This window comes from Symphalangus syndactylus, chromosome 11 (assembly GCF_028878055.3).
Source record: "Symphalangus syndactylus isolate Jambi chromosome 11, NHGRI_mSymSyn1-v2.1_pri, whole genome shotgun sequence".
In the NCBI taxonomy this organism is placed as follows: domain Eukaryota; kingdom Metazoa; phylum Chordata; class Mammalia; order Primates; family Hylobatidae; genus Symphalangus; species Symphalangus syndactylus.
This window is the reverse complement of record NC_072433.2, coordinates 58,596,882-58,740,257: the sequence shown is the minus strand read 5'-3', so window position 1 is coordinate 58,740,257 and position 143,376 is coordinate 58,596,882. Positions and strand designations below refer to the sequence as shown.

The 143,376-nt window shown below is 45.3% G+C and overlaps 1 protein-coding gene and 2 long non-coding RNA genes across 6 annotated transcripts; 2 read left to right on the top strand and 1 right to left on the bottom strand.

The window, feature by feature from the left end:
* The first annotated feature begins 27,009 nt into the window (after window positions 1-27,009).
* Window positions 27,010-39,869, top strand: LOC129492726 (uncharacterized). Of its 2 annotated transcripts, none has more exons than XR_010114245.1 (2): window positions 27,010-27,792; window positions 28,216-39,869. It is a non-coding gene; the product is annotated as an uncharacterized lncRNA (long non-coding RNA). The 2 variants fall into 2 exon arrangements; XR_010114244.1 differs by having other exon boundaries at window positions 27,010-28,097.
* A 5,349-nt stretch (window positions 39,870-45,218) lies between these two features.
* LOC129492727 (uncharacterized) lies at window positions 45,219-53,615 on the bottom strand. Of its 2 annotated transcripts, XR_008660938.2 has the most exons (4): window positions 53,343-53,615; window positions 48,404-48,540; window positions 47,423-47,572; window positions 45,219-45,442 (listed from the first exon to the last, which is right to left on the bottom strand). It is a non-coding gene; the product is annotated as an uncharacterized lncRNA (long non-coding RNA). The 2 variants fall into 2 exon arrangements; XR_008660937.2 differs by lacking the exon at window positions 48,404-48,540 and having other exon boundaries at window positions 45,220-45,442; window positions 53,343-53,612.
* Window positions 53,616-58,215: 4,600 nt separating this feature from the next.
* On the top strand, window positions 58,216-125,829 carry LCMT1 (leucine carboxyl methyltransferase 1). 2 transcript variants are annotated; one of them, XM_055297935.2, is made up of 11 exons: window positions 58,216-58,502; window positions 76,003-76,094; window positions 79,705-79,826; window positions 87,467-87,543; window positions 98,763-98,824; window positions 108,684-108,786; window positions 112,199-112,319; window positions 116,716-116,817; window positions 118,341-118,432; window positions 122,550-122,647; window positions 125,599-125,829. In XM_055297935.2, the coding sequence occupies exons 1-11, from the start codon at window positions 58,390-58,392 to the stop codon at window positions 125,619-125,621; spliced, it is 1,005 nt and encodes a 334-aa protein (XP_055153910.1). In that variant the 5' UTR covers window positions 58,216-58,389; the 3' UTR covers window positions 125,622-125,829. The 2 variants fall into 2 exon arrangements, with proteins under 2 accessions (XP_055153910.1, XP_055153911.1); XM_055297936.2 differs by lacking the exons at window positions 98,763-98,824; window positions 108,684-108,786.
* Window positions 125,830-143,376: the final 17,547 nt, after the last annotated feature.

Genomic DNA, 143,376 nt, shown 5'->3' with positions numbered 1-143,376 from the left:
AAACAAGGGCTTGCCAGGCGGAAGACAACAGCATGAGCAGAGGCATGGAGCCTGAAGCAGAACTGTGTGTTAGGTGAACCTGACACAGGGTGGGGAGTGCGTACCAGGAGAGAGTTCTGGACAGGTTGTCACACAGTGAACCATGGAAGGTCACAAGGAGTACAGGTTTTATCCCGAGGGATTTTAAGTGGGGAACTGACATGATCTGGATTTGTATTAGAAAAATCCCCAGCAGCTGTATGAAGAAGTGTTGGTGACAAAGGGGAAGCCTCCTTTTCTTTCTCACACCCACAGCCCCTGCACCTGCTGTCCTTGCTCATCTGATCTGCAACACATCCATATTCTACCTGCGGCCAGGGTGATTTTTCAGAATCACAAATCTTATCTTGTCACTTACTAAACCCTTTCAGTTCCCTATCAGCTACCAGTTAAAAATCTGTACTTTGTTACACGACGTACATACTGTGCCTTTCATGATCTGGTCCCTCAAGCCTGATACCTGGCTACCAACTTGAAATCTCCACTTGGATGCCTCGGAATTTTCTCACATTTACTATTTGCAAAACTATGCTTTCGATCACCTCCCCATGTTCTACTACCCTGTCCAAGCCCCAACTTAGTGAATGTTTCCGTAATTCATTCAGTTCACAAGTTTAAAAGGTAGGTGTCGTCTTGGAACTGCCTTTTTTTTTTTTTTTTTTTTTTTGAGGCAGGGCCTTGCTGTGTCACCCAGGCTGGAGTGCAGTGGTACAATCATAGCAGCCTCAACTTCCTGGGCTCAAGCGGTCCTCCTACCTCACCTTCCACAGGTGTGTGCCACCTCACCTGGCTAATTTTTGTATTTTTTTGTAGAGGCAGGGTTTTGCCATGTCACATAGACTGGTCTTAAACTCATGGACTGAAGTGATCCACCTGCCTCAGCCTCTCAGAGTGCTGGGGTTACAGGCATGAACCCCTGTGCCTGCCCAGGAACTGCCCTTTTAATATCTGCCTTGTGCAATCAGTTACCCAGACTTCTTATTTTATTATTTTTATTTTTTTATTTTTTTGAGTCAGAGTCTTGCTTTGTCGCCAAGGCTGGAGTGCAGTGGCATGATCTCTGTTCACTGCAATCTCCGTCTCCCAGGTTCAAGTGATTCTCAAGCCTCAGCCTCCCAAGTAGCTGGGATTAAAGGCATGTGCCACCATGCCCAGCTAATTTTTGTATTTTTAGTAGAGACGGGGTTTCACCATGTTGGCCAGGCTGAACTGAAGAGTGAGGTGGCCTGACTTGGTTTTAACAGCACCACTTCAGCCGTGTTAGGAGCAGACTGCAGGGGTAAGGACGGAGGCAGAATCAGTTAGTTGGCTATGGGGGTGTCCCCTGCGAGACTGGCTGGTGCTTGGATCAGGATAGTGATGACGGAGGTACTGAGAATATGTGAGATTCTGGGTGCATTTTGAAGGTAGAGCTGATAGAATGTTCTGGCAGAGTGGATATGGGGCGAGACTGAGGGGGCCAAGATGACTACAAGGTTTTTGGCTTAGCTGACATGTGGCTCATGTCCTTTCTGACACCCACAGACAAGACCTAGCTTCTGTTGAATGTTCTCATAACATCTGTGAGTCTCCTTGGTGGTCGTCGGCCCAGCTGTAATTTAGAAAGTGCCTAGTGGGCTGGGAGTGGTGGCTCACGCCTATAATCCCAGCACTTTGGGAGGCTGAGGTGGGCAGATCACCTGAGGTCGGGAGTTCAAGACCAGTCTGACCAACATGGAGAAACCCCATCTCTACTAAAAATACGAAATTAGCCGGGCATGGTGGCGGGCGCCTATAATCCCGGCTACGCGGGAGGCTGAGGCGGGAGAATCGCTTGCACGTGGAAGGTGGAGGTGGTTGTGGTTGCGGTGAGCCGAGATCCCGCCGTTGCACTCCAGCATGGGCAACAAGAGCAAAATTCCATCACAATAAATAAATAAATAGGAAAGTGCCTAGTGTTCATCTCTGATACTGGAATAGACATAATACCGAGCACAGACCATGCCTACCTTTATGCCACATGCGCAAATAAATATTTTTCAGCTGGTCACAGTGACAGGAACTGAGCACACACGTTCAAGATTGTGTTTCCTGATGAGGTCTTAAAATTCTGGTTTTCTGTTTCATTGGTTCTGAATGGTCTATGTGTTCTAGAGGGCAGACCAGGGCTTATAAGGCTGAAATTTCATTGTGAAAATTATGGTGCTTAATCTGATTTCTTAACTGAATGGAGAAATATTCCCCCTTGACATAGAAGCAGGTCACAGGGTCACCTCTGGGGAAAACCAGCTTTTCCCTGAGGGCTTAGCCCAGGGCCTTTCCGGCACCCAGGTCGCATCTTCTTAGCTATGCCCCAGAGAATGAGGTCGAGATTGTGATCTGAAATATTTTCAAGGCGGGTGCTTCTTTTCATGCCTAGAGAAGGCATGCCACTTCAGAGCTAGAACATTCTGTTGCACATAAATTAGCTGTAAAACTTGCCCATCAATAAAGTCAGATAAATCATGGGGTTGTGCTTGTGTTTTTCTTTTTAAGGATCAAATTAAAGTTTGGGAAACATTCGCTAAAGATAATGTTATTAGATCTGGAATGTCAATCTCACGTCATTTTTTCCCTTAAATGCTTAATTTTTTTAATGACAAAAATAACTTTTCCCTCCATTTAATAACTTAAACATATTTCCCATAGATCTGCCTCATTCTTTTTAGTGGCTACGGGGTGTTCTGCAGCATAATAGTATTAATACTTTATTTGGCCATTCTTCTATTGTTCATCATTTATGTGGCTCTGGTTTTGCTGTTGAGAGTGCAAGGCTGGGCATGATGGCTCATGCCTGTAATCCCAGCACATTGGGAGGTCAAGATGGGAGGACTGCTTGAGTCCAGAAGTTGGAGACCAGGCGGGGCAACATAGTAAGACTTCATGTCTCAAAAAAAAATAGACTGGATGCTGTGGCTCACGCCTGTAATTCTAGCACTTTGGGAGGCCAAGGTAGGAAGATTGCTTGAGCTCAGGTGTTTGAGACTAACCTGGGCAACATAGTGAGAACCTTTCTCTGCCAAAAAGAAAAAATTAGGCATGGTGATAAGCACCTGTGGTCCCAGCTGCATGGGAGGCTGAGGCAGGAGGATCGCTTGAGCCTAGGAGGTCAAGGCTGCAATGAGCTATGAGCTATAATTGCACCACTGCACTCTAGCCTGTGTAAGAGTGAGACCCTGTCTCAAAAAAAAAAAAAAAAAATAGTGCAGGGATCAGCATTTTTGCATGTGTGTGAGTTTTGCTATGAAATAGATTTTAGGGAAGAAGTTTCTGCAAAGTAGTCCTTGAAAGAGGTTGTGTCAGTTTCCATTCCCACCCACAGTGAATGTGATGCCAGTATCGAATATTCTCAATCTCTTTAATTGTTTACCACCTAGCAGATGGAAAATAATCTCCCTTTAATTTTATCCTATAGTCACTCTTGAGGCTGAACATTTTTTTAAAAAACTTTTAGGGCAGGGTGTGGTGGCTCACACCTGTAATCCAAGCACTTTGGGAAGCCGAGGCAGGTGGATAACTTGAGGCTAGGAGTTTGAGACCAGCCTGGCCAACGTGGTGAAACTCTGTCTCTGCTAAAAATATAAAAATTAGCTGGGTGTGGTGGCAGGCGCCTGTAATCCTGGCTACTCGGGAGGCTGAGGCAGGAGAATCGCTTGAACCCAGGAGGCGGAGGTTGCATTGAGCCAAGATTGTGCCACTGCACTCCAGCCTGGGCGGCAGAGAGAGACTCTGCCTTAAAAAAAAAAAAAAAAAAAAAAAGACAAAAAACTTTTAGGTTCAGGGGTACATGCACAGCTTTGTTGAACAGGTAAATTTGGGTCATGGGGTTTGTTGTATGATTTTGTCACACAGGTACTAAGCCTAGTACCCATTAGTTATTTTTTCTGATCCTCTCCCTCATCCCACCCTCCAGTAGGCCCCAGAGTGTGTTGTTCCCCTCTGTGTGTCCATGTGTTCTCATCATTTAGCTCCCACTTGTAAGTGAGAACATGCAGTATTTGTTTTTCTGTTCCTGCATTAGTTTGCTAAGGATAATGGCCTCCAGCTCCATCCATGTCCCTGCAAAGGACATGATCTTGTTCTTTTTTATGGCTGCGTAGTATTCTATGGTGTATATGTAACACATTGTCTTTATCTAGTCTGTCACTGATTGGCATTTAGGTTGATTTCGTGATTTTACTATTGTGAATAGTGCTGCAATGAACACACACATGCATGTGTCTTAATGGTAGAATGATTTATATTTTGGGGAGTATATACCCACTAATGGGATTTCTAGATTGAATGGTATTTCTGTCTTTAGGTCTTTGAGGAGTCACCACACACTGCTTTCGACAATGGTTGAACTAATTTACACTCCCATCAACAGTGTGTGTAAGTGTTCCCTTTTCTCCACAACCTCACCAAAGGCTGACCATTTTCAGTATACTCACTGTCATTGATTTTTTTTTTTTTTTTTTTTGAAACAGCGTCTTGTTCTGTTGCCCAGGCTGGAGTGCAGTGATATGATCACAGCTCACTGCAGCCTCAGCTTCCTGGGCCCAAGTGACCATTTTGTCTCAGCCTCCTGAGTAGCTGGGACTATAGGCACAGGCCCCCATGCCTGACTTATTTTTAAATTCTTTGTAGAGGCAGGATATCACCATTTTGCCTAGGTGGGTCTCAAACTCTTGAGCTCAAATGATCCTCCCTTCCCAGCCTCCCCAGGTGCTGTGATTACAGGCATGAGCCACCACACCAGCCTGATATTTTTTATGTGAACCCTCTCTTCATATCATTTCCTGTTGGGCTGTATGTCTTTTTCTTGTTTGGTTATTTATATTTTTATTACTGAATTGTAGGAAGTTTTTATGTTGGCATAGTATCCTTGGCTAACTGTTTTTTGTAGTATTTTTGTGTCAAGATGATGCTTGTCTATTGGTTTAACTTGTACAGTACATTTCATAAGTCAGAAACTATGAATCTGTTTTTTTGAGTTGGGGTTTCACTGTGTTGTCCAGGCTGGTTCTCCCCTGGACTCAACTGATCCTCCTGCCTCCACCTCCTGAGTAGCTGGGATACAGGTACTTGCCACCACACCCGGCTCCAGAAATTGTAAATCTTTGATGCAAAATCTGACAATTTTTACCTTTGTTTCTGTTTTGTTTTTTTGAAACAGGGTCTCCCTCTGTCTCCTAAGCTGGAGTGCAGTGGCATAATCTCAGCTCAGTGCAGCCTTCACCTCCCAGGCTCAAGTGATCCTCCCGCCTCAGACTCCCGAGTAGCTAGGACTATAGGCACACACCATCATGCCTGGCTAATTTTTATTTTTTGTAGAGATGGGGTCTTGCCTTGTTTCCCAGGCTTTTCTTGAACTCCTGGGCTCCAGCGATCCTCTTGCCTCGGCCTCCCAAGGTGCTGGGATTACAGGCGTGAACCAGCCTCTCTTGTTATCTTTTTCTAGTTTCCTAACCCTACTTTGCAGCCATTTTCTGATTTTGTCTACTATAGATTAGATTTGCCTATTCTTGAATGTCATATAAATGGAATCACACAAATGTATTCCTCTGTGTGTTTTTTATTCAACATGTTCTTTGAGATTCATCTGTATTTTGTGTGTTGTAAAAGACAAAGCCGGACACTGAAGTGGTAAGGACCGATTTTCATCAGTAATAACGATTGCAGTTTAGCCAAATTCAATCCAGTGTGAACTGAGCTTAACTTCAATTTGCATAGACAGGACCGGGTGTTTTAAAAGGAGGATGAGAAAGGGGCTCAGTAGAGTCAGGGAAGTGAAAAATCACAAAAAGTGGGGAGGGAGGGTTGGTCCTGTGAAACCCATCTGGGTTTGGTAACTGGCTGTTAAGGAAGTTAGGCTCCTGCCCTCCCACAGAGAGTGGGAGGCGGGCCCTGTCTTCAGTGGTGTTGGCTGAAACACAGTAAGTTCTATAGGCAGCCTTGAGTTTTCTCAGACAAGCAGCTTACTGGGGGTTGGGTCATCCAAAGGATGCAACCTTGAACTATTGGAAACCATGTTTTTAGGCTGGGCGCTGTGGCTCCTGTAATCTCAGCACTTTGGGAGGCCAAGGTGGGTGGATTGCTTGAGGTCAGGAGTTCGAGACCAGCCTGGCCAACACAGCAAAACCCCATCTCTACTAAAAATACAAAACTTGGCCGGGCGCGGTGGCTCACGCTTGTAATCCCAGCACTTTGGGAGGCCGAGGCGGGCGGATCACGAGGTCAGAAGATCGAGACCACGGTGAAACCCCGTCTCTACTAAAAGTACAAAAAAATTAGCCGGGCGTGGTGGCGGGCGCCTGTAGTCCCAGCTACTCGGAGAGGCTGGGACTCTTGACTACACCCAAGAGAGCGAGACTCCGTCTCAAAAAAAAAAAAATACAAAAAAATACAAAACTTAGCCAGATGTGGTGGCACATGCCTGTAGTCCCAGCTACTCAGGAGGCTGAGGCAGGAGAATCGCTTAAACTTGGGAGGTGGAGGTTGTAGTGAGCTGAGATCACACTGCTGCACTCCAGCCTGGGCAATAGAGCAAGACTCTGTCTCAAAACAAAAACAAAAACAAAAAACAAACAAACAAAAAAGGCCAGGTGCGGTGGCTCCCAGCACTTTTGGGAGGCCAAGGTGGGAGGATGGATCACTTGAGCCTAGGAGTTTGAGACCAGCCTGGGTGACATAGTAATGCCTTCCTCTCTACAAAATAAATAATTATTTTTATATTTTTGAGATGGAGTCTCACTGTTTCACCCAGGCTGGAGTACAGTGGCACGATCTCAGCTCACTGCAACCTCTTCTTCCTGGGTTCAAGTGATTCTCACGCCTCAGCCTCCTGAGTAGCTGGGATTACAGGTGTGAGCCACCACACCTGTAATTTTTGGCTAATTTTTGTATTTTTAGTAGAGATGGGGTTTCATCATGTTTGCCAGGCTGGTCTCGATCTCCTTACCTCAAGTAATCGCCTGCCTCAGTCTCCCAAAGTACTGGAATTACAGGCATGAGCCATGGCACCCAGCCAACAATTTTTTAAATAACAACAAAAGGAAACTATGTTAGTGTTTGCTCAAGTCTTTTTTTTTTTTTTTTTTGAGACAGTCTCACTCTGTCGCCCAGGCTAGAGTGCAGTGGTGTGATCTCGGCTCACTGCAACCTCTGCCTCCTGGGTTCACGTGATTCTCCTGCCTCAGCCTCCCGAGTAGCTAGGATTACAGGCTTGTGCCACCAAACCTGGCTAATTTTCATATTTTTAATAGAGACATGGTTTTGCCATGTTAGCCAGGCTGGTTTCAAACTCCTGACCTCAGGTGATCAGCCTGCCTTGGCCTCCCAAAGTGCTGGGATTACAGGTGTGAGCCGCCGTATCCAGCCTGATTTTGGTTTGTTTATTTATTGGCTTTTTTGATTTTGTTTTTTTGTTTTTGTTTTGTTTTTTTTTGTGACTTGCTCTGTCACCCAGGCTGGAGTGCAGTGATGTGATGTGATCACGGCTCACTGCAGTACTGACCTCCCCGAACCCGAGTGATCCTCCTGCCTCAGCCTCCTTAGTAGCTGGGACTACAGGCATGCACCACCACAGTCCGCTAATTTTTAAACTTTTTGTAGAGTTGGGGCCTGTCTATGTTGCCTAAGCTGGTCTAGAACTCCTGGGCTCAAGTGACACTCCTGCCTCGGTCTCTCAAAGTGCTGGGATTACAGGCATGAGCCACCATGCCCAACCTTGCTCAAGTCTTTATGGGCCAAGGTTAAGGCCTAGTTGAGAAGAGGGGTCAGAGGAGCTGGCTAGAACTTGGTCAAGGAGACAGTCTTTGCCAGTGGAAAGTCATTTGCTCCTTTTCCAGTTGTATGAATATAGGATTTGTTCATCCATTCACCTTTTGATGAACATTTGGGTTGTGTCCAGTTTTGGACCAGTGTAAACTGGCTGCAATGAACATTCTTAATTGATTTCTCTTAGATAAATGTTTAGGAGTGGAAGGGCTTAGTCATAGGGTGGGGACATATGTAACTACCACACTAATATCCAAAGTGATTTATCAGTTGACACTTCCCACCAGCTACATTGCAGAACTTGCAGTTCCTCCATATCCTTGTTAACGTTCTGTATTGTCTGTGGGTGTGAAATAGCATCTCATGATTTTAAGTCATATTTCCCTGGCGACTAATAAGCGCTTTTTCATGTACTTATTGGCCATTCCCATGTCATCTTTTGTGAACTGTCTGTTTTGCACATTTTTGTTGGTGATACTGTTGTTTTATATTTGTTGGAGTGTATTATATATTCTGGATAGGAATTTTTTTTTTTTTTTGAGATGGAGTCCCACTCTGTCACCCAGGCTGGAGTGCAGTGGTACAATCTTGGCTCACTACAACCTCAGCCTCCCAGGCTCAAGCAATTCTCCTGCCTCAGCCTCCCAAGTAGTTGGGACTACAGGCACGCACCATCACACTTGGCTAATTTTTGTATTTTTAGTAGAGACGGGATTTCACTATGTTGGCCAGGCTGGTCTTGAACTCCTGACCTCAGGCGATCCTCCCACCTCGGCCTCCCAAAGTGCTGGGATTACAGGCGTGAGCCACTGCGCCCAGCCTGGAAAATTTTTTCAGATATATATATATGTTGTAAATACATACACACACACACACACGTATACATGAAACATATATATATATGAAAATGTAAAATACCATTTGCAATAGCATCAGGCCAGGCACGGTGGCTCACACCTATAATCCCAGCACTTTGGGAGGCCAAGGTGGGAGGATCCCTTGAGCTCAGGACTTTGAGCAACATAGGCAACATAGTGAGACCTTGTCTCTATAAGAAAGTGAACCAAATTAGCTGGGTATGGTGGTGTGCACCTGTAGTCCCAGACAGCCTGGGTGACAGAGAGAGATCCTGTCCCAAAAAAAAGAAAAACGGAAAAACAGCATACAAACAGTAGCATCAAAAGTCATTAGAATAACTCTAATGAAAGACATGAAAACACCTTTTACCAGAAAAGTATTGTGAGAGAATACTTTTACTCTCTCACTAAAATATTGGTGAGAGAAATTAATAAATACTTAAATAAGGAGGAGGTTACTTTGTTCATACATTAGAAGACCTGATATTAAGATTTCTGTTCTCCCCAAATTGATCTATGGAGTCATTGCAATCCCAGTTAAAATCCTATTTCTTTTTTTTGAAGAAACTAACAAGTTGATTCTAAAATTTATATGGAAATGCAAAACATCTAGAATAGCAAAAAAAAAAAAAAAAACCAAAAAAACCAAAAAGCAAGAAAAGAGCAAAGTTGGAGAACTTAAACTGCTAATTTTTTATGCCGCTTAATTTTAAGACTTACTGTAAAGCTACACTAATCAAAACATTGGTCTTGACATGACGATAGACAAATATATCAGTGAAACTGAGTCCAGAAATAGACCTGCATATGTATTGTCAGTTGATTTTTGCCCAGAGTGAGTAAGTCAATTTTCTGGTGGGAGGAAGGAAAGTCATTTCTTTTCTTTTTTTTTTTTTTTTTTTTTGAGAGAGAGTCTTCCTCTGTCACCCAAGATGGAATGCAGTGGTATGATCATGGCTCACCGCAGCCCCAGCCTCCTGGGCTCAAGTGATCCTCCCACTTCAGCCTCCCAAGTAGTTGGGACTGCAGGCACGTACTTCCACGTCCAGCTAATGTTTTGTTGTTTTTTTGTTTGTAGAGACAGGATCTCACTGTGTTGCCCAGGTTGGTCTCGAACTCCTGGGCTCAAGCAGTACTCACACCTCAGCCGCCCAAAGTATTGGGATTGTAACTGTGAGCCACTGTGCCCAGCCAGGAAAGTCTTTTTAATGAATAATTCTAGATCAACTCGATATTCAAACGAGGGAAGAAATTAACCTTCACCCCTATCTCATGCCATACACACAAATTAGTTGGTAATTGTTCGTAAACCTAAACATAAAAGCTAGAATCATAAATCTTATACATGAAAACATGGGAGAATATCTTTGCAACCATGGGGTGGGCAGATATTTTGTGAGTAGAACACAAAATGCACTTACTACAAAGGAAAAATAGATACATTAAGAAAATTAACAGGCAAACCATACAATATTCGCAATACGTGGTAAGGGTTTTATTCTTTTCCCAAAGTACTTTGGTATTACTCAAGTCTGTGGCATCTTGCCATGATATTCTGTATTTACTAGCTTTTTGTTGAGTTAAATACAGAACATTGATCCAAGAGAATTTTCTGATTGGGTTTCCCCATTTCTTTTACCTTTGTGTGAATGTTGCTCCCTTTGCCATTTATGCTTTGCCCAATGTTCAGTGACTGCTTACAACAGAGACAGATTTTAGATCATATTATTCCTTGTAAAGTAAAAAGACATTAGATGAAAACAAAAGGCAACACAGGCAGTCTCCTCTGGAAGGGAATTGCAGCCTATATGAGTCTTCCTGGTTATTGAGGATTGAGGCTCAGCTTTTTAGGTGACTCAGCATTTAAGTCCTGGCACATTAACTATATACTAGCCACAGACCTGAAAGGAGGAAGGGAGACGAAGCCTAGCTCCGTTTCAGCACAGTGTCTGTTGTCCTTAAGACTTTGCTTCCTGGCCAGGCGTGGTGACTCATGCCTGTAATCCCAGCATTTTGGGAGGCTGAGGTGGGCGGATCACTTGAGGTCAGGAGTTCGTGACCAGCCTGGGCAACACGGTGAAACCCCGTCTCTACTAAAAATACAAAAATTAGCTGCGCATGGTGGTGGGTGCCTGTAATCCCAGCTACTATTTAAGTCCTGGCACATTAGCTATATACTAGCAATAGCCCTGAAAGGAGGAAGGGAGACGAAGCCTAGCTCTGTTTCAGTACAGCGTCTATTGCCCTTAAGACTTTGCTTCCTGGCCAGGCGTGATGACTCATGCCTGTAATTCCAGCACTTTGGGAGGCTGAGGCGGGCGGATCACTTGAGGTCAGGAGTTCGTGACCAGCCTGGGCAACACGGTGAAACCCCGTCTCTACTAAAAATACAAAAATTAGCTGGGCATGGTGGTGGGTGCCTGTAATCTCAGCTACTCCGGAGGCTGAGGCACAAGCATCAGTTGAACCCCGGAGATGGAGGTTGCAGTGAGCCAAGATCATGCCACTGCACTCCAGCCTGGGCGACAGAATGAGAGTCTGTCTCAAAAAAACAAAAAGAGATTTTGCTTCCTGCCTTCAGTTTATAAACCAATAATAAAACCAACAGGAAATAGAAACTAAAAATGAAACTAAAAGGTATAAAAGACAATAGAATTAAAGTTGGAGGTAGTGCCATATCTTACAGACCACAAGCAGCATGCAGTTGAAATTCTAAATCTGAGATTTTAATGCTGAAAATAGTTGAATTTTGCAATCTCAAATACATGTACAGTGATGCCTTCGGGTAACAGCTGCCCGCATATATGGTGGTGGCGGTCCCATGAGAATTTTTCAGCTCCATTATCTTATCACCTAGTGACGTAGCTGCCCTAATGTCTTAGCACGGCACATCACTCATGAACTTATGTGGATGCTGGTGTAAACAAACCCACCGTGCAGCCTGTCCTATAAAAGTGTAGCACATACAATTATGTACAATACATGAAACTTGATCGTGATAAACAACTGTGTTAATGATTTATGTATTTACTATGCTATACTTTTTATTGTTATTTTAGAATAACAACTCACTGACTCACCCAGAGCAACTACTTATTAACAAAAAGTTAACTGTAAAAGGCCTCAGGCAGGTCCTTCAGGAAATATTCCAGAAGAAGAAATCATTATCTTAGGAGATGTCAGCTCCATGCATGTTATTGCCCTTGGAGACCTTCCAGGCGAACAAGATGTGGAGGTGGTGGAGAGTGATATTGATGGTGCTGACTCTGTGTAGGCCTAGGATAATATATGTGATTGTGTCTTAGTTTTTTTTTTTTTTTTTTTGAGACAGAGTCTGGAGTGTAGTGGCACAATCTTAGTTCACTGCAACTTCCGCCTTCCAGGTTCAAGCGATTCTCCTGCCTCAGCCTCCTGCGTAGCTGGGATTACAGGCATGTGCCACCATGCCTGGCTAATTTTTTGTATTTTTAGAAGAGACAGGGTTTCGCCATGTTGGCCAGGAAGGTCTCAAACTCCTGACCTTGTGATCCGCCCACCTCGGCCTGCAAAGTGCTGAGATTACAGGCGTGAGCCACTGTGCCCGGCTAGCATACACTGCTTTTAAAGTTTACACAGTGTAATGTCCTACGTCTTCATACTCACTCACCCCTTACTCACTGACTCACCCAGAGCAACTTCCAGCCCTGTAAGCTCCATTCAATGCAGGTGTCCTATAGAGGTGGATCATTTTTAGCCTTTTATACTGTATTTGTAGTGTACTTTTTCTATACTTAACTGTGTTTAGATACACAAATACTTAACATTGTGTTACAGTTGCCTTCATTATTCAGTACAGTAATGTGTTGTAGAGATTTGTAGCCCAGGAGCAATAGGCTATACCATGTAGCCTCGTTGTGTAGTGGGCTGTACCATCTAGGTTTCCGTAAGTGCTCTCTGTGATGTCTGTACAACGAAATCACCTAAGAATGCATTTCTCAGAATGCATCCCCATTGTTAAGCAACACATGACTTTATGCGCACAGATACACACACGTACACATATGCATTATCATTTAAACAACTCAAGTGTTATGAGGGATAAAACAAGTGTTCAGGGGTAGGGACATCTAAATCCAGGTGGGTATGTTTCAAAACCCGCATTATGGCTCACGTCTCTAATCCCAGCACTTTGGGAAGCCGCAGTGGGTAGATTCAACACCAGCCTGGGCAACATGATGAAACCCCATCTCTACAAAAAATACAAAAATTAGCTGGGTGTGGTGGTGTGTGCCTGTAGTCCCAGCTACTTGGGAGGCTGAGGTGGGAGAGACACCTGAGCCCAGGGAGGTTGAGGGTGCAGTGAGCTGTGATCACACCACTGCACTCCAGCCTGGGCAACACAGTGAGATCCTGTCTCAAAAAAAAAAAAAAAAAAGAAAAAAAAGAAGGAAAACATACATTAAACCTTCAGTTACCTAGTTAATAGAATTAAGTTCCGCAGCTGAGGAAACTGCCTCAACCTAGATCTATAAAGCTGAGTCTGCCTTGTAGGGTCCTATGAGGTTTGTGTGTGTTCATACTTGTCAATCATTTGGAATAATGCCTGGCACATAGCAAGCACACAGTGAGTGTCAATTAAAGAAGTAAACGAGGCTCTAGCTTGATCCTTATAAGCTGGGTGAATGGGGAGGCCCCATCTCATTCCCTGAAGCCTCAGATGAGGAAATGGCTGTTGGAGGGGATTTCACACCTTTCAGAAGAAGGACCCATTGTTCCCGTTGAGCTCTTGGAGATAGGACTCAGTCAGTAAATGCTTCTTGAATGAGTAGGTGGTTGGACCAGATCAGTGTTTCCCGTGGGAGGAATGTGAGATGGTTTTGGGCGGTACACAGATGTTTCACATGTTAATAGGTATTTATTATAGCGTTGTGCTAGCAGAAAATATTGGGCAGCACATTTGACCTGAGTGTTTTTTAAAAAGTGAGCGATTTAAAAACACAGTAACTTGAACAGGTGGCATGTGAATGTCATGGAAACTGAAAGCATTTGTGGATTGAAAGAAGAGGGGGAAAATCTCTGAGGTCTTTCCACATCTGAGATGTTTGATTCTTTGAATCCGGGCTTTAAATATGAAATCAGGATATAAAAATAGAAGTGATATTCTCTGGGTTTTGTGAGCAGAGATGTGTAATGGAAATTGACAGGCAGAAGTGGATGTGCAGCCCCATGGAGGGTGCAGAGATAACAGTGTATTAACACTTTGGTGTCTGCTGTGGGCAGCCTTGTGTGTGTATACATCATCTAACAAAATTGGGAACATCCTATACATACAATTTTGTAATCGGGTTTGTTCACCTGATACTGTAACTCTGTGTTCAGTGTTCCTGCAGAGAAATCTTTGTGCTTACTGCCGATTTTCTTCGGATAAAGTCTTAGATGGGATCGTTCGGTCGTCGTGTATGCGTGTGTTTCAGGCTTTTTGTACCTGTCGTCACAGTGCCTTGCAGTATGACTGTGCCAGTTTAAGCTTCGGGCAGCTCAAGCACCCTCTTCCTCGTCTTGGCCAATGCCAAGTTAGATTAAACAATACTTTTGTTGCCGATTTGATAGGAGAAATATAGCCCTCTGTTTTTACTTTCATTTCGTTTCGGGTTTTTTACATTATTGATAAGGCTGAGCTTTTGGTGTGTTGATTGATCTGTTGTGTTTCTTTTGTGAACTGCCCCCAAGTTTGCCTTTTGTCTTAATTTTTTCCTCTGGGATTTTAGGGTTTTTTATTTATTTGTTTTTAAGAGTCCTTCATATTGTAAAGATATTAGTATTTTGTGACATGTTAGTTATTTCTCCTAGTTTATTTTAGAGACAGTCTCAGTCTGTCACCCAGGCTGGGGTGCAGTAGCGCAATCCTAGCTCATTATAATCTTGAGCTCCTGGGCTCAAACAATCCTCCCACTTCAGCCTGCCGAGTGGATATGACTACAGGCATGCACTACCATGCCTGGCTAATATTTATTTTTTTATTTTTATTTTTTGGTAGCGATAGAGTCTTGCTATGTTGCCCTAGTTGGTCTGAAACTCCTAGGCTCAAGTAGTCCTCCTGCCTCAGCCTCCCAAAGTGCTGGGGTTACAGGCATGAGCCACCATGCCTAGCCTGTGTTTCCTAGTTTAATACTTGCTTTTCATGTTTGCTTGTGATATTCACACTTACTGTATTTATTGTTGTAAAGGTAAATATTTGATTCATTCTGTGACACACGTGTTCTTCCATTTAATTTGTTTAAGGCTAATGAACCATTTATCTTCTTATAAACTTTATTTATTTATTCATTCATTTATTATTTTTTAGATGGAGTCTCACTCCTGTTGTGCCGGCTGGAGTGCAGTGGCACGGTCTCAGCTCTCTGCAACCTCCACCTCCCAGGTTCAAGCGATTCTCCTTCCTCAGCCTCCCGAGTAGCTGGGATTACAGGTGTGCGCCACCATGCCCAGCTAATTTTTGTATTTTTAGTAGAGATGAGTTTTTGCTATGTTGGCCAGGCTGGTCTCAAACTCCTGATGTCAGGTGATCCCCCTGTCTCAGCCTCCCAAAGTGCTAGGATTACAGGCGAGGGCCACCATTCCTGGCCTTAAACTTTATTTTTATTTTTTATTTTTTTGAAATGGGGGTTTCACTTTGTTGCCCAGGCTGGACTTACATTCCTGGGCTCAAGCAATCTTCCTGCCTCAGCCTATAGAGTAGCTGAGACTACAGGCACATGCCACCATGACTGGCCCATTTAACTTCTTTGAAATCAGATGTGATTGATTCTCTGTGTCCTGCAGTCGCTGTCAGTTGTCATTACCTGTGCATGCTTACGTGGTTGTTATTCCTGGTGGCATGGCTGGGCAGCTGTGACTGCGGCCCCTGGATGCTTTAGTCCTCATACCACTTAAGGAACATTTGAAGAAGGAGCACAAATCCTGATTGTTGTTCAAAAACTGTCTATTCATTACTTCTGATGAGATGAAGAAAGAGCCAGCATTAAAACTTACAGAGCGAGGGCCAGGGCTCAGAAGACAGTCTCAGAGAGGACGGTAAAGATCTTTCTCTCTCTTTTTTTTTTTTAATTTTTTTTGAGATGGAGTCTCGCTCTGTTGCCCAGGCTGGAGTTTAGTGGCATGCTCTTGGCTCACTGCAACCCCTGCCTCCTGGGTTCAAGCGATTCTCCTGCCTCAGCCTCCCGAGTAGCTGGGACTACAGGCATGCGCCACCACGCCTGGCTATTTTTTGTATATTTAGTAGAGACAAAGTTTCACCATGTTGGCCAGGATGGTCTCGATCTCTTGACCTCGTGATCCGCCCACCTCGGCCTCCCAAAGTGTTGGGATTACAGGCATGAGCCACTGCGCCTGGCCTAAAGATCTCTTAAGAAATGCCACATCAGCAAAGCTCTTGAAAGCACAATAGTCCATATTGTATGGAAACTCAAACATTCTGAAACTGAAGACATCCAGCCTTTCCCATTGATTTTTCCTTTTCATATGTGTGCAAGAGAGAGAGGTGATACTAGTCTGTTTTAATAAGTCCAAAAGAACTTTTCCAATAAACTCACAGTTACAATTATTTGGCAGTGTTTTTTCTTTCTTGGTGGTACATCTTATGATTGATGCCTTCTTATTTGATGAAATACGTCATATGGTTAGTGTAGAAAATTTAGAAAAGATAAACCCAGAAATCAGAGAGATAATCATTTTCAGTATTTAGGTATCAATCCACTAGTAATTCTCTGTGTAATATAGATACATACGTATGTATTTATGGGCACATATGGTACATACATTTTTGGCCTTACCTCTTTCTCTTAACACTATATCTGGAATGTTTTGCCATGTCTGATTTTGTAGTTTACTTTTTAAATGATGGGTTAGTATTTCAGTGAATGGATACACTGTAATTTGTCCAGTTACTCTCCAGCTGATGTCCTGTAAATCCTGAAACTTGCTGCTTGTCTCCCTTCAGAACTCCCATCAGCAGCACCCGACAGCACTCTCCTCCTCACTGCCCAACACTGGGTGGCAAATCTTTTCATCTTGGCCACTCTGATAGGCTGGACAGTGAGATCCTTCCTAGAGCGCATGGAAACCTGTTGTAGTCACCTGGGCTTGTGGAGTTGGAGGAGGAAAGTGTTAGGGGCACTGGGAGGTGGGATCTGGTGGGAGTTGCTGGCTGGGTATGTTTGCATTATGGACCCGTGCATCTCACCACTCTCTACCACTGTGCACCACTGTGACCACGGACAGGGTGCTCCTGAGGTCAGTCCCAGATGCCTGCCAGGCCCTGCGTCCTGAGCCTGCTTCTCCCTCTGGCCTCCTCTCCAGTTTCTTGCTGTCCTCTGGCCTCCCTGCCTCCTCTCTGTACTGGAGGCTCAGGTGTGTTCCCCGAGCCTTTCTGCCTGCCCTTCCTCCTGTCTGGAATGCCTTTTGGACACCTGACTCTCCCATTCTCCAGGGCTCACCACGGCCATCCCCTTCTGAGAGAGGCCTCCCCCGTCACCTTCATCCTCTCTATGAGTCACTGTCTTCATTCCTCATCATCTTGTAATTATCTGCCTCTCTCCTTTCCCTCCTTGTTTACCACTGTACCCCCAGTGCTTAGCACTTGGCAGACATGCACATATTCCTTGACTACACTAGTCATATTGAATAGTGTAAAGAATCCAGAGGTGAGAGGATAGGACCTGCTCTTTATTATCCAAGAGAGTAGTTTTGTAAGTCTACCAAGTTATGGCTTCCAGAGGGAAGCATTTTGATCAGCTTTTCAAAAGAGTTGCTTAGCAGCTGGGTGAGTGCCTTCCTCAGGGGAGTGGTCACGTAGTGATACTGTTGCAATGGTTCTTGCACTGGATGCTGGGGTTGGCTAGATTAGGCTTCTTCCAACCCTTAGAACTGTGGAGTGTGTTCTCATCTGTGGGTTTCAACTGCAGATAAAACTGTTAACACTAGATGGCACTAGAGGATTCATTTGAAATCTGTTTAAGGCCAGGCCGTGGCTCAACCCTGTAATCCCAGCACTTTGGGAGGCAGAGGCAGGCGGATCACCTGAGGTTGGGAGTTCGAGACCAGTCTGGCCAACCTGCTGAAACCCCCATCTCTACTAAAAATACAAAATTAGCCGGACCTGGTGTCGCATACCGGTAGTCTCGGCTACTTGGGAGGCTGAGGCAGGAGAATCGCTTGAAACCAGGAGGCGGAGGTTGCAGTGAGCCGAGATTGTGCCATTGTACTCCAGCCTGGGCAACAAGAGCAAAACTCTGCCTCAAAAAAAAAAAAAAAAAGAAATCTGTTTATGAAACTGCCACCCGCAGTGAAAAAATAACCTTTATCATTGCACTTATACCCTCAACACACACTTGAAACAAAATTTGTCTCAGTGCAATGGCTCACACCTGTAATCCCAGCACCTTGGGAGGCCAAGATGGGAGAATCACTTGAGGTCAGCAGTTCGAGACCAGCTATAGCAAGACTTCATGTCTACAAAAAAATTAAAAATTAGAATTAGAAACAAAAGTTTCACAAATGTCTTAACACTATGTGTAATGCATCTTATTTTTTATTTTATTCTATCCCATTTCTTTTTTCTTTCTTTCTTTTTTATTTGAGCTGGAGTCTCATTCTGTGGCCCAGGCTGGAGTGCAGTGGTGCAATTTTAGCTTACTGCAACCTCCGCCTCCCAGGTTCAAGCAATTCTTGTGCCTCAGCCTCTCGAGTAGCTGGGATTACAGACACGGACCACCATGCCCAGCTAATTTTTGTATTTTTAGTAGTTTCACCATATTGGCCAGGCTGGTCTTGTACTGCAGGCTTCAAGTGATCCGCTTGCCCCGGCCTCCCAAAGTGCTGAGATTCCAGGCATGAGCCACCATCCCGGCCTCACATTTTTTTTTTTTAAATGCAGGTTTGCAAACTAATTGATCTTATTATATTAATTGGTCACAACTTACTTTTGAAAAGCACTATTTTAGATAACTGAATAAGTGTATGTTTATAAAACTGTGTGAGTATGCTGTTTTCCTTGGACAGTCTGGGCTTGTATAGCAAATTGTGCACATTAGTGTATATTTCACGTTTCTGTGGTGAATTGCATGGAACACCTGAACATGTGCTTCTTTTTGGGTGTCTATGGATGACAGAGATTGGGAGATGTGTTTGTACAGAATTCAGCACCTATTGCAGTCAAGGCAGACATAAGCCTTGGCAGTAGATATAAAGAAAAGGTATATTATCTGCTTCTAGGAGCTCAGAGACATAACACATTCCCTACATTTTACCTTAGCAGGCAACAAGGAAATGGGGGTATTACTCAGGGTATCATTAGGATGCTTTATGCTGTTAACAGAAGCCTGACTCAAATTGGCTTAAAGGGTAAAGACACTTATTATCTTACAAAATATACGTTCAAAGCTAGAGGAGTCCACAGGCCCAGAGCAGCTGAGCATGGCCTTCGGGATCCAGGTTCTTTTCATGACCCCTCAGTCGTCCTAAAGCTGGTTCTACTGATGGTTGCAAGAAGGCTTCCTGCACTAATCAGGGTTTCAGCTCCCAGGCTTGAAACATGAAGCCTTACCTCCTTGTACCATAGACCAGAATAGAGAGAATTAAGGCTCCCGTGGCATTTCCCAAGTTGTACATGTATTGTTCATTCGTTCCTGGTTTCCCCACTCTGACCTCTGTAAGGGGAGTAAGAGGACGGCACCTAATACAGAGTCAGGAGAAACACTTGGGTTAATTCATGCTGTTTGTCAAGTGTTTCTGAGTCTCCCTTCCTCTGGGCACAGGTCTTTTCATTTAGTGGAATTAACTGACTAGCTCTGGCCATGAGTTTGCAGAGTGAATAAATGGCTGCACATCTTTTGTATGAAGCATGAAGTGAGGTTATTTGCTATGTAGGGTCCTGGGAAGTGAATTAGCAATAGGAGGAAAGGGAGTGAGAAGGCCCACTGTGGAAAATGTGATGGGTGGTGTAATGTGAACATAAAGATGAATGGATGGCTGCGTCTTCATATGTAACGGGGCGCTAAATGTGCACTTGGCCTTTTGAGGTGGATGGTTGGTTTTCGTCGAGTTCCTTGACCTGGTTCCTGGGAACTTGGCAGTGGACCTTGGCCTGAACCTACTCAATCTCTACTCACCTTTCTCCTTTTTTCTCCCTTCCAGGTTTGCAGTAAGCATTGGCTACTGGCATGACCCTTACATCCAGCACTTTGTGAGACTGTCTAAAGAGAGGAAAGCCCCTGAAATCAACAGAGGCAAGTGACCGTCTCCCTCCCCAGCAGCTACTTATCAGCCAAGAGACCTGAGGTTTCAGGGGTTCATTCATGTTTTTTTTTCTCTCACTTTGTTACCCAGGCAGGAGTGCAGTGGGGCAATCTCTGCTCACTGCAACATCCGCCTCTCATGTTCAAGCAATTCTCCTGCCTCAGCCTCCCAAGTAGCTGGGATTACAGGCACGCACCACCACACCCAGCTAATTTTTTTTTTTTTTTTTTAGATGGAGTCTTACTCTGTCGCCCAGGCTGGAGTGCAGTGGCACCATCTCTGCTCACTGCAAGCTCCGCCTCCCAGGTTCACACCATTCTCCTGCCTCAGCCTCCCAAGTAGCTGGGACTGCAGGTACCCACCACCACGCCCAGCTAATTTTTGTATTTTTAGTAGAGACGGGGTTTCACCGTGTTAGCCAGGATGGTCTCAATCTCCTGACCTTATGATCCGTCCACCTCGGCCTCCTAAAGTGCTGGCATTACAAGCGTGAGCCACCGCGCCTGGCCCAGGTGTTCATTCTTGAAGGGAGTCGTGGTGTGCTCCCTTTTCAGCTGTGCGCAAAAGTGCTTATTTTCTCACCAACACATGTGTTATAAAACTTGTTAATCGCCAGGTGTGGTGGCTCACGCCTGTAATCCCAGCACTTTGAGAGGCTGAGGCCGGTGGATCACCTGAGGTTGGGAGTTCGAGACCAGCCTGACCAACATGGAGAAACCTCATCTCTGCTAAAAATACAAAATTATCCGGGCATGGTGGCGCATGCCTGCAATCCCAGCTATTCAGCAGGCTGAGGCAGGAGAATCGCTTGAACCCGTGAGGCAGAGGTTGAGGTGAGCCGAGATCGCACCATTGCACTCCAGCCTGGGCAACAAGAGCGAAACTCGGTCTTAAAAAAAAAAAAAAAAAAGAAAAACTTGTTAATCTTTTATATGAAAGATGGTATTTAATTGTAATTTTATTTTTTACTTTTCCTATTTATAGGTGGTTGAGTATCATTTTCATGTGTTTGAAGCCCACTTATATCTTTTTACTCTGAACTGTCCATATCAGGAATTACTTTTTTCAGTTAAAAATACAAATAAAGCATTATTTTCCACACGTGTACTCCTATACTGATTGGAATCAGTATGGAGAAGCTGCTTCATAATACTGGTAGTTGGAGGAGAATCCCTTAGAATTTATGTTAGACTCTTCCTTTGTTTTGGTAGAGGGAGAAAGGGCTCTGTTTTGCCTATGGCTCATCTAGATGTGTGGACTATTCATGTGGATCATTATTGTTATTTTTGAGATGGAGTTTCGCTCTTGTTGTCCAGGCTGGAGTGCAGTGGCGTGATTTCAGCTCACTGCAACCACCGCCTCCAGGGTTCAAGCGATTATCCTGTCTCAGCCTCTAATCATGTGAATTTAATTGGGTTCTTCTATGAGGAGACTTTCCAGAGGTTTTGTATATTTCAGGCTGAGCATATCTGAGTTTTCACACCTCATCTGTGCTTCTGAACCTTCCCTAAGGATGGAGATTGAAGATTGCTGCCCAGCTGCATAGCTTGAGTGTTGTAATTTTAGAGGACAGGGTTTTCTATAGTTTTGTTGATATCTCTTACTGTGGAAGGAAGGGGAAGTGGTAATTCTCAGATGAGGGAGGTCTCAGAGGTGCTGACAGCAGTAAGCTTACCAGGCTCAGAAGATTTGGCTCTTAACATTCTGCAGCAGAGTGGTATGAAGTGAGGCTGGGGAAGTAGACAGAGCAGGTGGGGCCCTGTAGACTATGTAAGGAACTATGGTCTTTTTGTTTTTCTTTCTTTTCTTTTCTTTTTTTTTTTTTTTTTTTGAGGCAGGGTCTCACTGTGTCACCCAGGCTGGAGTGCAGTGGTACGATCACAGCTCACTGCAGCCTCGACCTCCTGGGCTCAAGCAATCCTTCTGCCTTTTTTTTTTTTTTTTTTTTTTTGGTAGCGACAAGGTCTCACTATGTTGCCCAGGCTGGTCTTGAACTCCTGGCCTCAAGTGATCCTCCTGCCTTAGCCTCCTAAAGTGCTGGGATTACAGGTGTGAGTCACCACACCTGGCGACACTCTGGTCTTTTCCCAACAGCAACAGAAAGCAGTTGAGCTAGGGAGTGACATGAGCAAACAGGCCTTTTACAAACCTCTGGCTTCTGTGTGAGATATGGATTTGGGTAAAGTCAGAGTGATTGGGGGAGCTCACTTGGGAGACGTGTGCTGTAGCTCACTTCACAGATACCAAAAGGAGAGGTGGAAGAAAAGTAGATTCCAGAAATACTTAGTGGATAAAATCAACATGTTTGGGGGACTGATTGCATAAGGGGAAAGAAAAAGGGTAGTTCCAAGATGATGCCTACCTTTTTACTTTTGAACTGAATGAGCCATGGCACTATTTGCCAAGTTGGGAGGTGGAGACAGCAGGGAGGAGATTGGGGAGGTGATCTTGAACACAGCTTTGGAATAGTGAATCTGAGATAGTACTGAGACCCCCAAGTGGAGATGCCAGCTGGCAGCCTGATACGGTTTGGATCTGGGTCCTCACCAAATCTCATGTTGAAATGTAGTCCCCACTGTTTGTTTTTCTTTCTTTTTTGAGACGGAGTTTCTCACTCTGTCGCCCAGGCTGGAGAGCAGTGGCCCGATCTCGGTTCACAACAACCTCAGCCTCCTGGGTTCAAGCGATTCTCCTGTCTCAGCCTCCCAAGTAGCTGGGATTACAGGCGCCCGCCACCATGCCTGGCTATTTTTTGTATTTTTTGTAGAGACGGGGTTTCACCATGTTGGCCAGGCTGGTCTCAAATTCCTGACCTCAGGTGATCCGCCTGCCTCGGCCTCCCAAAGTGCTGGGATTACAGGCGTGAGCCACCACACCCAGCCTGTAGTCCCCAGTGTTGGAGGTGGGGCCTGGTAGAAAGTGGGGTGGATTTCTCATGAATGGTTTAGGACCATCCTCTTGGTGCTGTTCTGATAGTGAGTTCTCAGGAGGTCTGGTTGTTTAAAAGTGTGCAGCACCGTACGTACCCCTTGCTCTCTGTGGTTCCTGCTCCCACCATGTGAGATGCCTTGCTCACCCTTTGCCATCCATCATGATTAGAAGCCTCCCAAGGCCTCACCAGAAGCAGAAGCTGCTATAATTCCTGTACAGCCAACAGAACTGTGAGCCATTTAAACATTTCTTCTTGGCTGGGCGTGGTGGCTCATGCCTGTAATTCCAGCACTTTGGGAGGCTGACGGGGGTGTGGATCACCTAAGGTCAGGAGTTTGAGACCAGCCTGGCCAACATGGTGAAACCCTGTCTCTACTAAAAATACAAAAAATTAGCCGAGTGTGGTGGCGGGCACCTGTAATCCCAGCTACTTGGGAGGCTGAGGCAGGATAACCACTTGAACCCGGGAAGTGGAGGTTGCAGTGAGCTGAGATTGCACCATTGCACTCTAGCCTGAGCAACAAGAGTGAAACTCTGTCTCAAAAACAACAACGACAACAACAACAACAAAACAAGACAAAACAAAAACAAACCACACACACATTTCTTCTTTATGAATTACCCAGTCTCAGGTATTTCTTTTTAGCAGTGCAAGAATTGACTAATGTAAAGCCAGATATCAGGCTAGAGGGAACAGATGATGAAAGGTACAGTATGTATGTCAGGCAATGAAGTGCAGATTTTTCACTGGTAATTGATTGGGAATCAAAAGGTTTTAAGGAAGTTACAGGAAAAGATCTGTGATTCTGAAAAATCACCCTTAGAATAAGGATGTGTTGCAATAGATCAGATGAGCGAGGACAGCAGGTGCAGGGGCTGTGGGTGTGGGAAAGAAAAGGAAGCTTCCCCTTTGTCACCAGTCCTTCTCCCACACAGCTGCTGGGGATTTTTCTAAAATGCAAACCCAGATCATGTCAGTTCCTCACTTAAAATCCCTCAGGATAAAACTTGTACTCAAAAAATAAATAAAGAAGATAATTTCACCTATTGCTTAACATAGAAAATGGGAGCCCTCAGAATGAGACTCCCTTAACTTCCCCCAAGAAACTTAACCATCCTTTTTCACTGTTAACAGTTGTGAATGTCCTCCAGTAACGACCACCAGCAACACTCTGTAGTTAAGCAAGTTTGGGTTATTACTTGTTGCAAGGAGGGAAGACTCACATCATGAGGAGCATATCAGTAAGAGGATATCCTTTAGGATCTGGGCTTTGGCTGGGTGATTTGGGGGAGCTTCCATGATTCACTGTGTGACAGCCTGTCCAGAAATCTCTCCTGCTACCCCTCCTGACCCTATATCAGGTTCACCTAACACGCAGTTCTACTGCAGCCTCCATGCCTCTGTTCATGCTGTTGTCTTCTGCCAGGCAAACCCTTACTGATCTCTTTAAGACTCACCTCCTCCACTGTGAAAAACAGAAAAGCAAAACTGGCCTCTAGGAGCTCGCCTGGTGCTGTGAGCCAGGCCCTATGTTTTTGGAAGCTGGCTGGTGCCCATAACAAGGCCATGTTGTTCTCCTGTTGGACATAAACAATCATGCAGACCACTCACACAAGGGCACTCTGCAGTGGTGATGATAGGAGACGACACGAGACCACGTCATCATTCTGTGTAAGAACAGACAAAAAAGTAAGGTCACCGTGCCACCCACAGAATACCAGACATTCCCTTCTCCCAGCTGATAGGAGTGACTGTGGCTTCTTTACACATTATAGCTTTAGCCTACTCCAGCCAAACCTCTTTCTAGAAAAGATACAGCTACTGGATGATAGGATTTTCCTACCTCCTATCGGCACTCAATCCAGAGCAAACCCCTGGACCCTCCCCCAAATCACCCAGCCAAAGCCCAGATCCTAAAGGTCTAACATCTTCTTACTGATATGCTCCTCATGATGTGAGTCTTCCCTCCTTGCAACAAGTAATAAACCCAACTTGCTTAACTACAGAGTGTTTCTGGTGGTCTTTACTGGAGGACATTCACAACTGTAACAGTGAAAAAGGATGGTTAAGTTTCTTGGGGGAAGTTAAGGGAGTCTCATTCTGAGGGCTCCCATTTTCTATGTTAAGCAATAGGTGAAATTATCTTCTTTATTTTTTGAGATGGGGTCTCACTCTGTCACCCAGGCTGGAGCCCAGCAGCGTGAATATGGCTCAATGCAGCCTTGACCTCCTAGCCTCAAGTGGTCCTCCCACCTCAGCCTCCCATGTAACTGGGACCACAGGCTCTCATCACCATGCCTGGCTAATTTATTTTTTTGTAGAGATAGGGCTTTACCATCTTACCCAGGCTGGTCTCGAACCCCTGGCTCAAGCAATCCTCCCATCTTGGCCTCCCAAAGTGCTGGGATTACAGGCGTGAACCACTACGCCACAGTTGAGTTTAGAATGTTTATTTAAAATCTTGTGACACTGAACTCAATGACTAGTTCTAGGAAAACTTACCTTTTAATAGTGTATTGTGGTATAAGGCCTGAAATTAGGATTCATATCAAATTCTGTCTTTACATCCATTTAAATCAAGAGGGCCTCAAATGGCTGAACTCCAAGCCTCGCTCCCTGTCTGCTTCCGCAGATGAGATTCTGTGGCTAAACACTCTCCTTATTTTAGGGATCAGACACAGAGCCTGCTTATTCCCAGACAGTAGGCTTCAGTTCCCTGCCAGCTCAAGGACAAATTATTCAAACAAGCCAGTCACACCCTCCCGTGGGAACCGGGGCTCACTCTGCACTTTTGTTACTACAAAGCCTGCCTCCAGCAGCCCCTCCTTGTTACCGTGTTCCAGAGTGCAGCCTCCACATTGCCCTGCATAGTGTGCAAGGTCCTTCTCCCCTGGACTGGAGTATCTGTGACCAGTCAGCTGCTGTTGATTGCATCTGTCCTGCATCAAGTGTTGTGTGTTCAGCCATCCCCATATCTCTGGGGGCAGGGACAGGGGCGGGGCAGGAGGGTGGGGGGAAGGAATCTGTCTTTCATCAGTGGAGTAAAGAGTCTGTGAATAAAACGATTGGCATCACAAACAGTATGGCCCATCCTTGATTGAGGACCTCTGGTTAGCTTTAACTAGCTGCTCCTTTACTAAGTAGCTGGTTTTGTTTGTTTGTTTATTTATTTATTTAGAGACGGAGTCTTGCTCTGTCGCCCAGGCTGGATGGAGTGCAGTGGCGCGATCTCCACTCACTGCAACCTCCGCCTCCTGGGTTCAAGCGATTCTCCTGCCCCAGCCTCCCAAGTAGCTAGGACTACAGGTGCCCACCACCACACCAGGCTAATTTTTGTATTTTTAGTAGAGATGGGGTTTCACCATACTGGCCAGGTTGGTCTTGAACTCCTAGACCTTGTGATCCGCCCACTTCAGCCTCCCAAAGTGCTGGGATTACAGGAGTGAGCCACCGCGCCCCGCCTAAGTAGCTGGTTTTATAAGGCGGCAAGGACTGTTGAGAACATCACTGCCAGTTGCTGGCCAGCTTGCCCTTCAGCTAATGAGTTTTGTTATCTCAGTAGGTGTTGCCACTTCTTCCCACCCTGACGAACGTTAATGGACTGTATCTCCTTGTGAGGTCCCATCAGGTGTGGCCTGTGTCGGCCAGGTGGTTTCCCAGGCTCCCACCTGGGGGCAGCAGCAACATGACATCCTAACGGGTGGGTGCCTGAGTTCCACCGGAGTGAGGCTAGACTCTGTGGTCTTTGGTCTAGCCTCATGACCCTCGCTCCATCACTGGCTGCTTGGGACAGCCAGGCAGACACTGTTTGGGAAAGTGTGCCCCAGCATAGTCCTGGGGACAACCCTTTTTCCTTTCCCCAAACACCAGGGTTTTTGGAACCATCACCTGGGAAGATTTAGGAATGGCTTCCTGGTGGTCTCCTAACAGCCTAAACACCCCATGGGCTTTGCTTGGCGGTGTTGCTTATCTGCATGCCAAAGGACCAATCCTGCGGGCAAGGGGCTCGATGGCCCCACCTGGACCCTAGACAAAATGAACGTACTAGGGGGATCCCAGCACTGGGGAGATTTGCCTGGCCTTCCTGGGGGAGCAGTATGGCCGCCCACGGCTGCTGGTCTCCCTTTCCCATAACCTCCCGGAAGATCCACACCACGAATGATCTGATGGGGACAAAAACCCCGGGACTCGAGGGACCTTTGCGGCGGACCCTTAAAACACCTGGCAATCCCATTAAATTGAAACATGGTACATATTTTGCTATTCTAGTTTTGGCTAATACGTTCTATTTCAAGGGTCTCCCAGCCACAGTTTGCCAGCGGGCAGGCGGCGCCGCAGGAAGTGACCGGGCAAGAACGGGGGTCGCCGCCCAGCTGGGCCTCCTGTTCTCTAAGCCCTCGGCCTCGGGCTCCAGGCCACACGGGGAGGCCGTGCTGGGCGGGCCCGAAGAGGGTGGGGCGGGGCCCCGGAAGTGACGTGGGGCGGGGCCAACGGACCGCGGAGGCGGTGGGAGCAGCGCTCGTCAGCCGTTGGGGACCCCAGCCCGCTCGCATGAAGTAGCTGGCCGACCAAGCCCCAGAAGGCGAGTGCCGGAGGGGGCGGGACAGCTCCTCCGGGGCCAGCCGGCACCAGGCTTGGGGGCTGAGGCCCAGCGGCCCGAGACCAACTGGGCGGACCGAGGCCGCCTCCCTGCCAGCCCTGGGGTCCACTGCCCCAGGGAGCAGCTCCCTTCCGAGGTCAGACTCGGGCTTCATCCTCTCTTGCCGAGCGCCGAGCGGTTTTCAACTCTCACTGCTAGGATTCCTCCAGCCATAGGTCCGAGATACATGGCCAGCCATGACCCGGAACGTCCACTTCCAGGGACAGGCGGTGGTGATTGGCTTCGGTTGTCATCTGTGCCATCTGTCCATGGTTCGAAAAGCTGCTGTTCACGTTTTGGGGAGGATCATGGTTTGAGGGCTCCCATGGTAGAATTTGGGGAGCTCTCATAGGCAGAAGGCTGAGAAAAGTTGGTGCTGTAGGAAGTCAGCTGGCAGCCGATGGAGTCAGGACCAGGGAGGAAGGGAAAGGGAACCTAGATAGGAAGCTACTGCAGTAGGCTCAGAGAGGTGATGATGGCGGGGCTAAGACAGCGGCCTTGGGCGGTGACTGGGAAGAACATTGAACACCATGTTTGGGCTGAAGAAAAGAGCAAGGGAAGAGATGAGGAGCTTCAGGTGAGGGTTGATGTAGATGTTACTTACACAGGTAACAGAAATTCTTCACCTTTTCGTTGTTTTACAATGATTCATTCTCTCTCTCTCTAACATATAATTGTGGTATTTTCACCTGTAGTCCCAGCTGCTCTGGAGGTTGAGGCAGGAGGATGGCTTGAACCCAAGAGGAGGCTGAAGTGAGCCAAGATTGCGCCACTGCACTCCAGCCTGGGCGACAGGGCAAAACCCTGTCTCTAAAAAGAACTTTTTAAAAAAGCACCTGCAGATTTAAGCACATAATAACTACACTTTTGTCTGTTTTATTATGATATCAAAGTTAAATTTATGATGAATGACTAACTGGACAAAACTGAGAGCAACCACCACAGAGGTGAATATACTGAATGTATAACACTCTAATAATTTTAAGAACTCCACTCTAATGAGCAGATATCACAGAAAGAAACTTTTCAGATGAAATACCAATGACCAGGAAATCTGTGAGACGATTTAAAAAAATTCGAAGTCATTGAAGAAATGCAAAGCTTCCAGGCTCCACTTTTCGCTCATGAAATTGGCAGAGTTCAGGGCAATGAGTGTTGCTGTCCCAGGAGTGCGGATGGGGCTGTGTCCTTCGCTGGCGGTGGGAATGTGCACTGGCACTCTTGTCCAGAAAGACATTCACCACTGTGGTTTAAGAAGCATCTCAAAGGTCTTCACCTTGGTCCCTTGTCCACCTCTGCCCGCGGTCTCTCCTCCTTTCAGCCTCCTCTTTCCCACACAGTCCCTCCTGCCCAGGCTTGGTCCCCTTTCTTCTCTGACTGGGTCAGGCATGTGGGTGACTCTTTGACTTCCAAGGCTCTGTCTGCTTGGCTTTTTTCTTTCACCTGTTCTGCGGAATAACCTGATTCGTTCCTCTTTTTGAGTCCTTCACTTCCATACCTGGGATTCGGGGCGTGGCCCAGAAAGACCTTGCAGTCATGCAGTGTGGGGCTGCCAGCATTTCATGGCCTCCAAGCTCAGCTGGGCTGAATGAACGCTGCTGTCCAGCGCTTGGCTCAGTTTTCTGTCCCAGTTTCCTGAGTGCTTTTGCCAGACTTTCACTTTTCTGAAACCTACTTCACCCTACCCCAGACACCCACCCTCTCTCCTTGGATGACCTGCCTCCTAATTTCTAGAGAAAACTGGACATGGCCACCTTTCCCCAGTGTCTGAGGCCCAGGTTGACCCGTGGTCATGGTCGCTGTCACCACCCACCTGCCTGTATGACAGAGTGAGACCCTGTCTCAAAAAAAAACATAAATAAAAAGAATGCCTCCTGTTAGGCTGGGTGTAGTGGCTTATGCCTGCAATCCCAGCACTTTGGGGGGCTGAGGCAGGTATCGATAGTTTGAGCCCAGGAGGGGTTGTCAACCTGGACAACAGAGGGAGACCCTGTCTCTACAGATAATTTTTTAAAATTAAGGCAGGGCATGATGGCTCATGCACTTAATCCCAGCACTTTGGGAGGCTGAGTCAGGAGGACTGCATGAGCCCAGGAATTCAAGACCAGCCTGGGCAATGTAGAGAGACCTCCATCTCTACAAAAAATTTTTAAAAATTAAGGCAAGGTATGGTGGCTGATGCCTGTAATCCCAGCACTTCAGGAGGATGAGGTAGGAGGATAGATTCAGCCCAGGAGTTGGAGCCATAATCACACCACTGCACTCCAGCATGGGCAACAGCATAAGACCCTATCTGAAAATACATAAATAAAAGAAAAAGTTAGCTAGGCGTGGTGGTGCATTCTTGTGGTCCCAACTACTCAGGAGGCTGAGATGGGACAATCGCCTGAGCATGGGAAGTCGAGGGTGCAGTGAGCCATGATGGTGCCATTGCACTCTAGCTTCGGTGACAGACAGCCAGACCGTGTCACCAAAAAAAAAAAAGTATCCTATGAAAAATGACAATTTCCAGTGGAACAATTATGAGGAAGAGATGGGATCTGCCTGGGCTTTTTCAGTCTTTTGGACAATTCAAGATTCCTCTAGCTAATGATTTCACAGTTGGTAACAGCTTGTTAGCTTTACGGTGTTTCTTTAATGTTTGTTAAATGTTCCTGGGATACAGGTACCAGATTACAATTCACACCAGCCAGGAGGGACAGTGGAAATTTCTTGAGGAGGCTTGCAGGTCCCTTGGACCTAGGGCACCCAACCATTTGGGATGTTTAGGAGAAAAAGGAGGTTTTACTTCCGTCTTCCCTGGGGTTCCATATGAATGTGTCATCTTGGCCAGTGTTCTTATGAACTCTAAATGAAACTGAAGCACGCCTTTAACATTACTTTAAGAAAGAATCACAGAAGCCAACCTTAAATCATTTAAAATGTGAATGAAACTTGAAGCAATAGATAGGAAGAACCATTATCTGGTCTGTCCTGCAATTATTGGAAGTGTTAAAGGAGATGAAGTTTACAATGGCTGGGAGTAATGGCTCATGTCTCTATTCCTCATGCTTTGGGAGGCAGAGTGGGGAGTATCCCTTGAAGGAATTTGAGGCTGCAGTGAGCTATGATTGTGCCACTGCACGCCAGCCATGGTGACAGAGCAAGACACTGTCTGCATCAGAAGAGAGCCCAGCAGCTGCCCAGGCCTTGGTTGGTCCCCATGGATGTGGAGCTGTGGCAGGTCATGCAGAACCATGTGGATTGTGCCCTCCAAGCCGGACCGTTCTTGGATTTCTCCATAGTGGAGATATGGTCGCTGACTTCTCCGATGGGGAAAACATTCTGTCTTTCCCTGCTTCAGAGGCGAAACCTCCTTGCCATTCACACAATCTAGTTCAATAGTATCTACTCTGGCACTGCTAATCCTCCGGAAGACGCTGTTCAATCAAGTCTAAATCAGCCTTCCAGTAGTTTCCATCTATTGGGTCTCACCATACTGTCTCAGCATGGGGTGGCCATGATTTGCTAAGCCTGTTTTTCTCTTCTTTAAATGGATGTAACAGCCTTTCTGAAGATTTTTTTTTTTTTTTTTTTTTTTTTACATTTGTTGCCCGGTACTCATTTGGAGGCCTGGAGTCCAGCAGAGTTCCTTTCCGTGTTTTCTGCAGTCCTTCAGCAGGGTCTGCACACTTGATGGCCTAGAATTGGGCTGGCCCTCGGCAATCCTGCCCACCCTGTGGGCAAGTAAGTTTGCTGACAGACTTCAGTAGGCCCCGTGTACCTGAGCTTCAATGGGGTGGGGTTCTCTCCCAGCCACGTCAGCTGTGTCTACCCCTCCCTGCTCTCTCTTCCCTCTCTTCTCCCTGCCCTGGGTGCTCTTGTAATATCCAGCCTCTGGGTTTCCAACTCATCTAGTAGATCTCAGAAGCCATAACCAGTTTCAGGATCTCTTTCTGGTATCCTGGGTTTGTATTCAGGGCCCCTCCTGTCACGTCTGTAACGCTCAACAATTTAATGAGCTTCTCTGTGCCTAGGTTTCTAATCTTTAAAATGGGTATAATAGTAGTATCAGTCTCATAGTTGTCTTGAGGATTAGGTGGGTTAATATTTGTAAAGCATGTATCAGGTAGGTTAAGAACAGGGTACCTGAAGTAATACTGCCCAGATTCAGAGCAGAGCCAGGAAACCTTGGGCAAGTCACTTCTCTGTGCCACATCTTATCCACATCTCTGTAACATGAGGATGATAATATAGTTATTGTAAACTTTTAGGCAATTATTTCTTGCAAAGCACCTGGAACAGTGCCAGGCACATGATATGGGCTCAACAAACGTGAGCTGTGGTGATGGTGACAACCCCTGGAGGGACCCTGAACTTCCCTGTGGTGTCGCCATTGTGCTGGAGTCTAATGGCTTATTTTCCTCAATAGTTCTCAAGCGCTGTCAGAGCAGGGGATGGTCATCAGTATCCTGACTTCTCTTTTGCTTGAGCTCCTGGATGGTATCTTGTGTTTGTAGTTTGTAGATTTCATTTTCATCAAAGCTAATTGTTCCTTCTACTTTAGAAGTCTGAGCAATATGCCTTCAGTGGCCAACTGGAGACTTGTGTTTTAAAACTTCACTGGACTATCTGTTTATTGCTGTGATGAAATTATGTCACAAAAACCCATGTACTCATTGTGGAACATGGAAGCATGATGGGTACCACCCGAATGGAGGGGATACAGTGTGGATGGGAACCTCTGGCCTCCCCGAATGTGTTGACTCCAGGACTGGCTGCCAGTCCTGCAGCCGATCCTGCAATGCTTGCTTTCATGCTTTAGGAACGCTCATTTCTGCCTTTCTGCTGTAATTGATGCCAATAGCTGCCAGTCCTAAAACGCATCCTGCAGTGCTTGTTTTCTTGCTTTAGGAACGCTCATTTCTGCCTTTCTGCTGTAATTGATGCCAATAGCTGCCAGTCCTAAAACGCATCCTGCAGTGCTTGTTTTCTTGCTTTAGGAACGCTCATTTCTGCCTTTCTGTTGTAATTGATGCCAATAGCTGCCAGTCCTAAAACGCATCCTGCAGTGCTTGTTTTCTTGCTTTAGGAACGCTCATTTCTGCCTTTCTGTTGTAATTGATGCCAATAGCTGCCAGTCCTAAAACACATCCTGCAGTGCTTGCTTTCTTGCTTTAGGAGTGCTCATTTCTGCCTTTCTGTTGTAATTGATGCCAATAACTTGTAGTTTGCTGCCATATCTGAAGCTCTGATGCTTCCTACATCTCTCCCAGGTCACTACAAAGATTTTGAAGTCCCTCATTCTCTGATATTAAGAATTTCATACTGGCTTCAGTCTCCTTTATCTCACTGTTAGGGAACTCTTCCCCTTTTCTGTGCCATTTATGAGCACACTTGAGATGTGGCCACATTGCTGCCCACTTGCTCCAAGGAACAGCTTAAGCCAGAGTCAAAGCCACCAAACCAGGAAGACATCCCTATTGTTCATAGAAGTCATCTGGTTGGCTCCAAGAAAAACATCCAGCGCAGTTGGATCTGACTTTAAGTCTGGAGGTCCTGTCTCTAAAACAAAGGAGAGAAACTCACAATGAGATGTTTCTAGGCAGCGCCTGCTCAGAGGCCCACTCAGGGTAGGGGACTGCCAGGAAACGCAGAGGCCTGGCCTAGGGCCTCATTAGGGCTGGTCTTTGGTGACAGCCCTAATAACAGGGCAGGCCTCTGTTCTTCCCTACACCTTCCTCATCTCTGGGTTGGCCTTGTCTCCCTCTGCATTAGTGATTTTCCCCAGCGCCATGCGTGGCTCCTGCCAGCCTGATGCTGGCCACCAGGACACACGCTCCAAAACAGCCACCCCCAAATGCCTTTTCCTGAGTGTGCGTGAGTGCGTGCATCAGGGAGAACGCTCATACCCTTCAGTTTTTTACCAAATGGTAACATACAGTACCTATGTATCCTGCAGCTTGTGGTTTTCACACAATTGCTTTTTTAAATGCAGGTAAAAATTATACAGTGAAACACATTCATCTTGAGTACAAATCAGTGGGTTATGACAAATATCTGCACCTGTGCCTAAGCAGTACCCTGAGGAGGACACTGAACGTTTCCATCATCCAAAAAGTTCCCCATGCTGTTTGCCATTCGCCCTCACCCTCCAGCCCCAGCAAGCCCTGTTGAGTCTCATTGGAGTTCTTTCCTCCACCAAGGGATAGAAACTCACCTGATGGCTGCATGCAGACACTGAGAGTCCCGACCCCTCATTCATCACAATTGATCCCTTACTCCTGCCTGATTGCTGTCTTCCTGCTCATAATTAAATTCCTTCCCCCTGCTATATAATGCCCCTGGCTCTTCAGCTGGAGAGAGGGATTTGAGACTGATCTCCTGTTCTCTTGGGCTGATGTCAACCTTAATATAATAAAGTTTTCTTCCCCGGCATTACTTTTCTTAATGATTGGCTTTCTGTGCAGGACCTATACTGAACCGATACTGAACCCCTGGCATTTCAGTAACAGATTTTGGTCCACTAATCGGGAATGGGTTGCCTCTGGCTGGTGGCCGCAGATGGGGAGAGTCTCAGAGGCCCTCCTAAGCAGCTGCCTGACCCTTTTTTGGCCAAAGGTGGATTTCTGTCTGTCTCTCTTTGTCCCCACTGCTGCTGACTCTGTGTTCCTAATTGTCTAGGAAGAGCAGCCTTTGAAATGTGACATATGCATCTGACCGGTGTCTTTTGTGGGTACCAGATGGCAGGATCTGCTTCTCTCAATTTGGGTGGGGAATTGTGAAGGAATTTGCATTTGCAGGTTGAACAGGCCCAGCTGACTGAGAGGGAAGCACCTCAACTGTTTTGGCTTGGATGGTCTTGGGGGCTTGTTAGTCGCTACTGTGGTTAGATTGTATTTCCATAATTATTTATGTGTGTGTATGTGGATATAGTCATGAGAAATCAGAATTTGATCTTAGAATGTAGGCCACCTGGGTGCATTCTTTAGAATTAGTCTGAATATAGTTATGAGCCAGTGGAACAAAGGAAAATGATATTCTTTTGTAACACTGTTTGGCTCCAGTGTTCTTTGAAGTCTGGGGAGGCTGGGACTCTCCATGGGTCTTTGAATTGTACTGCTGTCTTATAATTGCGTTCATTTTTCTGTTGGATGGAAAGGCGGGATGGAGTTCCATGTATCCAGGCTTTTCTGCTGCTGTCCTAAGCACGGTCGGGCCTGGCTGCTTGTGATGTTCTTCAGTGGTACTGTTTGGCCCCAGTATTCTTTTAAAGTCTGGGGAGGTTTGGCCTTTAAAAATCAAACTGCCATGGAAAGTGATTTACCCAAAATTTTGGTTCACAGCCTTCACTGGATTACCTACTGGGGCAAACAAAGTTTAGCCATGTGAACATGTTCATAAACCAGTGAGTTTGCATTGCTATCTAATGGCTAAAATTCCAGGGTAAAAGCTGTTGGATCTTTGTATGTGTGTATTTTTCTCTGGATGTTCTGTATCATTTTCACAGGGTACCAAATTGTCTTATAAATAAAAAAGAGTGTGCATAAATTAGGTAAATAAGTCCAGTCATTTTCCAAGTTCATGTGACTTAAGTAAATCTTTAATAAGCTGGCTTTAACATTATTGGTAAAATAGAAATGTCTTCAGACTTGTCAGCCTACCTTTTTGTCTGAGTGTTATATTTGCTAGATGTGTTAAGGTGTCAGAGTTTGACAGAAAAGGTTATAAGACTATAAACCCAGCCAAGAAGAAAATGATCTTAGTGTGTGTGTGGCTTTTTTGACAAATAAGACTAACGTTGTCGTTTAATAAAAACAGCTGAATTTTCTGAGTTATTGGCAAATATACCCATGTGTTTTAATTTTAAAGTTCTTAATTAGGTAAACACCTGATATTCATAGGTTATAAAAATGATTATCAAGGAAGCAATGACTGGCTTTGTCTAATATCTCAGTTCTCATAGTTAATGTAGAGAAATGGCTAAAAATGCATAAAATAGAAATGGGGTAAATGTATGTGAACTTTTTCTGTAATTTAAAAATCTTGAGATTTTGGTGCTCATTAGATGTCTGAGTCATTTTAAATTAAGAAAGGGTTATGACATGGGGAAAGATTTTTTAAAAAACTATGGAAGGTTGTCATCTAAAATGCTAATATCTGGTAAACAGTTTAGGATTTCTTGCTTCCTAGGTTTTTCATTAAAATGTAAGGTTACTAATAATTCTAGTTAATATGTAATTCCGTATATAAAATGTGTCACAGAAGTTATATCTTTACTGAGAAAAAGAATAACATCTAATTCAGAAGTTATCTAAAAGTTGATTCAAGTTGGGGCCCGCCTCCGCCCCTCCCGCGGCCTGGCGAGCGCGCCTCCCGGCTCCTGTCTCCCTTCCCTCCTTCTCTCTCACGCGTAGCGCAATGGCGGCGGAGCAGCAACAGTTCTACCTGCTCCTAGGAAACCTGCTCAGCCCCGACAATGTGGTCTGGAAACAGGCAGAGGAAACCTATGAGAATATCCCAGGCCAGTCAAAGATCACATTCCTCTTACAAGCCATCAGAAATACGACAGCTGCTGAAGAGCACACAGAGCCCGCCAATCACGCCAATAAACTGAAATTTCCAGTTCATGTGACCTGTCCAGTTCCAGTGTAAACTTCTGGTCCCATGACTGATTGGAAATGGGTTTCCAGCTAGTTTGGCCAACCACAGTATTATCGAGCTTCAAAACAGCACAGACATCATTGGACAAGTCATCGGTTTTTGGAAGATTTCGACTACTTCCGCTTTTACTTTTACTGGTTCTGCTCATGAAACATGATCTGGTTTCACTTGGACTCCAACCAGGCAGTGCAACTGATGTTGCTTTTGACCGTCCAGGGACATTCTCTAGGATATCTTGGCAGCCGATAAGACGCACTTCCAAAGTACCTGTTAATGCTGCTGGTTTGGATAGTGTACTATATTGATTTTGTGTAGATATCATACTTTGACGTGGACTTAGTGTTGGTGATGCAGCAACAAGTGAAAGTTCTTCAATAATAATACTGCTTTGGGGATGATTCTTGGGGAGTTCATTTAATCTTTGCTCTAATGAATACTTTAAAAGGCCCAACTTCTGACTTGATTCATTAAATCTTGCTTGAGCTTCAAAAAAAAAAAAAAAAAAAGTTGATTCAAATTATGGAGTTGGGGCCAGGCACAGTGGCTCGTGCCTGTAATCCCAGCATTTTGGGCGGCCATGGCGGGGGGATCACCTGAAGTCGGGAGTTTGAGATCAGTCTGGCCAACATAGCGAAACCCTATCTCTACTAAAAATATAAAAATTAGTCGGGCGTGGTGTTGAGAGCCTGTAAGCCCGGCTACTTGGGAGGCTGAGGCAGGAGAATCACTTGAACCCAGGAGGCAGAGGTTGCAGTGAGCCGAGATTGCGCCACTGCAATCCAGCCTGAGCAACAAGGTTATCTAAATGGGCTTCCCATAAGGAGAAGCAATTACACTGCAGAAGGTCTTTCTTTGCCTTTTGGTAACTGGCCTAACGAACAGATTTACGTTTTATTGATAATTCCTATGTCATCATTAGTTTTTATATTGCTTAAAAATAAATCTAACAGAATTAAGGTTTTTACATCCATGTAACTTTCTATATTGCTTCTAAAGTCCTTCTGCTGTTAAGTTTCCTGAGTCTGAAAAAGGCACAGATTCCTGCTAAATCTTGAACACTGACGCCAGTCAAAGCCTCATCTTCAGACCTGGGAGAAGGCGACAATCGAAATGAAATGCTTTCATGAGATGCAGGGCCAGCAATTACAAGTATTCAATCCCCCTAGGCCCAGGGACTATCGCGGAAGAGGTGGGCGCGTGAGATTGTAAGGGCCGACTTCGAGGGATAAAATTAGAGTTTTTCTATAAACATTAATGTCAAAGGCACACTGATGCCAGGCAAGCATCTGGCTTCTGTGTCGGAATGACAATTTTCCTGGACCACTGATCTACTCTTTAATAGAAAATTGTAAAAGGTTATACAAGGTGTATGGAAATCTTACTTCATGGTCAAACTGATTAAAATTAGATTTGTTTATAAGGTTTTAATTAGTTTTAACATTAATAATACCCCTAAAACATTAGTAAGAGATCAAAGATTTTTGTTTACCTTTTAAGTAAACTACAGGAAAAAAGAAGGAGAGAGACAGACATTTAGTTGGCTTCCTGCTGTCTTCATTGGGTCTTACAGTTGGGGAAACTGAGTCTCCTTCGTATCAATGAGTAAAGGTCTTTGGTGTTTTGTTTTTTTGTTTGTTTTTTTTTTGAAATCTTTGAATTATCATTTTGGCTAAATGAATAACTATTTTATAATGAACTGTGATCCTATTTTGTGGCATCAAATGTTTTACACTTTTGATATTCGACTGATGAACTTCCCAACATCAAAATTTCAACTTCTGGCTGGCTACAGTGGCTCATGTCTATAATCCCAGCACTTTGGGAGGCTGAGACCAGGCAGGCAGATCATTTGAGTTCAGGAGTTTGAGACTAGCCTGGCTAAAATGGTGAAACTCCACCTCTACTAAAACTACAAAAATTAGCCAGGTGTGGTGGTGTGTGCCTGTAATCCCAGCTACTAGAGAATCACTTGAACCTGAGAGGCAGAGGTTGCAGTGAGCTGAGATTGTACCACTGCCCTCCAGCGTGGGTGACAGAGCAAAACTCTGTCTAAAAAAAAAAAAAAATCAAGTTGTAAATTCAATCTCTTTGACCTTAAGCTAACTTAAAAAAAGGCTGGCCATGGTGGCTCACACCTGTAATCCTAATCCTAGCACTTTGGGAGGCCAAGGTGGGTGGATCATTTGAGGTCAGGAGTTTGAGACCAGCCTGGCCAACAAGGTGAAACCCCATCTCTACTAAGAATACAAAAATTAGCCGGAAATCACTTGAACCCAGGAGGTGGAGGTTGCAGTGAGCCGAGATTGTGCCACTGCACTCCAGCAACAGAGCGAGACTGTCTCAAAAAAAAAAAAAAAATTAATGGTGGATGCAGTGGCTCACACCTGTAATCCCAGCACTTTGATAGGCTGAGGTGGGCAGATCACTTGAGCTCAGGAGTTTGAGACCAGTCTGGACAATACAGTGAGACCTTGTCTCTACAAAAACAAAACAAAACAAAACAAAAACCAACCAAACAAAAAACCCAACAAAACAAAAAACATGAAAATCTGGGCAGGGTGGCATGTGCCTGTAGTCCCAGCCACTCTGGAGACTGAGATGGGAGGATTGCTTGAGCCCAGGAGATCAAGGCTGCAGTGAGCTGTGCTGTGATTACACCACAGCACTCCAGCCTGGACTACAGAGTTTTGGAGACCCTGTCTCCAATAACAACAACAAACAAACAAAAATATATATATATTTTTAAAAGATATTAGGTCCTCTGGCTGGGCACGGTGGCTCACACCTGTAATCCCAGCACTTTGGGAGGCCAAGGCAGGTGGATCACAAGGTCAGGAGATCGAACCATCCTGGCCAACACAGTGAAACCCTGTCTCTACTAAAAAAATACAAAAACTTAGACGGGCGTGGTCATGGGCACCTGTAGTCCCAGCTATCGGGAGGCTGAGGCGGGAGAATGGCATGAACCCGGGAGGTGGAGTTTGCAGTGAGCCTCCAGCCTGGGCGACAGAGCGAGACTCTGTCTCAAAAAAAAAAAAAAAAGGCATGCGGTCCCCTGAAGTCCAAAAGAGACATATTAGGCTTATTTGTTATGTTAAAATTACACAGGAAGCATTGTCAAATATGAAATGGTGTTTAATCTTCTTTGGGTTATATTTATATAAATGTGTTTTTAATGTGTGCCAAAATTACATGGCATTCCTAAAATCCTGATATGTCTTAGTATATGCCATTAGTAATATGTGTATTATGTTAAATTGTTGTATGCCACAGAAATAACCAGATTTCCTTGACAATTGTATCTTTAATGTGTCTTTGACTAGGATGTCTTAAAAATTTTATCATCTACAATTATTGTTTTATTGGATTCTTCTCAAAAAGTGGTCTACAGTCAACTACAGTCCAAAATTTGCTCCTTGGAAGACTCCTGAATGCAGGTTTCTGATGATGTCAGAGAGACTGTGCTGTTGGATTAGACAGAAAACTTCTAGGACTCTAATTAAAAGGCTGATGTGGTCATAAAGATTGCTAACCCAGTATGAAGCAGAACAAGAGTTAATTGCATGGACTGAGCTAATAAGAGGACTGAACTAATTCTTTTGTGACTTTTTTGGTTGGAAACATTGCTTGTCAAATTTTTTTTCTCTTGAGCTATTTGTAGCCCTTAACAATTGACTATACTCTGGTAAATAAAATTTAAATCATATTTCTTGCTGTCTGCTTGATTTCTCCAGAATTCAAAAACTATTTGCGAATATTCTTAACTATGGCAATATAGTTATTTGCATAAGTTCAATAAGAATCTGTTTTCTTTTATAACAGCACATAATTGGAGGTACTGGATTTTGACCAAGGATTTAACTGGAATGACATTTTTAGATATAAGCAGACTGCTTTGAGGAATTGAGATTGACTTTATAGAGCTGATAAATGTCCCTTGGAAAAACTGGCCTCACACCTCTCTACGTAGTTCCTTTGCAGGATTCCTGACCTGTGCTAAGTAAAGAATGTCACTTTCTGACAGGCCCAGGAACCTAAAGTTACTTTGAGACCTTGAGAGGAGGGGAATTCACCCAATTTGTACAGGTATCTGCAGGCACAGATACATTCTTGGCTGAGCTTGAGAGGCCTTTAAAAGTTGAATCTGAGATTCCTTTTGAAAAGTTACAGCAAAGCCAACTTAAAAGAGCCTATATGGACAATAATTCTTGCTGTACTTTATGCAAATAATCTGGCCAAGTATAATAAGACTAAAACTTAATTTGCAAATAAATTGGCCTTACCATGATTTGTCTTTGGTAGAGATGGGGAACTGGCCAGAGAAAAATTATGTTTCAGAAGAAGACTGTAGTATACCTGTTATTACATTAACCTATGATTCCTGGGTGGCAACCTGGAGCTGCAGCTGTGCTGCATTCAGTTATTAAAGGTAAAGTTTACCAGTGGAATTTTTTGTTGTTGTTTTAATTTTTTTTTTACTCTTTTTTCTTTTTAATAGCCATTGCAAGAACCAGTGGAATTTAAAGATGGATCAAATTCCTGGGAAGTTGGATCACTGGATGCATAAGGAAATCCAAACTAATAAGGAAAAAGTGAAATATTCATTCCTTAGTTATTGTTATCTATAATAGCTAAAATTAAAGTAAGAGTGCTGGGTTGGGCCTTGAGGCTGGACCAAGCTCAGATGTGGGTCTGAGTTTAGATCATTAGCCTCAAAGCCACCCACAAAAGAGGTACTTTCTGGTGCCTCTCAGACCTGTGGTTTCCAAGAAGGTAGTCAAGGTAGGGAAAGGCAAAACGAAGTAACTACTGAAGCCAAATGGTATGATGTGAAGGAAGTGCTCCCTTTTGTAGACTGGTATCATCAGCTTCCTTGAGGCACCTTTCCTAATAATGGATTGTGAGAATAACAAATTTGGAAGCAGTGTCTTTTGTTTTAAATGCTGCAGAGTGGAAGAGCATGTCTGGTTAATGTAGGGCCCACAGCTCACAATTGAACAGTCATAGAAGGATATATAATTCAGACACACAGGTTATTCCTGAGCGTGGACTGGATAAAAGTCACTGTAAGATCTGTTTACCCCAGATAAGTGGAACTGCCCAACTCCACTTATCAATGCCACCTGGAGCACCTCAGATGAAGCAGCTGATACGCTTTGTATGCTAGCCATGGGGGCCTGGCTTTAAGAGGACAGGAATTTTAATCTTACATTTTGCTTTTTGACCCTTGTGTTGCTTAAAAGGTTTTCAGGGTTAATGAATGCCTACCCACCTCCATTTCTATCTGGCCTAGAATGTTTAATTGAAAATCAGTCTTTTGATTCTGAGTCCCTTGGCCATAGAAGTCCCACTGAGGGATAGGATGGACCCAGAGCAGGCAGCCACACCACCCCAGCAATGATATGGGACAAAATAAAAGCTTGGCCATTGATGCTGCCTCTGGCATATCTTGACCAAAAGGGGCCAAACTAAAAATAAAGTCCTAAGCCCGTCATTGACTGAATGGACCCATTTGTGGCCAAGGGGACCCCAGGTGCCAGGAGACAAATCTTACCTGGGGAAAAGTCTTGCCGCTTGCCCTGCTGAAGATATGAATACCCCAGAAGTGGGCTGGCTCTTAGCCCCTTCAAAATACTGTACAGGAGACCATTTCTCCAGATTCCCTGATACTTGAGGATTTTTCCTCTCCAGAAACAGAAGCTAGTTCATATATAAAATAATTAGGAAGTATGTTAACTAGTCTCTCTGAGTTTGCTTCTAACAGGTTCCGATTCCTTGTGCCTCTTTACTCTTTGAAACTGGGGAACCAGGTCGTGCTGAAGACCTGGCAGTCCCACCAGGCTCAAGACCAGCTGCAAGCACAATGGGTCAGCTCCTTCGTGGTGCTGCTGACCACCCACTCATCTGTCAAGTTTGCCAGTGTTACCCATGGACTCACCATACTGCGGTAAAACTAGTCCCTCTGGGATCCCTCTAGAGGAAACAGTCATGGTCGTGTGAACCCTCCTACGGCCTTAAGTTAGTATTCAAAGCCCAGCCAAAGACCTGAAATAAGAAACCATACAGAGTACACAGAGCTCAGAGGATTCTTCTCTTGGATTTCCCAAGGGATCCACTCCATATTCTGGGGTATTTTTAAAATTTTTGTTATCTATGTTATTTTTTATTTTTAGCTTTTGAGATGGAGTCTTGCTCCCATTACACAGGCTGGAGTGCAGTGGCGTGATCTCGGCTCACTGCAACCTCCACGTCCCGGGTTCAAGCGATTCTCCTTCCTCAGCCTCCCAAGTAGCTGGGATTACAGGCATGTGCCAACACACCGTTTTTTTTTTTTGTTTTTTGTTTTTTGTTTTTTTTTTGAGACGTAGTCTTGCTCTGTTTCCAGGCTGGAGTGCAGTGGCATGATCTTGGCTCACTACAACCTCCACCTCCTGGATTCAAGCGATTCTCCTGCCTCAGCCTCCCGAGTAGCTGGGACTACAGGCACATGCCACCATGCCCAGCTAGTTTTTGTATTTTTAGTAGAAATGGGGTTTCACCATGTTGGCCAGGATGGTCTCCATCTCTTGACCTTGTGATCCACCTGCCTTGGCCTCCCAAAGTGCTAGGATTACAGGCGTGAGCCACCGCATCCGGATGTTATCTATGTTATTAATCATCTTAGTATGGCTTGAAATGTTGTTCTAAAGCCAAGATAAAAGGACCTGTATTACCATGTTCCATCAAGCTGGATGCCAGCCAGGCACTTGTGAGTACTTCAGCTATAGGCATGACGTTTTCATTCTTTGTCATTATCCCACAATGCCCCTTCTCAGTGTGAAGCAGTCAGAAAGATTGAGGACCAGATTCCCTGTGACTGGGGAAACGATAAATGGCCAGAGAGTCAGTTTTGAGCTCTGCAGGTCACACGGCAGTGTCTATCACAACAACTCAACTCTGCTGTTGTAGCCTGAAAGCCGCCATAGCACAGAAACACATGAGCCTAGCTGTGTTCCAATAAAACTTTCATATACACTGAAATTTGAATTTCATATAATTTTCACGTGTTACCGAATATTATTATTCTTTTGGGGTTTTTTCTAGTCATTTAAAAATAACCACTCTTCTGAACTTTCTGGCCATAAAAAATGGGCAGTGAGCTGGATTGAGCCTTCGGGTGTAGTCTGCTGACACCTGGTTTAGATAAACTAAGTCTAGGGCTGGCTAGTCAAGCCCTCTGGGTTTGAATCCCACAATCCCACTTATTAGTGCTGGGGTCCTGGGCAAGTTACCTCTTGGAGTTTCACTTTCCTTATATGTAAAATGGGAGTAATAGTGGATCCTATCTGATTTGCCTGGTTTGAGAATTAGGATAGATGTAGGTGTCAACCCAGTGTCTGGGGCAGAGAAAGCACCCAGCAAATGTAGCTGCTACTGTTGTTGGCTATTATGAAGGCTCAAGTAGATCCCTACAGCCTTGGAGGAACCGTATGTGATGTGGAAGTTTGACAGTCTTTAGCTATCTTCAGTCCACAGTTCAATTAGATTTGTATGAGGCTGGAGGTTTGGTGGTGCTGCCTTACTTTTGCGCAGTTAAGATTAAGGTGTTAAGTAGAACATGGTATATCCACAGAATGGGTTACTGTGCAGCCATAAAAAGGAGGTAGAGGTGTATATTTGTGTTCTGACCTGTAAAGATGCCCCACATGTCTGTCTAAATGTGTACAGGTATGTGTGTAATGCATGTACGTGTGGATATGTGTAATGTGTGCATATGTCCTTTGAAATCAGGGCTGCTCAGCCTTGGGTTGACATTTGGATCTAGAGTAGGCAGAAAAATGCTCTCCCCTCCCCAGTCATGTCCATTTCGGAATCTCCAGAACCTGCGAATGTGTTAGATTACATAGCAAACGGGAATTAAGGTTGGAGATGGAATGAAAGTTGCTAATCAGCATAAAGGGAGATTAGCCTGGATTATCCACAGTGTAATCACAGAGGTCCTTCACAGTTGCCCAGAAGTCAGTGAAGACACAACTATGGAAGAAAGGCACAGCATAAATGCTGCTGGCTTTGACAAATGCAGGAAGAGGCCAAGGAACACGGGCAGACCCAAGAAGCTAGAAAAGGTGAGGAGGCAGATGCTCCCTCATGTGTCCAGGAAGGCATTCAGCCCTGCTGCCACCTTGATTATAGTGCAGGCACATCTGGTTCGAACTTCTGATCTCCGGAAATGTGAGATAATCCATTTGCATTGTTCAAGCCACTAAGTTTGTGGTGATTTGTTATAGCAACAACAGGAAACGAATCCCTTTGGAATGGGAATTGCTGTCCTATGCCTGACCCACCATCATATTTTGGAAGCACATTAATTTCTCAGGCCCACTGGTGGAGAGGAATCTGCCTTAGGAGAAATCTTGTCCTGAGTCTCACCTGTATCTGATTCAGATAAGACTCTGGACTCCTGACTTGGTGCTGGAACAAATGAAGACATTAAACCTGTTGGGATGCAATGAATGTACTCTGCATGTGAGAGGACATGAATTTGGGGGGCTGGAGCAGAATGCTATGGTTTGACTGTGTTCCCCAAAGTTCATGTGTTGGAAACTTCATTCCCCATCCAACAGTGTTGAGGGGGCGGATTTTTAAGAGGGCATGGGTCATGGGGCCCTTCCCTCATGAAAAGGTTTGCTATTGCAGGAGGGGTTCCTGATAAAAGGAACAGGCCCCTTCCCCGCTCTTCCTCTCCTGCAGGCAAGCATGCCCTCTTGCCCTTCCACCTTCCACCATGGGATGATGCAGCAAGAAGGCCTTCACCAGATGTGGGCCCCTTGACCTTGGACTTCCCAGCCTTGAGAACTGTAAGAAATAAACCTCTGTTCTTTAGAAATTACCCAGTGTCAGATATTCTGTTACAGCAGCACAAAACAAAGTGAGACAGAGGGTGCAGGGAAGGAAACTCCTCACCCAATTCAGTGAAACTGTAAATTGGTAAAAAAAAGAAAAAAAAAAAAAAAGGACTTGAAAAGCCTGGCAGTAGCTATTCATAACGTGGAAACTCTGCACTAGCAATTCCTGCAAACATGCACATATACTTGTATTTGCTATAACACTGTTTAATATAAAAACATAGGCTGGGCACAGTGGCTCACACCTGTAATCTCAGCACTTTGGGAGGCTGAGGTGGGCAGATTGCTTGAGCTCCGTTCAAGACCAGCCTGGGCAACTTAAGCCCAGGAGTCTGAGGCTGCAGTGAGCTGTGATCGTGTCTCCGTACTCCAGCCTGGGCAACAGAGTGAGACCCTGTTTCAAAAGAAAAAAAAAAAAAACAAAAACAAAAACATAAAAAGGCAGAAATCTAAATGATTATCAGTAGGGAACAGATTAAATAGAGGGGAATTTCCCCTCTATTAAGATTAAATAGATTAAATAGAGGGGAATTTCCATGCAAAGGAGTACAATAAAGCAATTATAAATAACGATGCAGATCTATATAGGCTGACATGAAAAGAGCAAGTTACAAAACATGTATAAATTATTCACTGTTTATTAAAATTACATAAACGTTTATATTTATAAACAAGTGGTAGAGACTCATTCATTCAACAGAAATATACTGAACTACAGGATATAGCTGTTCAGTGTGTATGTATATTTGTTCAACAGAAATATGTTGAACCAAAAAAAAAAAAGAAAAGAAAGAGGAGGAGATGAGTCCATGTACTCCTCAGTTTACTCATGAGCTCATTTACTGCACAAATGCAGACACTCACTACAAAAATGGCAAATATATATTTGCTACTGTTCAAAGCAAGAGCCCCTCTAAAAAGGCCTTCACTAGCTACTGGGAAGGCTACATTTGAGGCTACAAGGAGCTATGAACCTGCCACTGCACTCCAGCTTGAGTAACAGGAGACCTTATTTACAAAAAAAAAAAAAAAAAAGTAAATAAACAAGACTTTAATTACATTTGGCCCTAAGCACATACAGTAAAAATTCAGTGGATGCAGGTCTCAGGTGAGGTCAGCGAAGCATTATGCTCAGCATTTGATGTCCAAATCACAAACAGATTATGAAATACTTACATGTAGAAATAACTAAGACTTGGCTGGGCGCGGTATCTCATGTCTGTAATCCCAGCACTTTGGGAGGCCAAGGTGGGTGGATCACAAGGTCAGGAGTTCAAGACCAGCATGAACAACATGGTGACACCCTGCCTCTACTAAAAAATACAAAAATTAGCCGGGCTTGGTGGCACACGCCTATAATCCCAGCTACTCAGGAGGCTGAGGCAGGAGAGTTGCTTGAACCCGGGAGGCAGAGGTTGCAGTGAGCAGTGATCACACCATTGCACTCCAGCCTGGGTGACAGAGTGAGACTCCATCTCAAAAAAAAAAAAAAAAAAAAAAAAAAAGAGAAATAACTAAGACAGGCTAATGGGAATTTTTCAAAGACTTTTGGGGTCATCTCTAGTTTTGTTGCTTGTTTTCAATCAAACAAACTTCTAAAGATACCTGTTATTTGTCACAGATAACCAAAAGAACTGACTCTGCAACAAAGCTAAAGTTCAGTAACATTTATGTGATAACTCCCCCAATCCAGAATATGCAACCCCCCCACCACCAGAAATCAGATATGCATCGATATCCCAGCAACCATAGCCAAACATTAACACACTTTGCACCCCAGGAAATGTGTAGCACTTAGCACCCATTTTTACTCTTACTTCTCTCAGAGTTCTAACCAGCTAGTAGTACTCTGCAGTTCCCTGAGCATCAGAATTGCCACTTTTCATTTAAAAAGCATTTTTAAGGCCGGGTGCGTGGCTTACACCTATAATCCCAGCACTTTGGGAGGCTGAGATGGGTGGATCACCTGAGGTCAGGAGCTTGAGACCAGCCTGACCAATATTATGAAACCCTGTCTCTACTAAAAATACCAAAATTAGCCGGGCGTGGTGGTGCGCACCTGTAATCCCAGCTACTTGGGAGGCTGAGACAGGAGAATCGATTGAACCTGGGAGGCAGAGGTTGCAGTGAGCTGAGATCGCACCATTGCACTCCAGCCTGGGCAACAAGAGCGAAACTCCGTCTCAAAAAAATAAATAAAAAGCCTATTTAATATAAAAATATAGCTTTATATTGGGAAAGGCTGAAAAACTTAATTTCATAAGACAAACTAGAAAAAAATAAAGCTTGACAAATATTTCCCATTTGTGTTAGTCTTCTCTACAGGACAAGCTGAAACATATTAATTTTTTAAAAGAATTAAGATTTTATTTACATGATTGATTAAAAGGGGTATGGGAATGTAGTTAAAACTAGTAAGAAGCCTTGAACTTGGGCTTAAAGTCACAGTTGAAATCTCAGCTCCACTCTTTCCTAGCGAGGTGACCTTGGACACATTATCTTCTTTGAGCCTCAGTTTCCTCATCTGCAAAAACGTGATAATAACAACACTTAATTCATGAGTCCGCTGTGAGGACTGAATGAAACAATCCAAGCAAACCACTTAACATGCTACTAGGCACGACAGCTCTCAGCACACATTAGCAAACTTGTCATCTGCAACTTTGCAAACTCCTTGAATACTAGACTCAGAATGGCCCCCATAATATCTCATCTATAATAACTAACTTCAGTCTTCCATTCATTCACACATACAAAAACCATTTACTGCACGTCTACTCTGGGCCAGGTAACCTTCTCTATGCCCTGGGGATCAAGAAAGACACATAAAAATTCAGATTATGAAATTATGAGGTCATTTTTTAAATTCAGATACGTTAATTAAGGCAAATTACATTAATTGCTAGAAGAGTCGTAAGGAAAAGGATATTGCATTCTGAAGACTGCACGACATGCTGGAGTGAGGATCCCAGGTCAAGAAAGCAAGTGGGGAGGGAGTCAAAGGAAGGCAGCTCCCTAAAGTGAAATCTGCCATCTACTGAGAGCTGGGTGTGAATTCTACCTGGTTCTTTTTCTTCTGGCCAAACCACACTTACTTAATATTGTGTAGCTTTCTCATGATGATCATTCAAAAGTCTACCTCAACTTATTTATTTATTTATTTAATTATTGACACTCTGTCAATATCACTCTGTCGCCCAGGCTGGAGTGCAGTGGTGTGATCATGGCTCACTGCAACCTCCACTTCCCTGGTTCAAGCGATTTTCCTGCCTCAGCTTCCTGAGTAGCTGTGATTACAGATGCATGCCACCATGCCGGGCTAGTTTTTGTATTTTTAGTAGAGACAGGATTTCACCATGTTGGCCAGGGTGGTCTTGTACTCCTGGCCTCAACTGATCTGCCCGCCTTGGCCTCCCAAAATGCTGGGTTTACAGGTGTGGGTCACGGTGCCCAGTCGAACTCAACAGATTTACTTGGGAGAAGATCTTCATCCTGGGGAAAAACACAGAGTATCTGTAATTATTTCTCCAGTCATACGCTTATGATCATATTCTATGAACCAAGCACTAGGCACCTAAGAGCAATCATGTGTGTAAGAATTTAAAATTGGAGCAAATATGGCCATAAACGTGTTTTTCAAATTACTCTGGTCTCAGCATGAAGAATACTGAGGAATGATAGATGAAGGTGAAAAGTTAGGCGGCCACAGGAGATGGCCAGGTAAGGTGAGCTCCAGATAAGAGCCTGAGCTCAAGGGGGTGGCATCTGAGAGGAGGAGAAGGAGAGGTGCTTTGGAAGTAGGATATACTCAGTATTTTTCAAACAGCAGTTGGGGCCAGGCACGTTGGCTCACGCTTGTAATCCCAGCACTGTGGGAAACTGAGGCAGGAAGATCACTTGAGCCTGGGGGTTTGAGACCAGCCTAGGCAACACAGACCCCAGATCTACAAAAAAGATAAAAATTCACCTGGCTTGGTGGTGCATTCCTGTAGTACCAGGTGCTCGGGAGGCTGAAGTGGGAGGATCATTTGAGCACAGGAGGCAGAGGTTGCAATGAGCAAAGATCCTGCCACTACACTGCAGCCTGAGTGACAGCAAGACCACGGTCTCTAAATAAATGAAATGCGAAAACTATTCTGAGCCTGCAGCTGCCAGATTTCACCCCCACACCAGACTTTGCTGACCCCTGATCTATGTACAAGTGAAGTCCATTTTCCTATGAAACTTCAATCCTTTTTAATCACTTCCCAAATCCAAATTCTTCTTACTCAGAAGGGGGATTTCTGCGCTTTCTCAACTTGCATTTCAGAGGTTGAGAGATGCTGGCTTTTCAAGACTTTGCCAAATTGCTCCTTTTCAATCCTTTCAGCCATTCTGGGGCCTTGAGAGCAGGGGCTCATCTTTCTACCACCAAGGGCACCCCCCACCCAAGGATGGCAAATATGTGGCCGAGGTGCCAACACTAACATCAAACATCAATGGCTCCCACTGCCCCTGGGCTCACAGGGCTGTTGGTTTTCGGTTTACAAATTCACATGAGAGATCACTGTTCTGCTGGCTTTTACACTTGCACACTGACTGATACGTCAATTAAAATGAAAAAACGAAACGAAGCATGGAGAGAATTTTTAATGAACTCATTTTCAATGCTAGTTACCAGGAAATATCTGAATGCATTTTTGAGAAATTAGACAGGTTATGACTAATCTACTAAGGAATCTGAATATTGTATGTAGGGCAACAACATAAACATTACTGCATGCAATGTGATTTGTATTCACAGTGAAATTACGGAGCCCACCCAGGGCCAGGCAGTGGATTTCATTCTGCTGGGAATCTGATTTTGTGCAACACTGTCACTTCCCATTACAAGTATTTACAAAATCCACCTGAGCCTCTGAGCCCAGTTTGGATGCAATAATTTGATTTCATAGTGAGCTGGAGGACTACTGAATGAGTTTTTAACTGTTTTATCTCATTAGATTAGCTGTCTTCTTACATTTCTGGGGATGAATCTATAATCTACCTAATTGGATTTTAAAAATAAAGGACCCAGCCAGGCGTGGTGGCTCATGCCTGTAATCCCCGCACTTTGGGAGGCCGAGGCAGGTGGATCATGAGATCAGGAGTTCAAGACCAGCATGGCCAATATGGTGAAACCCCATCTCTACTAAAAATACAAAAATTAGCTGGGCGTGGTGGCGTGTGCCTGTAGTCCCAGCTACTCGGGAGGCTGAGGCAGGAGAATCACTTGAACCTGGGAGGTGGAGGTGACAGTGAGTCGAGATTGCACCACTGCATTCCAGCCTGGGTGACAGAGCGAGACTCTGTCTCAAAAATAAAATAAAATAATAAAGGACCCTCTGAAACTTAAAAAAACATTGTTATACTTGCCACAAAGCAGTTTAAAAGTCGTAAGAGAGTTCAAGAACTCTAAAGGGATGGTATTGGGAAAAAATTGTTCCCATGCATAATACTGAAAAGAAAAAGGATACTTATCAGGGGGAAATGATTCAACAGAAAATATTTTGGCAATGGTGTGGGAAAAATAGGTCTAATAGTTCTATACTCTGAATTATTTCCCCAAATGATAGTATTTTGCCCACATATTTACAACTTCTCTAAGACATGGTAATAACATTTATTTTTTACTTTAAACAACAATAACAATACCCTTCTCAATCTTAATCTTGATAATATTATTTGAATTCCAGTGACTAAGATGAACAGTTACAGTTTACCCTAAATTGAATTGAGGTTTATCGTTTTCCTGCACATGTAAACTTATCCACGTGGCGTTTTGTTCGGTGGGTTGGCTTCTTCCCCTCTGGCACATGAAATGGAATCTATTTGCTATCCCTGCTCTAACCATGTGGACTGTCTCAAAGCTCCAGCAAATATTCCTGCTTGTGGCAAAGTCTGAAAGAAACTGCTTCTCCACCACCAACCAGCTCAGTGGCCTCCCAGAAATTCCAAGTGCCTCATTCCCCAGCCTGCTCCAGTCACTCATGGTACCTGCTTGGACCTGGAGGCAGCTGAGTTTGAGATATCAAATGTATTTAAGTAGGCAAAAGTATGTGAGAAAATTTTGTAAAATACTGTGATGCAGACAGTACATCCACATAGAGCTACTGCCTAAGGGAAGGGAGCTCAGGAGTCGTCCGGTTTACTGCTCTGGTGAGGCAGCCAGGGGCTAGGAGGAGCTGAAAAGCCACACAGAAAATCTAAAGCAAAAGTGCCCAAGGCCAAGCCACACAGGGTTGGGGGGGGCTCCCTCCACACCTGGGCCCTGACTCAGTGCTGTGACTGATGGCTGCTGGGGAGGCGCACAGCGTCTGAAGACAGGTTGTGCAGGCTCCCTTCCAAACTAGGTCAGCACATTTAGACTTTGACAAGCTCATCCCCATAAAAACAGGTTGTAAATGATCATTAAGTTCTCAGTCCAACTTACAAGGACTCATTTAGCTCACAGATTATCTAAGAGACAGCCCTGGCAGGGGCCTATTGAGTTTTCTGAGCCACTCAGAAAATTAGTGAAAAAAGATCTAGGAGGTAACGGTGGTTCTTAACCAGAGCTACATACGACAATCGTGGGGCCTCTGAAAATAATACAAGTGATGCCACTTACATGAAATGGCCAGAAAACAGGACTCGATAGAGGCAGAATCTATAGAGGCAGAAAGTAGATGAGTGGTTGGCCATGAAGCTGGAGGGTTAGGAACACGGATTAACTTTAGAAGGGGCAAGAGGGCTCTTGCCTTCTTGAGGTGATGAAAATATTCCACAATTGGATAGTGGTGCTGGTTATATAACTCTGTAAATTTACTAAGAATCATTTTGTACACTTAAAATGGGAAAATTTTTGAAATAGGTCAGGCACAGAAAGATGTATACCCCATGTTCTCATTCATACGTGAGAGCTAAAAACAACAAAGCTCCTAGAAGTGCAGTAGAATTGTGGTTATTGGAGGCTGGGAAGGGTAGGGTGGAGGAGAGGATGGGGAAAGTCACAGCTAGATGGGAGGAATAAGTTCTAATGTTCTGTAGCACTGTAGGATGAATAGGGTTAGCAACAATTTAGTGTATATTTTCAAAAAACTAGAAGAGGATTTTCATTGTCCACAACACAAAGATATGATAAATGTTCAGGTGATGGACATGATAATTACCCTGATTTGATCATTACACATTGTGAACATGTATCAAAATATTACTCTGTATCCCATAAATATGTACGAGTATTACCTGTCAAGTAAAAAGGAAAAATGGGCAATTTTATGACCTGTAAAATATATCTCATAAAGTTGTCAAAAAAACCCAATAATACGGATGCCTGGACCCCAACTCAGAACAAATGAATCAGAACCTCTGGGGCTGGGGCCTCACATTTTTTTTTCTTTAAAGCTCCTCAGGAGATTCCCAAGTGCAGCAAGCATTGAGGACCACTGCAAGGAGAAGACTCGGGTAGCAGCAGCTGGCAGGTCGCGGAGTGAGCAGTGGGACAGATCGGAAGGGTAGCAGCCTTAATGCACTGCAGCACCGTAGTCTCCGGGGTCCCTGTGCCCTAGGCCATAAATGCCCTGATTCTAGGGCTGCCCGGAAGGAGCTCAGATGTGCACGATTTAAATTGACTTTACTCTCTTGCCCTCAGGCAGAATAAACTCAGTGATAAGAAACAGAGTGATAAGAAATGACTCTGGAGGCTGGGCGCTGTGGCTCACGACTGTAATCCTAAAACTTTGGGAGGCTGAGGCAGGCTGCCTGAGTCAGGAGTTGCAGACCAGCCTAGGCAACATAGTGAAACTCTATCTCTACTAAAAATACAAAAATTAGCCAGGCGTGGTGGCACGTGCCTGTAATCCCAGCTACTCAGGAGGCTGAGGCAGGAGAATCACTACAACCCGGGAGGCGGTGGTTGCAGTGAGCCGAGTAAGCACCACTGCACTCCAGCCTGGGTAACAGAGAAAGTCTCCGTCTCGAAGAAAAAGAAAAAGAAAAAGAAAGAAATGGTTCTAGAGTCAAATCAGACTCTGAATCCCTGGCCTAGATGTTCACAGGTGCACCTTACTAAGCAACATTTCCTCCACTGTGAAATGGGAATAATCATAACCATAAAATAATAATAATAATAATGATACCACCACCATAGTGGTTGTTTAGGAACACCATCTTATGTACTTTATTTAACGTGTTTCGTGGCACCTAGTGAGGGTTCATGGAGTGTTAGCTGTTCTGAGAATTACAACAAATAATAACAACCTTCAGATAAATCCCAAGTCTTATCTAAGAATGACCTTTCCAAACTTATCAAGCTGTTGTAGCTTCTCTCTGGAAAAAGTGGCTGTTGAGCCCAGACAGCCTCGGGCTGGGCCGTGTTCCGGTCCGGAGCCGACCCGCCCATGGTCAGGTTGGCCACCTGCTAATGACGTTGAACTGCTTCTTCACGGCAGCGGCGGCGGCAGCCCGCGGGGCGTCGCCCTACCCAGACGGCTCCTACAAGGCTTCACAGCTGAGGCGACCAGCGGCGGCGACAGTTGTTGTAGCTACCCGGGCCATTGACCTCGCTCTCTCGCGTCACTTCCGGCGCGCCGTCCACCGGCCCTCTGGGCCGACCGTTCGGGGTCGAGGCCAGCCGAGCCGAGCCGAGCTGGACCGATCGGAGCCGAGCCCAGACGAGCCCGATCTGGCAAAGATCTCGAGGACCAGGGCGCAGAGCAAAGTGGCCTCTGCGTGACTTTGCACCAGCCCTTGGTACCTCAGGTTCAGCGACGCCATCCACCTGCTCTCTGGCAGATGGTGGCTGAGAGGTCCTTGAAACAGGCAGAACATATTAGCCAAAACTATAATAGTCAAATATTTACCACATTGAAATTTAGTGGGATTCCCATGTATTTTAAGGGTTCCCTCCACTCTTCCAAATTCCAAGTCACGTGGTTTTTGTCTCCAACAGATCACTCGAGGTGTGGATCTTCAGGGAAGTTATGGGGAAAGAGAGACCAGCAGCATGCCCCGTGGGTGGCCATCCTCCTCCCCACGGGAGTGCCAGGCAATCTCCCCAGTGCTGGGGTCCACTCCCGGTAAGTTCATTTTGTTTAGGGTCCAGCTGGGGCCATTGAGCCCCTTGACCGAATGCAAGCAACACGGCGAAGCAAAGCCCAGGGTTGTCGGTTTGGGGTTTTCCATCGAGAGAGAAGTTAAACAACAAATGCCCTTCCCTGTCCATTTTATTTTTTTCATCATCAGTGACTAGGCCACTGACTGCCAGGGATGTGCATTTCTTAGGGGTCAGGAGAACAGAGAGCAGCAGCAGGGCAACAGTGCCACAGGAAACATCACTATCCTTGCTTGAACAATTACTGTTAGGACACAGGCAGGGAGCCATTCCTAAATCTTCCTGGGGTGATGGGTGATGGTCTCCTTCCTTGCCATAAACACAAAGGATTGTTTCCAGGACTGTGCTGGGGGCACACTTTCCTAACAGTGGCTCTACGGCTGTCCCAAGCAGCTAGTGATGGTCACAAGGCTAGACGCAGTGACCAAAAAGTTCTAACCCGAACATCAGTGAGTGGAACTCAAGCACCCACCGGTTAGGATGTTGTGTTGCTGCTGCCTCCAGGTGGGAGCCTCAGAGACCATGTGGCAGACATACAGCCCATGCCTGATGGCACCTCCCAAGTTCAAGTGTGGCAAAAAAGAGAGCTCTGCTAATAAACTGAGCAACTTCCATTCAACTCCTGGGATTCATTCTGATTGGAACAACCTGGTTAGCCCTTCCCCCAATCCCCACCACCCTCTGAAGCATGACAAGGTGATTTTGGGTGCCAACTGGCCAGACCTTGGCAAGTTTCCACCCCTAGAGTCAGGCAAGGAGCCTCGCCTTTCTTTTTTTTTTTTCAGGACAGAGTTTCGCTCTTGTCACCCAGGTTGGAGTGCAGTGGCACAATCTCAGCTTACTGCAACCTCCGCCTCCTGGGTTCAAGCGATTCTTCTGCCTCAGCCTCCCGAGTAGCTGGCACTACAGGCATGCACCACATGCCGGGCTATTTTTTGTATTTTTAGTAGAGATGGAGTTTCACCATGTTGGCCAAGCTGGTCTCGAACTCCTGACCTCGTGATCCACCTGCCTCGGCCTCCCAAAGTGCTGGGATTACAGGTGTGAGCCACTGCGCCCAGCCGAGGAGCCTCTCTTGATCACGTGGACTGAAAGGAGAGAGGCTTAGTTTTCCATAAGAAGCTCTAGCTTTTTTTTTTTTTCTTTTTTTTCGAGACAGAGTTTCACTCTTGTTGCCCAGGCTGGAGTACAATGGTGCAATCTCTGCTCACCGCAACCCTCGCCTTCAGGGTTCAGGTGATTCTCCTGCCTCAGCCTCCCAAGTAGCTGGGATTACAGGCATGCACCATCACGCCTGGCTAATTTTTGCATTTTTAGTAGAGACGGGGTTTCACCATGTTGGTGAGGCTGGTCTCGAACTCCTGACCTCAGGTGATCCACCTGCCCCGGCCTCCCAAAGTGCTGGGATTACAGGCGTGAGCCACCACGCCGGCTTTTTGTTTATTTTTTGAGACACAGTTTCACGCCTGTCCCCTAAGCTGGAGTGCAATGGGGTGATCTCAGCTCACTGCAACCTCCACCTCCCGGGTTCAAGTGATTCTCCCGCCTCAACCTCCCGAGTAGCTGGGATTATAGGCGTCTGCCACCATGCCCGGCTAATTTTTGTATTTTTAGTAGAGACGAGGTTTCACCATGTTGGCCAGGCTGGTCTCAAACTCTTGACTTCAGGTGATCCACGCGCCTCGGCCTCCCAAAGTGCTGGGATTACACGTGTGAGCCACCGTGCCCAGCCCACTCTAGCTATTTTTTTTATAGAAGAAAGAGATACTGGAGAGCCAAAGAAACAATTGTCCATTGTAGCCTTTTGGGGAGAGATTCCATGGTGAATGCCTAACTTTTGGCCCATAATATTAATGTCCAAGAACTTTTACACTTCCACGACTCTTCTCTTGACTTTGTCAAAAGATGCAGTCTAGTTGGCAGTGAACTTTCTCTGGCTGGGATATGGCTCAAAGACTACCCCAGCATTGTCTCATGCATTAAGGTATCATTTAGCCTGAGATGGCTAAGCTTGCAATCTCTGGACTCCACTCTGTCATAAACTTTCAGACCCTCAACCAGGAACTTACATGGAATGAGCTGGTCCTGGAGGTCGGCTGGAAGAAGACTTTGAGATGACCAAATTCCTCTGAATCACTAGCTATTTTGAATCAAAGCCTTATCCAACAACCAAAGTGTATAAACCCATCTGTCTCCGCCTTCTTCCAGTCACCCTCAGTCTCACTGTCCAGACCTATGGGATTAACACCGTAGAGTACTTGCTGTTAACACTTACTGTCCACTAACACCCATGGAATGTGGACACTGCTAAGCTAGGAGACAATGCTTGTGCAATAGTTTGTATTACCCTTTTGGCAAAGGACCACTCCAAGAAAATGGTGTATTTCATCCCATCAGCACTCCCCCTGGCAAAGCTCTCCACCCTTAGCCATTCCCCTCTTGTCATTTCTACTGTGGCTATCAATGAGATCTTGTGCCTCCATTAGAATACCGAGCTAGCATTTGATATTTGACCACACTCCAAGGTGTGTATTCTGGGTTTCTGTTGTTTATTTTCCTTTTAAAAAAATGAGTGGAATTCAAAGTTCTTAAAGTATATCTGTTCCCTGTTCCAACAACTGACAGATAACAAAATGGAATATACAAACACATTTTTAATTTATAATGTATATTAAACATTATTATACATATACAACTTACAAGTGTTGCCTCTGGCTGGATTCTCTGCCCATCGCCCCAACACTGAGGATTCTGTTAGTTGTTCTGCCCTGAATTAATTATAGCTATAAAATTTCATGACCAGCAAGAAACCAGGAGACTTCCCCAGTACATCTTGAATTTATACATATATTTTGTACTCGATTTAGTACACAATAAATCCAGAACATCTTGAATATGCCTCACAATGAAACAGACACACATGAACCCACTCCCATGTGAGAAACTGAGGATGTGTCTATGTGCTCCTTCCCTGCCTCTCCCTCCCCTCTTGTGTGCCACCCTCCCGGCTCCCTAAAGATCATCAATATCCTGATTCTTTTTTTTTTCTCATGTCTTGCCTTTTCTGTACAGTATTTTACCATATATGTATGTTTCTCTAAACAACATTATTTTTACTTGGTTTGAACTTTACAAAAGTGTTGTTAGACTTCCTTCTTTCACTGAACATCGTGTTTCTGAGATTCAGCCATTGATGCTGCTACCTGGTAGCTCTAGTTCATTTATGATCACTACTACATGGCTTCCTATTGTATTACTTTTCCACTCACTACTTCCCTCACCACATTTCTTTTCTTTCTTTCTTTTATTTATTTATTTACTTATTTATTTATTTTGAGACGAAGTCTCGCTCTGTCGCTCAGGATGGAATGCAGTGGCGCCATATGGGCTCACTGCAACCTCCGCCTCCCGGGTTCAAGCGATTCTCCTGCCTCGGCCTCCTGAGTAGCCAAGACTAAGGCGGCCGCCACCACGCCCGGCTAATTTTTGTACTTCTAGTAACGACGGTGTTTCACCATGTTGACCAGGCTGGTCTCGAACTCCTGACCTCAGGTGATCCGCACGCCTCGGCCTCCCACAGTGCTGGGATTACAGGAGTGAGCCACTACGCCCGCCCCCCTCACTACATTTCAAAGGCAATTTTGGGTGCAAAGCCCTCAGCACAGTCGCTGGCAAGAGTCAGCACACAACAAAATTTTGTAAAATTGAATAACACTGAGCCCGGACTGAATGTAACAACTTACACTTGTTGCTTCTGGCTGGCTTCTCTGCCCTTTGCCCGAACGCTGAGGATTCTGCTAGCTGTTCTGCCCTGAGTTAATTACAGCTATAAAGTTTCGCGACCAGCAAGCAGAAATCGGGCGACTTCTCCAGGCATCTAAGACTACACTTCCCAGAAAGGATTGCGATACTCTCCTACTGTTTAGTTTGTTTTTCCTAGTCAAATTTCCGGGTTATGTGGGCGGTACCAAAATAATTATCCAATGAGCAACTTTGTAGGCTGGGTGGGCAGGATAATTGCTCAATGAGCGACTCGGAAGAGGAGCCAATAAGCGGAGAGGTTGGTGGGGCAGCCGGCGTGGGCGGCGTCACTGAGCCGCGCCAGCTGAGCCAGGTGGGGCCATACCCTCTTCTGTTGGTTTTTGCCTGTGGCTCGAGCCGTCTCCCGCCGCCCGTCGACCCCGCTTCCATGTCCCTGGCGGGCACAGCTCCCCGGAACCTCCACGCCCATGGCCACTAGGCAGAGGGAGTCCTCTATCACCTCCTGCTCTTCCACCTCGAGCTGCGACGCAGACGACGAGGGCGTGCGCGGCACCTGCGAAGATGCTTCCCTGTGCAAGAGGTGCCTGTCAGGCTCAGGGTTCGGGGCCGGCATCTGGGGCGCGGGCCTAGGTGGGAGACGGGCTTGCGTCTGAAGAATACGCTCGAGGCTGGCAGGGATGCAGCCCCCGCCTCGCACGACCCTCGCTTCCCACCTGTGAAGTGCACGGAGCAGGGCTTCATTTATTTAACGAATCGTTTCTGAGCTTTTGCTGTGAGCCAGGCAGGCGTCAAGCCTGGGTACCGTCGATGGGAGCAGGCCCCTGAACCAGGCAGACGAGGCCTTGGGCTTCTTGGAGCTAAACGCTGCTAGAAAGACAAACGTGAAGCAACTAGTAGCTCCAGCCTCGGTGGGTTACGAGGATGAGAGGTGTAGGTTCTCTCTCTTTTGTAGGTTGCATTCTTTAGGGGGTTGGTATAATCCCTGTTGTGCACCTGAAACTCAGGATGACGAGGGGAAATAACCCGCCCAGAGCCAGGTAATATCTCTTTGCAGAGCCAGTACCACACTAAGTCTCCACTGTTAAGGGTGTGGTGGTGGGGATGGGGGCGTAGCCAGCAGAGGTACATGTCAGAGAAAGAGAAAACATGAGGCTTGAATGTCCGTCATTTATTCTTTCATTCAACAAAATTTTTTGAGACCTTACTTTCTGCCAGGCCCTTACTTTGGGCTGGTTAGTAGGAATTCAATGGTGGAAATACACCAAGAACAAGACAGACGTGGTGTCAGACATACTGGAACTCACAGCTTAGTTGGAAAAGAGAGACAGGAAGCAAATAATTACCTATGAAATACATAATTATGATTTTTTTGTGTTGAGTGTTGACAAATACAGCAGTGCCATTAGAGTTTGTAATTTTGTCAGTGATGTTTAACGTGAGAAGAGTTCGGGCACGGTGGTTCACGCCTATAATCCCAGCACTTTGGGAGGCCGAGGTGGGCAGATCATGAGGTCAGGAGTTCGAGACCAGCCTGGCCAACATGGTGAAACCCCGTCTCTACTAAAAATACAAACATTAGCTGGGTGTGGTGGCCAGTGCCTGTAATCCTAGCTACTCGGGAGGCTGAGGCAGGAGAATCATTTGAACCCAGCAGGCAGAGGTTGCGGTGAGCCAAGATCGCGTCATTGCACTCCAACCTGGGTGAGAGTGTGAGACTACATCCCAAAAACAACAAAAAAAGTGAGAAGTAAAGGCTTGAAAAATAGGAAAGTTGTAGCAGTGTTCAGAGGAGTGTGAACTGTTAGAGGAACTCAAAGAATGCTTTTAAGGTGGGAGAAGGAGGCTGAGGCCATGAAGTGTGGGGAAAACCAGTGTGTTGGATTAAACCTTGCACTTTTTATAGGTTCTTGGGAACTAAACATTCAGAGCATGGATTCTGGAGCTAGGCTGTCAAACTGAGCTTTGCCACTTACTGGCAGTATAAAGTCGGGGAAATTACTAAACCTTTCTGTGGCTCAGTTTCCTGATCTGTAAAATGGGGAGTATAATAATGCGTCATAGGTGGGTGTGGACAAAAATGATATTTAATATTAGTAGAGTACTTGGAGCAGTGTCTGGCATGTAGTCCGTGTAAGTGGTGATTGATTAAATTAATAAATACACAAGTATTAGAGGCAGTCCCTTGTGAAATTTGTGAATTTGAGTGGATTATACTCAGCTTTTTTTGTTCTGTGGCTTTCAGTTACTATTGGCCACAGCTGTCTTGGCTTACTGTAACTTCCACCTGCCAGGTTCAAGTGATTCTCCTGCCTCAGCCTCCCAGGTAGCTGGGATCACAGGCACACACCACCATGCCCGGCTAATTTTTGCATTTTTAGTGGAGACAGGATTCACCACATTGGCCAGGCTGGTCTTGAACTCCTGACCTCAAGTGATCCGCTTGCCTTGGCCTCCCAAAGTGCTGGGATTACAGGTGTGAGCCACCCCGCCCAGCCTAGTCTTTTCATTTTTAAAACAGTGATAATAAAGGTAACCTTTATGGGTGTCAGGATTAAATGAGATTATCGATGCAGAGGATCTGACACAAAGTGAAGCCCTCAGCAAATTATTATTGCTAGTTTTGATTTCCCTCCAGGCTGAATATTGTTTAGTTAAAGTTGCTGAATGTGCAGTAGCTATGAGTTAGGGTGGTTCCTGCTGCCCTGAGTGAGTTATAACTATAAAATAAAAAGCCAGTCAGCCTTCTGGGGCACCTGTAAATCTTTTACTTCTGTTTAGTTTGCTTCTTCCTTTGACAGAGTCCTTCTGCGGATAAAGGAGGATGTTATCTGTCTCAGAGGATTGGTGTGCAGGTGAAATGTGGAGTGCTTCCAACAGTGCTTGGCATACCGGAGGTGTTCAGAATTGGTAGTTACTGTCATCACCACCCCTCATTGTCATCATTATGATCCTGGACTTGTGGTATCAGAAGTTTTCTGGTTGGATATATTAGGTTTACACTAATTCCATTTGACTCAATAGGTATCAATTGAGCACTTTTCATGGTAGCCCACTCTCCTTCCCTTCTCTGCTCTCCTTATGATGTCCATCATACTATGCCACTGAGTCTGTTCTCACCTCTTTTGTTTACCTGTGACCCAACCATCCCACCAACCCCTCACTGTGTCCTCTGCAATTACTACCTGATAATCAACATCAGCTTCTATTTTGTTAGCCTCTCCTTAGCCATTCCCTCCCTCCCTTTGCCTTCACCCTGACCTTTCCCCAGGGATATCCCATTCTTGAAGCCCTCTCCCGTGGCTCCTCCTTCTTCTCATCCCCTATGTATCTCAGGATCAGGTATTCGAGCTTTGTGTCCTCCTGTGTGTGTCCCCCATCTCATTCCATGGAGATCCTTCCTGCCCAGCTGGAGCCCTCCTGATTGCTGTTGTTCACCTTCTCCTGATCATTCACCTCATTCATGGAAGACTGGGGTGCCTGGTCCACAGTGTCCTCTACCTCAGTTCATGACTTCACCTTAGGTGACTTCAACATCCACTTGGAGCCTATGCACGAGACACTCACTTTCTTGAACACCTGATCTGCAGTGATCAACTCTTCCTCTCTGATTCTGTCACCCATTCCCACCGTGATAGCCTGTGTTTTTATCCTGATGCTGCACTGCCTCACAGATGAGAGTGCAACACTCTCCAGCCCTGACCCCTTTTTCCAAGTTACTTGACCAGTTATTTTCTATTTCCCATGCTGTGCCCATTTCTTCTCAGCACCTCAGTGGTTTTCTCTTTTAGATGTTCCCTCTGCTGTTACCTCTTAATTGATTACTTAGAGTTCATCCTTCATCCCTCAGTAATTCTGTTGACAGTGCATTTATCTTCCTTGCCCTTTGGTCTTAGTAGACCCAAAATGCTGGTTTAACCAAACTATCCGTTTTTGCCTTGAATACAGGTGATAGAAATCACACAGTAGGGTGGCTTGGTGCCACTATGATCATGTCAGCCAACCTCAACTGTGCCCTTAACAGAACCTGACTATCCTAGTTTGTTTCTCAGATCAGCTTACTCTCCCTTTCTCTGGATACTTAATTCAGACATTTTTCACTTTCTTCAGACTTCTGATTTACCCCACCCCTTTTTCATTCTCAAGATAATATCAGCTATTGCTCAACATAGAAAATGGGAGCCCTTAGAATGAAACTCCCTTAACCTCTCCTAAGAAACTTTTTTTGTTTTGTTTTGAGAGGGAGTTTGGCTCTTATTGCCCAGGCTGGAGTGCAGTGGAGCGATGTTGGTTTACTGCAACCTCTCCCTCCCAGGTTCAAGTGATTCTCCTGCTTCAGCCTCCTGAGTAGCTGGGACTACAGGCGCCTGCCACCACACCCGGCTAATTTTTGTATTTTTAGTAGAGAAGGGGTTTCACCATGTTGGTCAGGCTGGTCTCGAACTCCTGACCTCAGGTGATCCACCTGCCTCAGCCTCCCAAAGTGCTGGGATTATAGGCATGAGTCACCACGCCCAGCCTTCCCCCAAGAAACATAATCATTCTTTTTTACTTTTACAGTTGTGAATTCCTCCAATAAACACCACCAGAAACACCTGTGGTTAAGCAAGCTGGGTTTATTATTTGTTGCAAGGAGGGAAAACTCGCACCATGAGGAACTGTGGGGCACATCAGTAAGAGGGTGTTAGACCTTTAGGATCTGGGCTTTGGCTGGATGATTTGAGGGAAGGTCAAGGGATTTTCTCTCTGTTGAGTACTGAAAGGAGGTGGGAAAATTCTATCCATTAGCTCCATCTTTTCTAGAAGGAGATTTGGCTGCTGTAAGGCTAAAGCTGTAACATGTAAAGAAGCCACAGTCACTTCTATCAGCTGGGAGAAAGAGATGTCTGGTATTCCGTGGGTGGCACAGTGACCTTGCTTTTTTCTCTGCTTAGACAAAATGATGAGGTGGTCTCGTTTCATCTCCTGTCATCAGTGGTGCAGAGTGCCCTTGTGTGGGTGGTCTGCGCGATTGTTTATGTCCAACAGGAGAATAACATGGCCTTCCTATGGGTGCCAGCCAGCTTCCAACAACATTAGGGCCTGGCCCACAGCACCAGGCCAGGTCCTGGAGGTCAGTGCTGCTCTTCTCTTTTCCACAGTGGAGGAGGTGTTAAAGAGATAAACTGGTAATCCTGGCACTTGGAGAAGCCAAGGCAGGCGGATCACCTGAGCTCAGGAGTTCAAGACCAGCCTGGGCAACATGGGGAAACCTCCTTTCCACAAAAAAAAAAACTACAAAAAATTACCCAGTGTCATGGTGCATGCCAGTAGTCCCATCTACCTTGGGGCTGAAGTGGGAGATCACTTGAGCCCAGGAGGTCGAGGCTGCGGTGAGCTGAGATTGTGCCACCGCACTGCAGCCTGGGTGACAAAATGAGATCCTGTCTCAGAAAACAAAAAAAAGAGATAAACCAGAACCTGGGGTTTGCGAGGCAGAAGACGGCAGCAGGAGCAGAGGCATGGAGACTGGAGTAGAGTGGTGTATTAGGTGAACTCACAGAGAGTAGGGAGTGGGTAGCAGGTTAGAACTTAGAAAGCTGCTCAGACAGTGAATCATGGATGGCCCCAAGGAGTATGGGTTTTATCCTAAGGGATTTTGAGTGCAGAACTGATATGATCTTGGTTTGTGTTTTAGAAAAATTCCTAGCAGCTACGTGGGAGAAGGGTTGGTGACAAAAGGGACATCTTCCTCTCTTTTCCACAACCATAGCCCTTGCTTGGCTCTCCTCACTCACCTGATCTGTTGCAGTGTGCTCTTACCTGCTGGCCAGGGTGATTGTCAGGATCGCAAACCTTATTCTGTCACTCACCTAAAAACCTTTTGATTCCCCATCAGCTGCAAGGTAAACATCTGCACTTTGTTGCATGACATACATACTGTACCTTTTCATGATCTGCCCACTCTAGCTTGATAGGCCGCCACCTGGACATCTCCACTTGGATGTCTCAGTATTACCTCCAGTTCACTATTTCCAAAACTGCTTCATATCAGCTCCTGTGTTCTCCCTGCCATTCCCAAGCTGCAACTCAGTGAATGGTGCCATGGTTTATTCAGTTCACAAGTTAAGGCCAGGTGTGGTGGCTCACACCTGTAATCCCAGCACTTTTGGAGCCAAGATGGGTGGATCACCTGAGGTCAGAAGTTTGAGACCAACCTGGCCAACATGGTGAAACCCCATCTCTACTAAAAATACAAAAATTAACTGGGCGTGGTGGCGTGCGCCTGTAATCCCAGCTATTGGGAGGCTGAAGCAGGAGAATCACTTGAACCGGGAAAGTAGAGGTTGCAGAGTACTGGGATCGTGCTACTGTACTCCGGCCTGGGTAACAGAGGGAGACTCCGTCTCAAAAAAAAAAAAAAAAAAAAAATTGACATCATCTTGGAACTGCCCTTTTACTTTCCCTCTTGTGCAGTCAGCCACCCAGTCCTGTTAACTTTTATCTGCTAAGTATTTAGGGGATGAGGGAATTATTTGGCTAAGTAAGGAAAGGAATCAACTTTCCTCAACCTCTTTCTGCCATCTGTGATCTGAACTATGGTACTAGTCTCCCAAATGGGCTCTCCCGGTCACTGTTACCTCCCTCAAATCTGTATCTCACACTGAAGCCAGAGGTTTGTAAAAGGCCCATTTGATCATGTCACTCCCTAGCTTAATGGCCTCCTGTTGCCATTAGAAAAAGACCAACATTTCTTACGTGGGCTACAGGGCCCAGCCTGCTCTGTGTACTTCCCCAGCCTCACTTCATACCACACTTCCCTCCCTCGTCACTGCCATCCTTTCAGTTCATTTAATATGCCCTGTTTCTTCCATCCTCGGGGCCCTGGAGCATGCCATTCCCTCTGCCTGGAACACTTCCTCCACCCTCCCTTGCTTGTTTAGTTCCACATTATCTCCTAGGTTAGTGCATTCACTCCACATTCTTTGTTGAGCGCCTGCTTCGGTTATGGAGGTGCTGTCCTAGACCCTGCCAGTGCGTAAGTGAGCCAAACACAGGATGCCGCTCTTATGGAGCGTTGGTTCCTGGAGTGGGGGTGGGTGGGGAATAGCCAGGAAACAAATCAGCACGATATGTGGCGTGTGAGATGGTGGGAGATGCAGTGGGTGTGTTGGAAGGAGTTGTCATCTGAGATGGGGTGGCCAGGGAAGGCCTCACTGAGGTCAGTACAGAGGAAAGACTTGCAGGGGGCAGGGAGTGAGCCCTCTGGGTGTCTGGGGAAGCAGTGCCCAGCAGAGAGAAGCAGGAGAGTAGAAAGGCCCTGAGGCAAGAGCCAGCCTGACCTGTTCCAGGAGCAACAAGACCAGGGTGAGGGATGGGGAAGAGTGCAGGATAGATCTGGGAGAGCATGGGCGCAGGAGGCGGGGGCAGATGCTGCAGGTCACGCAAGGGAGGCTCTTGTAAGGACCCGACTTTTCCTCTCAGTGGGATGGGAGCTGTTGGAGCATTTGGAACTGAAGAGTGAGGTGGCCTGACTTGGTTTTAACAGCATTGCTTCAACCTCCGTTAGGAGCAGACTGCCGGGGCGAGGATGGAGGCAGGATCAGTTAGTCGGCTGTGGGGGTGTACCCTGTGAGACAGGCTGGTGCTTGGATCAGGATAGTGGTGATGGAGGTGCTGAGAATGTATCAGATTCTGGGTGCATTTTGAAGGTGGAGTTGATAGAATGTTCTGGCGGAGTGGATATGGGGCGAGACTGAGGGGCCCAAGATGACTCCAAGGTTTTTGGCTTAGCTCAAATGTGGCTCACTCCAAGAGGCCTCTCTGACACTTGCAGACAAGATCTAGCTTCTGTTAAATGTTCTCATAACACCCTGTTCATCTTCTTGGTGGTCATCGGCCCAGTTGTAATTTGGAAAGTGCCTAGTGTTCATCTCTGCACTGGAATAGATGCGATCCCGAGCACAGTCCATTCCTACCTTTGTGCCACATGAGCTGTATTTGTCAGCTGGCCACAGTGACAGGAACTGAGCACACACGTTCAAGATTGTATTTCCTGATGAGGTCTTAACATTCTGGTTTTCCGTTTTACTGACTTTTAGTGGTCTATGTGTTCTAGAAAGCAGACCAGGGCTTATAAGGCTGAAATTTCATTGTGAAAATTATAGAACTTAATCTCATTTTCAGCTGCATGAAAAAATGTTCTCCCCTTTAGCAGGTCACAGGGTCTCTCCACAAAGCCAAGTTTTTCCTCACGGCTTAGCCCAGGGCCTTTCCTGCATCCTGATGGCATCTTCTTAGCTATGCCCCAGAGAGTAAGGTCGAGATTGTGATCTGAAATATTTTCAAGGCAGGTGCTGCTTTCCATCCCCAGAGAAGACATGCCACTTCAGAGCTAGAACATTCTGTTAAACATAAATTAGCTGTAAAACTTGTCTATCAGTCCAGGTGCAGTGGCTCACCCCTGTAATCCCAGCACTTTGGGAGGCTGAGGCAGGCAGATCATGAGGTCAGGAGATGGAGACCATCCTGGCTAACATGGTGAAATCCCGTCTCTACTAAAAATACAAAAAATTTGCTGGGTGTGGCGGCGGGTGCCTGTAGTCCCAGCTACTTGGGAGGCTGAGACAGGAGAATCACTTGAACCCGGGAGGCGGAGGTTGCAGTGAGCCAAGATTGCACCACTGCACTCCAGCCTGGGCGACAGAGCGAGACTGTCTCAAAAAAAAAAAACAAAAAACAAAAAAACAAAAAACTTTGTCCATCAATAAAGTGAAATTTTATGGGTTTTTTTTGTTTTTTTTTTTTTTTTTTTTTTTTTTTTTTTGAGACGGAGTTTCACTCTTGTTGCCCAGGCTGGAGTGCAATGGTGCGATCTCGGCTCACTGCAACCTCTGCCTCCCAGGTTCAAGCGATTCTCCTGCCTCAGCCTCCCGAGTAGCTGGGATTACAGGCACGTGCCACCGTGCCCGGCTAATTTAAATTTTATGGTTTTTGATTTCTTTTTTTTTTTTTTTTTTGAGACAGAGTGTCACTCTGTCACCCAAGCTGGAATACAGTGGCGTGATCTTGGCTTACTGCAGCATCTGCCTCCCAGGTTCAAGTGATTCTCATGCCTCAGCCTCCCAAGTAGCTGGAATTACACGCATGCGCCACCACACCTGGCTAATTTTTGTATTTTTTAGTAGAGACGGGCTTTCACCATGAAGCCAGGCTGTTCTCGAACTCCTGACCTCAAGTGATCCGCCTGCCTTGGCCTCCCAAAGTGCTTGGATTACAGGCGTGAGACACCGTGCCTGGCCTTGTTTTCTTTTCTTTTTTTTTTTTTGAGATGAGGTCTTACTCTGTGGTCTAGGGTGGAGGGCAGTGGTATACTCACAGCTTACTACAGCCTTGACCTCCCTGGGCTCAGGTGATCCTCCCACCTCAGTGTCCCGAGTAGCTGGGACCGTAGGAATGCGTCACCAGGCCTGGCTGATTTTTGTATTTTTTTTTGTAGAGACGGGGTTTTGCCATGTTGCCTAGACTGGTCTCAAACTCCTGGGCCTCAAGCAATCCTCCCACCTTGGCCTCCCAAAGTGCTAGGATTATAGGCATGAGCCAACACACTTGGTCTTGTTTTCATTTTTTTAAGGAGCAGATTAAATTTTGGGATGTGTTTGCCGAAGTTGATGATTTTTACATCAAGAATATCAATTTTGGCCAGGCGTGGTGGCTTACGCCTGTAATCCCAACACTTTGGGAGGCTGAGGCAGGCAGATCACGAGGTCAGGAGATTGAGACCATCCTGGCCAACATGGTGAAACCCCGTCTCTACTAAAAATACAAAAATTAGCTGGGGGTGGTGGTGGGAGCCTGTAATCCCAGCTACTTGGGAGGCTGAGTCAGGAGAATTGCTTGAACCTGGCAGTCAGAGGTTGCAGTGAGCCAAGATCACGCCACTGCACCCCAGCCTGGTGACAGAGTGTGAGACTCCATCTCAAAAAAAAAAGAAAAAGAAAAATATATCAATTTCAAATTATTTTTTTCTCTTAAAAGGTTAATTTTTTAATGACAGAAGAGTGAGTTCTTTTTTCTCCCCTTAATGGCTGTATTAGTTTGTTCTCATACTGCTATGAAGAAATACCTGAGACTGAGTAATTTATAAAGGAAAAAGATTTAATTGACTCAGTTCCCATTGCTAGGCCTCAGGAAACTTACAGTCATGGCGGAAGGCAAAGGAGACGCAGGTACCTTCTTCAGAGGGTGGCAGGGCGGAGTGAGTGCTAGCAGGGGAAATGCCAGTTGTTTGTAAAACCATCAGATCTGGTGACATGAGAACAGCATGGGGGAAACAGCCCCCATGATCCAGTTACCTCCACTTGGTCCTGCCCTTGACATGTAGGGATTATGGGGATTACAATTCAAGGTGAGATTTTGGGTGAGGACACAGCCAAACCATATCAGTGGCTTAATAGGAGCATATTGTCCATGTCATTTCACAGAGATCTGCCTCATTGTTTTTAATGGCTGCACAGTGTTCTGCAGGTTCATACGTTGGCCACTCTTCGGTTGTTCATCATTTAGGTGGCTCTGGTTTTGCTCTGAAAATAGTGTTGTGATCAGCATTTTTGCACGTGTGTGTGAATTTTCTTGTGAAATAGATTTCCAGGGGGAAGTTTCTGCAAAATGCTTCTTGAAAGAGGTTATATCAGTTGTACCTACCCGTGGTGAATGCCATGCTAATTATTGAATAGTCTCAGTCTCTTTTGTTGTTTACCAGCTGCTGGGTAGAAAATAGGCTGTCTCTTTAATTTCTATCCTATAATCCCACTCATGAGGCTGAGCATTTAAAATCTGCTGTCATTGATATTTCTTATGTGAACCTTCTCTCCTGATTATTATTATTATTGTTTGAGACAGTCTCACTCTGTCGCCCAGGCTGGAGAGCAGTGGCACAATCTTGGGTCACTGCAGCCTTGACCTCCCCGGTTCCTCAAGCGATCCTCCCACCTCACCTTCCCGAGTAGCTGGGATCACAGGTATGCACTACCTTGCCTGACTATGTTGTTTTATTTATTTTTATGTTTTTATTTTTTATAGCAATGGGGTCTCACTTTGTTGCCCAGGCTGGTCTTGAACTCCTGGGCTCAAGTGATCTGCCCTCCTTGACCTCCAAAGTGTTGGGATTACAGGTGCGAGCCACTGCTTCCAGCCCATGTTATTTCCTGTTGGACTGTTTGTTGTGTCTTGTTTAGTTGTATTTTTCTTGCTGATTTGTAAGAACTTTTTATTTCAGGCATAGTTATCCTTTACCTCTGCTTTGGTTGCAGTATTTTCTGTCAAGCTGATGCTTGTCTCTTGGTTCACATTTCATAATTCAGAAATTGTAAATCTTTTTTTCTTTATTTTGAGACAGGATCTTGCTGTGTTGCCCAGGCTGGTCTCGAACTCCTGGGCTCAAGTGATCCTCCTGCCTCAGTCTCCTACGTAGCTGGGATATAGGCACTTGCCACTGTGCCCAGCTTCAGAAGTTTTAAATCTTTATGAGGTGAAATCTGACAATCTTTACCTTTATAGGTTGTGAGTTTTGGGCAATGCTTAGGCTATTTCCAATTATTACAACTTATCTTTTATCATTTTTCTGGCTTTGGTTTTATGGTTGGCTTGTTCATCTGTCTTTTTTAGTGTTTGCAGTGTTAATTTTATTCCACATCATTAGCCATTTGTCCCCATACCAACTATTGAATGGTCTGTATTTCCCCATTGATTTGAGACAACACTTGTATTATATATAAATTCTTTTTTTTTTTTTTTTTTTTTTTTTTTTTCGTGACAGAGTCTCACTCTGTTGCCCAGGCTGGAGTGCAGTGGTGCAATCTTGGCTCACTGCAACCTCCACCTCCCGGGTTCAAGTGATTATCCTGCCTTAGCCTCTTGAGAAGCTGGGATTACAGACATACACCACCATGCCCAGCTAATTTCTGTATTTTTAGTAGAGATGGGGTTTTGCCATGTTGGCCAGGCTGGTCTCGAACTCCTGACCTCGAACACCCGCCTCAGCCTCCGAAAGTGTTGGGATCACAGGCGTGAGCCACCACACCCAGCCTTATACACTAAATTCTTATTTACACTTTAACATTGCAATGTGTTTCATCCTTGACTTCCCGTTAAATTGCTTTCTTTTTTTTTTGAGACCGAGTCTTGCTCTGTCACCCAGGCTGGAGTGCAGTGGTGCAATCTCGGCTCACCGCAACTTCTGCCTCCCAGGTTCAAGTGATTCTCCTGCCTCAGCCTTCCTTGTGGCTGGGATTACAGGCATGAGCCACCATGTGTGGCTAATTTTTTGTATTTTTAGTAGAGACGGGGTTTCACCATATTGACCAGGCTGGTCTTGAACTCCTGACCTCAGGTGATCCGCCCACCTCAGCCTCCCAAAATGCTGGGATTACAAGTGTGAGCCACTACGCCCGACCTAAATTGCTTGCTTTCTTTCTTTCAATCTGATAGCTCAAAATGTTGACTTCCAAAGGTTTTTAGTTGTAAATTGAGTCAGAGTTCCCACAGCTTGTTTCGCAGGGGTAAGGATAGGTTTTTACCAGGGAATTGCTGAGTATTCTTAGTCCATTTGAGCAGCTTTGCTCCAGGAGGGAAGAAGAAAGAGAAAGAATCCTAGGAAAGGACATCTGTCTCTCAAGAGTCCATTTCCTTTCATCAGGAAAGCAGTATCTTTTCAGGAAACTCTACACAGTAGACCTGTTATTATAAAAGAGTAAAAAGTTGAAAAAGTTTAAATTTAAGTTAAAAAATTACAATAAGCTAAGATAAACTTATTATTAGAGAAAGAAAAGTTGTGTAAGTTTAGCGTAGCCTGAGTGTACATTGTTTTGAAAGCTTATAATATTGTATAGCAATGTCCTAGGCCTTCACATTCACTCACCAGTCAGTCACTCACTCATCCACAGCAACTTCCAGCCTTGCAAGCTCCATTCATGGCAAGTGCCCTGTATAGGGGGGACCATTTTATATATATATATATATATATAATATATATATATATATTTTTTTTTTTTTTTTTTTTTTTTTTTTTTGAGACAGAGTTTCACTCTTGTTTCCTAGGCTGGAGTGCAATGGCGCAATCTCAGCTCACTGCAACCTCTGCTTGCCGGGTTCAAGCGATTCTCCTGTCTTAGCCTCCCGAGTAGCTGGGATTACAGGTGCATGCCACCATGCCCGGATAATTTTTGTATTTTTAGTAGAGACAAGGTTTCATCATATTGGTCAGGCTGGTCTTGAACTCCTGACCTCAGGTGATCCATCTGCCTCGGTCTTCCAAAGTGCTGGGATTACAGGCGCGAGCCACCATGCCTGGCCCGTTTTTTATGTTTTATCCTGTATTTTTACTGTACCTTTTCTGTGTTTAGCTATGTTGAGATATGGTACTTTTTTTTTTTTTTTTTTTTTTTGAGACAGTCTTGCTCTTGTCACCCAGGCTGGAGTGCAGTGGCACAGTCTCGGCTCACTGCAACCTCTGCCCCCTGGTTTCAAGTGATTCTCATGCCTCAGCCTCCTGAGTAGCTGGGATTACAAACACCTGCCACCACACCTGGCTAATTTTTGTATTTTTAATAGAGTCAGAGTTTCACCATGTTGGCCAGGCTGGTTTTGAGCTCCTGACCTCAAGTGATCCGTAGATATGGTACCTTTTCTAAGTTAGCTATGTTTAGATACTTATCATTGTGTTATAGTTGTATACATTATTTGGTACAGTGTGCTGTAGAGGTTTGTAGCCTTGGAGGAATAGCTATACTTTGTAGTCTAGGTGTGTAGTGGGCTGTACCGTCTAGCTTTGTGTAAGTGCACTCTGTGATGTTTACACAACAATTGCCTAATAGCATGTTTTTCAGAATGTATCCTCATCTTTAAGCAACACATGGCTTACGTGTACATGTATACAGACAAACACACATCATTTAAGCAACTCAAGTGTTATGAGGGGAAAAACAAGTGTGTATGGGGGCAGATTTAAATCCAGGTGAGTAAATTTGAACACCTACATTAAACCTTCAGTTCTCTATGTTTATAGAATTAAGTTCCGTAGCTGATGTAACTGACTTCAATCTGTAAAGCCGAGCCTGCCTTGTGGGATCTTATGAGGGTTCCTATTTGTGTGTATTCATATTTTGTCAAGCATTTGGAATAATGCCTGGCACATAGTAAGCACTTGGTGACTGTTGATTAAAGACGTAAATGAGGCTCCAGGCTTGATCTTATAGGCCAGTTGAGCAGGGAGGCCCCTTTTCATTCTTTGACGCCTCAGATGAGGAAATGCCTGTTGGAGGGGATTTCACACCTTTCAGAAGAAGGCCCCGTTGTTCGAGTTGACGCTCGTGGAGATAGGAGCAGTCAGTAAATGCTTCTTGAATGAAGCATTAGGTGGTTGGACCAGATCTGTCTTTCCCATGGGAGGAAAGTGAGATGATTTTAGGTGTTACACAGATGCTTATCATTTTCGTAGTTAGCTATTTATTGCAGTGTTGTGTTAGCAGAAAATATTAGGCAGCACCTCAAACCTAAGAATTTTTAAAAAGTGAGTGATTTAAAGACACATTAAATTGAACAGGTGGCACGTGAATGTCATGGAAACTGAAAGCATTTATGGATTAAAAGAAAACTGGGAAAATCTTTGAGGTCTTTCCAAATCTGAGATGTTTGATTCTTTGAATCTGGGCTTTAAATATGAGATCAGGATATGCAAATAGAAGTGATGGTCTCTGGGTTTTGGGAGAAGAGACGTGTAATGGAAATTGACAGGCAGAACTAGATGCAGTGTCATGCAGGGTGCAGAGATAACAGTGTATTAACATTTTGGTGTCGGCTGTGGGCAGCCTTGCATGTGTATGTATTCTCTAACAAAATTGGGAACATCCTGTACATACAATTTTGTAATTGGGTTTGTTCACCTGATACTATAACTCTGTGTTCAGTGTTCCTACAGAGAAATCTTTGTGCCCATTCTTGATGATTTTCTTAGGATTAAGTCCTAGAAATGGGATTGTGTAGTCATTGTGTATGCATGTGTTTCAGGCCTTTTATACTTGTCATCACAGTGCCTTGCAGTATGATTGTGCCAGTTTAAGGTTCCGGCAGCTTGAGTGCCCTCTTCCCTATCACTCTCCAAAACCAAATTAGATTAAATAATAGTTTTGTTGGGCCAGGCGCGGTGGCTCACGCCTGTAATACCAGCACTTTGGGAGGCTGAGGCGGGTGGATCACGACATCAGGAGTTTGAGACCAGCCTGCCCAAGATGGTGAAACCCCATCTCTACTAAAAATACAAAAATTAGCCAGGCGTGGTGGTGGGCGCTTGTAATCCCAGCTACTCGGCAGGCTGAGGCACGAGAATCGCTTGAAACTGGAAGGCGGAGGTTGCAGTGAGCCGAGATCATGCCATTGCACTCCAGCCTGGACAACAAGAGCAAAACTCCATCTCAAATAATAATAATAATAATAATATAATAATAAGTTTTGTTTCCAATTTGTTCAGCAGTTGGTTCACTTACTCTCCAGCTGATGTCCTGTAAATCCTGAAACTTGTTGCTTGTCTCCCTTCAGAACTCCCATCAGCAGCACCCGACAGCACTCTCCTCCTCACTGCCCAACACTGGATGGCAAATCTTTCATCTTGGCCACTCTGATAGGCTGGACAGTGAGATCCTTCCTAGAGCGCATGGAAACCTGTTGTAGTCACCTGGGCTTGTGGAGTTGGAGGAGGAAAGTGTTAGGGGCACTGGGAGGTGGGATCTGGTGGGAGTTGCTGGCTGGGTGTGTTTGCATTATGGACCCGTGCATCTCACCACTCTCTACCACTGTGCACCACTGTGACCACGGACAGGGTGCTCCTGAGGTCAGTCCCAGATGCCTGCCAGGCCCCGCGTCCTGAGCCTGCTTCTCCCTCTGGCCTCCTCTCCAGTTTCTTGCTGTCCTCTGGCCTCCCTGCCTCCTCTCTGTACTGGAGGCTCAGGTGTGTTCCCCGAGCCTTTCTGCCTGCCCTTCCTCCTGTGTGGAATGCCTTTTGGACACCTGACTCTCCCATTCTCCAGGGCTCACCATGGCCATCCCCTTCTGAGAGAGGCCTCCCCCTGTCACCTTCATCCTTTCTGTGAGTCACTGCCTTCATTCCTCTTCATCTTGTAATTATCTGCCTCTCCTTTCTCTCCTTGTTTACCACTGTACCCCCAGTGCCTAGCACTTGGCAGACATGCACATGTTCCTTGACTACACTAGTCTTATTAAATAGTGTAAAGAATCCGGAGGTGAGAGGATAGAACCTGCTCTTTATTATCCAAGAGTCCAACAAGTTTTGGCTTCCAGAGGGAGGCAAATTGATCAGGTTTTCAACAGAGCTGCTTAGCAGTGGGGCGAGTGCCTTCCTTGGGGAAGTAGTAGTCAAGCAGTGACTTGATGTTGCTGCATTGGTTCTTGCACTGGATGTTAGGGTTGACGAGATCATTTCTAAGGTCCCTTCCGATCCTTAAAACTGTGGGATGAGTATTCTCATCTGTGGGTTACTGGGCTACCATTCTTGTTTCAACTGCAGATGTGGCTTTTACCACTAGATGACGCTATATGATTTCTTTGAAATCAGTGTTTCCCAAACTGCCAACCACATAGAGAAAATACATTTTTCATTGCACTTACACACTTAACACACACTTGAAACAAAAATAGGCTGGGCATGGTTACTCACGCTTGTAATCTCAGCACCTTGGGAGGCGGAGGTTGGAGAATCACTTGAAGCCGGGAGTAAGTGTCATGAATATCTTAATCTTTACTATATGTAATGCATCCTATTTTTTATTTTACTTTGTTCAACATTTAAAAAAGTAATGCAGGTTTGCAAACGAATTGATTTTATTGTATTAATGGGTCATGACTAACTGAAAACCATTTTTTTAAGTATACTGTTATAAAACTGTGTGGTATGCTGTTTTCCTTGGACAGTCTGGGCTTGTATAACAGATCGTGTCCATTAGTGAGTATTTTCCATGTTTCCGTGGTGAGTTGCTGCATGGAGCAGCTGAACATATGCTTCCTTTTGGGTGTCTATGGATGAAAGAGGTTGGGAGATTGTGCAGAATTCAACACTTATTGTAGTCAGGTCAGAGGTAAGCCTTAGTAGCAAATTTAAAGCTATATTATCTGCTTCTAGAAGCTGAGAGACATGACACACCCATACCCTTAATTTCACCTTGCTTAGCAGGCAACAAGAAATGGGGGCATTACTCAGGGTATCATTAGGATGCCTTGGGCTGCAAGTAACAGAAGCCTGACTCAGATTGGCTAAAAGGGTGAAGGCACTTATTATCTCACAAAATCGATGTGCAGAGGTAGAGCAGTCTGCAGGCCCAGAGCAGCTGAGCATGGCCTTCGGGATCCAGGTTCTTTTCATGACTCCTCAGTCGTCCTAAAGCTGATTCTACTCATGGTTGCAAGAAGGCTTCCTGCGCTAAACAAAGCCTTAACTCCTTGTAGTATAGACTGGCTAGAGAGAATTAAGGCTACTGTGGCATTTTCCACATTGTTTTGTTCGTGCTTGCTTTGTTCATTTCTTCCTAGCTTCCCCACTATGACATCCCTAAGAAGAGTGAAATGATTGGCACCTAATACAGAGTCAGGAGAAACACTTGGGTTAATTCATGTTGTTTGTCAAGTGTTTCTGAGTCTCCCTTCCTCTGGGCACAGGCTTTTTCACTTAGTGAATTAACTGACTAGCTCTGGCCTTGAGTTTGCAGAGTGAATAAATGGCTGCACATCTTCTGTATGAAGCATGAAGTGAGGCTATTTGCTATGTAGAATCCTGGGAAGTGAATTAGCAATAGGAGGAAAGGGAGTGAGAAGGCCCACTGTGGAAAATGTGATGGGTGGTGTAATGTGAACATAAAGATGAATGGATGGCTGCATCTTCGCATGTGTAATGGGGCACTAAATGTGCACTTGGCCTTTTGAGGTGGATGGTTGGTTTTCGTCGAGTTCCTTGACCTGGTTCCTGGGAGCATGGCAGTGGACCTTGGTCTGAACCTACTCAATCTCTACTCACCTTTCTCCTTTTTTCTCCCTTCCAGGTTTGCAGTAAGCATTGGCTACTGGCATGACCCTTACATCCAGCACTTTGTGAGACTGTCTAAAGAGAGGAAAGCCCCTGAAATCAACAGAGGCAAGTGACCATCTCCTTCCCCAACAGTACCTCATCAGCTGCCTGAGGTTTTAGGGGTTCATTCTTGAAGGAAGTCGTGGTGTGCTCCCTTTCCAGCTATGCGCAAAAGTGCTTATTTCCCCAGATCCTCACCAACACGGCGTGTTATAAAACTTGTTTGCAGCCATAAAAAGGAATGAGATCATGTCCTTTGCAGGGACATGGATGAAGCTGGAAGCCATTCTTAGCAAACTAACAGAGGAACAGAAAACCAAACACTGCATGTTCTCACTCATAAATGGGAGTTGAGCAGTGAGAACACATGGACACAGAGAGGGGAACATCACACACTGGGGCCTGTCAGGGGTGGGGGGCAAGGGGAGGGAGAGCATTAGGATAAATACCTGGTGCATGCGGGGCTTAAAATCTAGATGACGGGTTGATGAGTGCACAAACCACCATGGCATATGTATACCCATGTAACAAACCTGCACATTCTGCATGTGTATCCTGGAACTTAAAAAAGAAAATAAAAGAACACAATATCTACTCCCACATTAAAATCACAATAGTTTTTGAAATTTTATTAAATTTAATGAATTGGAAAAAGTTTTAATCTTTGTTAATCTGTCTTGTGAAAAATGGCATCTTATTGCAATTTTTTAAATATTTCTCCTATTTATAGGTGACATTGAGGCTCATTTTCATATGTTTGAAGCCCATTTAAATATCTTTCACTATAAACTGTCCCTATCAGGAATCACTTTTTTTTCCCAGTGAAAAAAATACGTAAAGCTTTATTTTTCACATTTGTATTCCTACACTAGTTGGATAAATACGGAGAAACTGCTTTATAGTACAGGTGTGAGGAGGAGAGTCTCAGAGTTTACATCAGACTTTTCCTCTGGTTGGTTGGTTGCCTATGGCTTATCTAGGTGTGTGGACTAATTATGTGGATTTAATTGGGTTCTTCTATAAGGAGACATTCCAAAGGCTTTTGTATATTTCAGGCTGAGCATATCTTAGTTTTCATGCCTCTTGTCTGTGTATATGAATCTTCCCTAAGGATAGAAATTGAGGATTTCTGCCCAGTTGCACAGCTTGAGGGTTTTAAGTCTAGAGGACGTGAGTCTTTTATAGCTTTGTTGACATTCCTCACTGTGGGCGGGAGGGAAAGTGTTGTGAGACCTGGTAATTCTCAGATGAGGGAGGGCTCAGAGGTGCTGACAGCAGTAGGCCTAGGCCTAGGAGATTTGGCCCTTAAGATTCTTCAACAGGGCTGGGCGCGGTGGCTCGCGCCTCTAATCCGAACACTTTGGGAGGCCGAGGTGGGCAGGTCAGGAGATCGAGACCATCTGGCTAACACGGTGAAACCCTATCTCTACTAAAAATACAAAAAATTAGCCAGGCGTGGTGGCGGGCACCTGTAGTCTCAGCTACTCGGGAGGCTGAGGCAGGAGAATGGCGTGAACCCGGGAGTCAGAGCTTGCAGTGAGCCGAGATCGCACCACTGCACTCCAGCCTGGGTGACAGAGCCAGACTCCGTCTCAAAAAAAAAAAAAAAAAAAAAGATTCTTCAACAGGGTTGGGTGTGGTGGCTCACATCTGTAATCCTAACACTTTGGGAGGCCGAGGCAGGTAGATCACTTGACCTCAGGAGTTCAAGACCAGCCTGGGCAACATGGTGAAACCTTGTCTCTACAAAAAATAAAAAATTAGCCAGGTGTGGTGGCATGTTTCTGTAGTCCCAGCTACTTGGGAGGCTGAGGTGGGAAGATCACTAGAGCTCAGGCAATCGAAGCTGCAGTGAGCCAAGATTGTACCACTGCATTCCATCTTGGGTGACAGAGTGAGACCCTGTCTCAAAAAAAAGTCTTCAGTAGATTTATTTTCCTCCCCGGCTCACAGTATGAATAGGGTTGGCCATTTAAGTATTTATTTATTTTGAAGCTCGCACCAACAGGCAACTTGTTCCAGAACATAGCTAGAATATGGTTTCAGATGCCTGCCCCTTAGAAACTCCAGAGCGTAAAGAGAAGTCTCTATCTGTATGTGCATGTGCCATGTGCAACATTTGATTGGCAGCAGCCTGAATGTGTTAAGTCCCCAGTTCCTCTTTCCCAGACAGCAGAGTATGCAGGAAAGGTAGTCATTCAGCTCCATTCTGGCTTAGCAGTGTAAAGCCTGAGAGGGAAGAGATGGAGAAGTACTTTTTGTTGCCTTATTTTAGTGTTAACGACACTATTAGGCTCTGCAGATAATTTCTATCAAGGAAGTCAAAGGCTTTGAGACAGGAGCCTGCCTTATTCTCAGCCAGATTGAGAAATTGACCGAATGACCATAATTCTTGTGTGTGCAGGGAATCTTGGCCCTCAAGTTGGATCCTGTAGGTGGGTTCTATAAGTAATGCCAAGAAATATTAAAGTGGTGGTTTCTGAAAACAAAGACATGAAATTTTATTTTGCATTCCCTCCCCTGCTCTTGAGGCAGATTTCCTAACAAATGCTGCACAGGCAAAGACCCCCACCCCACACCCTGGCAGCACCCCTCTCTTCCACCCTGGATTTGAACCTTTAGAATGCAGCCAAATTGGAGAGTGCCTCCCAAATGGTGTATGGTGAGGACATTTTTCCCCCAATGTCCAATCCATTGCGGATGATATCTCTGTAAAATACAATAGAAATGATCTAGAAAAATAAAATGAAAATGACATACAATGTACAATTTCAAATCATTTATTAGTAGATTGAACTGACTTGAAATTCCTCTGTCAAATTGTAATAAAGTTTCTAAATGCTATCAGATTTTTTTCTTAAAATAGTCACATACTGTTAACAGCCATGCACATACTTTGAGCAGCATCGTTTTAGAGCACAGACAGACCTTGTGGTCTTTTCTTCTTTATTTCCCATCTCCTTTTCCCCAACCCTCCACCCGAAAACTTAACAGTGGCGCAATCTTGGGCCACTGCAACCTCTGCCTCCTGGGTTCAAGCAATTCTTGTGGTCCATCCTCCCAAGAAGCTGGGATTACAGTTGTGCACCACCATGCTTGGCTAATTTTTGTGTTTTTAGTAGCAAGCCATTTTATTAGGCAGCAATTTGCTGGTCTTCTGTGTGACCCCCATTTTACATAGAGACTAACCCATTCAGGGTGGAGGTGAAGGGAACAGGTTAACAAATACAGCTTTCTTTGTGTTAACATTCATCTGCTCAGTTTCCTGACCCATAATATTATTTTTCATACGATCTCACAATTTTCAGGGTTACCCGAGTCCAGAGTAGCTTTCACTATAGCCATGAAAGGCACGTTTCCAAGATGGACTTCAGATGTTTCAATGTCAAACACTTATTTTTCATACATAAAACTATAGCTCATTTTTTCAAAGGTAGTTAATTGCTTCATGAAATAGATTGTACTTACCTTGGTTCAGATGCCTTTAACAAAAAAAAAAAAAAAAAAGAATTTGAAAGTTGCAATTTCTCCCATAGAGTCTGCAGATTAACCTCTGACACTACAGAAGGGCGCATGCTTTCTGTTTTGCTCTTCTCCTAGGGTGGGCTTCACAGGGATAATTTCTGTCATCACTGGGTGATAGCTTGTTTCTGTGCCCATCCACCCCCCCGCCCAGGATATTTTGCTCGAGTCCATGGTGTCAGTCAGCTTATAAAGGCGTTTCTACGGAAGACAGAATGTCATTGTCAAATTGTCAACCTTGGGGCAGGCATGGATACCACCTTCTGGAGATTAAAGGTATGTTCAAATTCCCCTCCTCCCTCCCCAAGTGTTTAGATTTAATTTTTGGAAGATTTTCACCTAATTGGAAATTTAAACATACATTTAAAGTTATGCAGCAAAAGCCTGTCTCCCACCCCTGTCCCATCTGCCTAGATGCCCCTACGACTCTCAGTCCTGTTTTATTTCACCAGGGCCCTAATGACAGATATTTTAGGTTGTCTCTAATTGTTGTTACAAATGGAGCTATAATAAAAATCATTATATTTCCCTCAGTATGAGTAGAAATATGTCAGGAGGAGAAATTCCACCAGTAGAATTGTTGGAATGGAGAGCCCATGCATGCATTTGTAACGTTTTTTTTCTTTTTTGAGCCAGAGTCTTGCCCTGTCACCCAGGCTGGAATGCAATGGCACAATCATGGCTCATTGCAGCCTCGAACTCCTGGGCTTAAGCAATCCTCCTGCGTCAGCCTCCCAAGTAGCTGGGACCACAGGCATGCGCCACCACATCTGGCTAATTTTTAAGTTTTTGTATAGAGACAGTGGTCTCACTGTGTTGCCCAGGCTGGTTCTGAACTCCTGGCCTCAAGTGATCCTCCTGCCTCAGCCTCTCAAAGTGCTGGGATTACAGGCATTAGCCACTACGCCCAGCCTACATTTGTAATTTTGACAGTAACTAAGATTTAGTCAGGATAATGGTATCTTGGGTAAAATTTGTATGGCTGGGTGATGATAATATGTTGCAAAGCCATTTTGTAGTCTTTTTCTGATTTGGTCTCTTAACTGCTCTGTTAGAGTATGAATGGAGGTCTAATTACATTCTCACAGGGAAAGAAAACCAGAGTGTGGTCTTTGACTTCTGCGCTTAGGTTTTTTTTTTTTTTTTTTTTTTTTTTTTTTGAGACAGTCTTACTCTGTTGTCCAGGCTGGAGTACAATGGCGTGATCTTGGCTCACTGCAGCCTCCACCTCCCGGGTTCAAGCAATTCTCCTACCTTAGCCTCCTGAATAGCTGGGACTACAGGTGCATACCACCACGCCTGGCTAATTTTTGTATTTTTAGTAGAGATGGGGTTTCACCATGTTGGACAGGCTGGTCACAAACTCCTGACCTTGTGATCTGCCCACCTCGGCCTCCCAAAGTACTGGGATTACAGGCGTGGGCCACCGCACCTGGCCTCCTGGGCTTAGATTTTAATAGCCAAACCGTTTCCCTACAAAGTCCTCACAATTGGCTGGGCATGGTGGCTCACGCCTGTAATCCCAGCACTTTGGGAGGCTGAGGTGGGCAGATCACTTGAGATCAGGAGTTCAAGACCAGCCTGGCCAACATAGTGAAACCCTGTCTCTATTAAAAATACAGAAATTAGCTGGGTATGGTGGTGGGCACCTGTAATCCCAGCTACTCGGGAGGCTGAGGCAGGAGAATTGCTTGAACCCAGGAGATGGTGGTTGCAGTGAGTCGAGATTATGCCACTGCATTCCAGCCTGGGCGACAGAGTGAGACTTTGTCTCTAAAAAAAAAATAAATAAATAAAAAGTCCTCACTAATTGAATTTTTTTTTTTTTTTTTGTAGGTTTGTACAGATTTTGCTTGGTTATTCTGTCAGGTCCGTCATGTGACAGTAATGGGTACGTGCATTTCTCCAGATTTTTTGCGGATGTTGACCAAGACCTACTTATCTGTTTTTGTCCTTAATCAGTTCACCTTCTCTTACTGAAGTGAGAAATCAGTGACCTCAACAGAGTGTGGGTATTTGTTTGCCTCTGCATTCTCTTCTCAAGATGTAATCACTAACATTATGAAGCGTTTTTACATATGTGACCTCATGAATTAACATGAGAACTCTGTAAGAGTGTTTTACACAGATGAGGGAAATGGGACTGCAAGATTGTCTTCTAGGATCCTGCAGCCAGAGGCTCTGGGGCAGGGATCAAGCATTGTTATCTGCCCATTAAACTCCAGATTTCTTCCTCTTTTCCCTGCACACGGCCTCTGTGGTTTTTCAGGAGGGTGACCTTCCCTTTTCTGTAGATCTGCTGTGTCTTTGTTTTTCTGTTATTGTTGTTTTTGAGACAGAGTCTTACTCACTCTCTCGCCTAGGCTGGAATGCTGTGGTGTGATCTTGGCTTGCAGCAACCTTCACCTCCCAGATTGAAGTGATTCTCCTGTCTCAGCCTCCCCAGTAGTTGGGATTACAGGCATTCACCACCACGCACGGCTAATATTGTATTTTTAGTAGAGCTAGCATTTCACTGTGTTGGCCAGGCTGGTCTCGAACTCCTGGCCTCAAGTGGTCCACCTGCCTTAGCCTCCCAAAGTGCTGAGATTATAGGTATGAGCCACTACGCCTGCTGACCTGTTGTGTTTTTGTAGTGAGTTGTCCCATGGTATGATGTGAGGAACCAGAGCACTGTACAGTGTGAGAGAATGTGCTATGTCAGTGTTAACAGGCCGCTGGAGAGATCCTGCCATTGGACCTGAGACCCCTTTGACTTGTCACCCAATTTGTTTTTTTTTCTCCTGTCTTGTAGGTGGATTAATAATAAATCTGAGCCTCTTATTTATGAGCAAAGTAACCTGAGTGTACCCCTCCTAAGAAAAAGGCAGTCAGTCAGTAGTGAGGAAGGAAGACTATATAGTGTCTGAAAGTTCTTCGTGGAAATGTTTTGGTTTTGATTGGTAATTATATTGGGCTGAAGGCCTTTTTTTTAGTCTGAAGTTTCTTTAAAAAAAAAAAAAATATATATATATAAAACATTTGTTTGCTTTTTTAGAGCAGGTGTTACAAACTGTAGCCCACGACCAAATCTGGCCTACAGCCTGTTTTTGTGAATAAAGTTTTATTGGAAGGCAGCCACTCCCATTTGTTTGCATGTTGTGCTTCAGCAGCCATATGACAATTATAACAGCAGAGTTGAGTAGTTACAACAGAGACCATCTGGCCTGCAAAGGCTAAAATATTTGCTTTCTGGCTCTTTACAGAAGCAGTTTGCCAATCTCTGTTTTAGAGGTATGTGCGTGTCTCTAAAAGTGTAGCGAAAACATTGTCTGTGGGTCTTAATGTCTCATGCACCTTCCAGCCGGAATGGTTCCTAGGTTGCACCAGCAGAGGTTTAGCTGTGAGTCATGCGTGTGAGCTTCTTCCGTAAAATCTCAGGAGCCCAAGACTGTACAGTTAAAGACTCCCATCTGCTGGCAGTGAGCAGGAACAGGACAAAGAAGAGTTAGTCTTGTCACAAAAAAGGAATAAAGGGGCCAGGTGCAGTTGGTCACACCTGTAATCCCAGCACTTTGGGATGCTGAGGTGGTTGAATTGCTTGAACTCAGGAGTTTGAGACCAGCTTGGGCATCATGACAAAACCCCATCTCTACAAAAAATAAAAAAATTAGCCAGGCATGGTGGTGCACACCTGTGGTCCCAGCTACTTGGGAGGCAGAGGTGGGAGGATCACCTGAGCCCCGGAGGTTGAGACTGCAGTGAGCCAAGATCGTGCCACTGCACTCCAGCCCCTGGGTGTCCAAGCGAGACCCTGTCTCAAAAAAAAAAAAAAAAAGGAATAATGGATGAGTGAAACCCTTTAAGGGGCGTCCATTTCTTGGTGTCTGCAGAATTCTGTTTCCATAGAACCAATGGATCCATACAACCTACTTTTCTCCATCTCCCTGTGGAGGGAAACAGGGTCAATTTTGGCAGTCTGTGAGGTGGTCAGCCATGTTGAGTCCCCTTTGGGTGCCCCATTCCTCCTGCCCTGTGGCAGCTGTTCCCAGTCTCGGTGTCTTCCATACCAGTCAGTTGCATGCAGGCTATTTGGAATGAAGTGTCAAAAGGGCCATCAAGAATCACAGAAGAAGAAGTTGAAGCATCACTTGTCACAGCCATTTTGTCCCTTTCTCAAGAAACAGGATATCTTTTTTTTTTTTTTTATTTAAGTTCTGGGGTACATGTGCAGAATGTGCAGATTTGTTACATAGGTACACACATGCCATGGTGGTTTACTGCACCCATCAACCCATCGGAGTCTCACTCTGTTGCCCAGGCTGGAGTGCAGTGGTGTGATCTCAGCTCACTGTAACCTCTGCCTCCAAGGTTCAAGCGATTCTCCTGCCTCAGCCTCCCGAGTAACTGGGATTACAGATGCGCACCACTGTGCTTGGCTATTTTGTGGAGACGGGGTTTTACCATGTTGGCCAGGCTGGTCTTGAACTCCTGGCCTCAAGTGATCCACCACCCTCAGCCTCCTAAAGTGCTGGGATTACAGATGTGAGCCACTGCGCCCCACAGGATGTCTTTCTTAAGAGCTCCGGGTTTTGTAAGCTTTCTCTGCTCTGACCTCTTATTCAGAAGTTTTACAAGGTTCTAATGCATGGGAAAGCTCTTTAAAAAGGAAGAAGTCCCATAAGAGCTGCAGGGCACTATGCTGTCTTTCGTTCATATACCTTTAATTGTTCTCATTGTCTTCTGGAATTTTAGGTGATCCTTAACTTCCCATACGCTGTGAGTAAAAGTTCTTAAAAGGTGTTGTAGAAATTGAAATTCCTAGTGAAAGTTATTTCCATATCCCCTCTACCCATATCAATTCTCCTGCCTCAGCCTCCCGAGTAGCTGGGATTACAGGCACCCACCACCATGCCCAGCTTATAGTTTGTATTTTTAGTAGAGACGGGGTTTCACTATGTTGGCCAGGCTGGTCTCGAACTCCTGACCTCAGGCAATCCACCCGCCTCGGGCTCCCAAAGTGCTGGGATTACAGTTGTGAGCCACTGCACCTGGCCTCCCTCAAGTATCTTGAAATAGCTTCTGTATAACCCTACCCAGCAGGCATGGGCTGTACCTCTAAGTGTGATCAGCTCAGATTCATGAGCCCAGGTCTCCTTGGATGGCTATTTTTTTTTTCCTTTTGTGACAGGATCTGGCTCTTGTCTCCCAGGCTGGAGTGCAGTGATACAATCTCAGCTCACTGCAGCCTCCTCCTCCCAGGCTCAAGCCATCTTCCTAACTCAGCCTTCCAAGTAGCTGGGGACTACAGGTGCGAGCCACCATGCCTGGCTAATTTGTATTTTTGGTAGAGATAGGGTCTTGCTATGTTGCCCAGGCTGGTCTCGAACTCCTGGGCTCACGCAATCCTCCTGCCTTGGCCTCCCGAAGTGCTGGGATTACAGATGTGAGCCACTGTACTTGGCCCTCCTTTTTTGTTTTAAAAAGATAAAGCCCAGGCTGGGTCCCTTGGGATTCCAGCAGAGGACTGGTCTTTATGTGGGAAGGTGCTGTATCTTTCAGCCCTGATGTTTGCTCTTAAGGGTCACTCACCTACTAGGATATGGTTGCTGGTCATTTCTGCCCCCATCATGCTGTCCACAGGAGGTCTGCTATGCCCCACTCACCCCCCTGGGATTCATCTATCCCTCCATACCTGTGCTCCATCTCCTGTTACTGTCTCCATGAATGGTTCTCTTACCTGCCCAGTTGCTCCAGTCAGAAACAAGGTGTCATCCTACCTTTCCTTTTCCTCCATCCCGTCCTGTACCAGCGAAGCCATCACCAGGTTTTGGATGTCAGCAGTCTTCTTTGTTTTAAAAAAATAGTTCTGTATTTCTGGGATAAGTGGAGAGGGGGAGGGGCTGGGCAGGTGGGCCAGGCTATAGAGTGCCTTGTTTCTTGCTGAGTTTTAGCAGTGTGCAGAGCTGCAGAAGGCCACCTGCAGTGGATAGTGCAGTACACAGCAGCATGCAGCTTTGAGACACCAGAGGGGGTGCTGGGACAGTCTGGGCTGGAGGTGATAGAGCTCAGGAGGAGTGGAGGGATTCCAGAGGCATCAGCAGGGCTGAGGTACTGGGTGGCTGGATGGCGAGGAGGGCACGGAGAGAACACTAGGATGATAGGATGATGTGTGCATGACTGGGTAGGGAGGGTGTAGCTACCAAGCAAACTAGGTGACCCAGGGCTGTGTGTGCGCATGTGCGTGTGTGTGTGTGTGTGGTTGTGTGTGTGTGTATGTGTGTCTTTCATATTTGTTTGACTGCAGGCCACAAGAAGAAATAAATGTTACATCCCAAGCCAGGGCCCCCATCGCTATACCTGTGTCTTAACAATAAAGGCACACATGTGTTGATTCGAATGCTAGAGACCTCATTTTAGGGTGCTGCTTTCCTTTGATCCCTGCCCTACTTTCCTTCTTGCCCTGGGACCTTCTTTCCAGCACGTTGTGCAGTATTCAAAACGCAATATACCTTCCCTTATTGTTATAGCTCACAGGCTGTTTGGATCCCCGTGTGATAATTTTACTAAGGTCAGGCCCTTTCCTGTGAGCCCCACGTGTATTGCCTCATTAATCTTCACAACCGCATAAAGTGTTAGCATTTTCTTCACTACCGCATAAAGTGTTAGCATTTTCTTCACTTTTCTCTTTTCTGTTCTTTTTTTTTTTATCTTTGAGATGGAGTCTCGCTCTGTCGCCAGGCTGGAGTGCAGCAGCGCAATCTCAGCTCACTGCAACCTCCGCTTCCCGGGTTCAAGTGATTCTCCTGCCTCAGCCTCCCGAGTAGCTACTTTTTGTATTTTTAGTAGAGATGAGGTTTCACCATGTTGGCCAGGATGGTCTCAGTCTCCTGACCTTGTGATCCGCCTGCCTCAGCCTCCCAAAGTGCTGGGATTACAGGCGTGAGCCATGGTGCCCGGCTTCTTCACTTTTCAAACAAGTAAATCCTGGCCCAGTGAGTTTACTGACTTTCCCAAGACCTTACAGCATATAAGTGGTGGAGTTGGGGTTTGAGCCCCTCCAGCTCCAACAGTGACTGTTCTCTAATCTACCATACTTCACTATCACAGAGAAAAATGTATCAGAGGCTGAGCACCTGTAATCCCAGCTACTCTGGAGGCTGAGGCAGGAGAATCGCTTGAACCTGGGAGGCGGAGTTGCAGTGAGCTGAGATCATGTCATTGCACTCCAGCCTGGGTGACAGAGTGAGACTCCATCTCAAAAAAAGAAAAAAAAAATGAAAAATATATCAGAAAAGAATGCCCTTAATATATGTGATGCTTTTGATACTAGCTGTTTTAACCTATTTCACCCAAAAAATAATGCTTGTCAAAACCTACTACATTGATTTCCTGACCCTCCTAATAGAGCTCAAGCTCCCTTTTTAGTTGTTGTTAAATCGTTTAAACTTTTTAATTTTTTCGTATGGACAGGGTCTTGCTCTGTTGCCTAGGATGGCCTCGAACTCCTGGCCTCAAACTCCTGGCCTCAAACGATCCTCCTGCCTCAGCCTTCTAAAGTGTTGAGATTACAGTTGCGAGCCACTGCACCTGGCCTCAAGCTGCCTTTTGAAAATACAGAGTATATTCTACTTCCAAAGCGCCTCTCAGCTCCTCCTCACCATCCCAGCTGCCACCTCCTAGCTCAGGCTCCTTCCTGGACCTTACCTTCTTACCTAGCTGACTCCTCTGGCTTCCTGACTTTTTACCTTCATCTGTGCCTGCGTCCCTCAAATCTATTCATGAGTAATTTGAAAAACACGTCTGCCCATATCAGTCCCCTGATTTAAAAATCCTTAAACACTCTATTGCTCTTAGGTGCCTAGTGCTTGATATGTGGAAGATGATCAGCACATGTAAGAGTAAAGAAATAAAAAGTATTGTGTGTTTTTCTCCAGGATGAAGATCTTCTCCCAAGTAAATATTTTGAGGTTGACTTTCCAATGATCGTCACGAGAAAGCTGCACAGTATCAAGTAAGTGTGGCGTGGCCAGAAGAACAAAAGCCAGCTAGAATTCAGATCCAGCTCTCAAGAGACGGCAGATCTGAATGCCAGAGACTTCACTTTAGGGTGTTGCCTTCCGTTCACTGCCCCCCCCGCCCACCAACTTTTTTTTTTGCCCTGGCACTCATTCCAGCATGTTGTACAGTCTGCAAAATGCAATATACATTTCCTTATTACAGATCACAGGCTCTGTGGCTCCCCATGTAATTAAAATTAACACGAGGCCAACCAAATCTCCCAGACAAGGTTTTTGTTTTTGGGGCTTGTACTCAAGCAACTAGGCAGACAGCAGAGGTGCAAGGACTGTCTTGTTGGCTCCCTGAAGAGGCTTGCAGGGATGTTTTTATTAGTGAAGCGTGGGAATTGACATCATGAGTAAGGCATGCAGGCTGAGCTGGGCAAAGCACGTGAGAGGTAGGAGATGCGGGTCAGTGTATCTGGTTGCGCTGGTTCTCTTGGTTAATGGGCCACTTGGTGGTCTGGCTGGCGGCAAGAAGACTGTCAGTCAGTTTTTCAGTGTTCCTTCCTGAGGTGAGATACTCCATAACCTTGGTTTCATATTTAGATTTCCTAAGGCCAGTTCCTGGAACTTTAAGTAGAAAGCATGTTAAGTATTATGAAGAAGCAACCCCGTTCCATTTCTGTTCTATCTCTATTTCCCCCTGAGAGATTTCACCCCCTGTTCTTAAGGAGAAAGGGCTGAAGATCTCATCTTCTGAAGCTACTTCCTGCTGAACAGGGATGTCGTCCCTGCCTAACTTTAGGGGGGTGGGGAAATCTCTCACTGGCTGTCCTAAAGACCTGTAGGGACTGGGGTGCTCCTGGGATGTTATGGGTTGGAATCCTTGAGCCATCATCAGCTTGACTTGGAGCTATTGAAACCTGAAAGACACAAACTTTACCAAAAGGTTAAAAACACAATACCCCAAAAGTAATAGCAATTAAATGACCACTTAGGGTCCGAAGAAAGGTAAAAACCATGTCATACTTTGTAGGTATCCACTGATGGAGCCCCAGATGGTTTGAGCAGTAGAGTTATTAAGATTATATAGCCAGGTAGCCTCTTGGTAAATCTTTACTTTTATTTTCTTTTGGAGACAGGGTCTCACTCTGTCATCCAGGTAGGAGTGTAGGGGTGCCATCATGGCTTACTGCATGCTCAACCTTCTGGGCTCAGGCAGTCCTCCCACCTCAGCCTCCTGAGTAGCTGGGAATAAAGGCACATGCCACCAAGACCACCTAATTTTTTTTTCCTTTTTTGTAATTTTGTAGAGATGGGGTTTAGCCATGTTGCCCAGGCTGGTCTCGAACTCTTAGGCTCAAATGATCCACCCACCTTGGCCTCACAAAGTGCTGGGATTATAGGCATGAGCCATTGTGCCTGGTCATGGTAAATCTTTTGAACTTGCAGTTTAGCCAATCCTGAACTGTTAATGTAAGAACAAGAGATGTGGTTTATTACTGTGCATACCCGCCCTTGTTCAGCCAGAAGATAGTCCGGGGCAAATCTGTTGTCTAAGACAGCATTGGCTAGCGAGTGCAGGGAGGCTTGATGTCCTTTTATGGCTCTGCCTATACTAGTTGCCAGTGTTTAAAAGGTTTGAAAGTTTCTCAAAGCTGCCTCACGGTATGCAAAGCCATCCATCCCAAGGGGCTATTCCAATTCCTGCCAAAGTTAGCCCTATTGCCTTTTTAGATTTCACCACATGTGTGATATTATGAACTGTTATTCCTCTGGGACTTAAAGTACCTAACATGCATTCTTCATTTGTTGTACATTGTCCACACAAGGGCACGCTAGTGCAAGTAACGGAGAGGTGAAATTGGCTGAGGGGTAGCTGTTGATCAGATGGCAGTCTGGGTGTCCACAAAGGAACAGAATGCCCCATGGGTGCACAAACTTACACAAGGCGAGAGAAGTTCAGGTGAGCAGCTAAGCTTTGGAGAGAGGTATGACTGTTTTGGCATGGGGGAAAAGATAGCCTTTCTGAGCCCAAGTTTGATTAGGGTTTTTCTTTACTGCTAAGAGAAAACCCGGTGGGATTTCAAAGTAGGCAGTCCAACTTCTCTTTTTTCCACCCTTTTTGGTGACCAAAGCATTTAGCAGCCCAATGAGGTTTATACATTCAAAGGAAAGGGAGACACTTAGGTCCACCATAAGAGGTGCAGAGGTTATTTTAGGTTTCTATACCTCCTTTGTGAAGTTGGTAGTTGAGCTTTTAGGGAGTGCAAGAGGCAGCCCCTCTGAGCCTGGGATGATGGTAGAATACCCAGCATTGGACAAATTATTACCTGAAGCTATAATGCTGGAAAGGTTGTCAAGAGAGTTTATTTCTCATCTTAGTAGGTCCAGCCTACCCTGTGCCCCGATGGGGAGGAGTGGGAACAAAGAGTAGCATCTTTATACCCAGCAAGGACAAATGAAGTCTTTACCTGAGGGAGGAGGCTGAGCAAAGCGACAGAATAATAGTAAACCAGTTAGTAATACAAGGAAAAGTATTGGACTCAAGATCTCTAACCACATTACTTCTCTGATGATGAATTGGCTCTCCTGAATTTGAGGTCTTCCACAGGTTTTTAGGAGTAAAATGGGCCTTCTGGGTGAGTCTGGAAACATTTAGGAGAAAGCATTTCTGATCGGGAGAGGTGTACCCAGCTAGTGATTCCTTGTGAGTTGGCTGCAGTTGGAGTGGTCAGGATCACCCAGTAAGGGCCCTCCCATTTAAGCAAGGGGTGGTCCTCCGGGGAGCCTGCCCTTCGAGTCTTTAGGAGGACTTGGTCCCCTGGATTAACTTGTAAAGGGGTTTTCCCATCCTTAATGGGGACTGGCAGGATTTTATTTCCATACTCTGAAGTTGCCTTTTGAATCTGTCCTAAATTGATACTGTAATTTTTTATGTAATTCTTCACCTAACAGGAGGTCAGTGGTGAGGAAAGGCCTCTGGTAGATCATCTCAGAAGAACTAAGTCTTAGGCTGCACGAAGGGGCCCTGCAGACCCTAAGAAGACTGGGAGCATCTTAATCCAGGACTCGTGCGTCTCCTGAAAGAGTTTGGCTAGAGTCATCTCAAGTGTATGGTTCATCTTAACTTTCCCTGATGATTGGGGTGCCAGTTCATAATCTATTCCTAGGGTTGTGGAGAGGCTCTGAGTAATCTTAGCCATGAAGGAGAGCCTGTTACCACTCTGAGGGGACTTGGGGAGTCCGAATTGAGAAATTACTTCCTTTAGTGAAGATTTACAGACTTCTACTGCTTTTTCTGTATAGGTAGGGAAACCCTTGACCCATCCAGTAAAAGTATCCACAAACACCAGGAGACATTTGTACCCTAGATTTGGAGGCATTTGGGTTAAAACTACCTGCCAGTCTTCTCCCAGATAAGTTCCCCTGTGTTGAACCAGTTTAAGTCAAGAAGGGGGAATTGGATGGATGTGGGGATTATTCCGGGCACGCAATTCTCTGGCAAAGGTTACTTGTTTGACAGTTTTTCTCAGTTTCTTTCTGGTGAATATTTTATGGACAGAATTCCATAAAACATCTCTCCATTAATGAGTGACATCATGGAGATGCTTAGTAAGTTTCCACTGGTCAGTTCCTGGAATAAAACTTGTCACCATCTGTGAACCATCCAACACTGTTTTCCTGGTACCCCTGCCCCTTAGCTTCCTCTTGCTCTTGTGAGTATTGTAGGTGATTAGGAAGGTTGGTAGGGTCTGTCATTAAGGCCAACACATTGCTGGGTTCCTATAACCAGGCTGCCTGTTTTGTGGCCCTATTTCCTTGGCTGATGAGGGACCAGTCTCTCGGTGGCCTTTGCAGTGAATGACTGCCACCTGGCAGGGAAGTTGTGCCGCTTCCAGGAGAAGTTGGATTGGATCCTTAGGTTTGCCTGGGGAATTTTTAACTGTTAACATTCCCTTTTCCTTCCATATGGCTGCATGGGCACACAGCAGGAGAAACCTATACTTTGAGTTGGTGTATAAATTTACTCCCTCCCTTTCTCCCAGTTGTGAGGCTCTGTTAAGGCCTCTAGTGCTGCTTTTTGTGCCATTTTGGGGAGGAAGGGCTTTAGTTTCTGTAGTCTCCTTCAGGCTTACTACTGCATGCCCTGCCTTTTGGGTCTCCCTCCACAAAGCTACTGCCATCACGATATCATTCCATCTTTGCATTCTCAAGAGGCTTATCTCACAAGCCAGGCCTACTGGAGTCTGTTCTGTGGGCCCTGTGCATTGATACTGTGAGTCCTCATCATCTGTGGTTGGGAGTGAGGTTGCTGTGTTCAAAGTCTGACATACCCTCAAAGTAATATCCAGGGTGTCTAATAAGAGAGCTTCATAGTTGGTCAGCCTCCCTGCAGTGAGCCAATGGTGTCCCTTGACTTCTAACCCAGTCTGAACCTGGTGGGGAGTCATAGCTTCTGTATATTGTCCCTGTGTCAGCTTAGATGCTTCACTAAACAGCAGGGCAGTGGCTGCCACTGCCCTCCAGCAGCCAGGACACTTCTGTGCAACTGGATTTATCTGTTTTGAAAAATGAGCCACTGACTTCTGAACAGGTCCTAACCTTTGAGTTAAGACTCCCAAAGCTATTCCTAGTCTCTCACAAACATGCAAGGTAAGTGGTTTTTCTCAGGGAGTCCAAGGACAAGGGCTTGACTCAGCTCAGTTTTTAGGGATTCAAAAGATTGTTGACATTTCTTCTCCCAGTACAAGGGCTCTCTTTCTTCCCCTTTTTGGGTCTCACATAGGGGTTTAGCCGTGAGGCCGTAATTTGGAATCCAAATACTATAGAAGCCCCCATTCCCAAGAAACCCTGGGGCTGCCTTTTTGTTTGTGGGACCAGCAATGAAGTGATTGCTTTTTCCAGTCCACAACTAGTGTTCGGGCTCCTGGGGTCAGAATGAACCCCAGATATCAGAACTTCTGTAAAGAAATCTGGGCCTTGGATGGGGCTGACCTTTTATCACCGCTCAGCCAGGAAATTCAAGGTTTTAATGATATTAAAATCTGAATCCTGCCATGTCTGGCTGACAATGAACAAGTAATCCACATATTGTAATAAAAGTCCCATTCTGTAGGCTTAGCTCCCTGCATTCCCAAAAAGATGGGGGCCTTCCCGGAAGCCCCGGGGAAGCACAGTCCATGTGTACTATGTGGCTTTCTGGGTATCAGGGATTTCTCCATTCAAAGCAAAAAGATACAGGGATTCTGGGTGGAGAGGGCTACACAAAAGAAAGCATCATTGAAGTGTAGCAGAGTGAAAAACTGAGCATCTCCAGGTATCTGAGCACAGACAAGCTTGGGACCAGTGTTGGGTGGATGGGAATGACTGCCTCATTACCCCCCTTCAAGTCCTACACAAACTGATATTCTCCATTAGGCTTTTTAACAGGGAGGACCGAGGTGTTGCCTGGGGACTGGCAGGGTTTAGCCCTTGCTATAGGAATTTGTGGAGTAATGGCTGAACCCCATTCAGTGCCACAGGTTTTAGGAGGTACGATTTCCTCCATCCCAGGCTTCAGATCTGTCTTTACTGGGAGAACTTTATTAGCCTGTCCTAGGACTGAAGTGTCCGATAGGGAAGGGGTGACATGATCCTTGCTTTCTTTGGGTATGTTTTGGGTCTCAGGTTCCTGTCCATTTAAGAGTGCTAGCAGGTGGATTCCCTTTTCTGGCTCTGCCTCTACCTGCAGTCTGTCCTCTTCCAGGGAGATGGTGGCTCCCATTTTGCTTAATAAGTCTCTACCCAGCAATGGAGTAGGACATTCTGGGGGGACATACAGAAATGAGGAGAAAAAAGCCTAGACATGGCCTCACAAGCAAGAGGGAAAGTAAATTTTCTTACCTCAGGACACCTGTCTATTCCCATTACCCTGCAATTGCAATTGGAGAGGGGGCAAATAGGCTGGGTCAGGACAGAGCAGGCGGCTCTGCTGTCCACAAGGAACTGTTTTCCTACCTGCCACGTCAAGGGTGACCTGAGGCTCCGTGGTGTGATGACGATGGAGTGTGCTGCAGTCAGAGCCAGGGTGCTGTCAGGCGGTGTGTATCAATCTCTTCTGAAAGCTTGGTGAGGAGTGGGGGCTGGCCAGGGTTGCCTGCCGGCTGTCCTGTTTTAGGGAGGTCAGGGCAGCCTCTCTTCCAGGGACCCTCCGTCCTGCAGTATGCACATTGGCTCCATCCAAGGTTGGCTGTCTTCGAATGGTTGGTCTCCTGAGCCTCCTAGGGTCACCCTGAGATGGTAGATGAATTAGGGCAGCCAGAAGCTGTGCTGTTTTGGTCAGTCTCCTTATCTGTCATCTCTGTCCTGTCCATTATTGAAAACCTTAAAAGCCTCCTCTGCCAAAGTCAACAGCAGGGTCTGGGGTCTGGCCTCCAAATTTTCTGTAATTTCCTTCTAATGTCCGGAGCTGACTGAAGGATAAAATACACGGCACGTGATGCCTCCCCTCTGCTGCCTCCAGGTCTGCATGGGTGCATTTCCCAAGGGCCTCAGGGACTCGATTGAGGAAGACTACTGGGATCTCCTCCTTTCTCCGGGTAATTTTCTTGACGTTGTCATAGTGTACAGGTTTTACTATACATTTCCTTCTTCCTTCAGTCAGGCAGGTGACAAAGTGGCTCATTCTAGCTTTTTCTAGGTTTTCTCTGCAGTCTCACTCATGTGGAGACCACATCTTCCCCTAAACAGATGACTGCATATTGGTGTTTAGTGACCACCTGGCTATTGGCATATTCCTTAGCCTTTTCAAATATGCATTGTTTTTCATCAGTACTGCAAAGTGACCATAACATCCTGCCACGTCAATGAAAAGGCGAGATTTAGTTTAACAAATTCATCTCTAAACTTACCAGGATCCTCTGAAAATCTATCAAAGTGTTTTTTTACATAGTCCTAGGTCTACCACCAAAAAAAGGAACTTGCGCCCTTGTCACTCCCCCGTTTCCATCCATTTCTCTGAGGGGAAAACAGCCCTGGGCCAGTGGGGAAGCAAAAGAGGGTGCCTGTTTGGAGTCTGATTGGAGTGCTGTTGGGGACAGCACAGGGGCGCCCCTCCCCAGGAGGCCTGCTTAGGGTAGGGAGGGAGTGCCTGGGGCCTGAGGCTGTGGGGGTCTGCTTCCTCAAGTTCCTTCAGGAGGAACCGGGAAATAGGGGCCACTCACACCTGAGAAGAATCCAGTAGCTTTGGGTCCTAGCATAACCTCATAAAAGCTTGTACCTAGGTATCCCTCCCCGTTTCTCTGTTCATTCACAGAATAGGTCCGGCTGTAAGATAGTGTTAAAACTAGGAGATCCACTTCTGCCCATGGCCATTTTTCTTGATCTAATGTGTACTAGGGCAGGTTGTATTACAGAGGAAAATCGGTTTCTTTTTATTTTTTTTTAATTAAAAAAAAATTTTTTTTTTGAGGCAGGGTCTCACTCCATTGCCCAGGCTGGAGTGCTATGGTGTGACCACAACTCACCGCAGCCTCAACCTCCTGGACTTAAGCGATCCTCGCTTTAGCCTTCCGAGTAGCTGGGACCCCAGGAAGGCACCCCCACACCCGGATCATTTTTCCTGTTTTTTGTAGAGGTGGAGTCTTCCTATGTTTCCCAGGCTGGAGTTTCTTTTTCTTTAAACCATCTGATTTGGATTCCTTCCATTTAGAAATGATACATCGCAGATGTGAGTCTTGGAAGATGCCTGGGGCATTGCCCATGACTGTAGCCCCTGTGTCTGCTTGTCTTATTAAAGGGCCAGGGGCAGGGTGCAAGCACAGGTGTCAGGCGACGAAAAGAGAGTTGGCTCCCAGCCCCACACAGCACAACAGTACAGGTCACACAAGAGGGCCGGCGTGAGCAGTGAAGAGAACTCCCCAAAACCGAGTGCCAGCTTGGATGGTTTCTTTTTCTTCCGCAACCTTACAGCAGGTCCAGGCTCTACTGACCAGTGTCCTGCATTTAGTAGTAATGGAATGACAGTCAATAAGATGTTGAATTAAACGTACAAAAAGGAAAAACAGATCAGGGTATGAGCTAGGCAAACTCCAGCCCCATGTGCCATCAATTCTCCCCGCACAAAGGCAGCACCCAGAGTCCGTAGGCTCAAACACTGAACAGACAGAGAAAAGCTCACAGGCTTCCCTTCCCAACAGGTGTGGCAAAGGGAGGGAAAGCACTGAAAGACTTGAAGATTGTCAACTATTTGGTGCCGAAGCCAGGGCACCCAGTAGTTCCTTTCAGCCGTGTCAGTCCGTCCTGCACGGGTGTCTGTTTGGGTCGAGCCAACGAAGTTAAAAGTGAAGGAAGGAAAGCAGAAAGGAAGAAGGAGAGAGACAACAAAGAGGGGACGCGAGGGAAGGGAAAGCATTATCTGGGGCGGGGGTGGCGGAGTCTTGCAGAGACCAGAGGAAAACTCACCAGTCGCGGTGGCAGCGCTGAATCAATGGGGCCTCCCTCCGGCTCGCTGGCTCACAAGCCTCCCCTGCAGGGAGGGAAATTGCTCCTTGTGCTCCTGCCTGGCTCACCAGATAATCTGTTACCGCACCAAGCAGATTTTCCAGACAAGGCTTTTAGCTGGGGGCTTGTGCTTGAGCGCACGGGGAGATGGCAGAGACTCTGCAGCTGGCTCTCTGGAAGAGCCGGGAGAGACATTTTATTAGCAAAGCCTGGTAACTGACATCAGGAGAGGGCATGTAGGCTGGGCTGGGCAAAGCATGTGAGGGGTAGGGGATGCGGGTCAGTGTATCTAGTGGCTGATGGTTATCTTGGTTAATGGACCACCTGGTGGGCTGGCCAGAGGCAACAAGGCTGTAATCAAGCTTGTTCAACCCCAGGCCTGCGGGCGGGCGACATGCAGCCCAGGACTGCTTTGAATGTGGCCCAACACAAATTTGTAACATTTCTTAAAACATTATGAGATTCTTTTGCGACTTATTTTTTTTAAAGCACATCAGCTATTGTTAGTGTATTTTGTGTGTGGCCCAAGACAGTTCTTCAGTGTGGCCCAGGGAAGCCAAAAGATTGGACACCCCTGCTGTAAATCAGTTGTTCAGTGTTCCTTCTTGGGATGAGACACTCCACCACCTTGGTTTAATATTTAGATTTCCTAAGGCTAGTTCCTGGGATTCTTTAAGTAGACGGTCTGGTTAAACATGAAGAAGGAGCCGTATCCCATTCCTGTTCTTTTTCATTATGACTCTCCATCCATTAATGTAGTTTCCTGGAACATTTAAAAGGTGAGCCCATATTTTCATAATCTGAATTTTTATGTCTTTTGTTTACTACTTTATTCCGAGGGCATGTAGAAAGTTACCTGGTCTTGCCCGGGCACAGTGGCTTATGGCTGTAATCTCAGCACTTTGGGCTGGTGGATTGCTTGAGCCCAGGAGTTCGAGACCACCCCCAGGCAACATGGTGAAACCTCGTCTCTACTAAAAATACAAAAATTAGCCAGGCATGTTGGGTGCATCTTTAGTCTCAGCTACTTGGGAGGCCGAGATAGAAGGATCACTTGAGCCCAGGAGGTTGAGGCTGCAGTGAGCTATGATCACACCACTGCAGTCCAACCTGGGTGACAGAGCAAAACTCTGTCTCAAAAAAAAAAAAAAGTAACTTACCTGGCCCAGAATAGATGTGCAGTAAATGGGTTTTTGTGTATATGAATGAATGAATGGAAGACTGAATTAGTTATTATAAATGAGATTGTGGGGGCCATTCCGAGTCTAGTATCAAGGAGTTTACAGAGTTGCAGAAGACAAGTTTGCTAATGTGTGCTGAGAGCTTTCATAGCCTAGTACCATGTTAAGTGCTTCATTTGGATTGTTTCATTCAGTCCTCACAGCGCACTCATGAATTAAGTGCTGCTGTTATCCCCTTTTTGCAGATAAGGAAACTGAGGCTTAAAGAAGTTAATTTGCCCAAAGTCTCCTATCTAGGAAAGGGTGGAGCTGAGATTCAAACTGTGACTTCAAGCTCAAGATCAAGGCATCTTAATTGTTTTTTTTTTTTTTTTTTTTGAGACGGAGTTTTGCTCTTGTTGCCCAGGCTGGAGTGCAATGGCACCATCTCAGCTCACCGCAACCTCTGCCTCCTAGGTTCAAGCGATTCTCCCGCCTCAGCCTCCCGAGTAGCTGGGATTACAGACATGTGCCACCATGCCTGGCTAATTTTGTATTTTTAGTAGAGATGGGTTTTCTCCATTTTGGTCGGGCTGGTCTCGAACTCCCGACCTCAGGTGATCTGCCTGCCTCGGCCTCTCAAAGTGCTGGGATTACAGGCGTGAGCCACTGTGCCCGGCCTGCATCTTAATAGTTTTAACTACAGTCCCTCCCCATCCCCCCTTTTAAATTAGTTATTTAAATAAAATCCCAATTCTTATATTGAAAAAAATGTGAGTAAACATTGTTTCAGCTGTCCTTTAGAAAAGTCTGATCCTTATAAATTGGAAATAATTTTCAAGCTTTATTTTTTCTAGATCCATGAAAATAATGGATCACCCTTTCCTAATATATTTAATTTTTTATTAAATATGCTTTTTAAGTGATAAATGGCAATTCTAATGCTCTGGGAACTGCAAAGTACTGGCTGGCTAGAACTCTGAGTGGAATAAGAGTAACTGGCTCTAGGTTAAGTCTAGAGATGGTTTCCTGGGATAGAAAGTGTGTCGGTGTTTGGTTATGGTTGTTGGGATATTGACGCGTATCTGATTTCTGATTTTTTGCCTATTCTGGATTGGGGGAGTTACCACATAAATGTTACTGAACTTCAAGTTTGTGTAAGAGTCAATTCTTCTGGCTACCTGTAACAAATAACAGGTACCTTTAAAAGTCTGATTGAGAATAGGCAGCAAACTAGAGATGGCCCAAAAAAACATTGGAACATTTGAAAAATTCTTGTTAGGTTATCTTTAGCTATTTCTAAGTCTAAATACTTCATGATTAGTTTGTGATTTGGACATCAAATGCTGAGTGTAATGCTTAGCTGATGTCACCTGAGACTTGTGTCCACTGAAGTTTTACCGTATGTGCTTAGGGTCAAAAGTAATTAAACTGAAGCCCTTTTTAGAGGGGCCTCTGCTTTGAGCAATAGCAAATATATATTTGCCATTTTGGTAGTGAGTGTCTGCATTTGTGCAGTAAATGAGCTCATGAGTAAATTGAGGAGCAAATAGACTCATCTTTTCCTCTTTCCCATCTTCCCATAGATGCAAGCCTCCCCTATCCAGCCCTATTCTAGAACTGCATTCGGAGGACACACTTCAGATGGGTAAATATCAAGCTAATGCAAAATGGACTGTATCAGTATTTTCGCTTCCCACCCCCTTTTTGAAGATGGGGTTTGTGTTGGGTGTGTGTGTGTGTGTGTGTGTTTGTGTGGTGGTATACAATGTATTGTCAACTGAAGAATGACGAGGTTCGTAAGTTTGGAAAGGAGAGCTTGCTTTCTCAGAGAGGGTTGCAGCCTGCAGGGTGGCCGTTCTAACAGGCTGGGAAGCACAGCCTCCTGCCAGAAGCCAACAACAGACACTTTGAAGGAGGGGCAAAAGGAGGAGGAATTTATGCCCAGCCAGGTGGGCGAACATACATATTTAATAAGCTATAGGAGGAGTCATGAATATTTATGAAGGGCGAACCGTGTACATGTGCAATTGAGCTTCACATCCCATCATAGGTCCAATGTACAAAAATGGCAGTGTTAGCATGATCCAAGGGTGGCGGTTTTGGCCCTCTGACATCAAAAGGTGAGGCAGAGGACACAAAAACCCACATCTTTTGGAGACTGGCCAGAACCACTCCTTGTTCTGTGGTCTCATCAGGAAGGAATGCTGGTTGACTGTTTTGAAGTGGCCAAAGAGAGGGGCAGCAGTCAGGCAGTTGGGTTGGATGACAGCAGCAGTAGTCTTTTGAAAGGGCTGGTTGCTGTTTAGCCCTTAGGGAAGAACGCCTACAGGCAGTTGGTGAGCAAGGGATTTGAGGAGGCATCTGACCTCCCATCCCCACGTGGCCAAGAACTCAGTTTTCAAGGTCACTCTGGGGTCCCCTTGGTTCAGGTGGCTGGGGGACTTAGAATTTTATTTTTAGTCTACAGTAGACTTTTGCTGATACATTTACACTTGGGGTTACCACGAAAGAATTTTCAACGACTTTCTAAATGACTCTTCTTAGATGTCCTTAGGTCTCTAATCTTCAGTCTTTCTGTGAAGACCTTGAGTTACTTGCCAACATTTCAAAAATCAACTTCTCATGAAAAATCTCGATTTCTAGCTTTCCTTGGAAAAAATCAGAAGACGTGGTAACATTAGGCCATGTAATGTTGCCACGATTTCCACGTGGGAGCAATTAAATAGTGGCTGCCTCAGTTAGAGGAGTTGCCCATCCTCCAGTTCTGTCCCCACCACTCTCTGGTATCTTACACTTGACCTGCTTCACTCAATTCTGTTACCTGTTTGGCCCTGGCAGTCAATTTTCCCCATTTTTTCCCTGAACTTTTAATTGTAACTCTGTCTTAACAATGCTTTTCTCATTTCTGAGCCTTTCAAATTATGGGTAAATCTCTACCACAATCTTCCTTTGTTTTCAGTTTTTGTCTGAGAGAAGTTAAAGGGGTTTATTAGTAATTCAGGTCAGAGAACGTGCAGAGAGGACAGCCTTCACCAGTAGTCAGCACAGGTAACACCGTGGGCATCAGGTGACTAGATGAGCCAGGTTTATTACAACAAGCAGGGATATGAGAGGAGGGAAAGTGTTCTCTGAGGCGGGGGTGGCAAGGAGTCTAGGCTTTTTCTAGCCCACTCCTCCAGATTTTTCCAACCTCTACCCATTACCCAGTTCCAAATCTGCTTCCACATTTTCAGGTACTTACAGCCACAGCCCCTCTTCTCAGCTTCTCAGTACCAGTTTTCTGGTTTAGCTTGTTTTGTGCTTCTATAACAGAATACATGGGACTGGGTACTTTATAAAAAGAACAGAGACTTAGTACAGTTCTGGAAGCTGAGAAGTTTGAGGTTGAGGGGCCCACAACTGGCAAGGGCCTTTTTGCCGTGTCATCCCATGGAGGAAGGTAGAAAGGCAAGAGAGCATGACTGTGTGAGAGAGAGGTGAAGGGATGCAGACTCAGAACACACTCCCAATCCCAAGAGAGTGGAATTAATTCATTCATTGGGACTGAATCACCTCTTAAAGGTCCTACCTTTCAACACTGTTGCATGGGGGATTAAGTTTGTAACACTCGAACTTTGGAGGGACACATTCAAACCATAGCACTCTAACACTGGGTATATTGTGATTTAAAAAATTTTCTACCAGTCTGGCCGGGTGTGGTGGCTCACGCCTATAATCCCAGCATTTTGGGAGGCCGAGGCAGGTGGATCACCTGAGGTCAGGGGTTCGAGACCAGCCTGGCCAACATGGTGAAACCCTGTCTCTACCAAAAATACAAAAATTAGCTGGGTGTGGTGGCGGGTGCCTGTAGTCCCAGCTATTTGGGAAGCTGAGGCAGGAGAATCGCTTGAACCTGGGAGGTGGAGGTTGCAGTGAGCCGAGATCACGCCGCTGCACTCCAGCCTGGGCGACAGAGTGAGCTGAGAGTCTATCCAAAAGAAAAAATTTCTACCGGTCTGGTAGGCCAAAACGATGCCCTATTCTTTTCTTTTCTCTTCTTTTCTTTTCTTTTCTTTTTTTTTCTTCTCTTTTCTTTTTATTTTTTGAGATGGAGTCTCCGTCTGTTACCCAGGCTGGAGTGCAGTGGCTCAATCTCAGCTCACTGCAACCTCTGCCTCCCGGGTTCAAGCGATTCTCCTGCCTCAGCCTCCCGAGCAGCTGGAATTACAGGCACGCGCCACCATGCCTGGCTAAATTTTTTTGTATTTTTAGTAGAGACGGGGTTTCAGCATGTTGGTCAGGCTGGTCTTGAACTCCTAACCTCGTGATCCTCTGCCTCGGCCTCCCAAAGTGCTGGGATTACAGGCGTGAGCCACCAGGCCTGGCCGATGTCCTATTATTTTAAAAAAATTATGTAACTTTGAATGCTAGTGAGATGGAGCATCTTTCCTTCGTTTTATTGGACTTTGGGACCTCTTGTAAATTAATTTTTTCATTTCCTTTTTCCATTAGTTTGTAGTTTCTTTCCTTTTCAGGTTATAGGAACCCTTCATAACACATAGATGTGTTCTTTTTTTTTTTTTTTTTTTTTTTTTTTTTTGAGAGTCTTGCTCTGTTACCCATGCTGGAGTGCAGTGGCGTGATTGGCTCACTGCAAGCTCTGCCTCCCGGGTTCATGCCATTCTCCTGCCTCAGCCTCCCAAGTAGCTGGGACTACAGGCGCCTGCCACCACTCCTGACTAATTTTTTTTGTATTTTTAGTAGAGACGGGGTTTCACTGTGTTAGCCAGGATGGTCTCAATCTCTTGACCTTATGATCCACCCGCCTCGGCCTCCCAAAGTGCTGGGATTATAGGCTTGAGCCACTGAACCCGGCCAGATGTGTTCTTTGATAAAGGTCTGTTGTCAACTTTTTTTTATTGAACTTTTTTCTCATTCTTTTACTTATCTTTTAACTTTGTGTCTCGTCGGTAAATTTTTTACTCTGGTTCTTTATAGTTTTTGATTTTGCCATCGTGCTGAGAAAGGAGAATTTGAATAAAAATGAAATAAAAATGTGAATGAAAATTTGAGCAAACTGATAGGTGATCTTAAAACTGACAAAAAATATTTGTTTAAAAATGACCTTGTTTTATCAAACCTACAAGGCTGTGACAGTGAGAATCACCATTATTTATTTATCAGTAAGAAAGAAAAAGTGCTGACACTTAAGCTGACACATCACCAACTGTTAGATGCATCCTGATTTCAGGAATGTTAAAATGTGAAAGGATGCATCTTAGAATTGATGATGTATTTTTTTAAGCTAAAATCTGCCTAGGGTAAAAAATCAAAAGTATACAAATGGGCACACAATGAAAAGTCAGAAGGTGTTTTTTTTTGTTTGTTTGTTTGTTTGTTTGTTTTTTTTCTGAGACGGAGTCTCGCTCTGTCACCCAGGCTGGAGTCCAGTGGCACGATCTTGGCTCACTGCAAGCTCTGCCTCCCGGGTTCACGCTATTCTCCTGCCTCAGCCTCTCCGAGTAGCTGGGACTACAGGTGCCCGCCACCACGCCCGCCACTGTGGTCTGGATCTCCTGACCTTGTGATCCGCCCACCTCGGCCTCCCAAAGTGCTGGGATTACAAGCATGAGCCACCGCGCCCGGCCCAGAAGGTGTTTTTAAAAAGGAAGGCCGGGTGTGGTGTCTCAACGCCTGTAATCCCAGTGCTTCATGAGGCTGAGGTGGGAGCATTGCTGAGGGCACCTAGTGAGACCCTGTCACAAAAACATAAAAAAAAACTAGCTGGGCATGGTGGTGCACGCCTATAGTCCTAGCTACTTGGGAGGCTGAGGCGGGAGGATACCTTTAGTCCAGGAGTTGGAGGCTGCAGAGAGCTGTGATTGCACCACAGCACTTCATCCTGGGTGACAGAGCATGACCCTTTCTCTTAAAAGAGTGAAAAAGGGAAATTGGGTTCTGTTACCCCCTTGCTTAAAACTCCCTACCGAATAGGACCCATGTTGTTCATTAGGCCTCTGTGTACCTCTTGATTTTACTTTCTTTTCTTTCATTCTTTTTTTTTTTTTTGAGACAAGTTCTCACTCTGTTGTTACTCAGGCTGGAGGACAGTGGTGCAATCGGTCACAGCTCACTGCAGCCTTGAACTCCTGGGCTCAAGTGATCCTCCTGCCACAGTCTCCTGAGTAGCTGGGACTACAGCTGTGTGTCGCTACACACAGCTGATTTTAAATTTTTTTGAGGGGAAACACTCACTATGTCGCTCAGGTTGGTCTCAAACTCCTGGGGTCAAACAGTCCTCCCGCCTCGACCTCTCAGTGTTGAGATTACAGGCGTGATACCCTGCACCCGCTCCTGATTTTTCCTTTGACCACAGTAACTATGATCTAGCCACACAGATATCTTGCTGTTCTCTGACTGTGCCAAGCATGTTCTTTCCCTCAGTCCTTTTCATTTCCTCTCTCCTCTTTGCTTGATGGGCTCCTTCTCATCTGCTCGGCTGCTGCTTCCTCAGAGGGGCCCTCCCTGACTACTAGGTTAAAAACAGACCCCCTTCCTGCCACCTTATGTCACACTCTTCTCTTTCAGTTTCCTCATGGTACTGACTGCTCCCTGATATATTCTTGATTACTCATTTATTTAATGATTCACTTTCTCCCTCTTCTGCCATGTAAGCTTCCTGAGAACAGGGACTGCTTCTGTCTTGTTCACCACTGTAACCCCTGCACCAAGAGCAGTGCCTAGCGCACAAACAGTGTTGAATGAATACTCACGTGACTGCTTGAATGGATGAATGTGTTTGTGTTTTTGTAATCCACTTCAACTCTGGTGAAATTAGGCAGAAAGCGAAAAGAACAGCAAGTGAAAGCATTTCAGAATGCGAACAGGATTTCAGCTGGGCCGTGAGAAGGAGACCCTACCTAGGGAACAGATGATCTCAGCCAGGGCACACTGAAGGAAGAGCTGGGAAGGCCAGTGTGGCTGGGGCTCGGGTGGCAGGAGGTGTGTGCTTCAAGATTGAGAAAGATCGTAAAGCCGGCTGAGAATTTTGGACTCCACTCTACAGGGAGTCAGAAGCCTGTTTCACATGCCCCACAATACCCTGAACTTCTCTGTAGAACTTACCACACTTGCCCTTGTTCTCTCTCTTTCCCACTGGATTATAAGCCCCATGAGGGCAGGGACCATGTCTTCTTGTTCATCAGTTATTCCTGGGACTTGGCTCAGTGCCCCAAAAGTGTCAGATGGGTAGTCAAACAAACTAATCCTCTGTACAGTCCGGAAGTCCGCCTGAGGCTGTCTCCATTTTACCTTTTTTTTTTTTAAAACTGAAGGATCCTAGGAAAATCTGTGAACCTAAAAGATCACTTTGCAATGCTTAACAACAATGATAATTAGTCTGTCACAGAAGATACCATGAATGGGATTGATGGGGTTCACTACAGGTCCAACACATCTCTCTTGAAATGCATCTGGCGGTGATGGAAGAGATTATTAGTCATATGATACACCAGCACTTGTGTGTGTGTGTATGTGTTTAACTACTGTGTTACATTGTGTAAGTCTTCAGTTTTTTCATGCCTTTTCACCTCATGACCTAATCACCTCTTAAAAGTGTTTAAGACTGGCTTGGTGGCTCACACCTATAATCCCATTACTCTGGGAGGCAGAGGCAGGAGGATCCCTTGAGCCCAAGAGTTCGAGACCAGCCTGGGCAACATAGGGAGACCCGCCCACCCCCCCCCCATCTGTACAAATAATAAAAAAAATCAGCCAGGCATGGTGGTGCATGCCTGTGGTCCCAGCTACACAGGAAGCTGAGGCAGCCTGGGGGGTTGAGGCTGTAATGAGCCATGATCATGCCACCGCACTGCAACCTGGGTGATACAGTGCAACCCTGTCTCAAAAAAATAAAAAAATAAAACTGATTAGGATGATAAAGTATATGAACTTAATGAGGCAGATAATTAAAGCCTGTATCCATTAGCTTCTGTGCTGTAACAAACTGCTGCAAAGCATGTGGCTTAAAACAACAGCCGTAAAGAGCTCACAAGTCTTTGGGTTGGGTTTGTTCAGGTGGAACTTCTCAGGTGGAACTTCTCAGCTGGGCTCATTCCAGCACCTGCCTGGATTTAATCACTTGTGGTCGTCTTCACAGAAGACCTCTGCTGTGTAGCAGGCATTGGGCTAGGCCAGGGGGTCCCCACCTTTCTTGCTTCCCAGTAATTTGTCTCAGTAATGTTTTCGTAGTACCCCTGAGCCAAAAAACACACTCAGCAGTTCTTTTTAATTAGTTGGGTTTAAACAGCCAAAGTATTTATGTCCTAACAACTTATTAGTCATTTGAAAAAAAGTACACATAAAATGAAAGAAAAATACCATTTTTACTTCATTCTTAAGCACCCAGAATTGCTTACTGAGATGCGTGCCCTGTAGGGCACTTTACAGCTTCACCTTGGAATCAGATTGGACACCACCCCTGTGTTCCACATTCACATTGGCACAATACTTGCTTTTTTTTTTTTTGAGACAGAGTCTTGCTCTGATTTGTCACCCAGGCTGGAGTGCAGTGGCACACTCTCAGCTCATTGCAACCTCCGCCTCCTGGGTTCAAGCAATTCTTTTGCCTCAGCCTCTCAAGTAGCTGGGATTACAGGTGTGCGCCACCATGCCTGGCTAATTTTGTATTTTTAGTAGAGATGGGGTTTCATCATTTTGGCCAGGCTGGTCTTGAACTGGCCTTGAGAAATTCGCCTGTCTTGGCTTCCCAAAGTGCTGGTATTACAGGCGTGAGCCACTGCGCCCGGCCGGTCTGTTTCTTTAGAAAGTTCTGTAAGTATCACACAAATGATTTCAGTTGCCTTACATTTTTCTCTCATGAAATAGAATGTAGGAAAAGAAGGGATTGTAGATCTCATTTTGGCAACCAAGTTATCTTTCCCACCAGCTCTCAGAAGCATTCCAGACAGATAAGGATTTTTCTGTTCTCATGGCCTCTTGCCAGTGCTAGATTTTATACAAATGGCCTTATTTTCCCAGAATTATAAAACTCCTTTGAAACTTGCTCTGAGCCTGTCCTCCACGAATACATTCAGTTCCCTACAAAATAATGGTAAGGCATCCTTCAAGGACAGATAATGGACCTGTTATTTCCCCACAGCTTGAGTAGCCCCTGACTTAAGAAGAGCAACTGAATCATGGGATGCTGGTGTGTGTTACTCAAGTCATCAAATTCTATCATTTAAAGGGATCTCAAGGTCGTCTTGTCCAGTGCTTCCTATGTGGTATGCCAGTATGCCACCACATATGGCTGGGCCACTGCAGAGTGGCGGGTGAGCCTCAAGTCAGTGACTCCCTTCAGCTCAGATGTACCTTGTGTACAGCTTACAAAAGTAATCATGATGATGTGTGATTTTTGCTTTACATGCTAATGTTAGATCCTAATGTGAGTAAGAGAGATCTCCCCTGAACTACACGATAGTAGACTTCATGTGTTAATATTCTGGTGTATTATTTGTTGTTGTTTGGCCAGGGATGGAAAAACTCATTCCGAATGTGCTTGTTATTAATATATTTGTTATTTGCAAGAAGTTACACAGGGATTTTGGAATTATTTTCATAATAGGGTAGACAACTACCTTCATATTCTTTTATTTTGTAGAAACAAGGTCTTTGTTCTGTTGCCCAGGCTGGAGTGCCAGAGGCACGATCATAGCTCACTGCAGCCTTGAGCTCCTGGGCTCAAGCCATCACACCTCAGCCTCGGGAGTAGCTGGGACTACAGGCATATGCCACCACACCTAGCTAATTTTTTAAATTTTTTTGTACAGACAGTCTTGCTGTGTTGCCCAGGGTGGTCTTGAACTCATTCAAGCCATCCTCCTGCTTGAGCCTCCCAAGTTGTTGGGATTATAGGCGTGAGCCACCGCGCCCAGCTACATGCCATATTCTTTATATTTACTTTCCTGACTCGTGACACCCTGGGGCCAACTTTGGGTTCCCTGCTTGCCCTTTATTGCTTTCCTGACATCTAGCAGGCTCTTTAGGAGGTGTTTCTTTAGCTTGTGGTGTGTAGCCATGTGTATTTGAATCAGCCAAGTGGAGTTATCAAGATAATAAATGAGAACCTACTTACATGTTATAGGTTAGCCTTTTCAGCATTTTTTGCTGAAGTTCTCAGAGCCAAGAGAACCTGAATTATTAGCAGTAGTATGGGTAGCTGTTGATGTTTCAGCTCCTGCCATGGTTTGTACCCTGAAGGAAGTTGAGCGAATGATGTCTGGAAGTTGAGTGAATAATAAAATCAAGCAATTTTCTTTAAAAAAAATTTGTTAACTTTTTTTTTTTTTTTTTTTCCTGAGATGGAGCCTCACTCTGTTGCCCAGGCTGGAGTGCAGTGGCATGATCTCGGCTCACTGCAACCTCTGCTTCCCAGGTTCAAGACATTCTCCTGCCTCAGCCTCGCGAGTAGCTGGGATTACAGGTGTGCGCCACCACACCCAGCTAATTTTTATATTTTTAGTAGAGACGGGGTTTCACCATGTTGACCAGGATGGTCTCGATCTCCTGACCTGGTGATCCGCCCATCTTGGCCTCCCAAAGTGTTGGGATTACAGGCATGAGCCACCGTGCCCAGCCACTAGAAATATAAATTTCTGCTAGTGAAAGATGTAGTGAATCAGAAACTTGGGGTGAAGCCTATCAATCTGTGGTTTAGCAAGAATCAATCAATCACCCAGTTGATTCTGATGACTGCTGAAGCCTGAGAATCACTATAGATAACCATTTCATCCCACCTCTGCTGGAGTCTTTCAAAGCAAATGCTGTCATTTTATTTGTAAATACATTAGTACATAAACTGTCTTTTTTAAAACATAACACAAATTGGCGTAACATTTAGAGAGCAGCCTGCTAATGGGTCCCCATATTTAAATAGGCTTGCCCTCTGATCTCTTAATTCCACTCATACTATCTACTTTAAAGAAATAACTGGACAGATGCTTCATGATGTCTATACAAGGATGCTTAAATGCCTAGATGGGGAAAACTTAGAAATACCACGTCTCATAGTGAGGGATTGGCTAAATAAGTTATGTTTTATCCAGTCAATGGCATGCCATGGAATCATTATACAGAAGGATGTCCCTGATGCTGTTGTTATGTAGGAAAAGCAGTTTTCAAGCCACATATTGGGTGGTCCCATTTTCTTTTCTCTATTCAGGATGTGTGTGTGTGTGTGTGTGTGTGTGCGTGTGTGCACGCACGCACGCACCATGTGCATGAGGGGATTTTTTTTGTGTACAATGACTTAAGCACATAGGACAAAAGGTTGAAATGTTACACACCAAAACATAAATAGTTATCTTTGGAAGATATGATTTTGGTTAATTTTTACCCTCCTCTTACCTATTTTTTTTTTTTTAACAGTGATGCATGTATTTTTATAGTAAGGAAAAACCATAAGGCTACTATAACTTTGGAAAAGACATATTCATTAAAATTATAGCCTCTGATTGCATTTGCAGATGGACACATACTGGATTCAAAGAGATATGCCGTTATTGGAGCAGATCTCCGAGACCTGTCTGAACTGGAAGAGAAGCTAAAGAAATGTAACATGAATACACAGTGAGATTTTTTTTTTTTAAACCTCTTCTGCATTTGTGACTTTATGCTAATTATGAGATAAGGCCAGTCGGAAGTGCAGCATGATATTCATGTTCCATTTTTTATTCTGTAAGAGTTTTATCATTTCATTGGTACCTAATTCTGAAAAAAATTCTTTTTTTTTTTTTTTTTTGAGATGGAGTTTTGCTCTTGTTGCCCAGGCTGAGTGCAGTGGCGCAATCTCAGCTCACCGCAGCCTCCACCTCCCAGGTTCAAGTGATTCTCCTGCCCTCAGCCTCCCGAGTAGCTGGGATTACAGGCATGCGCCACCATGCCCGGCTAAGTTTGTATTTTTAGTAGAGATGGGGTTTCTCCATGTAGTCATGCTGGTCTCAAATTCCCGACCTCAGGTGATCCGCCTGCCTTGGCCTCCCAAAGTGCTGGGTAGTTTTCTGAAAATTTTTAAGCAATGCTGTTCTTCAAGTCTGTTTCTACATCAGAATCACCTGTGTTACTTTGTAAAAATACTAGTGCCTAATTTCATATAAAAGTTTGAGAGAAGACAATTGTATGGATAGAAACATATTTGTAACATATAAAGAAAAGATTAGCATCCAGAATATATAAAGAACAACTACTATTAAAAAGACCTCATAGAAAAATGGGCAAAAGATAGATTACCAGGCAGCTCAAAGAAGAAACTGAATATCATATGAAACAGGTATTGGGCATCAGTGATAATCAGATGAAATTCTATTTTACTGTCACCAACTTGGCAAAAATGTAACAGCTGACAATATCAAGTGTTGACAAGGATGTGGGGGATAGGGAATGATATGCCACTGCTGGAAGTGAACTTGGTACAACCACTGTGAGGAGCAATCTGAAAGTATCTAGTGACATTGTAAGTATGTGTACCATACATAGCAGTTCCACTTTCGTGGGTGTCCCCTTGAGAAGATCTTGCATATATGCATAAGGAGGATGTTCACTGTAGTTCATGAGTCTGGGAACTGAGTCCAGCTGCACAGGTTTGAATCCCGACAGGAATATGCACTAGACCATGACTTTGGATAACTTACTTCACTTCTCTGCATCTGTTTCCTCTTCTGAAAAATGTGAATTATAGGCTGGGCGTGGTGCCTCATGCCTGTAATCCCAGCACTTTGGGAGGCCGAGGTGGGCAGATCACCTGAGGTCAGGAGTTTGAGACCAGCCTGGCCAGCATATTGAAGCCCCATCTCTACTAAAAATACAAAAAATTAGCTGGGCGTGGTGGTGGGCGCCTGTTCCCCAGCTACGCAGGAGGCTGAGGCAGGAGAATCACTTGAACCCAGGAGGCGGAGGTTGCAGTGAGCCAAGATCATGACATCGCACTGCAGCCTGGACAGCAGAGCAAGACTCCATCTCAAAAAAAAAAAAAAAAAGGAAAAGAAAGAAAAATGTGAAAATGTGAATACTAATAGAACCCACCTGTAAGTGTTAGCAGTTGAAGATGTTGATAACTGTCAAATAAATCTCTGAGAAATGCTCTTCATTTCTGTAGTTTTAATTGTTGCTGATGATTTTGATGGTTCCTTGAAGAGAAGGTAAAAATAATTCCTAATCCCAATACTTAGAGATAACCACCTTAAAAAATTTTATCCCAAAATTTGTAAATATATGTTTTTCTTTAAAATGTGATTATGCTATGCGTATAATTTTGGAACTTTTTGTTTGTTTGGAGACAGGGTCTTACCCTGTCACCCAGGCTGGAGTGCAGTGGCATGATCTGTGCTTACTGCAGCATGAATCTTCCAGGCTCAAGTGATCCTCCCACTTCAGCTTCCTGAGTAGCTGGGACCACAGCAGTGCACCACCACACCCATTTAATTTTTGTAGAGACAAGCTTTCACCATATTGCCCAGGCTTGTTTTGAACTCCTGAGCCCAAGCGATCTGCCTGCCTTGGCTTCCCAGAGTGTTGGAATTACAGGCGTGAGCCATTACACCCAGCCAGTTTTGGAACTTTTAAAAGAATCGGTTGGGCGTGGTGGCTCATGCCTGTAATCCCAGCACTTTGGGAGGCCAAGGTGGGCGGATCGTGAGGTCAAGAGATTGAGACCAGCCTGGCCAACATGGGGAAACCCCGTCTCTACTAAAAATACAAAAATTAGCTGGGTGTGGTGGTGTGTGCCCGCAGTCCCAGCTACTCGGGAGGCCAAGGCAGGGGAACTGCTTGAATCCAGGAGGCGGAAGTTGCAGTGAGCTGAGATCGTGCCACTGCACTCCAGCCTGGTGACAAAATGAGACTCTGTCTCAAAAAAAAAAAAAAAGAATCTAATATATATGTGTATATGTACACATATAATCATTCATTTGTTTGTTAGTCTATTCACTCAGTTAGCAAATAATCGAGATTCTGTGAAGTACAGGTACTCACTGTGAACAAAACAGCTTACACATTATTGTGTAAGGAAAAGAAATATTAAATAGCTAATGACATTCGACTGTTTAATTACTCTTGGGGTAATTGCTTTGAAAAAGTGCAGGGAAGCATCTGATAGGCCACTTGAATCTGGGGACCATGGATAGCTTTTGTGTCAATAAATATAGTCCCTGAAGCATCATACTTATGAGCTGCATAACAGTCCATTGGGTAGGGCATACCATGTTCTTTTCAATCAGTTTCTTGTTGGGCTTAGCTGGGTGTTCTGCAGTTTGGGCCAGGCTTAGCTGGATGTTCTTCTGCAGTTTGGGTTGGCCTTACTCAGCTGGAGGTTCTTCTGCAGTTTGGACAGGACTTAGCTGGGTGGTTCTGCTTGGGGTCGGGTTTAGCTGATATTCTGGAGTTCAGTCAGGTGGACAGTGGGCAGGCCAGCTAGGGTCTGGCTGGCTGTCAGTTGGGATGCCTTCTTCTCTTCCACAGGTCTTCTCCTCCTATAGCAGGCTAGCTTGGGTTCCTTCACACAGTGGTTTCAGGTTTCCAAGTGCAGCAAGAGAGCAAGCACCAATGTGCAAGTGACTTTAAAGCTTCTGCTTGCATCATGTTTGCTACTGTCCTGTTGACCAAAGCAAAAGTTTCATGACCAGCCTAGATTCCAGGGGTAGAAGAATAAACACCACTCAAATGGGGGAAGCTGCAGTGTTATGTTGGCATGGTGTGAGTACACAGCAGGGGAGAACTTGAAACCATTTTTATAATCCACCACACATGCTCAACATGTTTTCATTGCCACACAAATCATTGCTCACTGCTCACGTTTTCACAGTAGAAAGCTCGGATTGTGATGGTATTCCACATGTATTCCTGTCCTGACTGGGGCTGTGCTTGCTCAGGCCTTCTGATTTCCCTGGGGCATGGACCGCCCCACCAGTACTGCAACATGTGTACAATTAGAGGGTCCTGACTTGATGATAACAAATTTATGTGCCTTTTTTTTCTTCTCTTTAAGATTGCCAACACTCCTGATAGCTGAATGTGTGCTGGTTTACATGACTCCAGAGCAGTCCGCAAACCTCCTGAAGTGGGCAGCCAACAGTTTTGAGACAGCCATGTTCATAAACTACGAACAGGTAAAAGGAAGCACAGGAGAACTGGATTCCATACAGGATCCCCGTGGTGGCTTCCCTCTCCCAGCACCCTTAGGATAACTTCTCTTATCCTTTTTCTTCTGCCTCCAGCTTCTCACATACCTCCTTTATTCACCAACCTTAGTATTCCTGACCTCTTGACCTCCTGCAAACTTTTAGCCAGAGTTATTAGAACTTCTGTCTTAGCCTTTACAAAAGTTTTTCAAGTTCTTATTTTTATCATTACATGTACCATGGAGTCATAGAACATGAGGAAGGGGATTTTGGCTACCAGCGTTTCGGGGGTAGCAACTCAGATGCTGTCAGGGACAGGCAAGTGGTGTCAGTGGAGGAAGTCAGCCAGGTGTAGTAGTATAGGGTTTGGGGACTGTGGTGAAACAGAGCACCCACGTCCCATCTCACAGGAGTGGCCACTGCCCATTTACAGCCAGTTGTTACCATGTAGGCATGTGAGCCTAGAGCTGCCAGAACTCCTGATTTTTGAAAGAAGTTGGAAATGTAGGATTTTAATGTAAAATATTCTAATTTCTAAAATTACCATGTATGATTTACCAGCTGCCTGTTTACTTCTTCTGATTTATTGCAGAAAAAGTTCTGCTTTAGAGCTTTAGAATAGCTTGGGTTGGATCCTGGCCCTGGCTTGTGCTCAGCTATGTGACCTTAGGCAGCACAGCTTAGTGATTGGGAGTCCATTCTCCTGAGGTGGGCGTTCCTGCTGTGTGACCTGGGCAATTTACATAACCCCTCTGTGCCTGTTTCTTTCTTTCTTTCTTTCTTTTCTTTTTGAGCCAGAGTTTCACTCTTATTGCCCAGGCTGGAGTGCAACGGCACACTCTTGGCTCACTGCAACCTCCACCTCCTGGGTTCAAGCAATTCTCCTGCCTCAGCCTTCCAAGTAGCTGGGATCACAGGTGTGCACTATCACACCCGGCTAATTTTGTATTTTTAGTAGAGATGGGGTTTCACCATTTTAGCTAGGCTGGTCTGGAACTCATGACCTCAAGTGATCTGTCCGTCTTGGCCACCCGAAGTGCTGGGATTACAGGCATGAGCCACCATGCCTGGCTGACCCTCTGCCTATTTCTTCATCTGAAAATAATAGTCCCTACTTCATAGCATTGTTGTGAGATATAAATGAGTTAATGTATCCAAAAGCACGGACAGTGTTGCCCAGCTGTAAGTAAGCATCAGCTATTTTTTGTTCTCTGAGCCCCAGTTCTTTGTTTTGAACTGGGTGGGCACGGTGGCTCACACCTGTGATCCCAGCACTTTAGGGAGGCCGAGGAGGGCAGATGACCTGAGGTCAGGAGATTTGAGACAAGACTGGCCAACATGGTGAAACTCTGTCTCTACAAAAAATACAAAAATTAGCCAGGCATGGTGGCGGACGCCTATAATCCCAGCTACTTGGGAGGCTGAGGCAGGAGAATCACTTGAACTGGGGAGACGGAGGTTGCAGTGAGCCGAGACTGCACCACTGCACTCCAGCCTGGGTGACAGAGCGAGACGCCATCTCAAAAAAAAGAAATCATACCCACTCCCCACATTATTATGGGGATTCCTGAGATGCTGGTCCATGGCTTATCACATGATAAGCACTGATACACGCTCACTGTTTTTATTGTTTATTGCTTTTTATTTATTTATTTGTTTGAGATAGGGTCTCACTGTATCACCCAGGCTGGAGTGCAGTGGTGGGGATCATGGCTTACTGCAGCCTCGACCGGGGGCTCAGATGATCCTGCCAGGTCATCCTCCCAAGTAGCTGGGATCACAGGTGCACACCACCACATCCAGCTAATTTTTAAATTTTTTTTGTAGGGACAGAGTTTTGCCATGTTGCCCAGGTTGGTCAGTTTTATTTTTTAAATCTCCTTTTCTTTTTTATTTTATCACACATAAGAGCAATAAGGGGACTTGCCCAGTGTCACTTAATTATGGACAGATCTAGGGCTAGCCCTTGATCTCTCAACCTCTTCCCCAGGTCCCTTCCTGCCCAGGTTCCTGTGTAGATGGTTCTCGATTGGTTGATTTTGCATCCTTCACTCTCTTTAATTGGGAACGCTCCTCAGACTCTGTCTTCCATCCTGATGGATGGATGTAATGGAAGCTGGCTTCACTGGTCTTTTCTTTTGATGTGAATAAATCCTGGAGACCCATCTTTGCTTTCAGGATAACCACATCTGGGGAAACAAATTCCACTGTCCATACTCCACATGTTTTGGATTCGTACTGCTGCTTTCACTTTCCTTAGTATGTGTATTCTTTTGTTGAACAAGTCTTTATTCAACATCATATGAGAGATGATGGATTCAGTGAATTCTGACCAGAGATCTTGTCACTTTGGGGCAAACCTAGGAATGTGTCAGTTTTCAAAATGTTGTCCATAGCTGTCCCTAGACTAGTTCTGCTCCCACCCACCACCCTCACCTGGTGAATAATGAACATTTAAGTTAATTCAGTAATTTACTAACAAACACAAAATGATCAGCACCCTCACAACCATATATTAATTGCTCACATGCTTTACATTGTTTGCTTTTCCTTTTTTTTTTTTGTCTTTTAGAGACAGGGTCTCGTTCTATCACCCAGGCTGGAGTGCAGTGGTGCCGTCATAGCTCACTGCAGTCTTGAGCTCCCAGGCTGAAGTGATCCTCCCACCTTAGTCTCCCGTTAGTTAGGACTGTGGGTGCACACCACCACTCTCGACTTTTTTTTTTGTTTTGGTAGAGACGGGGTCTTGCTATGTTGTCCAGGCTGGTCTCAAACTCCTGGCCTCAAGCATTTCTCCCACCCCAGTCTCCCAAAGCCCTGGGACTACAGGCATCAGCCACCATGCTTAGCTTGTTTTCTAATTAGTAGTTTAAGATGACAAAACTACATGGATGATAATAATTTCAATAATAATTCTAAAGCAGTGGTAGCAAATTCTTAGATTTTGCTTACTATATAGCAGGGACTATTCTATGAGTTTTACATATATTAACTGATTTATTTATGTTTTGAGATGGAGTCTCACCCTGTCACCCAGGCTGGAGTGCAGTGGCACAATCTTGGCTCATTGCAACCTCCACCTCCCAGGTTCAAGAGATTCTCCTGCCTCAGCCTCCCGAGTAACTGGGATTACAGGCGTGTGCCACTATTCCCAGCTAATTTTGTATTTTTAATAGAGACAGGGTTTCACGGTGTTGGCCAGGCTGGTCTCAAACTCCTGACCTCAAGTGATCTGCCTGCCTCAGCCTCCCAAAGTGCAGGGATTATAGGCGTGAGCTACCGTGCCCAGCCTTTTTTTTTTTTTTTTTTTTTTTTTTTTTTTTTTTTTTTTTGAGACAGAGTCTCGCTCTGTTGTCCAGGCTGGAGTGCAGTTGCGCGATCTCGGCTCACTGCAGCCTCTGCCTCCCGGGTTCAAGTGATTCTCCTGCCTTAGCCTCCTGAGTAGCTGGGATTACAGGCACGTGCCACTGCACCCGGCTGATTTTTGTATTTTTAGTGGGGACGGGGTTTCACCATGTTGGCCAGGCTGGTACTGAACTCCTGGCCTCAAGTGATCCACCCACCTCAGCCTCCCAAAGTGCTGAGATTACAGACATGGCCACTATGCCTGGCCTAAAGTGGTGAGTTTTTGAAAAAGCAATAGTGTATATACTACAATGGTGTACACTAATATTGTTTCCTGGCCTTTTTCATATATAATTTTGGGTTTTTTAGATTAGTTTTTGTAATTCAAAAAGTAATACCACATGCAGAGTACAAAAATTAAAAATACAACAGGGTAGACAAGGAAAAGTAAATCTCTCTCCTGCCCCAGACTTTGGTCCTCTAATCTGGGAAGCAAGGCTGCCACATTCCAGAATTTTTCTATGTACATAGATTTTTTTTTTTTCCTTGAAGACAGATGGGCTCATACTATCCATATTCCTCTATACTTCACTTTTCAAGAGTTTACCCTAGAGGTCATTTCATGTCTATATCTGTCTTCCTTCTCTGTTTTCATGGCTATATATAATTTCATTGTACAAACATGCCAGGAGTTATTTCCAGATTCTTCCTATTATACCTAATGCTGTGATAAACATTCTTGCATCTTAGCATACACGTGTGAGTGTGTCTGTAGGATAGATTGCTTTTGGTGGAATTGGTGGATCACAAGTTGAGCATTTAAAATGGTTGTATCCTGCCCAGTTTCCCTTCCAGGGCTACCCAAGTTTATGCTCCCGCCAGCACCGTGCTGGTGCCCACAGCCCCTCAGTCCTTTTCCTACGCTGGGTGGGCATCATCAAGCGTCAGCCTCAACTGCTTAAAAATAGGATGATGATATTTTATTTTGCATATTTAGGAAACCCTTAGAGTAATATCTTACCTTCTCTTTCCCTCCTAGGTGAACATGGGTGATCGGTTTGGGCAGATCATGATTGAAAACCTGCGGAGACGCCAGTGTGACCTGGCGGGAGTGGATACCTGCAAGTCGTTAGAGTCACAGGTCAGAGAGCAGGGACTGGTACATCCATCTGGACCCTTAGTCGACCAAGATATATAAAGGTCTTTCTTTGCAGATATGATCATGGAGAAGCCCTGTTCAGTGCCTGCCAGCATAGGCTGCTGAGCCTCCATGTAGGCCACTAGTTCCTGATGCTGGGAAGACCAAGTCCTGCTTCACCATCTTGGTGTAGTAAATACACATTTACATTTCCTACACCCTATTATTTTGACTTTGTATTACACAAATTTTCAAACAAACATAAAGGTAGAGGGAATGGTAAAATAAACACACACGTCCCATCACCTAACTTCAGCATTTCTTATTTTAACGGTGTTATTTCCTATATTTCCCCGCAATTTTTTTGTTGATGTTGGAATGTTTTCAGGCAAATCCCAGACAGCACATGATTTCACCCCTAAATACGCATGCGAATCACCTACCAATAAGGACTTTCTTCTCCCAGGATGATGATAATACCATTTCACAGATCATACAAGTTGACAACTCCTTCATAGCATTTAATGCCCAGTTCATGTTCAGTTTCCCCAGTTGTTTAAAAAACCTTTTTTTTATAGTTGATGTGTTTGATTCAGGATTTAAACATTGTCCACACTTTGTAGATGATTGATATGTCCCTTAAACCTCTTTGACTCTATATTAACGCCCCCCCCTTTAAAAAAGTCATTTATTTTTTCTCATAACACCTCCCACCCCTGCACCCATATAAATAGGTTCATTTTTGTGGGTGGGCGTGGTGGCTCACACCTATAATCCCAGCACTTTGGGATACTGAGGCAGGCGGATCACCTGAGTTCAGGAGTTTGAGACTAGCCTGGCCAACATGGTGAAACCCCATCTCTACTAAAAATACAAAAATTAGCCGGGTGTGGTGGCACACACCTGTAATCCCAGCTACTTGGGAGACTGAGGCAGGAGATTTGCTTGAACCTGGGAGATGGAGGTTGCAGTGAGCTGAAATCAAGCTACTGTACTCCAGCCTAGGCAACAGAGTGGGCCTCCGTCTCAAAAAAAAATTAAATAAATAAATAAATAGGTTCATTTTTACATGTCTTTTGTCACATAACAATTAGAGTGCTTTAAAAAACTGTCACTTATAGAAAAGTTCTTCCTTTATTTCTCTTTGGAAGTAGTTTAGTGAACTTCCCCCCATTATAACAATGCTTGTTCAATATGGAAAGTTGGAAAGTTAAAAGAAGATATTAGGGTCTAGGATGGGCTTTTGAGAAAGGAGTCATCTCAGAGGAGGTCTGGTGTGCTTAAGAGCATCTCAGTACCAAGCGCACTGGCTCACCCCTCTCATCCCAGCACCTTGGGTGGTAGAGCGGGGATGATTGCTTGAGCCCAGTAGGTCAAGGCTGCAGTGAGCTGTGATCACACCACTGCACTTCAGCCTGGGCAACAGAATGAGACCTTGTCTCTTTAAAACAAAATAGTGTCTCAGATTTGTAAGCCGGTGCCTGGTAGTTCTCTAGTTCTCCATTTCTCTTCGTTGCACATTTTAGAAAGAACGGCTCCTGTCGAATGGGTGGGAAACAGCATCGGCCGTCGACATGATGGAGTTGTACAACAGGTTACCTCGAGCTGAAGTGAGCAGGTATGGGGTTGGCGAGCGTCAGCTTGATGGGCATTCATTGTGAACTCAAGGCATGGTTGCCTGTATTCTTTCATGCAGAAAAACAGAACAATATGTGGAGATTTCATTAAAAAACAAAAAACAAACAAACAAAAAACAAGGCCAGGCACGGTGGCTCACACCTGTAATCCCAGCACTTTGAGAGGCATAGGCGGGCAGATCACTTGAGGTCAGGTCAGGAGTTCGAGACCGGCCTGGCCAACATGGTGAAACCTTGTTTCTACTAAAAATACAAAACTTAGCCAGGCAGGGTGGTGCACGTTTATAATGCCAACTACTTGGGAGGCTGAGCTGGGAGAATCGCTTGAACCTGGGGCGGGGGCGGAGGTTGCAGTGAGCTGAGATCGTGCCACTTCACTCCAGCCTGGGCAAAAGAGCAAAACTCTGTCTCCAAAAATAAAATAAATAAAAATACAAAGATTAGCCAGGTGTGGTGGCACATGCCTGTAATCCCAGCTACTAGGGAGGCTGAGGCAGGAGAATTACTTGAATCCAGGAGGCAGAGGTTGCAGTGAGCTGAGATGTGCAACTGTATCCAGCCTGTGTGACAGGGCAAGACTGCTTCTCAAAAAAAAAAAAAAAACAAAAATAAAAAACAAAAACAAAACAACAAGACCCTAACTAGACCTATTTTGCAACAAGTTAAACACTGATAGCAGCCTGAAAGTAACTCATTAGCTATTAGCTGAGATAGGGCTTATGCCCAAACTGATTATTTTAGTGAAAACAAGCAATGACACCTGGAAAACTCCCAGAGCAACCTTGGCAGTGGAAATTTTACATAATCCCTGCTTTGGAGAGGGAGGAAAATGATGTTCTTCAAGGACGTGTAAGGGGCTGGCGGATTTTTAAATGGACTTTTCTCCCCATTATAAAGGAAATCTATGCTTGTTGTTCTAAAAAGTTCCTTAAGCATTATAAAGTGCATGAAGTATAAAGTAGTTGTCCGTTCTGTAGTCACACCTGGGAGGTAGCAGTTCTTAACATATTGGGGAATATTCTTTTCCTAGATAGATAAATATTTATTGATACATAGATTTCTATTTTTTGAATCTGTGGATTCATACTACACATACTGGTCTGTAAACCACCATCCTTTTTGAAAACAATAGATTGTATTTGCCTTTACATATCAAAATATTGAGGGTTGCCATATCCCATTTAAGGGTACATAGGGCCAGGTGCAGTGGCTCACACCTGTAATCCCAGCACTTTGGGAGGCCAAGGCAGGTGGATCACCTGAGGTTAGGAGTTCGAGACCAGCCTGGCCAACATGGTGAAACCCTGTCTCTACTAAAAACACAAAAAATTAGCTGGGCATGGTGGCGGGTGCCTGTAATCCCAGCTACTTGGGAGGCTGAGGCAGGAGAATTGCTTGAACCTGGAAGGCGGAGGTTGCAGTGAGCTGAAGTAGCACCATTGCACTCCGGCCTGGGCAACAAGAGTGAAACTCTGTCTCAAAAAAAAAAAAAATAGTGTACATAGTATTTATATTGATTTATGCAGATATAGTATATTGATGATAATTTTTAAGTAATTAAAAATGTCTGTAGCTGGGCGTTTAGTTGCGGTGTCTTGTTTATTCATCATGTTTTCATTTCCCTGTTACAAACAACGCTGGAGAGAACATCACCAATGTGCATCTGTGTACAGTGCTAGTGCGCACTTCAGCTCTTTTTTTTGTTATCACTCTGTGCTTCCTGATTCATGCTTCCTTCTTGCCTTTGGAGACCTAAGATCAATAGCCTTTGGTCTCTTACAAGATCATGAGAAGAATTTTTGGCTTTGCTTTTCCATATAACTTATTAACATTTAGACATATCACTGTTTTTCCCAAATATGTACATGAATAATTGGCAATGAAAGCCTAGAGGGTTTGAGAAAGTGCTGTCTCCATGTGATCAGGTCAGTGCTTCCTGGATTCTTCCAGAAGCATCCTTCCCCACAGGCTGGTTTTCATTTGCTACATGTCAAGACAACTGTTTGGAACATCCCTGATCTGGCCCCTGAAATGGGGATGCTCTGGCACTGCTTCTAGATGCCCAGAAAGGAGCCTCTGACTAGCATCAACCACAAGGAAAGTCTCTTGCCTCCAGGCAGTCATTTGTCTCATGTTTCCAGGACCTTCTGTAGACAGCAGCGTGTAACCCTCACGGGAGTGGCGGGTAAGGAGATTGGAAGGCCTTTGTCTATGCCAGGCCGAACAGCCTTTCCAGCTCTGTGAATGCCACGTAGTTTGTATCTGCTTTTGCTGGAAACTGTGGAGTATAATAGGAAGTCTAAGGCGAGCCTGTTCATTGAACAAATGCTGAGTGTCTGCTGTGTGCCCGGCACTTTTCTAAGCACCAGGGATACAGCAATGATCAAAACAGGACAAAAGACATTCCTGCCCTTGGGAGTGCTCATTCTAGTGAACAGCTTAATAATTAGTAGTGTCTCCTGATAGCTGTACTTGGTAATAACCATCCTGGAGCCTTCAGTATGGTACTGGATTTTTCTAGAACTTGGTATCAGATCTGCTTTGGATGTCTCCTGATAGAATGACTTGGGAAGCAACCACATTACTTTATGTGTAGTCATTCTTACTTCAGATTTGGTCTTGAAGCCTGCATACCAAGACGGGAATGAACTCACAAATACAGAAACATGCACAGACACACATGTGTTCACACCTGTGCATACGTGCACACATATAACAGACAAGGCCTGGGCAACTGGCAGGACTCGTATGTTAGCAGTGGCTATTGTGAATAGTAGGAGTATGGATCCTGTTTCTTTTTTTATTTCATTCTGTATACTTTTTTAAAATGCCTGACTTTTCCTCCATAGTGTGTACCTATTTTGACAGAAACTTTTTTTTTTTTTAATAGAGATGGAGTCTTGCTGTGTTGCGTAGGCTGGTCTCAAACTCTGGGCCTCAAGTGATTCTCCCACCTTGGCCTCCCAGAGCTCTGTCATTAGAGGCGTGAGCCACTGCTCCTGGCAAACAGAAACTTTTTTAAAAAGCTGTTTCCATATGTTTGTGCGTGTTTCTCTGTGTGTGTATATATTTATTTATTTTTATTTTTTTGAGACCGAGTCTCACTGTGTCACCCAGGCTGGAGTACAGTGGTGCTATCTCTGCTTACTGCAACCTCCGCCTCCCAGGTTCAAGCAATTCTCCTGCCTCAGCCTCCCAAATAGCTGTGACTACAGGTGGGCACCACCACGCCAGGATAATTTTTGTATTTTTAGTAGAGATGGGGTTTCACCATGTTGGCCAGGCTGGTCTCGAACTCCTGACCTCAGGAGATCCACCCACCATGGCCTCCCAAAATGCTGGGATTACAGGTATGAGGCACTTCACCCAACCTGTGTATGTATGTTTAAAAGTTTACATTTAAAAGGCTTTTTTGGAAAAGTCATACATGCATATAATTTTTTTTTAAAACCAGAATAAAGTAGTATAGAGTAAAAACAACCCTCCTCACTACTGGTCTACTACCTTCTCTCTCAAGAGATAACTACCATTTCTAGTTTCTTCTGTATTTTCCAAAAGTCTGTACATATACAGACAAATTTGTCTCACTTTTTCTTTACATAGAGAGTGGTGTAATGTGCACATTACTTGCTTTTTAAATTACGCAACTTGCTTTTTAAATTCCATGATATATATATCTTGGAGGTTATTGCATATTAATACGTATGGACCTACCCTATTTTTAAAAATGGCTGCATAGTGTCCTGTTTTGACAGTATGAATCTGCTTCTATTTACTCTGCCTGTCTCCTCCAGTTGCCACTAGTTTTTCTTACTGAAGTTTAACAGCTCTTTATATAATAAGGAATTCACCCCTTTGCCACTTGAATTGCAAATATATGTTTCTAGTTTGGCATTTGTGTTTTGACTTTGTTTATGGTATTTTTTCTTCTTTTCAGTGAAAAGACATTAAAGTGGAGCCACATCATAATTACTATTTTATAGCCTTCTTCTTTCCACTTACTCTATCATAAACATTTTTTCATATCCATAACTAAGGGCCATGATCTTCATTTTCAATGCAGACACTTGCATTGTTCTATTTTAATTCTTTCCACAGGATAGAATCACTTGAATTCCTGGATGAAATGGAGCTGCTGGAGCAGCTCATGCGGCATTACTGCCTTTGCTGGGCAACCAAAGGAGGAAATGAGCTCGGTGCGTGATTGTACTTCTCTTGCCTTGACCTGGAAATAGTGAACTTTTATTTTTCCTATTCTTTCCCTTTCTCTTTCCTTTTTTTGTCTTCCCTCTTTCTCTCTCTCTCTCTCTCTCTCCCTTCTTTCTTGTTTTGAGACAGAGTCTCGCTCTGTCACCCAGGCTAGAGTGCAGTGGGTGCAGTCATAGCTCATTGCAGCCTCCAATTCCCGGGCTCAAGCGATCCTCCTGCCTCCTGAGTAGCTGGGACTACAGAAGCCTGGCTAACTTTCTGTAGAGGTCTCTCTAAGGCTGGTCTTGAATTCCTGGCCTCAAGTAGGCTGGGCGCAGGATCTCACGCCTGTAATCCCAGCACTTTGGGAGGCTGAGGCGGGCAGATCACTTGAGGTCAGGAGTTTGAGACCAGCTTGGCCAACATGATGAAACCCTGTCTCTACTAAAAATAGAAAACAATAAAAAAAATAGCCAGGCGTGGTGGCAGGCGCCTGTAATCCCAGCTACTTGGGAGACTGAAGCAGGAGAATCACTTGTACCCGGGAGGTGGAGGTTGCAGTGAGCCGAGACTGCACCATTGCTCTCCAGCCCGGGCAAGAAGAGCGAAACCCTGTCTCAATAAATAAATAAATAAATAAATAATTCCTGGCCTCAAGCAATCCTCTTGCCTCAGCTTCCCAAAGTGCTGGAATTACAGGCATGAGCCACTGTGCCTGGCTGGAACTTTTCTTCCTCTCAAAATGAAAGATATATTTGGAACTTTGGGCCCAGAAAGAACTAGAGGATCATGTACACGTATCTGAGAGCATATCCAGAGAACTTGCTGTTATATCTTGTGTGTTTTTATAGCACAAAAACCAAGAGAACTGTTTAAGCCTTGTAGCCCAAAACAACCCTTGAGAGATGTACTGTGGAGTTCCCGCAGCTGGAAGGTAAAAGAGCTTGAGAGTTTAAAAAACTCCAGAAAAGTAACCGGCGTTTGTCTTTTCCATCCACTTACAACCAGGTTCACTGGACGTTAAATGCACAGATCGTTATATCTCGCTTACAAAGCCATGCAGCTAGGGGCTGAATTTTCCCTCTTCTCATTAAGGTGCACATCCCTGTCTGTGGCCAAGTAGGGCCACGGGGAATAGGCGTGGATCCATCTCTGTTTCTTGTTACCTTCATCCTGGTCCAGCTCCTTTTCAGCTGCCCCCTGCTGGGCTTGCTTGCCCCAGTGGTTAGGCTTTGAGTGTCTCTCCAGCCCGATGGAGGCCACTTTAGATCCCGGTTCTGGCCTTCAATGGAATAGCCGCCCTTCAGGCTTCCTGCAGATGTAATCCACATGACATGCGATCACAAGCAGGCAGCTGATCCGAAACAGAACTTGACATTAGGACCATTCCCTATGCAAAAATTCCAGGTTGACATGAGACTGATAATCAGCCCCTTTGGACTTGCCATTCCACAGATTTGCCTAGCTATGCAGCTCAGTCCACACAATCCTTTCACATTTATTTTGTTTGGTTTTGGTTTTTTTTTTTTTTTTTTTTTTTTTTTTGAGATGGAGTCTTGCTCATTGTCCAGACTGGAGTGCAGTAGCATGATCTCGTCTCACTGCAACCTCTGCCTCCTGGGTTCAAGTGATTCTCCTGCCTCAGCCTCCTGAGTAGTTGGGGTTACAGGCATCCACCACCATGTCCAGCTAATTTCTGTATTTTTAGTAGAGGTGGGGTTTCACCATCTTGGCCAGGCTGGTCTCCAACTCCTGACCTTAAGTGACCTGCCTGGCTCAGCCTCCCAAAGTGCTGGGATTATAGGCATGAGCCACTGTGCCTGGCTTGCACATTTGTTTTGGATTTAAAGTCATTTATTGTGAACTGAGCGCAGTGGCTCATGCCTGTAATCCCAGCACTTTGGGAGGTTAAGGCAGGCGGATCACCTGAGGTCAGGAGTTCGAAACCAGCCTGGCCAACATGGTGAAATCCCGTCTCTACTAAAAATACAAAATTTAGCTGGGCGTGATGGCGCATGCCTGTAGTCCCATCTACTTGGGAGGCTGAGGCAGGAGAATCTCTTGAACCCAGGAGGCAGAAGTTGCAGTGAGCTGAGATGGAACCACTGCACTCCAGCCTGGGCAACAGAGCGAGACTCTGTCTCCAGAAAAAAAAAAAAGTCACTTATTGGTGTATTTTTATATTATCCTCCTCTTAATTATATTAAAAAATACTTCTTAGTAGGAAACTTGAAAGCTTCTAAAAAGTGTGACAAAGAAAATCCACCTGTATGCCTGTCAGTCAGAGATGACCTCTTGTGACTTTTCCCTTCCTCTCTATTTCTAAATAGTGTTTTGTTTTTATATTGAGTTGAATTTTTATATTTATGCAACTTTGATTTCAAGTGTTTTCAATTTAATATTATAACATTAGCATTTCCCCCTGGCGATTAAAAATGCTCAATGAGCATAATTGTAATGGCTTTATAATATTGTATTATGTCACTATGGCTGAATTAATTTTTCCATATTTTTGGAAATGTAGATTATTTGTAATACTTTTAAGTGAACTCTAGTTCTTACAAAGGAACAATATATTGAGCATTTTAATGTCGGGAATTTATTTTGTCCCCACTGACCCGTGGCTGCTTTGGGACATCAGTGCTTGTCTGTGTGTGTGGAAGATCTGTATCTGCCTTTGCTCAAAGTTCAGCACATAAAGGGTAGATTTTTGGCGTTAACTGCAGACAGTCCATAAACTGTTATAATGCTTTCTTAATCCTTTTAAAACCACCCATAAACACAGTCTTGCCCAACCTTTTGTTTCCTTGCGAAGCCTCATTTTATGTAGCAGGAGGGTGGTGCTACAGTGGTCAGCAGTGTGGCTGGTGCCCCTGAGCCAGTCACTGGTGGTCCTCTAGGGGCCTCTGTTCCTGGCCACCAGAGTTTCCTAATGGTGTCTGTGTGTCTCTCCCCTCAGGGCTGAAGGAGATAACTTCTTAATCTGTCGAAGGCTTATGCCGAGCCAGAAGCCGAAGCCACTTGCCCTCCTGGAGGAGACCTGTGAGCTCCCTGAGCGGTAGGCGGGCCTCTTCCGCAGGTCTCATCCCACACTCTTGAGAAGCCTCGGTCACTACGATGATCGCACACGTTCCTCTTCCTGTTCCTGTTGACATGTCGTTGTTTAAATAAATCTCACTTGCCACCAGTCGCCTGTGGTTGGACCTCTGCTGGCTGCCACTGCTCATTCTGTGCCCCATGGGTTGGGCGAGCCAGAGTTCACCTTTGTGTTAGCTAAAGCCAAGGACCCCAAGTCTGCTTTGACCTTGGCTTACTCCCTGTGAGTCACACCCGGCCCATGACCTTGAGTCCATTTTAGGATCTACTCCCTCACATGCTGTTCATTACAGCACATGACATTGTGCCTCACACCCTGACCCCTGGCCTCCACCAGATGCGAGGCTAGTGCTCTTCTCGGGCTCCTGTCTCCGCCCAGGCCACACTGGCCTGCTCAGTTGCCTCCTTCATCTTGGTCATGGTGGCAGGCTGAAGAATGGCCCCTAAAGTGTCCATGTCCTGATCCCCAGATCCTGTGAGTGTGTGTTACCTTCTGTGGCAAAGGGGCTTTGCAAATGGGATTAGGGGTTTGAGATGAAGACGTGGTCCTGGGTTATCCAGGTGGGCCTGATGTGATCACAGGGTCCTCATTTCCTCATTAGAGGGACAGACGAGGCTTCAGAGTCAGAGGAAGAGGGGCCCAGACAAGAAACAGGGGCAACCAGGGAATGCTACCTAGGGCAATAGCAGCAGACCCTCCCTTGGCCTCCAGCTGGAACTGCCTGCCAACACGTTGATGTTAGCCCAGAGAAATTGATTTCAGATTTCTCACCTCCAGAGCTGTAAGAATACATCTGTGGTGGTGGTTTTTTTTGTTTGTTTGTTTTGTTTTGTTTTGTTTTGGAGATGGAGTCTTGCTCTGTTGCCCAAGCTTGGAGTGCAGTGGCGCAATCTCGGCTCACTGCACCCTCCACCTCCCAGGTTCAAGTGATTCTTCTGCCTCAGCCTCCCAGGTAGCTGGGATTACAGGTGCATACCATCATGCCTGTCTAATTTTTGTATTTTTAGTGGAGATAGAGTTTCACCATGTTGGCCAGGCTGGTCATGAACTCCTGACCTCAAGTGATCCGCCCACCTTGGCCTCCCAAAGTGCTGGGATTACAGGCATGAGCCACTGTGCCCAGACTGAACTGTGGTGTTTTGAGCCACCAAGTTGGGGGCTTAAACTTACAGCCACAATTGGAAGTCAGTGCAGTTATGAGACAGGTTCATAGGGCCCCTGAGTGATGACCTCATATTTCAGAAGCATAAGGCCTGTCCCATACCTGTCTGCTGAACTTCCTGAGTGATGGGTAGGCCTTGTCTACAGGGACTTCTTAAGTTATGTGACTGGTGCTGTGAGCCTGAACCTGCATGTGCAGGGCGGCACTGCAGAAGCCCCCAGCACTCTCCTCTGCTAGAGAGGTAACAGCCCCTCTTCTACCATTCAGAATCCTTAAATCAGTGTCCCCTAGAGTGTGGGCCCTGCATCTCTAGTGGCATGCCAGTTGATGGGATGTGTTCCTATCAATAAATACCTGTGATAAACTGTATAAATTAGGTGCAGTAAGATTAGCAACAATTTAAAAAAGAACAATTATAGTTAAGGTTATGTGAATGTGGTCTTTGAAGATATCTTAACTGGCCAGGTGCGGTGGTGCACGCCTGTAATCCCAGCACTTGGGGAGGCCAAGACAGGCGGATCTTGAGGTCAGGAGTTTGAGACCAGCCTGGCCAACATGGTGAAACCCCCTGCCTGTAATCCCAGCTCTTTGGGAGGCTGAGGTGGGCAGATCACAAGGTCAGGAGTTCGAGACCAGCCTGGCCAACATAGTGAAACCCCATCTACTGAAAATACAAAAAAAAAAAATATCCGGGCTTGGTGGCAGGCATCTGTAAGGCAGGAGAATTGCTTGAACCCAGGAGGCAGAGGTTGCAGTGAACCAAGATTGCGCCACTGCACTCCAGCCTGGACAACAGAGCAAGACTCCATCTTGGAAAAAAAGAAAATATCTTAGCTATACTTACTTATTTTTGGACCTCAACTGACCTCAGGTAACTGAAACCTTGGAACACAAAACCACAGGAAAGGGGGAACTCTGGTATAGGTACAGCATTACCAGAAACAATGTTTACTTTTTTTTTTTTTGAGATGGAGTCTTGCTCTGTTGCCTAGCCTGGAGTGCAGTGGCACAATCTCAGCTCACTGCAAGGTCCGCCTCCCGGGTTCACGCCATTCTCCTGCCTCAGCCTCCCGAGTAGCTGGGACTACAGGCGCCCACCACCATGCCCAGCTAATTTTTTTTGTATTTTTAGTAGAGACGGGGTTTCACCATGTTAGCCAGGATGGTCTCTCTCTCCTGACCTCGTGATCCGCCTGCCTCGGCCTCCCAAAGTGCTGGGATTACAGGCGTGAGCCACCGCGCCTGGCCCCACAATGTTTCCTTTTTTTTGTTGTTTTCAGAAAGGGTCTTGCCCTGTCTCCCAGGCTGGAGTGCAGTAGTGCAGTCATAGCTCTCTGCAGCCTCAACCTCCTTGGGCTCAAGCGATCCTCCTTCCTCAGCCTCCCGAGTAACTGAACCACAGGCACACACCACCAAGCCTGGCTATTTTTTAATTTTTTTGTAGAGACAGGGTCTCCCTATGTTGCCAGGGGTGGTCTTGAACTCAGGTTCAAGTGATCCTCCCATCTGTCCTATTCCAAATTTGATACTGAAATTAGGCCAGTTAATAACCCTACAATGGCCTCTACGTGCTCAAGTGAAAGGAAGAGTCACAAATGTGAGTCACATGCCTTTCACTTTAAATCAAAGCTGGAAATGATTAAGCTTAGTGAGGAAGGCATGTCAAAAGCTGAAGTAGGGTCGGCCGCAGTGGCTCATGCCTGTGATCCCAGCACGTTGGGAGGCTGAGGTGGGCGGATCACCTGAGGTCAGGAGTCTGAGACCAGCCTGGCCAACATGGTGAAACCTTATCTCTACTAAAAGTACAAAAATTAGCCCGGTGTGGTGGCAGGCACCTGTAGTCCCAGCTACTTGGGAGTTTGAGGCAGGAGAATCGCTTGAACCTGGGAGGCGGAGCTTGCAGTGAGCCAAGATGGCACCACTGCACTCCAGCCTGGGTGACAGAGTGAGACTCCTTCTCAAAAAAAACCAAAAAACAAAAGAAATAACAACAACAAAAAACTGAGATAGGCCGAAAGCTAGACCTCTTGAGCCAAACAGCCAAGTTGTGAATGCAGAGGAAAAGCTCTTGGAGGAGATGAAAAAGTGCTAGTCCAGTGAACACATGAACGATAAGAAAGCGAAACTGTATTATTACTGATACGGAGAAAGTTTGAGCGGTCTGTATAGAAGATCAAACCAGCCACAACCTTCCCTTAAGCCAAAGCCTAATCGAGAGCAAGGCCCTAACTCTCTTCAATTATGTGAAGGCTGAGAGAGGAGAGGAAGCTGCAGAAGAAAAGTTGGAAGCTAGCAGAGGTTGGTTCCTGAGGTTTAAGGAAAGAAGCCGTCTCCATAACATAAAAGTGCAAGGTGAAGCAGCAAGTGCTGATGTAGAAGCCGAAGCAAGTTGTCCAGAAGATCCGGCTGAGATCATTGATGAAGGAAGGTGGCTACACTAAACAACAGGTTTTCAGTGTAGGCAAAACAGCTTTCTCTTGCAAGAGAATGTCATCTAGGACTTCCACAGCTAGAGAGGAGAATTCAATGTCTGGCTTCAAAACTTCATAGGAAAGCCTGACTTCTTAATGTCTAGTATCAAACGCAGCTGGTGACATTAAGTTAAGGTCAGTGCTTATTTACCATTCTGAAAATCCTAGGGCCCTTAAGAATTTGCCAAATCCACTGGGTGCAGTGGGTCATGCCAAGGCAGGCGGATTGCTTGAGGCCAGGAGTTCGAAACTAGCCAACATGGTGAAACCCCATCTTTACTAAAAAATACAAAAATTAGCTGGGTGTGGTGGTGCGTGCTTGTAGTCCCAGCTACTTGGGAGGCTGAGGCACGAGGATTGCTTGAACCTGGGAGGTGGAGGTTGCACTGAAGCAAGATTGTGCCACTGCACTCCGGCTTATGTGACAGAGTGAGACTCTGTCCCAAAAAAAAAAAAATGGTGCCAAATCTGTGTGCTATAGAAATGGAACGACAAAGCCCGGGTGACAGCACATCTGATTACAGTGTGGTTTACTGAGTATTTTAAGGCCATTGTTGACACCTACTACTGAGGAAAAAAAATTACTTTAAAAATATTATTGCTTATTGACACTGCACCTGGTCACCAAAGAACTCTGACAGAGATGTACAAGGCGATAAATGCTGTTTTCATGCATGCTGACACAACATTCATTCTGCAGCCCTACAGATCAAGGAGTAATTTTGACTTTCAACTCTTACTATTTAGAAATGCATTTTGTAAGGCCAGGTGCAGTGGCTTACACTTGTAATCCCAGCACTTTGGAAGGCCGAGGCGGGTGGATCACAAGGTCAGGAGTTCCAGACCAGCCTGGCCAATATGGTGAAACCCTGTCTCTAGTAAAAATACAAAAATTAGCTGGGCGTGGTGGCAGGCAGCAGTAGTCCCAACTACTTGGGAGGCTGAGGCAGGAGAATCACTTGAACTCAGGAGGAGGAGGTCGCAGTGAGCCAAGATCGCGCCACTGCACTCCAGCCTGGGCGACAGTGTGAGACTCCATCTCAAAAAAAAAAGAAATACATTTTGTAAGGCTATAGCCACCATAGATAGTGGTTTCTCTGATGGATCTGGGTAAAGTACATTGGAAACCTGAAAAGGATTCACCATTCTAGATGCCATTAAGAACATTAGTAGCCGAGCGCGGTGGCTCATGCCTGTAATCCCAGCACTTTGGGAGGCCGAGGTGGGCGAATCATTTGAGGTCAGGAGTTCAAGACCAGCCTGGCCAACATGGTGAAACCCCCCCTCTCTACTAAAAATGCAAAAATTAGCCGGGTGTGGTGGTACATGCCTATAATCCCAGCTATTGAGGAGGCTGAGGCAGGAGAATTGCTTGAGCCGGGGACCCGGAGGTTGCAGTGAGCCGAGATCACACCATTGCGCTCCAGCCTGGGCCACAGAGCTAGACTCCGTCTCAAAAACAACAACAACAACAAAACAGTGATGCATGGGAGGAGGTCAAAACGTCAACTTTAATGAGTTTGGATGAAGTTGATTCCGGCCCTCATGGATGATTTTGAGGCATTTATAAGACTTCAGTGGGCGAAGGAATTGCAGATGTGGTGGAAATAGCAAGGTAACTAGAATTAGAAATGGAGCATAAAGATGTGACTGAATTGCTTTGATCTCATGATCAAACTTTAACGGATGAGGAATTGCTACTTATGAATAAGCAAAGAAAGTGGTTTCTTGAGATAGAATCTACTCCTACATCCTTGAAGATGCCGTGAACATTGTTGAAATGACAATAAGGGATTTAGAATGTTACACAAATTTAGTTGATAAAGCAGCAGCAAAGTTGAAAAGGAATGACTCCATTTTTTTTTTTTTTTTTTTTTTTTTTTTTTTTTTTTTTTTTTTTTTTTTTTTTTGAGACGGAGTCTCGCTCTGTCGCCCAGGCTGGAGTGCAGTGGCGCAATCTCGGCTCACTGCAAGCTCCGCCTCCCAGGTTCACGCCATTCTCCTGCCTCAGCCTCCCAAGTAGCTGGGACTACAGGCGCCCGCCACTATGCCTGGCTAATTTTTCTGTATTTTTAGTAGAGACGGGGTTTCACCTGTTAGCCAGGATGGTCTCGATCTCCTGACCTCGTGATCCGCCCGCCTCGGCCTCCCAAAGTGCTGGGATTACAGGCGTGAGCCACCGCGCCCGGCATGACTCCAATTTTGAAAGAAGTTCTACTGTGAATAAAATGCTGTAAAACAGCCTCTCTTGCTACAGAGAAATCTTTCGGGAAAGGAAGAGTCAACCAGTGAGGGAAACTTCATTGTTGTCTGCACAGCCATCCACTGATCTTTCAGTAACCACCAGCCTGCTCAGGCAGCAACCATCGACATGAAAGCAAGACTCTCCACCAGCCAAAAGATGATGACTTGCTGAAGGCTCAGATGATCATTAGCATTTTTAAAGCAATAACATATTTTTAAAGTAAGGCATACACATTTTAAAGACATAATACTATTGCACACGTAATAGAATACAGTATAGCATAAACATAACTTTTATATGCACTGGAAAACCAAAAAATTCATGTGATATTCACTTTATTGAGATGGTCTGGAACTAAACCTGTAATATCTCTCACGTATTCCTGTACGTGAAATCTTTCAAAAGAACAATATTTGTTCTTTTTTTCTTTTCTTTCTTTTTTTTTTTTTGAGATGGAGTCTTGTTCTTGTTGCCCAGGCTGGAGTACAATGGTGCGATCTCTGCTTACTGCAACCTCCGCCTCCTGGGCTCAAGCAATTCTCCTGCCTCAGCCTCCTGAGTAGCTGGGACTACAGGTGCACAACACCACATCCAGCTAATTTTTGTATTTCCAGTAGAGACGGGGTTTCACCATGTTGGCCAGACTGGTCTCAAACTCCTGACCTCAGGTGATCCGCCTGCCTTGGCCTCCCAAAGTGCTGGAATTATAGGCATGAGCCACCACGCCCAGCCTGAATTTCTTATATATAAGATCATGACAGACATAATGTTACTTCTGTGCCATTTTGGATGCCTTCTCTTTGTTTTTCTTGCACAATTTCTCTGTCTACCTTCAATACGATATTGAATAGAAGCAGTAAAAAGTGGATATCCTTGTCTTATTCCTGCTATTGGAGAAAAAGGTTTTAGTCTTTCGTTGTTGAGTATGATATTAGCTGTGGGTTTTTTTATATGGTCAGGTTGTGTATGGTGGCTCCTGCCTGTAATCCCAGCAGTTTGGGAGGCTGAGGTGGGAGGATTGCTTGAGGTCAAGAGTTTGAGACCAGTCTGGGCAACATAGGAAGACTCTTTGTTTACAAAAAACTAAAAAATTAGCTGGGCATGGTGGTGCATGCCTAGCTACTTGGAGGCTGAGGCAGGATGATAGCTTCAGCCCAGGAGTTTGAGGTTACAGTGAGTAATGATCATGCCACTGCCCTCCAGCCTGGACAACATAGCAAAATCCTGCCTCACAAATAAATAAAGAGTCTTTATTATATTGAATTAATTTCCTATTTCTAATTTTCTTGAGTGCTTTTTTAATCATGAAAGGATGTAAGTTTTCTCAAATTTTTGTTTATATCAATTGAGATGATTGTGTGCATGGTTTTTTTTTCCCCTTTGGTTAATGTGGTATATTACATGGGTTGATTTTTGTACATTGGGCCACTCCAGGAATAATTCCACTTGGTAATGGCATATAATTCTTGTAATATGCTGCCGAGTTCAGTTTGTTAGAATACCAAAAAAAGCCAGGCATGGTGGCAACACGCCTGTCATCCAGCCACTGAAGAGGCTGAGGTGGAAAGATCACTTGAGCTAGGGAGCTGGAGGCTGCAGTGGGCTGTGATCAAGCCACTGAACTCCACGCTGAGCGACAGTTTTCTAGAATTTTCGTTGAGGATTTTTGTATCCGTCTTTTTTATTATTGTTGTTGAGACAAGGTCTCACTCTGTCGCTCAGCGTGGAGTTCAGTGGCTTGATCACGGCTCACTGCAGCCTCCAACTCCCTAGCTCAAGTGATCTTTCCACCTCAGCCTCTTCAGTGGCTGGATGACAGGCGTGTTGCCACCATGCCTGGCTTTTTTTGATATTTTTTCTGTAGAGATGAGGTTTCATCATGTCACCCAGGCTGGTCTCAAACTCCTGGACTCAAGCAATCTGCCTGCCTCAGCGTCCCAAAGTACTGGCATTACAGGCTTGAGTCAACACAACCAGCCTAGAAACGATCTTTTCTTTTTTGAGACAGAGTCTCGCTCTGTTGCCCAGGCTGGAGTGCAGTGACACAATCTTGTTCACTGCAACCTCCACCTTCCAGGTTCAAGCGATTCTCGTGCCTCAGCCTCCTGAGTAGCTGGGATTACAGGCATGCACCACCACACCCAGCTAATTTTTTTTTTTTTTTTTTTTTTGAGATGGAGTTTCACTTTTGTCGCCCAGGCTGGAGTGCAATGGCACGATCTTGGCTCACTGCAACCTCTGCCTCCTAGGTTCAAGCGATTCTCCTGCCTCAGCCTCCTGAGTAGCTGGAATTACAGGCGTCCGCCACTACGCCTGGCTAATTTTTTCTATTTTTAGTAGAGACGGGGTTTCACTATGTTGGCCAGGCTAGTCTCAAACTCCTGATCTTGTGATCCACCCGCCTTGGCCTCCCAAAGTGCTGGGATTACAGGCGTGAGCCACCACGCCTGGCCAACTTTTGTATTTTTAGTAGAGACGGGGTTTCACCATGTTGGCTAGGCTGGTCTTGAACTCCTGATCTCAAATGATCCACCTGCCTCAGCCTCCCAAAGTGCTGCTGGGATTACAGGCGTGAGCAACTGCACCCGGCCTCAATCTTTTTTTTTTTTCTTTTTTTTTTTTTAATTTTTTTGCACACAAAACAATAAACATTTTCTAAAAATACATACAAACAAAAAGATGCATTATCAAACATATTAGGAAGGTTGCACATGGGAAGACGGGGAATAGAAATGGGGAGTGGGAATTAATGAAAATAAATGAGAGAGGGACTTTGTATGGATCAATGATAATAACTCAATCCTCTATTTGACAAAGAAGAAGAAGAAGGAAGAGGAAGAAAAAGAAAGTGGGATAAAGGATCAGAAAGGGAGGAAAATAGAAAAAATTAGAGTATGACTCCAGGGTAGACCTGTTTTGTTGTTGCTGGGTTGGTTGGTTGGTTTGTCTGTTGTATTTTTCATGTTTCGCCATGTTGGCCAGGATGGTCTCGAACTCCTAGCCACAAGTGATCGACCCGCCTCAGCCTCCCAGAGTGCTGGGACTACAGGCATGAGCCAACACGTCCAGCCCCCACATTGCTTCTGGCCTCCGTGGTAGACCTCCCAGATGGGGCGGTCGGGCAGAGGCGCTCCCCACATCCCAGACGGGGCAACCGGGCAGAGGCGCTCCTCACTTCCCAGACGGGGTGGCTGGGCAGAGGCGCTCCTCACTTCTTCCCAGACAGGGCGGCCGGGCAGAGGGGCTCCTCACTTCTTCCCAGATGGGGCGGCCGGGCAGAGGGGCTCCTCACTCTTCCCAGACGGGGCAGCCGGGCAGAGGCGCTCCTCACTTCCCAGACGGGGCAGCCGGGCAGAGGCGCTCCTCACTTCCCAGACGGGGCGGCCGGGCAGAGGCGCTCCTCACTTCTTCCCAGACGGGGCGTCCGGGCAGAGGTGCTCCTCACTTCCCAGACGGGGCGGCCGGGCAGAGGCGCTCTTCACTTCCCAGACGGGGCGGCCGGGCAGAGGCGCTCCTCACTTCCCAGACGATGGGTGGCCGGGCTGAGGCGCTCTTCACTTCCCAGACGGGGCGGCCGGGCAGAGGCGCTCCTCACTTCCCAGACGATAGGTGGCCGAGCAGAGGCGCTCTTCACTTCCCAGACGGGGCGGCCGGGCAGAGGCGCTCCTCACTTCCCAGACGATGGGTGGCCGAGCAGAGGCGCTCTTCACTTCTTCCCAGATGGGGTGGCCGGGCAGAGGCGCTCCTCACCGGCCTCAATCTTTATATGAGATACTAGTCTGTAATCTTCTTCCAGGGTCTTCATCTAGCTTTGGTACTGGGGCTATGCTTATAGAATCAGTTAGGAAGTGTTTCCTCCTTTTTCTTCTTTTGAATTAGTTTGAGAAAAATTGGTATTAATTAAACGTGCATTCGCTGCATGTGTGTGGAGTGTCCTGCACATGTCTGTTAGGTCCAGTTTATTCACACTGTTGTTCCTGTCCTCTGTTTCCTTATTCATCTTCTCTCTAGCTGTTCTCACCATAGGCTTCAGACTTCAAAGCTTATCTGAGACTTTGATCTTTTTTTTTTTTTTCTTTGAGACAGAGTCCTGCTCTGTCACCCAGGGTGGAGTGCAGCGGCACAATCTCAGCTCACTGCTACCTCTGCCTCTCGGGTTCAAGCAATCCTCCCACCTCAGCCTCCCTAGTAGCTGGGATTACAGGCAAGCGCCACCATGCCGAGCTAATTTTTGTATTTTTAGTAGAGATGGGGTTTCTCCATGTTGACCAGGCTGGCCTCGAACTGCTGACCTCCGGTAATCTACCCGCTTTGGCCTCCCAAAGTGCTGGGATTACAGGTGTGAGCCACTGCGGCCGGCCTGAAACCTTGATCTTAACCCTAATTAACCAAACAGAGAGAAAAGTCTGATGTCTCCTAGAGGGAGTTCCCAGGAGCCTATCTTAATCTCCTCTTAGGTGACTCACCAGCTTCTCAAACTCAACATTTCTAACACCAAATACATCTTTCCCCCTCTCCTAAATAACTTTTCTTTTCTTTTTTTTTTTTTTTTTGAGACGGAGTTTTGCTCTGTCACCCAGGCTGGAGTGCAGTGGTATAGTCTCAGCTCACTGCAGCCTCCGCTTCGCAGGTTCAAGCGATTCTCTTGCCTCAACCTCTGAGTAGCTGGAATTACAGGCATGAGTCACCACATCCAGCTAATTTTTGCATTTTTAGCAGAGATGAGGTCTTGCCATGTTGGCCAGGTTGGTCTCAAACTCCTGACCTCAGGTGATCCATCTCCTTGGCCTCCCAAAGTGCTGGGATTACAGGCGTGAGCCACCGCGCCTGGCCCTAAATAGCTCTTCTTTAATGAGCTCTGAATTCCTTCCCAGCAGGACCTCCACTCCACTCAGCATCCTCAGAGTCATCGACTCCTTGCTTCTCCTCATTCTCCTCACTGGCTAGGAGGCCATGTTCGGTTCCTTTTCCTCAATCAGCGTGTTTATCATATCTGTCTCTACTGTACTGCTGCCACCCGGACTCAGTCTTCTTCTGTCTCACACAGAATCTTTTTGGCCTTTGTTCTCAGCCTCCTGCATTCCTGTAGACCACAAACCTGTCCCTTGAAGCCCTGAGCACATCATTCCTGTGACTAAAGACTGTCAAAGCTGCCTCTTTGCTTAATGCCTGAACGCCCAACTCTTAACAAGGCAAGGAAGATGCTCCGTGATTGGGCCTCATCCTACATGTAGTCTTATTTTCTAGTCAACAAACCAGGTGCCACCAGGCTGTATCTAATGCTGGCCTCTCTCCCTGGCCTGTGCTTTCCCCAGAGTTCATGCATGCAACTCTGCCCACCTTCAAAGCCCACTCCAAATGCAAACTTCCTTGACCCTTTCATTTTTTTTTTTTTTCCTCGAGATGGAGTCTTGCTCTGTCGCCCAGGCTGGAGTGCAGTGGCGTGATCTCAGCTCACTGCAACCTCTGCCTCCCAGGTTCAAGCAATTCTCCCACCTCAGCCTCCCGAGTAGCTGGGATTACAGGTGTGGGCCAGCACACCCAGCTAATTTTTGTATTTTTAGTACAGACGGGGTTTCACCATGTTGGCCAGGGTGGTCTTGAACTCCTGACCTCAGGCAATCCGCCTGCCTTGGCCTCCCAAAGTGCTGGGATTACAGGTGTGAGCCACCGCACCTGGCTCCTTTCATTATTTTATTATTTTATTCAATGAAAGATAAGCACCTACTGTATAAGCAAGACAGACATGACATATGCCCTTAAGGAGCTTTCATTCTTTTGGAGAAGGACGGTTAAATATGCCTTACTGTAAGGTATGGCAACCTTTATGTGGGAAAACCCTGGATTCACCTAACAAAAGCAGCTTATTGGCTGGGTGCAGTGGCTCATGCCTGTAATCCCAGCACTTTAGGAGGCCAAAGCGGGCAGATCACTTGAGGTCAGGAGTTCGAGACCAGCCAGGCCAACATGGTGAAACCCTGTCTCTATTAAAAAAAAAAAAAAATGAAAATTAGGCCGGGCGTGGTGGCTTACGCTTGTAATACCAGCACTCTGGGAGGCCGAGGCAGACGGATCATGAGGTCAAGAGATCGAGACCATCCTGGCCAACATGGTAAAACTCTATCTCTACAAAAATACAAAAATTAGCTAGGCATGGTGGCACGTGCCTGTAGTCCCAGCTACTCTGGAGGCTGAGGCAGAAGAGTTGCTTGAACCCGGGAGGTGGAGGTTGCAGTGAGCCAAGATTGCGCCACTGCACTCCAGCCTGGCGATAGAGTGAGACTCTGCCTCAAAAACAACAACACCACCACCACCAACAACAAAACTAGCCTTAGCGCAGCATGGTGATGCACACCTGTCCTCCCAGGTACTCAGGAGGCTGAGGCACGAGAATCACTTGAACCCAGGAAGCGGAGGTTGAGCTCTCAGTGAACTGAGATTGCATCACTGCACTCCAGCCTGGGCAACAGAGCAAGACTCTGTCTCAAAGAAAGAGAAAAAGAAAAAAAAGAAGCAGCTTATCTATTTAGGCTGGCCAAGGAAGCTTTCCTGAGACTGTCACACAAAGTCCCCTAGGCAGATGGATTAGCATTCGCCAGAGAGCACGCCCGTATACCTGTGTCTTCCGTCATTACTAACCAATTGCATATTTGTGCTTCTAATTGCTTTTGTTAATTTATTCTGTCCCTATAACAACTCTATGTCAGTTTGTTTTTATCCTCATTTTTTTTTTTTTTTTGAGACCGGGCCACACTCCTGTCACCCATGTTGGAGTGCAGTGGCATAATCGCAGCTCACTGCAACCACTTTGGGCTCAACGGATCCTCCCACCTCAGCCTCCCAAGTCTAATTAGCTAGGACTAAAGGCATATGCCACCATGCCTAGCTAATTTTTTATATTTTGTATAGATGGGGTCTCACCGTGTTGCCCAGGTTTGTCTTGAACTCCTGGGCTCACACAGTCCTCTTGCTTTGGCCTCCCAAAGTGTTGGGATTACAGGCGTGAGTCACTGTGCCTAGCCTTATTCTCATTTTAAACATGAGGAAATAAGGGTATGTGGAAATTGTGTAATTTGTCCAAGGTCGTACAGCCAGTCAATGATGGAACTGAATTTGAAACCAGGCAGGTTGGCTTTAGAGCCTGTGCTTTTGACTGCTATGTTATATGTGTCTCCTTTCTCCCTGCCCTAAATAGCACATAAAATCTTTTTCTTTTCCCCTAGCACCACCATCACATGAAGGTGTGGGGTCTCATTTCTTCCCATTTGTCAGATTGGCTTGTTTCTCCTTTTCTGGGCACCCCTTGATGCTGTTGATGAAGAATGACCATCTCCTCAAAAGTCTTACAGTTCTTAGTGAGGCTTTTGAAATGCACTATCTAAATGGTTTCAGGAATATGCCATTAATTGATGAATGCCACCAAGGGCTTGGATTCATGCCTTCTGCTCTGTCTTCCTTGGCATGTTGACTTTTTTTCTTTTTTTGGAGACAGGGTCTCACTCTCTCGCCCAGGCTGGAGTGCAGTGGCGTGATATTCACTCACTGCAACCTCTGCCTCCCTAATATAATCTGTGAGTTATATTACCCACAGATGTGCACATTTTATTGTCTCGCACAGATGCTGGAAGTAGGCCACAAATTTGACTTCCCCCAGGTCCTCTCAAGGATTGAAACATGATTCAAGTGCCTCAGCTTCCTGAGTAGCTGGGATTATAGGCATGCGTCATCATGCCCAGCTAATTTTCGTTGTTTTTTTGTTTTGTTTTGTTTTGTTTTACTTTTCAGTAGAGATGGGATTTCACCCTGTTGGTAAGGCTGGTCTTGAACTGCTGGCTTTAAGTGATCCACCTGCCTCGGCCTCCCAAAGTGCTGGGATTACAGGGGTGAGCCACTGCACCTGGCCAGCATGTTGACTTTTCATCTTCAGCTTGTTGCCTCATGATCACAAAGTAGCTCCCAGAGTGCCAGGCATCACAACTGCATTCATGGCAGGAAAAAAGATGGGTCTTTTTTTTTTTTCAGTAATCTCTATTTTATCCAGAATAAAAATTGTTCCCAAATATGTCTAATAGACTTCCCTCTGTATCTCATGCTAAGAACTGGGTAGGGTTGCCAAATGAAATACAGGATGCCCAGTTAAATAGAATTTCAGTAAAGAACACATAATTAAAAAATATATAACTAGGACCCATGTAATATTTGGCACATACATACACTAAAGAAATAATGTGTTGTTTACCTGAAATTTGCAATATACTTACACTAAAAATGTTATGTGTTGTTTACCTGAAATTCAAATTAACTGGGTGTTTGTATTTTTTTTTTTTTTTTTTTTGGCTAAATCTGGCAACCCTGGAACTAAATCTATTTGGAAGAGATGGTGGGAAATAGAATATCTGGCTTTCGAGCTTTTATAATACAAGATGGGCAAAATACACAAAACTTTTAGATCATCGGCTACCCAGTGTGAAGTCATTTTGGTTGTGTTTGCTGTAGTGTGCAGAGAATTGGTTTGTTCTGTGTTTTGTTTGGTTTTGTTTTGTTTTGTTTTGAGACAGAGTCTCCCTCTGTCACCCAGGCTGGAATGCAGTGGTGCAGTCTCAGCTCACCCCAACCTCCTCCTCCCAGGTTCAAGCGATTCTCCTGCCTCAGTCTCCCAAGTAGCTGGAATGACAGGTGCCAACCATCATGCCCAACTAATTTTTGTATAATTAGTAGAGATGGGGTTTCACCATATTGACCAGGCTGGTCTCAAACTCCTGACCTCAAGTGATCTGCCCGCCTTGGCCTTCGAAAGTGCTGGGATTGCAGGCGTGAGCCACTGTGCCCAGCTAAGAATAGGTTTCTATAACATCAGAAAATTTATGAAGTTTGAGGCAGGGTCAAACGATATTTTTTCATCTTATTGTTATTTTTTGTTTTGTTTTCTTAAGAGACGGGGTCTCACTCTCTCACCCAGGCTGGAGTGCGGTGGCGTAATCACAGCTTTCTGCATCCTCAAACTCCTGACTCAAGGGATCCCATCTTAGAGGCTTTTATGCCTTTCATTTTTGGGTGGGAGGAGTGGATATCTGATCATGAATAAAGTATCCGTTATGGGCAGGAGATATATTTATATTTTGGTTTATTTCTTTATATCCCTCCTTGTTCTACAAGGGGAATTGAGACACCTGATAAAACTACAGCAACAGGCTGGGCATGGTGGCTCCTCCTGTAATCTTAGCATTTTGGGAGGCTGAGGCGGGCAGATCACAAGGTCAGGAGATCGACACCATCCTGGCCAACATGGTGAAACCCCATCTCTACTAAAAATACAAAAAATTAGCCGGGGGTGGTGGCTACTGCCTGTAATCCCAGCTACCCAGGAGGCTGAAGCAGGAAAATCACTTGAACCCGGGAGGCGGAGGTTGCAGTGAGCTGAGATTGTGCCACTGCACTCCAGCCTGGCAACAGAGCGAGACTGTCTCAAAACAAAACAAAGAAACAAACAAAAAAACTATGTAATAGAAAAAAAAAACAATTAAATGCTTAGGGAAGTTGGAACATGAGGTTTTTTTTGTTTGTTTGTTTTGTTTTGTTTTGTTTTAAATGCCAGGAGTTATATTAGCCCACGGATATGCACATTTTATTGTCTCGCACAGATGCTGGAAGTGGGCCATAAATTTGACTTCCCCCAAGTCCTCCCTCTCAAGGATTGAGACGTGATTCAGTTTCCATAAAATTACAGCCAGCCACGTGCTCAAGAGAGGCACAGCTGTTCCTGCAGGAGACCCTGGGGAAGCTTCTCCCAAACACCCTCAATGAGATCCCTGTGATTCTCATGTTTGTGGACCTGGGTTTGTAGCTGATGGTCCAGTGTCCCTGGAAGCAACTAATGACTTAATGCTGAAGTGAAATTCCATGAAGGTGATTCTATGAGGCCAAAGCAATGCAGTCTGATTATTTAGCTCTGGGAAGCTGGATTTAATGAAAGAGTGGAATTAGAAAATCTGGAAGGACTGAACCGGGAGTGGTGGCTCACGCCTGTAATCCCAGCACTTTGGGAAGCCAGGGTGGGTGGATCACTTGAAGTCAGGAGTTCGAGACCAACCTGGCCAACATGTTGAAACCGTCTGTACTAAAAAATACAAAAATTAGCCAGGCGGCTGGGCACAGTGGCTGACGCCTGTAATCCCATCACTTTGGGAGGCTTGAGGTAGGCAGATCATGAGGTCAGGAGCTTGAGACCAGCCTGACCAATATGGTGAAATCCCGTCTCTACTAAAAATACAAAAATTAGCCGGGTGTGGTGGCACGCGCCTGTAGCCCCAGCTACTCAGGAGGCTGAGGCAGGAGAATGGCTTGAACCTGGCAGGCAGAGTGTAGTGAGACGAGATTGCACCACTTTACTCCAGCCTGGGTGACAGAGCGAGACTCCGTCTCAAATTAAAAAAAAGTACAAATAGCATACCAACATTTTCTTGTACTCATAAGTTAGAATACAGAATTATTCAGAAATGTTTGTTCAAAGTTACCTTTGTGATTGCATTTTTCTATTACATTTGGATTTTTCCTTTTTTTTTTTTTGAGTCGGAGTCTTGCTCTGTCGCCCAGGCTGGAGTGCTGTGGAGCGATCTTGGCTCACTGCAAGCTCCACCTCCCGGGTTCACACCATTTTCCTGCCACAGCCTCCTGAATAGCTGGGACTACAGGTGCCCGCCACCATACCCAGCTATTTTTTTTGTATTTTTAGTAGAGTCGGGGTTTCACCGTGTTAGCCACGATGGTCTCAATCTCCTGACCTCGTGATACGCCTGCCTCAGCCTCCCAAAGTGCTGGGATTACAGGCATGAGCCACTGCGCCTGGTCACATTTGGATTTTTTTAGAACATTTAATTTTAATACAATATGGGAAGTCTAAAAAAATAAAATAGATATCGGGTAGATATGAACATTGCTATGGTATTTGCATTTTATTGTGTATCTTCAAAAGAATGATATTAATAGTTTTAACTTAAAACTATGGTGTTGGCTGGTCATGGTGGTTCATGCCGGTAATCGTAACATTTTGGGAGGCCAAGGCGGGCAGATCACTTTGGGGTCAGTAGTTCGAGACCAGTCTGGCCAACATGGTGAAACCCTGTCTCTCCTAAAAATACAAAAATTAGCCGGGCATGGTGGTGCGTGCCTATAATCCCAGCTACTTGGGAGGCTGAGGCAGGAGAATCACTTGAACCCAGGAGGCAGAGGTTGCGGTGAGCCGAGATTGCGCCACTGCACTCCAGCCTGGGCAACAGAGGGAGACTCCATCTCAACAAAACAAAACAAACAAAAACTATGGTGTTTATAATATACCGTAAATTACATTCTTTGCAACTACAACACAAACACATACAAATATACCCTTTAAAATTTTTGCCCAAAAGTGCTCATGCCCTAGACACTATACTTAACCTTACTTTTTTCACCTAATAAAATATTTTGCACACCTGTAATCCCAACACTTTGGGAAGCTGAGGTGGGCAGATTGCTTGAGCCCAGAAGTTCCAACCAGCCTGGGCAACATAGTGAGACCCCATCTCTACATAAAAATACAAAAATGAGCCAGGCATGGTGGTGCATGCCTGTAGACTCAGCTACTTGGGAGGCTGAAGTGGGAGGATCACCTGAGCCTGGAGCGGTCAAGGCTGCAAGGAGCCGTGATCGTGCCACTCCACTCCAGTCTGGGTGACAGTGAGATCCTGTCTGAAGACAAAACAAAACACAGCCCAAACATTTTGGAG

Excerpts from the sequence above, each read along its gene's own strand:
- LCMT1 (XM_055297935.2), top strand. The coding sequence starts at position 58,390 with ATGGCCACTAGGCAGAGGGAGTCCTCTATCACCTCCTGCTCTTCCACC. Across the intron at positions 98,825-108,683 it reads GGAGGACACACTTCAGATGG|ATGGACACATACTGGATTCA; the intron begins GTAAATATCAAG and ends TTGCATTTGCAG. Across the intron at positions 116,818-118,340 it reads GCAAGTCGTTAGAGTCACAG|AAAGAACGGCTCCTGTCGAA; the intron begins GTCAGAGAGCAG and ends TGCACATTTTAG.